Source organism: Chaetodon trifascialis, chromosome 20, assembly GCF_039877785.1.
Source record: "Chaetodon trifascialis isolate fChaTrf1 chromosome 20, fChaTrf1.hap1, whole genome shotgun sequence".
In the NCBI taxonomy this organism is placed as follows: Eukaryota; Metazoa; Chordata; class Actinopteri; order Chaetodontiformes; family Chaetodontidae; genus Chaetodon; species Chaetodon trifascialis.
The window spans coordinates 8,067,070-8,210,735 of NC_092075.1; the positions used below are offsets into that span (position 1 = coordinate 8,067,070).

General features: G+C 42.3%; 7 protein-coding genes across 22 annotated transcripts in view; 1 reads left to right on the forward strand and 6 right to left on the reverse strand.

Annotated features, from left to right (window-relative positions):
• edf1 (endothelial differentiation-related factor 1) overlaps positions 1-1,836 on the reverse strand; it is a 3,104-nt gene extending 1,268 nt beyond the window's left edge. Inside the window, exons 1-3 of the mRNA XM_070988736.1 lie at positions 1,596-1,836; positions 866-917; positions 527-687 (exon numbers count right to left, since the gene is read on the reverse strand). Coding sequence (XP_070844837.1) covers positions 527-687; positions 866-917; positions 1,596-1,673 — 291 coding nt within the window. The 5' untranslated portion in view covers positions 1,674-1,836. The remainder of the gene's footprint in view (positions 1-526; positions 688-865; positions 918-1,595) is intronic.
• A 5,275-nt stretch (positions 1,837-7,111) lies between these two features.
• prrc2b (proline-rich coiled-coil 2B) lies at positions 7,112-28,728 on the reverse strand. 8 transcript variants are annotated; one of them, XM_070988418.1, is made up of 31 exons: positions 28,600-28,728; positions 24,444-24,621; positions 24,139-24,316; positions 23,883-23,985; positions 23,357-23,420; positions 23,033-23,176; positions 22,369-22,682; positions 22,085-22,209; positions 21,823-21,986; positions 20,799-20,880; positions 20,525-20,693; positions 19,155-19,494; positions 18,870-19,066; positions 17,951-18,152; positions 17,640-17,847; positions 15,443-17,479; positions 14,369-14,532; positions 13,944-14,059; positions 13,699-13,840; positions 13,346-13,422; positions 12,871-13,158; positions 12,628-12,729; positions 12,260-12,452; positions 12,073-12,170; positions 11,856-11,983; positions 11,511-11,751; positions 11,149-11,316; positions 10,881-10,960; positions 10,661-10,742; positions 10,142-10,351; positions 7,112-9,545 (listed from the first exon to the last, which is right to left on the reverse strand). In XM_070988418.1, the coding sequence occupies exons 2-31, from the start codon at positions 24,556-24,558 to the stop codon at positions 9,378-9,380; spliced, it is 6,699 nt and encodes a 2,232-aa protein (XP_070844519.1). In that variant the 5' UTR covers positions 24,559-24,621; positions 28,600-28,728; the 3' UTR covers positions 7,112-9,377. The 8 variants fall into 8 exon arrangements, with proteins under 8 accessions (XP_070844519.1, XP_070844523.1, XP_070844521.1 ...); XM_070988422.1 differs by having other exon boundaries at positions 24,139-24,313; positions 28,579-28,728; XM_070988420.1 differs by having other exon boundaries at positions 19,155-19,491; positions 28,579-28,728.
• Positions 28,729-32,161: 3,433 nt separating this feature from the next.
• On the reverse strand, positions 32,162-40,180 carry LOC139348285 (inactive phospholipid phosphatase 7). The gene is made up of 3 exons (XM_070988225.1): positions 39,935-40,180; positions 39,022-39,773; positions 32,162-33,781 (listed from the first exon to the last, which is right to left on the reverse strand). Exons 2-3 carry the CDS (start codon positions 39,506-39,508, stop codon positions 33,393-33,395), a joined length of 876 nt encoding a protein of 291 aa, XP_070844326.1. The 5' UTR covers positions 39,509-39,773; positions 39,935-40,180; the 3' UTR covers positions 32,162-33,392.
• Positions 40,181-40,585: 405 nt separating this feature from the next.
• On the forward strand, positions 40,586-51,181 carry fam78ab (family with sequence similarity 78 member Ab). 2 transcript variants are annotated; one of them, XM_070988227.1, is made up of 3 exons: positions 40,586-41,061; positions 41,853-42,156; positions 46,844-51,181. In XM_070988227.1, the coding sequence occupies exons 2-3, from the start codon at positions 41,894-41,896 to the stop codon at positions 47,367-47,369; spliced, it is 789 nt and encodes a 262-aa protein (XP_070844328.1). In that variant the 5' UTR covers positions 40,586-41,061; positions 41,853-41,893; the 3' UTR covers positions 47,370-51,181. The 2 variants fall into 2 exon arrangements, with proteins under 2 accessions (XP_070844328.1, XP_070844327.1); XM_070988226.1 differs by lacking the exon at positions 40,586-41,061 and having other exon boundaries at positions 41,745-42,156; positions 46,844-47,493.
• Positions 51,182-61,251: 10,070 nt separating this feature from the next.
• Positions 61,252-89,830, reverse strand: nup214 (nucleoporin 214). 3 transcript variants are annotated; one of them, XM_070988222.1, is made up of 35 exons: positions 89,642-89,830; positions 88,657-88,852; positions 88,362-88,516; positions 87,684-87,882; positions 87,523-87,593; positions 87,348-87,411; positions 87,074-87,177; positions 86,341-86,447; positions 86,110-86,176; positions 85,432-85,555; positions 81,434-81,592; positions 80,395-80,839; positions 80,179-80,309; positions 79,971-80,059; positions 79,462-79,545; positions 78,978-79,127; positions 78,161-78,319; positions 77,961-78,064; positions 77,702-77,881; positions 77,094-77,269; positions 76,452-76,760; positions 76,140-76,307; positions 75,606-75,717; positions 74,091-74,154; positions 73,346-73,412; positions 73,083-73,167; positions 72,724-72,776; positions 71,105-72,622; positions 69,377-69,444; positions 69,109-69,289; positions 68,844-68,996; positions 66,844-67,015; positions 64,622-64,770; positions 63,362-63,395; positions 61,252-62,035 (listed from the first exon to the last, which is right to left on the reverse strand). In XM_070988222.1, the coding sequence occupies exons 1-35, from the start codon at positions 89,681-89,683 to the stop codon at positions 61,999-62,001; spliced, it is 5,976 nt and encodes a 1,991-aa protein (XP_070844323.1). In that variant the 5' UTR covers positions 89,684-89,830; the 3' UTR covers positions 61,252-61,998. The 3 variants fall into 3 exon arrangements, with proteins under 3 accessions (XP_070844323.1, XP_070844325.1, XP_070844324.1); XM_070988224.1 differs by having other exon boundaries at positions 69,109-69,283; positions 89,642-89,756; XM_070988223.1 differs by having other exon boundaries at positions 69,109-69,286; positions 89,642-89,756.
• Positions 89,831-90,167: 337 nt separating this feature from the next.
• LOC139348531 (nucleus accumbens-associated protein 2) lies at positions 90,168-118,904 on the reverse strand. Of its 4 annotated transcripts, none has more exons than XM_070988728.1 (7): positions 118,529-118,904; positions 100,854-101,035; positions 99,964-100,722; positions 98,113-98,289; positions 96,626-96,731; positions 96,246-96,343; positions 90,168-96,150 (listed from the first exon to the last, which is right to left on the reverse strand). In XM_070988728.1, the coding sequence occupies exons 2-7, from the start codon at positions 100,963-100,965 to the stop codon at positions 95,624-95,626; spliced, it is 1,779 nt and encodes a 592-aa protein (XP_070844829.1). In that variant the 5' UTR covers positions 100,966-101,035; positions 118,529-118,904; the 3' UTR covers positions 90,168-95,623. The 4 variants fall into 4 exon arrangements, with proteins under 4 accessions (XP_070844829.1, XP_070844831.1, XP_070844832.1 ...); XM_070988730.1 differs by having other exon boundaries at positions 100,854-101,188; XM_070988731.1 differs by lacking the exon at positions 118,529-118,904 and adding an exon at positions 102,056-102,739.
• A 1,108-nt stretch (positions 118,905-120,012) lies between these two features.
• On the reverse strand, positions 120,013-126,180 carry LOC139348642 (transmembrane protein 250). Of its 3 annotated transcripts, XR_011603411.1 has the most exons (3): positions 125,966-126,143; positions 124,936-125,704; positions 120,013-121,637 (listed from the first exon to the last, which is right to left on the reverse strand). XR_011603411.1 is itself a non-coding variant. In XM_070988904.1 (2 exons), exon 2 carries the CDS (start codon positions 125,493-125,495, stop codon positions 125,076-125,078), a length of 420 nt encoding a protein of 139 aa, XP_070845005.1. In that variant the 5' UTR covers positions 125,496-125,704; positions 125,994-126,180; the 3' UTR covers positions 122,743-125,075. The 3 variants fall into 3 exon arrangements, 2 of the variants coding, with proteins under 2 accessions (XP_070845005.1, XP_070845004.1); XM_070988904.1 differs by lacking the exon at positions 120,013-121,637 and having other exon boundaries at positions 122,743-125,704; positions 125,994-126,180; XM_070988903.1 differs by lacking the exon at positions 120,013-121,637 and having other exon boundaries at positions 122,743-125,704; positions 125,966-126,180.
• Positions 126,181-143,666: the final 17,486 nt, after the last annotated feature.

The window sequence follows — 143,666 nt, forward strand, 5'->3', positions numbered from 1 at the left end:
ACACCATCCAAACCTTAACAAGAGCTGTTTTCCAAAACATCAAAATAAACAGCTTGAAATGAGCAGAACAAACCTCAGCAAATGTAGACCCGCTTGTTTCTTCCTTGAGGGCTTGTTTGGAGTTTTGGTTTTGGTTGCTTACTGTACAATGACATCATTTTATATCAAGGATATTGTTGCTTGTTTAACAATTACAAGTATTGTGGTTTTGTCATTTGGAAGTTAACATCATTTGTGACTATTTGTATACAGGACTGTGCATAGCAGTTGAGTCTGTCAAAGACTTTTAAAGTCTGTATCCTAGCCTGTGAATGACAGCAGCACACTGGTTATATCATCATGATGTGACCATATTTCACTGCAACTTGACTGGCTTTATCCTAATTTTCTGCTTTTAGTCCTCTTTTATCCTCTGTGCATCACTTTATGTGAGCAAACGTCAGATCCACCAACATGCGTAACAAAGGTAGATGATGTTTTCTGCTTTGAATGTCAGTATATGAGAAGTGTTTCCAGCGTTACTCACAGTGGCCAGGTCTTTCTGGGTCAGGCCAGCCGTCTGCCTGCCCTGCTGGATGACCTTTCCCACCTCCAGGGGAACCCTGTCATGGTGCAGCTCCTCCGTCTCCCGGTCTAGTTTGGCTGTGTTCTTTGTCACAAGATGCTGTTTGTTTTGCCCTGCGGACCCTGTGAGACAAAGCAGTGGTTCAGTGTAACTTCACAGCAAAACCACAGGCCATTAAATTTATTTCATGCTTGCTATGTTTTGTCTGCAGAATTACAAACTGCGTGAAGAGAAGAAACTCTGAACTGCATCAAAATAATATCTCTCTGCAAGTGAACTGTACAAAAAGCAGAAATTTACATTTCTTGGTTGTCTCAACTTCGTCCCCACGTCTCTGTGCAGTGGTGACAGCCTGGAGAAAAGATGGACACGTACAAATCTTACATTTCACAACCTTTTCCAGGTTTACTGACAGCAGATTGCATTATGACTTTATGTGGATTATAACACACCCGACGCTCAGCTTTTGGCTCATAGCAACAGATCGTGTAGTTAGTCAATAATCAACCTGCTTATCTAAGTATGACGAACAAGTTAAACAGAAGATGACATGACCAATCCTGCCTGAGCACAATATTTCCTCTCACACTTCTGGACCAAAACGAAGCAGGAAATACATATTTTAGCGTTATTTTAAGACAGATTGTCTGAAGCGTTTACTGACGCCTATATAAGCATCAGTAGCCTCCTGGTTTGACTTTAACTACACAGTTTGCTAACATATGTCACCACATATCTGCATGTGGGTACCTAGTAGATGTTAGATTTCATTCCAACAGTTATCGACGGTTTAAAAATAGGGGAGACAGACGGTACTACCGAGTGTTATTTAGCTAAACCACGATCCATAGGAGTCGATGTCTGCTCGTAACCACAAGCAGAAATGTCTGAAACACTATATTTTAGCGGTTTCGTTGGGTGTTTACCACAATCACAAACCCAATTTGAGGTGATTTTAGGTATCCACCGTTAAACAGCTAACAGAGCAGCTAACAAACAAACACAGGCGAAGTGCAGTGTTCATGCTAACCTGCTTGGATTTGGCCTGGGCAGCAGTCGGCCCCTTCTTCCTCAACACAGTCACGGTATCCCAGTCACTTTCTGCCATCTTTTCGGGGCTTCAGTCGATACCCGTAATGTTAAATATATATAGAAAAATAAGTTCAACTCAGTGTGTTCAAAATTAACCCTTTAAATGGGGTAGTGCTACTTTAGCGTTTCACACGCTCCGTCCAGAAGTATCACCCACGCGTTCAGCTATAGCTTTATTTAAAACAGAGTGACGGACAATGACATAATGGAGGTGTCGGCAGCGACCCCTGCTGGTGGAGCCCGTTGACCTACATCCGGATCGACAGGTTTTCAGCCTGATTGCAATTTGTAAACACACGTTACATCAGACAGAGAAGAACCCACTGCAACGAGGCACATATTGCAAAATAGTTTGTTGTATCTGTTCGCCGTTTTTGAGAACAAGTGCACAAAAAGTGCAGGCTTCAATTACTTAAAAACTAAAGCCTACGAAGTCATTACTGAGAAAATAAGTTTGGACATTACCTTGAATAATCCCACATTGGAAAATTCTTTACATTATTATGTATTTCATCATTATATTTTATTAAGTTTGGATTAAAACCTTAATAATAATACTAATAAAAAATAATAATAACTTCAGTCTCTCTGAACCTAATGTCACCAGTTGTCCAACTTTGGGACTGGTCTGTAACCCTGAAGTTTGCATCTCTAGGTCAAAAACTTATACTATATTATGGTATATCTTGTGCATAATCATTTTTAAATAAGCAAATTTTATAAAACATACCATGGACATAAAACAGACATACTGACAGGACTGGATAGCCATGATTTTATTAAAAATCTAGCATGTTCAACAAGATAACAATACAGGACACTGAGCATCTTAATGAGTGGAAATGTACCAATAACAAAAGAAATGTGCAAAGAGTTTAGTTTTCAGTCATCAATTTGGTGGAAGTAAGTTGTACAATGGTCTGCATTAATCAGCTGATCTACTGGCCATTCTGCCAGCTCACCAGTTACAGGACATTTCAGAGGCAGCATCGCTGTTTCGTCGTGTGCGGATGGGGGACCAGCCAAACTCTGACTGGGCATCCTCAGCATAGTGGAGACGTCCCAAGCGGTGGCCATGTTTGGAACCCTGTTTTCCTGCCCATGCACGAGGTTTGGGGTTCATCTGCGAACAGATGAAGCAATAATTAGTGAAGAGACCAATAATCCTGTATTTTTACCCCATTTTTAAGAACCTGTTGGATACAAATCTAGTATTAATACCATTCATATTTGAGCTGGTATTATGCTGCATACAGCAAAACCAGGGCATGGTAAAGTAGGACTACTGGCAAGCATTTTATTATTATGGCATGGCATACCATTATATATATATATATATATATATATATATATATATATATATATATATATATATATATATATATATATATATATATATATATATATTAGGGCTGTCAGTTTAACGCGTTAATTAGATTAATTAATTATGCTGCAAATTAACACGCTATAAAAATTAACGCAATTAATCATGAGTGGCAAGTCAATGTGCAAGAATCTTAAGTTTGGCCCTTTGAGTGACCCGTAGGCTGCAGTGGCAGGTCGCATCCTACCTGCGCAGGGTGACAACAGACATGGATGCGACACCGGAGAGCGAGACAAGCCTACTTGGACCTTTGAACGGCAAGTTTATTTATAAAAAGAACAAAGATGGGACTATTAACAAGAACGCAGTGATTTGTACTTGTGTAAAAAAGAATTTTCCTATCACCGTAGCAGCTCCAGCCTGAATTATCATTTAAACGCTAAACATGTAGTTGCTGCTAGTGCCGCTAGTGCGACCGTGAGCTCACTCCGCCAACCCACACTTGCTGAGTTAGGAAAATGAATGAGCAAAGCCACGACAGAAAAACTGACAAACTCATTCGCAAAGTGGGTTGCTGCTGATTGCAGGCCGATTTCAATCGTGGAAGACGAGGGCCTAAAAGAGGCGTTTCAGATAGCGTCATCTGACTCTAATTTCCAGCTACCGTCGAGAACTACAGTGATGAAAAGAATTCACCAGCTGTAATGTGAATGTCAGTGAATTGTAATGTCCTAGAATTCAAATTCTTTATTTGGGGACCTTTAGCAGATATGAGATTAAAATGCGATTAATTAGATTAATTAATTACAAACCCTGTGATTAATTAGATTAATTTTTTTAATCGCCTGACAGCACTAATATATATATATATATATATATATATATATATATATATATATATATATATATATATATATATATATATATATACACACACACACACACACACACACATATATATATACACATACATATACATACATACATATATACACACACACACACACACACACACACACACACACACACACACACACACACACACACACACACATATATATATATATATATATATATATATATATATAATGCTGACTGCCAACTTTTGCACACACATTACCCAGATCCCACGAGGAGCTCACCTGAACAAAAACAGTTGTGTTCATGTGAAGCGTCTCCACTCGCTCTGACAAGTGATTCAACCAATCCAGATGGTCGCTGATAGACTGTGTGAGATCACTGTTGCTCTGTATTAGAGGAAAATCAGGTCAAAACAGAAGAGAGCTCAAGGAAAATGAATTTTGATCTTTTTTTTTTATTATTATACATGGAGATCTACTGCCTGCCCAATGTACCCCAGACAAGTTGTCCTTCAGCTCAACGGCAGCAAGGCGAACATGCTCCAGTTTGTCAATCTGCTCTTTCAGACGGTCGTCAAGCTCCTGCATCATCATCAGGCCTTCGTCAGGTCTGACGCCACCCTTGGTAGCCATCCTGGGTCATAGAAACACACTTGTTATTTTGAGAAAACTGTAACATGCTGGCTTGTGATTAGTGCTGTCAGGCGATTAAAAAAATTAATCTAATTAATTACAGGATTTGTAATTAATCTAATTAATCGCATTTTAATCTCATACAACTGACAGCCCTACTTGTGATATGATGTGACCTTGGAAGCAGCGGTCTGTGTTTAACAAGTGACTCCAATCATAACTTTAAAAGTTTAAATGTCTTTTTAAACAAAGTCCCATTGTCTTTCATTTTATTTTTGTCCTTATTCTACTTTGCTTTTACTATCATTATCAAGTGGGTTTTATTCTCCATCTTATTTTCCATTCATTTTTTAATCAATGTGAAGCACTCACTTGGTGCATGTCATTTCTTTTTTGGTAAAGCATTTTGAGCTGCATTTCCTGTTTGAAAGATGCAATATAAATAAAGTTTATTATTATTATTGTTGATGTTATTGTAGTTGTTGCGGACAACCACCAGAGGGAGACACAGCTCCACACAAACTCTTTGGAGCAAACTTCTGAGCTGCAGTGGAGGAAACTTGCTGCAACCTTTTCTCACTGAATTTCTCTTAAGATTTGAATACGACAAGTAATAATGGGTAACACGATGTTGACAATGGATTTACAGGCAAAAGACTGACACATTTGAGAACTGTCACCATTAAAATAAAAAGTTTACCATTACGTGGAATGAACCATTTCACTGCTCATGAGATATACGGCAAATTATGGTTTTACTAGCAACTGGATGAGAAAACGTTTGTTTTACCTTAAATGTGGCTTACAGAAACATTGCAGACTATGAAGTAAATGATATGATACAAGAAGTAATCACAGCTTTTCTGTATTGGTTTCGACCAGAATCACAGGGGCTACATGAGCGCATTAATCCAACTTTTATCCCCACTAGATGCCCTGTGAATCTGGTGATAACAAAAACGTCTCTAACTGTTGCTGTTTTCTTAACAGGGTGACGAATAACATGCTCACCAGTCGATTAATAAATCAGTTTTACAACACAAGAGTTAGCGTGATCCAGGTAAGATGGCTGACATTTTCCTCTCTGGAGCGACACGGATTTTGCTTTTACCCCTTTCATCTAACTGAGCAACCATGTTCGAGTTTTAGCTTCGGAAATAACTGTTTTGCTAGCGAGCATCGTTTGCGTGCAGAGGTTTTAACTGTCCAAACCAGGGTCCAGGTGTTTTTGGCTAATAGCACATCGTGCTCACATCCATTATCATACTACAAGTTTCATGGTGCTCCATTACAAACTAAAGGAAACACGTAGACCGTTGGTTATGCTCAGAACGAGGCTAAATGCTAACGCTACGTCTTGAATTCTAAACGGTTTTTGCGCGTGCAGGACACCAGCAAACAGGAGTCTGTCCTCGGACTCGTAAATCACGGCGGGGGCGACAAAAACTGTAAGTGAAGTTACCTTGTTTACCTGACGTGGAGACACTCAAATGCGCGGATGTAACGTCAAAATGCCGCAGAATCCCGAGGTGAGGTACGTGACTTTGTGGCTCCGTAGTCTCGAAGGGAAAAGTGTACTTTCTTGGTCCGGACAAGCCTCTTTGTCCCGCAGGCATCTCCGGAATGTGACACCTCTGACGTCACGTGGTCCGCTTTATGCAGGTGCGTTATTCATGTGGTATCACGGCGATTTTAATTCAGAAAACTTGTGACCAAACAATGGAGAAGTGTTCCGAGCCCATGTATTAATGTCCTCCATACAATCATGTGTTCACAAAGTGGTGAACCTCGCTCCATCCTTGCTTGTGAACAACTGAGCCTTTCCAGGATGCCCCTTTCATACCCAATCATGATACTATTACCTGTTACCAACGAACCTGTTTACCTGTGGAATGTTCCAAACAGGTGTTTTTGGAGCATTCCACATCTTTCCCAGTCTTTTGTTGCTCCTGTCCCGACTAAAAAATCTTAAAACATATTGATTCCATCAAACTCAGAATAAGCAGATATTTACAAAAATCAATGAAGCTGACGAGGTCAAACATTAAATATATTGTCTTTGTGCTGTTTTTAGTTGAGTGTCCCAACTTTCCGGAATCAGGGTTCTACAAAGAGTGGTTTGAGAGTGGTGTCGACATAAGTTATAAGCGGTTAAAACAAAGAGGGACTTTACCAAATCCAGATTGTTTCAGCTGGAGGCTTTTTTTTAGAGGCCTGAAGATGAAAAAGTTCCTTGCCTGGAAACCAGATGAATCTGTGAGCTCATGTTTTTTTTTTTGCAGATTCGTATTTGAAAACTGTTTGAAAAATGTTCTGGCATTACAAGAAAAAGATCCATAATTTGGTCATACTTTTCTCTTATATCCCTTTAATCTTCTTGGGATCCCTTAGATTTATCTTGGGTCTCCGTGGGGAGTTCTGGCCCACAGGTTGGGAAGTAGCAGAGCTGGCTACACAAGGATGAACAGGACAGACCCTTAAAACTGCACAATCACGAATGGTCTTGGATTTACGGAATGGCTTTTCATTTAAACCCTGTTTTGGTGTTCTGGACAGACCAGTATGTATGTACTGTCAGAAACTGTGCTGGACACATAGCCTAAAGTCATTTCCCCATAATTTCTCCTTCCACACAAATATGATGCAAGATTTTAATGACAAAGTGAGAACAGGGAATCAACCGTACATTTAAGAAATCACAACTGCTTTATTTCTTTTCTTTCAATAAGCTCTTTTTTTTTTTTTAAACAAGGGAGAGTAATGACCAAATATCTGAAAGGATAAAGATCAGGTAGGATAAATAGAATGCTGGATCAGCTGTAGAAAGCACTGGTCCTCTGACAAAATGAAATATGCATCTTAAAAGTACAAAAAAAAGTCAGGGCAACATTTTGGTGCAGGTACAATGATGAGAAGCATAAAGATCTTTTGCAGGAAGGGATGAGAGGCAAAACACTCCAAGCCCGATAAACATATCAACAAGTGAAAGCAGTCCATTCTGAGAACACAGTGACCGTTTCAACGTTAAATCCTTTATAGTGCCACAATATCTAAAATGAAATGTGGATTTAAGCCTCCCCTCGCTGATGAGGCTTGACTGTACAGTTAAGTATGCATATACATATATACCAGTGAAACACTGTCATAAAGATAAATCGTAACATTTTGTAGTGTCATGGAGCGTTATGGTAAGCAGTAACATTTAACCAGGTATGACATTGGCATTGTGAGTTTCAAAATGAGTGTCCATTACAAAAAAACAAAGTAATGAAGATCCCAACAGCTTCACATTTTCAAATAGAACAAACACTTTAAAAGTCCTTCGTAGTCCACTGGAACTGCAGTGCTCACAAAAAAAGCTTAAGCAAAGAGCGCATTTAAAGTCAACAAGCAATGCGAAACGCCCCTCGTTTGTGATCATTAGCTTCTAACAGAAAAAAAAAAGAAGTTATTTGGACCCTGATTGTGATTATAGTTAGGCTGCAGTTATTGCTAGTGCCACCTCAGAGACCAGATGCTGAATAATCAAATGGGGACGAGTCCGTTTCTTCTGAATTCCCCAGTGAGATTTGTGAGAAATGGGATTTAAACGGAATTAGAGAGAGAAGTCTTTTGAAAGCATTAAAAGGAAAAAAAAAAAAAAAAAATGCCCCGGCTGCGGGACGCAAAAATCATCACTTACAACACATGTTCATTAACAGACATTTTGATTAATTACAACCCAAACAAAGCCATAAGAAAGCAAACATTTCAATCAGCTATTCTGGGGGGGATCCTTTACAGCAATTGTGAACACAGCCCCCCCCCCCCCCCCCCCCCCCCCCCGAAAAAAAACAAAACAAAAAAACTGTCAGCTTGGTTGATCAAAATCCACACAGTCGACGGCAGCACTGTGAATGCTGAGTTCAGGTTCAGTCTTTGTGAAGTGTTGCTTGGTTCTAGGCAGGAGTCCTGCGAGTTTACACATGTTCAGCAGATCACATGCACACGCTGTTATCAATGCCAGTGAAGTTCCCATGGAAGCAACATGATTTTGGTAAAATGTCCACCTTTACGTTTCAATTTACATACAGAAGAGAGCGAGCGACAGAATGTGAAAGCAAAGAAGAGCGTTTTTAAGAAAAGAAATCATCTCTACCAATCTAAGCAGTTTCGCCAGGGTTCGTGGGCTGGGTGGAGCACCCCAGAAGATGCATTTCTAGGGGTGACGCACTTGATTTTTGCCATGTTGACATGCAGTGATGTCCGCACATTGGAGGTTATTTTTCTGGGTTAATAAAAGAAGTCCTTACCAAGTGGAGGAACGGGTGATGATGAACATTTTATTTACCAGCAAAAATGCCAATGAAATGACAAAAAAAGTTCCCCGCTGCATTTCATATTTGTTTAAAAAATTAAGCAGACGTTGCCTCTCTTAGTGAGTTATATCAAGAGTCTGCCTGGTTTTAAGGGCTACAGTCCATAAACAGGGAGTAAATACAGTTTGGCAAAATGGTATGAAAAAAATGAACCATCTGTTTGAGTTGGCCACTTTCCTCTTTTCCCCACCTCGGAGAGAAACACACGCACACAAACGAAAGAAAAAAAAAAAGAAATATCTTTTCTCTTTACCAATCTCCCCTTAAAAGTGACTAATAATAAATTAAAGAGGACCTTGAAGAGATCTGCTTAAAAGACTGTTTGTGTCTATGTATATATTTATATATATTTATATATCTCTATATGTGGTGTGAAATAATAATGTCCAGTTCTGACAGTTCAAGAGGAGTAATTCATTATGACGTCTGCATGTATGCCCCTTGCCTTGGTGCCTTGTGATACGGCGGCTCTTAGAAGGCTCAGACATTGGTCAAGGGCCTCGCGTTGGCAGGCTGGGTGGTCATGAGGATTTTAAGGTCCATTGTTATGCCTTGCCCTCCTCTACTTTGACAGCCTGGGGTTTGATGGCTCCAGTGCGTGCTGGTTTGGCTTGCCCTGCGGAGGGTAGGGGCTCCTGGAGTTTGCTGGTCATGCCCCCGGATGGTGTCTTGCCCTCGCCCACTGCCTTGCGCACTTCTCGCATGGTTTTATTCTGCACAAAGAAGAGGCGGCGTTACTATGACCTGCAGCAGCGCCTGGAAAACCACACATTCAATACATCAACACTTGTTTGGATCATCCAAGACTGATGCTCAGCTATCACGGGAAAAAGCAGATGCTTAACTATTTTTTTTAAGTATGCACATTTTCTGACAACAGTTCACTATATTGGTGAAAGACAGCTATCCATAACATCACACTTCTACTTCAATTACCATAAAATGCCACAAACTCTCCAGAAATGTTTTCAGACACATTATTGTCATGTGAAATTAAACTGTGAAGCTTCATTTCTAGGAATATAAAAGTCATTATCATTAGCATGTGGAAGAGAATGCTCCAAAGCATATTACAGATAACTATATTTGTGAAATATTTACATGGTACAGTTATGTCACACATTATCATTCTTAACATTACTATTAACAGTGTAGATTTATACTATCAGAGAGAAATCTTACAGCACTAAAAATTTTAGCAAGGTGTAAATATAACTAAGTCAAAGGTACACACTGAACACATAATGCAAATAGAGAAAAAGAAAATGGATTAAAATTAAATTACCTATATTTACAGTGGGTGGCTCACCTTCATGCCATCCTCTGGCCCTTTGACAGGGGGCTCGGGGGCAGAGGGAGGGGTGGAGTGGGGAGGGTCGCGGCCAGGATTGGGGTAAGGGGGGGAGCGGATGATTACAGGCTTGTTGACCTGCATGACTGGTCTCTGGATGGGGTTGGGGAAAGGGCCAGTGGTGGGGGGCCGCATGTGCATCACCATGCTACCCTGAGCAGGTGGGACCTGTTGGTCACGGGGCAGGAGGAGGAGGACGGGGGAGGTAGATGGGGGTGTTGGAAATAAATGAAAACACAAATAATTAGCATGCCAGTATTGAATTTTTTTGGGCATTTTCAGACTTAGTCCAAATACTTGACTGAACATAATGATGTGACGTGACTATGGATGCCTTCAACCAATCACATTCTTAAATTCTAATTTTTAAAAGTGAACCCTGACATGGACCTGGCAGCAACAAACTCTCCCATTGGCACAAGAATAAAAATACCCTAACTAAACACATCTCAACTTATATGTTTGAAACATAAATACCTGTTGGGCAAAATGTGTTGGCAGAGGGCCAACAGGCCCCCCAGGACCTGAGGGCTTCCCACTGGGGCTGGCAGACCCAGGCCTGATGAAGAGGGGAGAAAGAAAATAAAGTTAGTTTTACAAACCACTTCCTAAAATGTGCATTTGTCATACACCATATCTCAACTGTTGACAGAACAAAGCTGTATAATAAGTGTTCTAGACGGTTAACTCCACTCACCTGTAGGACCCCCCAGATATACCCGGGGAATGGCTGGGCTTGTCGGAGAACTGAAAGCCTTTCATTTCCATCTGCGAGCCCTGAGAATAGGGCAATGAGAAAGATGCTGTCAATACACATAAACAACTGTGGACTGCTTATTTATAGATAAAAGATGTACGGCATTATATAAAGTTGTCTAGACTGTTGTGTCATACAATGGATTTTAACGTCCATTGTCTGAACACATCAGTTTTTGGTTGAGCAACATAAGATCAGTCAGTCACACCTCTCGGCTGCCAGTCATGACAGCGGGCTGGGAGCCAGGTGGCAGCATTCGACGTGGGGCACCGACTGACAGGTTCTGTCCCTGCTGAAGCTGAATGGACTGTGGGAGGATGAGATGTTGCTGAGCTGAGCCATAGCGCAGCTGAGAGCCAGGTAGGGGCATGGTCACCTGGTGAACACAAGGATTTCATTGTAAATATTATCATCATCTAAGGCAATACGCCAGTGATGGTGTAATTATGCTCTGAAGGCTGATACTTGCTGGGCTTAAATGAATGCTATGTGTAATTTAATATATCCCTCTGAAATCTGACAAGCATTAAGAGGAATACAGTACATCAGGTTGTTGTCAAATCCACTCACCTGGATGAGCTGAGAGTCCATGAGCTGGGAGGAACCCATACCAGGCCCCTGGTTCATCTGGCTGTCATAGACTAGCTGCTGGCTGCCGTTCATAGGCTGATAGTGTGAGCCTGACTGTGGCTTTACCATGTCTGAGGGCTGCATGCCAGGGAAAGCCGAATAGGGCCCCTTAAGAGGGGCTCCGCCCGACAGCACCATGGGGCTGGGCTGTGACAGGTTGGGGTGCATGTAAACCTGGGACCTGAGAGGAGGGAGACAAAGCAGGCCAGCAGAGTGAGTGAACTACACGGTGGTGCCACAACATGAAAGAAAAATAATTGGACCAGTAAAATGAGGTAGCAGTACCTAAAGGGGGGAATAGAGTTGAACATCTCTTGGGACTGGGAGACCGGTAGACCTCCTCGAAGCCCCAGCTGAGCCTGAGCTTGAAGAGACGTGTGTAAAGAGATGGGAATCTGCTGGGCTGCAGCCGCCTGAACAAATGAACATACAAAACACTATGACAATTCTGCTGCTACACAAACAAGCCTGTCTGTGTGTGCGTGTGTGTTTCGCTCTCTACCTGTTGGTAGGTCTGCTGCTGGGTCATGGTGGGAGGTACGAGGCGTGGCTGGCTAGGAAAGACATGACCATCCAGATACAATGGGGGAATATGATTACCTACAGAAGGGACAGGAAACAACAGGCTTTAAGTTTTGTTCTGCTCACAGATCAAGGCCTCATCAAGCCCTCATGAAACAAAGTTTTACCTTGCATGGACATGGAAGGTGCAACTGATGCCACAGGCATCGGAGGCATGGAGACCCCTCCAAAGGAACTGTAGCTGACACCACTGGATGAGCCAACGCTGCAGGGAGGCTGAGCACCTGAAGCACCTCCGCCAGGAGAGCCCTGCTCAGGGAGGGACTGGGAGTTCTCCCATGCCTTGCGTGCTGATTCCATCTGAAGAAAAGACATTTTTAAGTTGAGATACATGTTTGAATATCAGTTTTGTTATTATGTTCCCATTACATTTTTCACACCACAAGAAAGGGATGCATGACATATGCTGATTATTCCTTATTTATTACATGTATGAAAAGACCTGTCTGTGTACGTAGGACTGTAATTCAAATACCTTAAGAGTGAGGTCAGCACTGGGGAAGGAGATGGGGTTGAGGTTAATGCCAGGCTGCAGGTGGTTGGAACGCAGCATGGGGATACTCTGATTGAGAGCCGTCTGTTTAAAGAGAAAGAAAAGTTCAGGATCTGGAAGCTTTGAAACCTTGAAGCACTTCTACTACTGATTGGCTGTCACACCAGACTACCGTCAGTTATTAGATTTACAGGACACTACAAAAGTACAGATTTAATAACTCACATTGGTGGTAAGTGCATCCTGAAGCTTGTTGACAGGATTGGACACGGGCACTGGGGTGGAGCCCGGTGGAAGGCTGAAATCAGAGTCTTTGGCACTGACACCAAACTCAATGGGAGGCACAGGTAGCACAGTGTCCACATGGAGGTCCACACCATTGACGGGTGTGATGGGGCCGCCTTCCAGTCTATCAACACCTTCTGAGCCCTTGCGGTGCTTTAGGGAGCGCTCATTTCCAATGGGCCCTGGCTTGTGCTGTTCTTTAGTCTGCTCTGGGCCAGCATCAGAGTCCTGGCCAAGAAGAAGAAGAGGCATTCATTTATTTTGTCTTGTTTCCCATAGCAGTTAATTTGTTATTGGTCAATAATGAGACAGAGGAAATGTTAACTTGAGCATTAAGAAATATTTCACAGTAAATACAGATACAGAATATATGCAGTTTATGTGGAGGCTGCAACGAGCAACTGCATTGTGTTACCTCAGAGTTGGGCTCACTCCCAGTGTAAGACACCTGTTTAGTCCATGAGTCTCCCCCTGACGACTGTACTGAAAGAGCTGAAAAACATAAACGGATGCCTTTAGTGAATAACAAAGTACTCACTCACTAAAGTAAATGAAATGTCACTGTCATGAATTTTGTCTCTCAGTTTAATATTTGTATTTGTTAAATATATTTGCTGTCAGGTAATATGACAATTATTTAATTAAGAAAATATGCTCGACAAACAGTTTCAGGCTACTATAATCTAGTCTCTACGGTTTCTGCTTTATCGCTCCAATAAAACCATGAAGAAAACAAAGCACAGAAACAATGTTGGGTCTTTCGAGTACCTGAGCTGTTGGTCTCCCAGATTTCAGTTCCCAGGTTGTTAGAAGAAAGTGCTTCCTCAGGTTGTTCGATGCTCATGCTTCCCTGCTTCTTGGCAAAGCGTGGAGGAATCTTGGATGTGATAGTCCTGTTCTTCACTGGCACCTGATACAGGCAACAATGAGAAACGGCTTGATAAACTGCACCCTGTTTTGTTCATCCTTTTCATTGATTACTGAGCATCTAGACTGAGCATATGTTAACGTACTGAAGCTCCCTGGTCCTTCCTCCTCCTCTCATCTTCCTGTGGGCGTCTTTGCTTTTTGGACAAGGCATCCTGGTATCCGTCTGGATTAGAAACTGGTCCCCCTGCATCCCCCTCAACTACAAAAACAGGCATGTGGTCAATGCAAGATTCTCTGTAGATAAGTAGGAACTGCAGTGCTGAACATTATCTGTATTGCTGTTTAAGATTTTGTGAATCAGTACATGTATCATAAGGTTTTAGCTTAAATGAGATCGGTAGCTACCCTAAAAATGTACTTAAATAACTGGATCAACTGCCCAGGGATTTTTCCACTGTAGGAACGAAGTTCTACATTGGAAAAGGCAAAAATTCACATTTATAATTTTTATTTTCACTTCTATAAACATGGAGAATACAAAAAGACAAATTGAAAAAACTGAACTCACTTGGGTAGCTGCTGAGCTCATACTGGGACAGAGGTTCAGCTATGTCTGCTTTGACAGGTCCTTGCTTCAGCTCCTTGTCTAATTTCTTCCCAGAGGGCTCATTGGGCTCCCGGTCCTCTGGCTGCTCTATGCTGAAGACTGGGCCTGACTCATCTGGGCCCCTGCTGAAAACACGAAAGGGAGAGATGAGGAGGTTTTAATTGGGTATTCTGAGCAATGCTTCATAAAAAGTGTAACAGTGGCAAAATAACCAAAACTTCTGGGAATATTATCTACCTAAAACATAGTTTTAGTTAGCCCATTAAGTGCAGCAAGGGCTACAGATGGCAGGTGGAATAAGAAGAAACAGGATGACTTAACATCCAGGCTAAGGAGAATGCAAAAAAATAGTGTTGCTCATTTACCCAATCCTCCAGTCACACACAGACACCTCCCACTTTCATATAGCCGTTGAAACTGACTTGTGGGACAGATTGCAAGGCCAGAAATACTCAGTACCAGTACAGACTTTGTTTAATAGCAGAGGCAAACTATAAATAATTTTTTACTTCATTTAACAATGGAGCAGAATGGATGATCAAACTATTTTTGTATGTAATGACTGAATCAATTTCGGTCAAGTGATGCACAACTGTTGGTAAATAAAGTAGGAATGGCGCATGGCTATGTTCCAATCCCATCTGAACTCAGGAAGCCACAACTAATGTGAATGAGCCTCAGCCACTTGGAACAAAATGAAACCTCAAAAGCTAACAGCCAATACAATTATCAACAGAGACAACAATTCAACTAAATCAGAGTGACTGGCAATATAACCAGTGCTGGTAAAGTGTAAGCCAAGTATGTTACTGAACAATTACAATTGTAATAGGGGATTGTTTATTTGTTCAAAAAAACAAAACAAAACAAAACAAAAAACTGATGTTCATTCCTTTCACTGTGACAGTGTCAGCCAGAAAATATTTAGTCAAAACAACATAGGAGACACACTGTGCTGTTGGTTTCTATGCAACTATAACAACCAAACCTGAAACTAGACCATTAATATAATTCCCAAGAACATGTTCACCTCACCTCTTACAAGATGTCCCTCCATTCTGCCAACTGTCACTCCTGTTAGAGGAGGAGGTAGGGGGATTATCAGGTGTGCGTGCCATCTTGCTCACTTCCAGCAGTGATGGCTCTCCCTTCCTGTTCTGCCGTTCCACCAATGGTCTCTGGCTGGAGAAGCTTCTCTTGCAAAGCTCCCTCTTCTCACCAGAGCCTGGTTCACTATGGCCAGAGTCTGAGGGAATATCACCGTGTCCCTGTGTAGCTGCGCCCCCACTTCCACCTCGCTTCTCTCTCCAGTCACCAAAATCACTGTTGTCTGATCCCGTCTCCCATTCCTCTGCCTGACCATGTTGGCTAGAGCGTCCACCAGAGTAGTGGCCACTGGGCCAGTTGTCTTCCCCGCTGGCTTTGGAACGACCAGGCCAGGGGTTTGCAAAGTCTCCATTTATGTATTCCTCACTTGTCCACTGGTTTGAGCCAGGTTCACGTTCTTGTCGTAGACGACGGAAGCGTGGAGGCTTGTCTTGACGGGGTGGACGCCGTCTCCTTAACATCTGCCTGTCAGGGTTGTCACTGTCAAAGTAGTATTCTCCTTCACGATCTTCTGTTCCATTTTCCATGAAGGAGCCAGTGAATTTAGGGGGATACTTGAGAGTCTCACGTTCAACAGGGGTTCTGCGGGAGTAAGTAGTCTCAGCTCCAGGACCATAACCATTTTCTTGCATGGTGCCACCACTGCTACTAAACTGAGGCCCACGGCCCCTCCATGTAGAAATATCCCTGGATCCTCCGAAGTTTCGACTGTAATTTCCAGTGGTGTTCAATCTGGGAGGCAGCATGCGACCTCCAAAGCCCCTGCCAGCCTTGACCTTTTCTCTGGAATCTGGGTTTGTCTGGTCATCTGTGTACACCTTGTTGGATCTCCAAGAATCTCTATCAGCTTTGCGGACTTCTCCAGACTCTGTGTAACCGTCTCCATTTTCAGATCCCTTCTGGCGACGTCTCTTGGGCAGTTCCTCGTACTCAGAGGCTTCACTCAAGGTCTCACTGACATTTCGCCTCCTGGGCTTGCCCCTCTGGAACTCCTCTACCTTGACAAGGTCCCTTGGTGGTGCTCGACCTCTGCTTGTACGCTGAGCACCACTGCTGTTGTTATTGTTGTTGTAAGCCCCTCGGAGATTGTCTCCACCTCTGCCACCGCGGGTTCCACCCCTAGAGCTAAATTCCCTAAAGCCTCGACTGCGGCCTCTACCTGTTCCCCTGACTGAACCAAATGCCTGTTCTTCATCAATGAAGATCCAGTTATTGCGCCGTGGTGCATGTGGCTCCCGGTTCTCCTGGATATCTCTAGGTGACTGGCTCTTGCCACTGTCCCAAGCGCTCTCCTTGGGAGAGTCATCACTGTGGGTGCTCAGAGGCCTCTCGGTTTTGGTGGGAGCTGGTGATTGACGTTGCCTCTCTTCTGGCTGTTTCTCAACAACAGGTGAGGCTGAGCGCCTGTTGCTGGCAGGCTGGTTATCTTTCTTTAAGTCATAAACATTAGTAAGGACTTCTTTCTCCAGGCGGTAAGGTACAGTCTTCTCCTCAGGCTCGGGCTTAGGCTTCTCATTCTCCTTGTCTTCCACTTTGAGAGCCTTAAGAACTGGTTTCTTGATGGGCCCAGTTCGGCGAGTCAAGGGGCGCCCAATGGCCTCAGATGGCTGGCTGACACTACTACTGGAACTAGAACTGGGTTCAGACCACTGACTTTGTGCACTGTTGAGTCCTCCATCTTGTTTCTGGCCTCCATCTCTTTTCCAATTGTCCTTGGAGCCATCTAAGGCCTCATCTTGAGATTCAGAGCCGTCCTTAAGATGCTTGTCTCTAGAGTCTTGTTTCGGGTAATCACTATCTGTATGACTCTGAGCAGTGGTTAGCAAGCCTTGATCATGGTGTTGGTGTTCTCTGTCTGGGACACGGCTCTGGTAAGCATGATGGGGGAGATCATCTTGGGGATGGGCCAAACAGTCATTGGCCCTCTCTTCATAGGAATCTTGTTGGGAGCAGGCCATATCACTTCTGTGGGTGAAAAAAAGACAACAAAAAAAAGATGAAGAATGACAAAAACAGACCTACCAAGAGGAGTCTATGTCACTCAGCAGGGTTTAGACATGGATTTTAATCAAAATACAAAAGAGTGCCTTCATTAACAACCTCATAAATTCACAGACTAACTGACCTGTCATCTGGCTGGCCACTGTCTGAGCTATCATGTTGTCTCTGGTAAGGTGGAGTGAAGCTGCGCAAAGGGTAGCCATCTTGGTTCCACATAGGGTAAGGCTCAGTGGAAGGGGCTCTTCTCTCCTGGTGCAGATTAGGATGGCATCCCTCATCGGAACCAGGGCTGTTTAAGTGATCCTGATGCATCATGGGTTTCATCATTCCTGCTGAAAACAAACAGTGTTCAAATTGGAGAGTTGTTCCATGATAGAAAACTGGAGGAAAATAGTCTGATTTCAGATGCACTCATCTTCTTGGATTGGATCTCACCTGAGGAGTGGACAGCACCAGGGTAGTAGTCCACAGGAGATCGTCCTTGGGCCATGCGGGGATCCATGAAAGGCGGCATCATCATCCAGCGGGGATCAAACCCAAGGACATGTGGGGGATAGTAGCCTCTCTGGGCGTGGCTTGAGCCAGACGGGGCAGGGTGGCCTGACTGTTGCCAGTGCTGCATCTTGTACACTTGTTCCTGTAGAATGTATACAACAAATACTATTGTAAGAGATTGTAGCAAAATCCACAGTCCTTGTTCTGCATGAAAATGACCCTGCCATGGTCATTATCACAGCAGTTGTTCTCTGTGAGGGAGAAAATTACCCACTAGTCAAGCAATATAGCAAAGCAATATTTTCCAAAGCAGACATTTCGACTTGTGATGGTAGGAAAAGCAAAGGTGTTGCTACAACATTAAAAACAGTTCTATTAATCTATCCCAGTAAGTCATGGCAGTGTGACAGTAAGCCCAAAACAGTTTAATGGAATTCAGTCATTATTGATTGTATAATTGATGCGTGCCTTTCTGATTGTGACATGCTACAATGTCTTCGGTGAGGTGCAACTAACTCTCTTAAGGTGAACTCTGAACTGAAATGCTGCCTGCTTTATGAATCCTCTCTATGGACAGCATTTCCTGTTCTTACATGAGATAACCAAATGACACTGACTACAAAAACCCCTTGCAAAAATTAACAATGAACTATCCAATCAAAGACAAATAGCTTAACACCCTTCACAATGCTCACTGCTTTTCATGTTGACGACTGCAACCACAAAACAATCCCTTCTTCCGTGAGCTCTTGAAAGCTCTCTTCTCACAAAGCAGCCACTAATACACTGACGCATTAGTCTGGGATTAGGACTTTATGGGTTAGAAGGGGCATCGGCTGGCGCTCACCTGCTGCTGCTGCTGCTGCTGCTGCTGGTGGTGCTGTGGCTGCTTTTGAAAGCGGGGTGGGACGGGTTTGGAGGAATGACGTCCACTGTAGTCTCCTGATGGGGAGGAGGGTTCCTGGCCATCATCCTCACTGCCACGGTAGCTAGAGAAGCCAGGTTCCTCACGGTAACTATGGCCAGGAGAGTTGCTGGGAGGACACTCACCTGCATCTGGAAAACATGCACAGAACATGCTTAGATATATGCATTATATAATATGTAATCCTAAACGTCCAGTTTTACTTGCAGTTTTTTTTACCTTTTGTGCTGTACTGCCAGTTCTCATGGTGGCTTTTACTCTGTTCCCTGTTCGGGGACAGTGGAGCTTCTTTGCCCTCTCCTTCTTTCTGGCCCTCATCTGTCCTTGATGTCTGCCTTTCAGTCTTCCCAAACTTCTCATCCAGCTTTTTAAGTTTTTCAGCACAGGCAGCCAGTCGTTCCTCGCGGGCACGTCTCTCTTCCTCCTCCCTGCGTCTGCGTGCTCTCTCAACAGCCTCCGACAGCTCAGGTGACACATATTTTGCCCTAGCCGGTCCCTGAGCCTGAGACTGGCGCTGGTGATCTTCCTGGTCAGGCAGGGGCTCACCTTGGCTTTTCTGCTGGGATGAAACAGACAGTAAAAGGGAGAGGGCTCAAATTTTATGCCTTGCTTTTATGAGTGTGCATGTGTATCTGTTTGGCCCATCAAACACTCTTCAAAATATATAAATCTAGAATTTCCACCTTGCAGTTGTAGGTCTCTGCCAGCCAGTCAAGTTGCAGTTTACAGCCTTGTCTTTCCAGACTCTTACTTCATAAAAAGATAAAGTGTATCATAACCATAATTTATTTTTTACTCCTAAATGACCCAAAGGATTTGCTAATTTTGAAAGCATGCATGCCATCTGTTTCTCCCCGGCATTGACATTTTCGGTAATAAAACAAATCACTTCAAAAATTCATGCCGATAAATCGATTCAGATTACCTTTCAGGACAACTGTTTGAAGATGTCACATTCCTCTAAATTATGGCAATAAGGGGGGGAAAGGAGGAGGGATGAGAAGCACTAGGCCCCATGCCAAATTTTCACTCAGGAAATAACCGTTACATAGTAAGCACCTTAGACCACTGTGAGCCCTGAAATTACTTCGTCTGCTAAGCACACCTGTTCACACTGAGAACTGAGAAGCCTGGGAGACCTGTTTCATGAAATAAATGATATTATCAAATACACAGGCTAAAATGTGCAATTCTACTTGTAGTTTATCTCAAGACAATTTGTCTGACAGATTTTTCACATTGAAACTGGCCAAAAAACAGAGGCATAATCTGTATTTTCATTATGTCTGTCACATCCTTTGCACTTGCCAAGCAAAAGGCTTGGCAAATAAAAAGTAGTGAGGCACATATCTCTATGGTTACCGCAAGGTCATCTCTCTCAATTCACAATGACAGTCTCACTCGAGGGTGTGCAAAGGCACACTGCTATTCATATGCTTTGTAGTGTTGCCTTATCCTCCGCAGTCACCGAGGGATTAAAGAACAAGATGCGTTTTAACTGTGGATAACATCATAACAATTTAATCTTTGATAAGTAATCTCAAAAGGGGACGATGAAAGTGGAAAAACACAGCACAGTGTGTAGTTACCGGGGTGTCCGCAGAGAGATATCTGCCGCTGGTCTTCCTGGGAGGCTCGTGATGGTGATGTTGGTAAGAATAACTCTCCTCAGGGCCCTCCTGTGGGTAAGACACCTCACCTGAACTTAGGGAGGATTGGCAGTCACGCTGGATGTCTCTCTCCCTCTCCCATTCAGTCCTTAAAAGAGAACAGATCAAAATTAAACCAGGAACCTCTTAAAATGATACCAAAAAACAAGAGATTATTTAGAACAATCATGAGCTATGAGGAAAACGGTCTCACCACATCTTGTTTTTATCACCATGTTCGTCTTCGTCATCACTGAACTTGAGTTTCTCACTATAATCAACTTCCTCATGGAGTCCTGAAAAAACAGTTAACTAACAGTTAGCACCAGTGCTATGGTACAGGATCTAGAACACCGGGAACGGGTACTGGTATCCATCAGCATTATCTCAGCTGGTTAACTGGTTAACAACTAAATGTTAGTATTTCACAAAGACTAATATCTGATGTAACTTTATAAAAGGTTTTTAAATTAAATTATAGTTTAAAGTTGTAGAATTATCTGTCAGACTGTGACAAATTAAATGCTTTTTTTACTGACAAAGTTTTGCCTTGAAGCCAAAGGCTTGGTGCAGAGAGACTGTTGATCATACCAGGACTACAAAACTGCTCTAAGAAACTTCAATCTGTGCTGAGGAGATCTGAATCAAATGAGCTTGAAAGACAAATGACAGCAAAATCTAGCTGAATGAAAACCTAAAAGCTCAAAAGCTGTCCTGAGCAGGTAATGCCAACACATCCTACTTGTCTAATAACAGTCAAGCAAAATTCCTGCAATCACTTGGACAATGAAGAGACTAAACCTTTCAACCCAATGAGTCTGAGCCAAAGAATGCTACACAAGCTAACGTTACAAATGGAGCTTGATCTGATTAACTGTCTGAGCTACCTTGACTTTACAGGATGAAGAATGCAAATCTTTGTCTCTTTATGTAATGTAACTTGACTAAATATTGTGTGTATGTGAGATAAAGCCTCAAAACCAGAGCAACTGCACACATTTTAATCTTCCAGCTTGTAATACAATGGATGCAGGCTAAGAAGATACTGCTGAAGTCTTATTAGAGGAGCAGTGAATGGTAATAAATGCTGGCATATGATGAGTTATTAAGCAACACCAATGCGAAAACTATGGCCTGTGAATATTCAGAAGTAACATCGTACAGTCAACTGAAATCTGGTGTTTGGCCTCGCTTTAAGAGGGACTGGAGGCAGTTAAATAACTGTAAGGAATACTGACCAGCCCATCCATCCTCACAATCATTGTCAAGCTCATCCAGATCCTTCAGGTCCTCTGGATTAATGATGGCTGGGCGTTGCGGCCTGTCACCAGGCCTGCGGATGGGCTGAGAAGACAGTCGAGGTGGAGCACGGACGAATCGGTTCTCTCTTTTCACATCACCACTGCAATCAGAGATGGCAAAAAAAAACAAAAAACAAATCAGCAATCATCAGGTGCCACAAACCTTTCAATAAAACCGCCTAATGAACAATGCACTTACTTGACAAGCTCAGGTTTGGCATAGCTCTGCCTAAAGGAGGGCTTGCTGTCAAATCGGGCTGGGGCTGCAACGGTGGTGGGAACATGGTCTGTACCTGGGGCTTCACGTGTCTCTTTAGAGCACATCTGAAAACAGCAGGATGAAACAATGTGTTTCTCAATAGAGATATAATGAGGCACCGCAACAATTTGATAAGCTGTGCTATTTGACAGCTTTTTAAAAACCAGTACACTGTCTTTGAAGTGTTTCACATCAACGGGTTTCAGGAGTCATATAATACTTACAAATGCGGGTAACATGTCATGGTAGACAGCAGTTGAGGTGTGGTGAAGCTGGTACTGCAGGGCAGTAGGGACGGTTGTTCTCCGGACAGGCTGGGCGGGTCGTAGGGAAGGCTCCTTGGGGTCAAGGACTGGTGACTGAGCAGTCACTACACTAGTAGAGGTTGTGCCGGTGGTAGAGGTGGGGTGAGATGACGCTTGAGGGGGGCCAGTCTCACCCAGGGCAGTGACCTTACCCTCAGGATCTGCTGGCAGGCCGAGGGTCAGGGACGAGGGTTGAAGGTTCCTGCCACCACCTTCCCTCCAGCTCGTCACATCTTGAAGTGGGGACAGGGAGATTTCAGAAATCATGATCAACAAATTCCAAAAGTAAGACCACATACGGTCAATCAATGCTCCCTGTATGGAACAACCTAATTTGACACAGATACTTAAAAAAAAAGCCAAAAAGCAATTTTCCCCTCCGCCAGTCGGGGCAGTCGCCATACCCTCCATCCTTCCATAGGAATTTGTTTCTTTTCGTTTATCACTGAGCCATTAATGTGTTTCAACAGTATCATCTTCCACAGTGTTGAAACTCCTGTCGCCAATTTAACAATTTGCTTCCGAGCAGGCTTTATCTTTCATCTATGACACTGTCAGCAAATTCCTAAGACTTGAAACTTACTCTGGGGGCGGAGGCTTGGTCCGGGCCCATACGACGGATCGAAGCCGCTTCTTTCCTTGCCAGCCCTGTCCTGTTCTCCAGCTGCTTTCAGCGTGGGAAATTCCTCGTGAGAGAAGGGCTGAAGTCGGTTTGAGGCCCTTGAACCTGAAGTTGTCATTGACAGAGGTGGCATAAAGAAAGATGTTTGACAGACTAAACAGAAGAGTGTTGTACTAATTGACAGACGTGGTGGTGCGGACAGCATACCAATCACCATCAGCATGTCATTCGATTTTCAGCCCTCCACAATCTCAATTATACATTATACGCAAACAGATGACTCACCATCTTGCTCTACTGCCTTTCCATTTAGCTGGGCCCATTGCTTTGGTCCACCTGTGTTTGTGTTCTGTGAAAATGAAGAAAACCAAGGTCACAGTCTAATACTTGCATGAAGACTTTCTGACCTTTGAGACACTGACTGAGTCGTTTTTCCTGAGTGTGCATATAGACTATTTTCCTTCTGATATATAGAAAGTAATAACGGTGTAAACAGTTATTTATCTTTTTTTTTGTTCAAGGCTGCGACTCCCAAATTGAAACTGTTTATAGAGTCAGGAGTATCTAACACAAACTGGGACACACTGAGTGTGAAAAACTTCCAAATGGATTATTAAAGAGCAATTGTTTTGTCACATTTATTTAAAGGCTGCAGTGTGAGTTTTCTTGCACAAAATGGGAATTCTTGACATTCTGGATATAATTAATGAAATCTGTACTGAATCCTGTATATTAAGGTGGGCTTCCCAAATAGGAGACACATCTTTAGACATGACCCAGGTTTAACATAACCATTACCACACATACACACCTCCTGGTTGGCTACCGGTGAGGGCTTCTGAAGATTGGAGACAGATTTCTGTAAAGCCAGCTGTGGCTGCAACTCCGGCAGCTGTGGTATTGATGCAATAGAACTACAATGAAGAAGAAGATAAATGTCAGCTGTGTGACATTTAGTCAATGCTGTCATATTGACTACGAGTTGATACGAGGCAAGAGCACAGGTGACTTAATATCATGATTAGATGAGAGGATAGCTTTCAGTGTCTTAACCCTTCTCCCCTTACCTCTTTTGATCGGGTTGTTCCTGCTTGTTCGCCCATCCTGTACCGTCTTTAGGCACAATAATCACGTTGGGATCGTTTCCTTTGTTTTCGGACTTCAAGCTCGGCAGGTGAGCAGGTGGGGGCATGCGCCGGGCTGTGGCCACTTTGCCAAGACTCTGCAAGCCATGTCGCGGAACTACTGAGAGAGAAAACAAGGGTGGGTAAAGCATGGGGGGGTGAAATTAAGAAAAGGAGTGAAAGAGGGCAACAGAAATGTGAAGAAAGTATTTAAGCACTGAGGAGAGGACCAATATAAACAACCTTACCTGTGTTTTTCTGAGTTTCTATTGATTTTCCCTTGTACTTGTCAAATAGGCTGAGTGAGGAATACTTGCTTTTCCCATCCTTGGACTTGGTTATTTGCCCCAAACGATCGGACATTGCGATGTAATGTCATCGAGTATGGAAATTTTTCTTTGCGCCTCTTCCCAGTGCCTTCTGATTCTACAAAGAGAAGAGAAGAATTATTGAACCTTAGGGGTGCAATGGGGTGGGGGGGTGCTCATCTGCTACTGTGTGGCTGAATGGTGGATCAAACAAACACCTACGAAAAATATTTAATTTTCAAATTACAATAGGTCAAATATCTATTCGGAAAAAGAACCGCACATAACACGAAGTCACTATAATGTATGGTAATACTGACCCTTAAATCTACCAAGTTTTAATCAAGCTCTGTGAACAGCTATCCTGTGAACGTCTTTGTGAATTTATGTTTACACACAGGACAAAAAGATCTGATCAGCGATACTGTATAATGGTGAAATATGTTTTCTTCATACTGAAACAAGATGTATAGACTTCTTACTTTTGCAGAACTTGTGTCACTACTGTCTACCAGAGAAATATTATCATGGAAAAATGTTGACAGCTAGTTCTGTGAGTTACTCTGAAAAGTAAGAACTTTCTGGAATGACAAACTGTTTGTCAAATGTCATTTTCGAGGTTTTGTGAACCACAAACTAAATTCCTCTTGCCCCCATTGTACTGAGATGGAAGCACTGCTTTCAGAGCAAAACAGCTCAAGACAAAGGCTCATATAATTGAAAATATTTCCGGCTCGTCACACCTATGAGCTTTTTTTGGGAGGGGGGTTGACTGACAGTTTAACATGAATCAACCACAGCTGATAAAATCAGCCCATGAAGGTTGTCATTGCAACAAGAGAAATTGAAGCTTGACAGCTAAAAATAACCACCATTTAGCATATGTGGCCTACCATTGCCCATAGTTTGTGCTTGGTGTGTAGAGCTGATGTGTACGGTATAGGTTGCAGTGACCATTAAACATGAAACAGAAGAGGTGCAGTGGACTAGAGAGAGCTTTCTGTTTGTCTTTTCAGCTTAATACCATTTACCCCTTTAATTTTCCTGTCTCTTCCACAAGAAAAGCACAGCCTCAAGATGCCAGTACAAAATAAATAAAAGAAAGGCAAAGCAAATCTTTATAATGCCAACTTTTGAATCAACCATACACCGTGTGCATTGAGAGCATATGAAGAGACTGTTTAATCAGACTCACAGTGACGAATATTTGCTTGGACAGTTTGTTCAGATTGTCTGTCTCTGATGTTTTATAAACTAGAAACACATTATTTCCTCACACAGGTGCAGGCTGTACATGCATACTGGCTATTGTATGAATGTTTGTATCTGTTGTATCTGGCGCTTCACTTCAACCTCAGTTTTTGTTTATTCCATATCCTGTCCTGATGGCAGAGAGGCGAACACGTCCAACTTGTCAGAGGCAGAGTTCCTCAAATAGGATTACTGGTACTTTGTACAAATACATACTTTACAAACAACATGAAGTTGATGTGAGCAGCTGTGACTTGCTGCCCTCCATATATCTATACAAGAGGACATGCAAGTACAGTTAAACACTATCAAATTACTATTAAATCACGGTTTAACTAAAACCACAGAAACTGGACATCAATCTGAGCATCCCTGTCGCCTTTTATTTGCCACTTAGTTCTATGTTTAAAAGAAAATAGTTCACAGTGAGAACAACTCAGGTATGTGGATTATCCTACAATGAGACATTGTTTCTGGGATACTACCTCTTAGTTTTTGTTCCACACACACCATAAAATAAACACCTCATCACCAAGTGTCAGCTGCAGATATTTCAAAACCTTGACTACATCTGTAAGATTAGATACCACTATGGGTAAGGGGGAAATGTTTTTATGCTATTTCGGCTCTCCATTTTAGATGAGTAAGCGTGTGACATGTTTTAACACTTATATAAACCAAAATGAAGCATGACAGGCCATGTTCTTGTTGACAGGAAGTAAGCATCATGATGTTGCCATGCAAAGAGTCCCTTCTCTTCCCTGGTTGAAACCCCATTTCCATCTATTCTTCCCTTCTTGTCGAGCTCCTTTGTTCGACTGATGCTGTGTTTGTGGCTTTGACTTGCGGTGCATATGTTTTCACAAAGAAGGAATCGTGTTCTCAAAGCATCGGGTTAAGCTTTCGTATGCTCTGTGCAACGAAATCACATCCAACAAAATCCAAATCATACCTTGCATACTTGAATAAGATGAAACTGTCAAGGCCAACTGTTACCTATGTAATGCAGTGATTGTAACTTCTAACAGCACTAGTTACAGAGGCATGCATAAGACTGTGGTCAAACAACAATATACAAGACACTGTAAATGTGAAATATAAAAATAAAAGGCAATTCATTGATGTTTTCCAGTTGACCTCTCACTTGAAGTTACAGGTAAGCAGATTTTGTCAGGTCTGTGTGAAATATTTCAAATTAGGGGGCATTTTCTGATTTATTTATTAGCTTTATCTTGACACAACAGTTCAGTGAGGGCAGCAAATATTTAGAACCAATTGCAGGAACAGATCATCTCTCATCTAGTGAATTATCAATAAGCAAGCAGATTTACTTTCTGTTATCTAACATGAAGTAAATCTGCAATGAGGAGCAGACCCCGGCAAGCATTTTCTAGTTCAATGTTGTGATTCATGGCCAAACATGTTCTTCAAGCTGAACAATTTTATGATGGCTACAAGGGCTCACATTTCAAAGTGACTGACACCAAGCAACACACAATACGGGTTAGGCTTGTGCCTAAATGCCCTTATTTTTTTTAGTTTAAATAATGTTAGCTACGCCCAACAGGCCACCGATGATGTTATGATTCTTTTTACACACAAATCTATGCAAATAAACATGGTCGTTTGAGCCGAACACCAGCCCGGACAATCCATAAGGCATGGGAGGCTGCTCGGTTAAAGCTCCGCATAGGCGTTTTACCGGGACTTCTTAAGAAAAATATCCGTCCATCAAGGTCGAAGTAGTCAAGTATTAAAACGATCACGTCAGGCCATTTCCTCCGACTTGAAATTCAGAAAAAAATGAATTTCTACTAGTACCACCAAATTATATATATTCAACATTAACGTTAGTTAACGCTACCTCAAGTTAGGTATGGACGCAGCTGGCGTTTTCCATTTCTTGACTTTTAGACTTTCAACTGTATTTCCACCACACAACTAAAAGAAAATACCATAGGTATTAAAAATTTATACATTGGCTGTAACTATAGCGTGTTTATTTGGACAGCAGAATAACGTTTGACCTCTTTAACGTTAGTTGTTGGTGTCGTTACCCCCTTGAAAGCTAATGCTAATTCCAGCACATGAAGCCGACGTCAGTCAGTTCAGGCTGTACGCAAACAAAAACACAATCTAGCGACCTCAACTAGCAGGACAAAACATAAAAGCGGTTTTGGGAATTCAGCAGTTTGTCGATTACCCAACATTGCCACAAACTACCTAACCTAACAACACAAACGTCAAAAAAAGACACTAGGTGCAGTCGCTAGCCATCACTGGTAAAATATGCTAGCTAGTGGCTAAAGAAAAATAGCTATGTAAACACCAACCGCTAGTGGCCAAGGTACTGTAGAGCTGTGTTTCATTATTTTCACCACAGCTCCGGCTAAGGGGATACGGGGAAATTTGTGATTTTCTGTTTATTCCAGCTAGCACACAGACATAACAAAACACAAGCAATTGCTCTTAGCAATGGCTAGCTTCGACAGTCGCATCTTCTTCGGAAACTAGCTAAACGGCAATCCCGTTCAACTTCCAATCTTTTTTTTCTACCAACAACCTTGACAGGTCGGGGTTTGTCAGTCCTGAAGTATTTGGCACTATTAAACACACTACGTTTAATGGGGACTCTCGAAATCACACCCATGTTGATATTTTCAACCTTTCTTGGCTTTGAGAACGGTCAGACGACAGGGATGGGAATGTAGGACAAGGCGATTAAAAATGGCTGCTGCACAGAACAAAGCAACAATAAAACTAGGCAGCGGAGAAATCAAGCAAAAGTGAAGATTTGGCACAACCATCCGCAACCATAACTCACCGATTCAACGACTTAGTGTACCTTCTGATCAGTGACAGTGATATATTTCCACAAAATGTTGTCTAATCAAAGGATGGATGGCGATTGTAAAGCCCAATCTTCATAGGTTGAACCGATTGCAGTGTTGTTGCTGGGGTCCTACCCGGCCTGGAAATGAACAGGCTGTGTAGGCTGGCTCGCTTCACGGCGTCCTACGTCGCCAAACGACGTTCGCAGAAAAACACAATGAGCACCCCCTGCTGGATGATTTCAGCACTTACAGAAACGACCTTATCTTCAGCAAAGTTCATTAGTCTTTTAATGAGTAGAAGATTACAAACTGCAGAAAATGTCACTGAAATGAAAGACAAATATACTCTGACATTTACAAGCATATTGACTTTTAATTAAGTTAACTTTACAGTAAAGCACTTTAATCCAAAGGGCTGCATTGTTTGCATCTCATTTGTCCATTCAAACAAACACTCACACAGCAGCAAACTACCATGCAAGGCACTGGTTTAACCATTTTGGCATCAGGAGCATTTGGGGTTGAGTGTATTGCTCAGAACCTGGGCACACTGGGTTCTGGGTACAGCAAGCTTCACTGGGTATCTATCAGCCTCTGAAATGCACTGATGATTTGACTTTTCATGACATCTGCAGTCATCGTAATTGATACTGTTTATTTTTGGCAGCATGATAGCGTTTGTTGTGATGTGATAATGGAAAATGTACAGTATGAAAGCAGAGGTAAAACAGATACTCTACAGTAGACGAAAGGAAGACAACAAACACACTAAAGTCATGAGTCTCCGAAGCTGATTTGACTAGTGTATGTTTCAGCATCGACTTGAAAGTATGTTGTGTTGCATGCTAATGTTTTGGTTTATCCTCAGTGTTGATCTCTTTCCATGTGCAATGAGTGACTAATTTCAGGAATCATAACAAGATGAATCTGCAGTGTCTTGTGCATTTTCAGTGGCCACAACTCACTCCCCGATGCATCCTCTTAAAAGTTAAGTCTTTCATTTCAGAGAACGTAACAGTGAACTCAGCTATGTCTATGGTTACATTCACATTGTCATATCCTGGCTTTGATCTCATTCTCGGTATGACTGATTCTTCCTACTGGTATGACTGATCTCTCACTGAAAATGTGCCCTTTATTGAACCAAAACATTTCCACCTATACGTAGAATTTACCATCCTCTCCTCCCTTGTCATGTGAACATACTTATCTGTGCAATTATGTAACTCTTACAACAATATATGATACATGGTTTTAATCCCCATCACGTTAAAACTTAAATGGGATTCCCCTTTGTTCTCAAAAAATGATTATATTATACTGGAAAAACAATCCGTTCTTTCTTCTCATAAACCTAATAAAAATGGGCATCTCTAATTTTTTAACAGCATGGCATCATTTTTACTTCACAAGAAAGTTGTCTGTAAATGAGCAACTTCTGCTGAAGGAGCACTTCACTGTGACCTAACAAGTAACGGACATTGCCAGTGCTCAAAATGGTCAGACTGGTTCCTGATGATTCCTCCAGAGGGCGCACTTGTCTTTCCCTTCCTCAACCATTCGTTTGAAAAGGCTGCAAATGTCCTGTATGCTTTTTAAAAATCACAGAAACTCAGTCACGTTGGTGTTACTCTCATATAAAGTCATATTTGCAGTGAGCCATTAAGGTATATACTTCTAGTGTGCCACTAAACACTCAACCAGTTTGGGCCAAACCAGTTTCTTGGGGGTTTATTTAATTTTTATGCAGCTATTTTGCAGACGACTGACAAATGCTTTTATTAGCCAGCAGGGATTTCAGGGGTGATATATTACAAAAACAAAAGAAACATTCCCAAATATACTAAAATGCAAAAATCACTGACAATCACCAGAATACCTGTGTGGGATTATAACATGCTCAGAGCTACATACCTGCTGCATGCACAGAGGTCGGTGGCACCTAGAGGGTTGTGGTGTCTAATGTATCCTCTATCTATTGTATGCATAACTCAGAGCATGACACAAAGGCAGCACAAAGACACAACAGTAGGACGTGTGGTGTCTGTTGAGTCAGTGCATGTGGACCCTGCAGAAACAGGCCTGAGAGCACTATCAGCACTTACTCACAGGGATATTTTGGGTACATGCTATGCAGGGTTGTGGAAGCCTGGAATTTGGCGCAGAATCAAACAAACCTGCACTGGGACAAGCTGTAATTTGGTGATGCTGCTCATGTTTTGCCGAATAAATCCACATTTTATTTCACCTTGAGAAGCCTCATGTAACACGCTGTCAAGTTAGGCTACTGCAGCTGAATAACTATTACTTCCTCTTTTTGTAAATGATTCTTTATCTCTTTGTGTGCATACATATTGATATTAAGTGTGTTTATGTGCAAAGTTTGTCATGGTGGTGGCAGTGATACACATGAATAATCATCTTCTGGGAGTCATAAATGTCCACAGCAAATTTCATGGAAATCTGTCCATTACTTCTCAAAGTTGCATGAGTCAGACGTTGCTGTATGACACTGTTTCTTGCTGTGTACTGAAGTGTTAGAAGGACAAACCAAACAGCTGACTGACAAGACACTGTCTGCCAGTATGCAGCTGTGGTACTTAATATCAAAGTTTATCCCCGTCTCTGCCACGTCTTTTGACATGTGGTCCAAATGTGCTTGAAATGTTTGACAGCTTTTTCTGATGTCTATCAGTGCATACATGACCTGGTAACACATGGACTCTGTCTGCCAGAGGGTATTTCTGTAAAGCAGTTTCTGTTCCTGCTATCTGAACTGTTGCAGAGCGCACACACCAATGCACTGGTGTTGTTTCCTGTCAGATCTTTCTGTGGTAAGAGTAGTGTGACAGGAAGCTAATGTCAAATCTTAGTCAGAAATATTTTTGAGCCAATGTATGAATGTTAGTCAAGTAAACAATTAGGTTTAAAATGACATCGATGCAGTTAATGGGCAACTGCAAGATTAAGACCTAAACACTATTTATTGATTACAAAACACTCAGGCTTTATGTCAATTGAATCCCTAATTTGCATGCTGCACAGAGCTCTAGTTGCATTGCAGCTGAAAATGTTACAGTGGATCTTCACATTTCTTTTTCAGTTTGATACCAGGATACCAAATACTTTTGTATACATACATAAGTATACATTTATATAATGTATTTTAAACATACAATGACTAAAAATGCAAATGTCAGAATGATTCTAGTTCAAGGCTTTAACTTCTCAACACAGAGTACTTTATTTTCTTGAAGTTAACCTGAAAAATGCAATAACGGCGACAGAGCTGCCTCATCACTTGAGACCACGGCCCACACTTCTGTATTCTTTTGCTGACCACATTGTGCAGCATGTGATGCCTTACTGTCCATGTGACACTTAAAGCAGTCAAAGCTATTTGTCATGGACTTTGCTTCCTTCGGCTGATTCAACAACATGATTTATCGAATCACGTTAAAGGCTGTTTTCCTTTTTCTAGTCATTTAAAAATGAATTTAAAAGCAAATCACATTGACTGTAATTGGTCATTTTGTGTTCACAAATACAAATATAAAAAAAACACAAAGGCATCAAATTTTACTGATAGCCCACCTCGGTTTATTCATGAGACGGAGAAACAAAGTAAAAACATGATATACAGATCCCTGTACAGAAAAAAACAAACTAATGTACACAAAACTGTATTTACACACCAAACCAATGCACTGAAATATGTTTGCCACAAAAAAAACAGGTTTCATTCAAAGGTCCATAAAAAAGAAAAGCATTCAGAAAAGAAACATATGATTTGTTCAGAACTGCTATTTTATATATTTTACTTTGTATGCCATCATTCACACACACACACACACACACACACACACACACACACACACACACACACACACACACACACACACACAGACTTCATTTGTTTTGCGGGGCACAGAATCAGTATCACTGACAAACCATAAGCATCTGTTGGGAACGTGCAGACGCGCCCAACAGATGCTACCGTGCAGGCTGCAGCCTCCTGAAATGAAAGAGCTGAAGTGAAAAATGTTGTAATGAAAAACAAAAAAACACTTCATTAAACCATAAATGGCACATTGAAGGAAATTATACTCGACCCCATACAAAAAAAATTTGGTGGCATCAAAAATAAGTTCATGTAAGATAAACATACGGTAAAACGATCAGAATCCAATCAGAGATAAACAAATACATTAGTCATGCCAATCAGGAATAATGTGGAATATCCAAATAACAATCACTTTATATTTCGTGTTACATCCAATATGACAGCTGTACACCAAACTCTAGTCAGTGTTCAACACGGTTTCACTGTCCCAAAACTAAAAGCACTATTACTAGCAAAAAAAAAAAAACCCTAGAGGAAGGAGGAAGAGGTTAGAGAGGAGGAAGTAAAAGGAAGTAGAATGGTAATACGAAAGAGTTCAGTCATGGATGAATCATATCAATGTTCATACTATGTGAGAAAAGGAAAAACCTTTAAAGAAAATCAAAAACTTGACTCCTACATGTATCAAATCATTGTCAGTTTGCAGTTATCTTTATTTTCCCTTTATTAGTTGTACTTAATTGAAACTGAGCAGCAGTCGAAGTGTGCATTAGACTTGTGATGGTCTTGTGACCTGCTTGTTTTGGGCATTACATGCAAGCATCTGATTTCAAATATTAATGTTTCTCTGTTCAAACCCTGTGATAAGAACCTCGGACCCTTGCAAAAATAACTTCACAAGACCGTGATGTTGCGACATTAGTGTATCAAATAAGCCTTGTGTGCTAGCATATCAAAAGCTCAGGAAAAGGGGCTCCAGCTGAGCGTGCTTATGGAAATAAGAGTCTGACAGGTGCCTGATGAGAGCCACACCGTCTCCATCAAGGAAAAATGGAGCATGCCCAGTGCAAAGCCACACACCATGTCAGTGAGGTGGTGTTTCCCCAGCAGCACCCGGGACAGGCCCACCAAGAAGGCCCACAGCACCAACAGGATGCGAAGCGGCACAGCCAGGACCAGGTGGGACAGCAGGAACTTGGAGACCATGGCGGCCCGGCTGGCGTGAGCAGCAGGGAAGGAGTAGACATCCATGGCGACGCAGTCCAAGAAGCCTGGCGTCATCTCCCAGGGTCCCCTGCGCTTCACCAGTCTCTGGACTCCAGCCACAGTCATGACATCAAGAATGAGGGCTGTCGCGAAGAAAGATGCGTTACTTAAACACAACAATGTAAAAATGTTAGCACTGTCATTGTGAACATGTTAGCATAGTTGTTGTGAGCATGTTAGCATTGTCCTTGTGAGCATGTTAGCATTATCATTGTGAACATGTTAGCATTGTCATTGTGAGCATGTTAGCATTATCATTGTGAACATGTTAGCATTGTTGTTGTGAGCATGTTAGCGTTATCATTGTGAACATGTTAGCATTGAGCATCTTAGCATTATCATTGTGAACATGTTAGCATTGTCATTGTGAACATGTTAGCATGTCACTGTGAACATGTTAGCATGTCGTTTTGAGCATGTTGATGCACATCCATACACACACAGCACCTTCCACATTATTTTTACTTCTATTTTTAGATTATTTCTTATCATTTATATTGCTATACTTCTGTTTAATTGTACGTTTAAGCACAATTCTAATGCCCTTACAGTTTCTCATACTTGTAGAATCAAGAGGTAATGGTAAGGAGATCTTTAATCTTGATGTTAGCATGTTGCTAAGTGGGCCTACAGCCTCACAGAGCTCCTAGAAAGGACTTTAGTAGACGCTCAGTCTTGTTAATTCTCTTAACAATGGACAGAACAATGGAGTGATGTAAAGATAATTAACAGGAACATTGTGGTTTTATCAAGACCTTTCATATAATACAGTGACTCTTCACAAAGAGCAAAAGAAAAAAGACCTATAGTCCAAATGCAAACAGATATCTTGGCGACCAAGAATAACCAATAAGGCATACAACACTGAGCAGCATTTGCTTTGAGCCCACATACCAGACATTTGCAGATGCCTTTTATAGCTCCATAGCACTCCCAAAAATATCCCCACCATTGCCACCTTTAACTTCTGTTCAAGTCTGCCATCTTCACACACACTCAACCAGCCCTGCGCTAAATAACTGTCAGTCGTCTGACATATTGGTTATGCTTCCCTGCTTCCCATTCGAGTCGCCCACTCACTGTCCTAACGGGGCCATTATTTTAAACCTCTATTCCAGCTCCTTAAAGGCAGGTTAGTGAGGTGGTGTCATGTTCACGTTTGCTGGGGAAAAAATCAAAATGCTAAGACAAGAGATGAAGGAACAAAAGAGAGGTGGGCAGACAATGAAACTGGTGAAATGTGAGGGAGGACAGTTGTGATGTTTGCCCCATGGTGTCCTCTGCAAAGCACTGAGGGGAGAAGGAGGGTGTGCCAAGCAATGATGCATCATATTATCAGCTGTAAGGAGAAGCCTTCAGCTGACTAATACAACAGTGACAATCTAGCTCATTTAAGCAGGTTTGTTTGGCCTCATCAGCACATTAAATGACCAAACTCTTCAGGAATGTGGGGATAATTGTGCAAAATTATGTTTTTTTTTCCTGAACAAAGCTCAAAAGTGCCTCCTTTGCTGGCAGATAGTGTGGCTCCTTCTTCCCAGTGAAGATTTTATGCTGCAGTGCTGCTACTGTTAAGACTTTTACGGCGTTATTGGCTGTGAAACATTGCCAGGACAGACAGTGCAACTGCAGTCAGCACAGTGCAATAACATGTTTGAAGCCAGCCCCAGGTCAGTCAGTCAGTCAGTCATTGATCACACAAAAACTGTTTCGAGCATCCAGACACTCTCCATCAGTGAGTCAGATCCTGGGCACTGCGCAGATTTACTGTTCAAGGGGAAACTGCTATATTGAGAATGGAAACTCTATCCCTAAGATGTGCAACAGGTGTGGGCAGATGAACGACCAGGCAGCCGTAGATCAACTTGCATTGTGAGGAAATCCCATAATGCCCATTGTTTCTCAAACTGGAGAGCTAGAATGAAGGAGTGCTAGAACAACACTTTATTCTTCTTCCCACTGTCAGCAAAAGTGAGAGTCTCCCTGAGTCTAATTCTTCAACTGTGGCCAACCGAGTGGGGTAATTATCCTCTGTGGTTTTGTCACTACGAGCGACCTCTTTCACACACAAGTAGTCATGTGATCCATCATTGATATAAAAAAATACTGATTATAGCTGCTTTAATGGTTGTCGTTGCTGAATTCAACACAGGAAACCCCTTGAAATGGCATATAAAGCTAAACACTGAGCAAAGACAGAGACAAAAACAGTGTGAACATGGCCAAACCATGTGTGGTTGTTACTGTCACCACCCATGCAGGTTTCAACTACAGTACAGGAAGTTTGAGTTAGATTTACACCAGACTCTGCCCCATTCATTCTTGCATAAGTGGTGATAGTGATGTTGATATACGGCAGAGCAATTGTGTAATTAGCTGCAACCATTTCTGTACTGGATGCATGTTTACCACAGGTCATGTGCATTAAAAGAGTGTGTTAGAAATCTACTCACAAAAGATAAACTTTAAATATGTCAAAATTAGACAAATGAAAGGAGTAGTTTTTGGTGTTTATATGAGTTGTCTACATATTTATTCTTTGAATGATTGTTAAAATGAGAACTGTGCATGCTGTGAGGCAAACTTGGATTCTCTGAGAAATGGAGTAAGTAGGTCAATGGAGCAACTAAGTTATACAGAAGAAAAAAAAAAACAGAAAACAGCAAAGAAGAACTACACTGCAGCTGATAAGGATGGGAACATCCTCTGCACGGTCAAGGTCTGCGGCATGCCCAGTACTCTTTCAGGCAGTCCCAGTTACTGTGTGACTACAACTGTTTTCAAAACAGTCAATGGGAAATATTCCTGCACCGCACGGTTCATACGCTCATGACAGCAGACTGAACTAAACTGTTCCTGACAGGCCAGTCGGGGCTGATTACTTTCCCGTTAGGTGAAAACAAAACAGAATTTCAGTCAGCATTAAATATCAGTTCCCCACCCACTGCTCAGTATATTCATACATTTTCTCCTGAGAGACCTTAATAGGCCAGAAATGATCCCGGACCTGCAAATAATGAACAAGCATTTGGGGCTGAACAATGTCCCCAACACAATACAAGCATGTCCCAAATCCAGAGATTGACTGGCTTCCAATCAGAGCTCAGTGTAGCTACAGCCTGGAGATTTGCACTGCTTTTTGGTCAATAATTGGTGTTTGGGTCAAGACTGTGCACGTGTGTACGCGTGCACGTGCACACTCATGCACACACACATAGATCATCTTAAGATTCATTCCGAAAAATTTGATCTCATGTCGTCTGCTGTTTGCTGCAGAAATATGTTTAGATAAACTATGTTTGGATATGTTAAATCAACAACTCTCTCAGACAGCTGAACATAAGCTCATGAGATGATGACGATGAAAATCCATAAAGGTATTCATTATGTGGCTGTTGCACTGAAATGCATTAGACTGTGGATGCTTGTGAAAACAAAACGCTTTCTAGTTTTAAATGGATTAAACACATTTCAGAACTGTCTTCTGATGGCAGACACAACACACAAGGGTAAGGACTTCTCAATGTGCCTACCCACAATGCCTTAGGCCCAGCGGACAACCTGCCTGTAGGCTGCGAAGTTTATCTGAAACACAAAGGCACGCATGCCACAAAGCCTGGGTGCAGCCTCAGGTATGCTAAGTCTGCTCTGGGGTTGAGATTCTCCATCGGGGCCCAGAAGGCATCCATCTCCCTGCAGCTCAAACTCTCCAAAGCCGTAGCCGTGGGCTGGCATTTCCCACACAAGCACCTATAAAACAAGTCTATCAGGAAACTGTTTCATCTCTTTCTCTTTCTCTGTCTCTGTCTCTCAGCACTGTGGTACAGCACTCTAAAACACAGTGTGGATTTATTAGAGCTACGGCTGACACAAGCTGATACTCACACATTAGCCTCAATCATGGGTAAGTATCAATACTCCTTTTGTCTTTTTCATCTTGCAAAGTCTCAACTTGCTGTTTTTCTTCTCCGTCAGCATTTATAATATGCCATTCATGACAATGATTAACAAAAGCCGTGCTGTACGATAAAGTGGATGAGTCTGAAAATACAACATGGTACCACTTTAGTCGCAACTTATGAAGTATAAGTTTTACCCAATGGTGGTGAGGGAGGAAGTATTAAGATCCGTTAATTAAGTAAAACTACTAATACCACACTGTTGAAGTACAAGTTAAAGATCTGTATTGAAAATGTTATTTAAATAAAAGTATGGAACTATACTTAAAATATTTAAAGTAAAAGTACACAATGTAGAAAAATGGTACCTGTGACTACTATTACATATATATTATTAGATTATTATTATCTATATGTTAATGTAAGGGCGGGATTTGTAGTTGGTTGATGTGATGCTTATTTTAAAATATTTTGTATAGGACTGCTACTAATGGTTATTTTTATCATGTCATTAATCTGTAGATTATTTTCTACATAATGTGACTGATTGCTTGGTTTGTAAAAATTCTGAAAATAGTGAGAAATTATGTCACAATTACCCAGAGCCCAACGTGAAACCTTCACAGTGTTTCTTTTGTCCAGCCGACAGTCTAAACATCAAACTTATTCTGAATAAATGGAGGTGATTTAAAGGGAAAAGCAGCAAATCTGCATATTTGTGAAGCAGGAACCATGAAACGTTTTGACGTAAAAAAAAAAAAACCTTTTTCAAAATAATTGCACATTAATTTTCCATCAGTGGACTAATAATTTCTGCTGTACCTGTAAACACTGCTGACAAAACATCATATTTCAAGATCTTCATATGTCTTGTGTGCAAAAATCTGAATCTGCAAAGCATCAAACTAAAACTGTCAAACAACTGTCATGAAGTTAAAAAGTACAATGTGAAGAGAAGCAGAAAGTGGAATGAAAAGAAGAAGAGTCAAGTAAAGTACAAGTACCTCGATGTAGATGTAATTAGTTACATTTCTCCTCTGCCTTATGGAGCAGTAATGGCTACTGTTTTAAGGTTGTAATACTGTCTCTCATCCCATAATCTCTTTTCACATTTAATGTATTAATAATTTAAGTTACCAATGAGAAAGCTTTTGTAAAATATGCCTTGTCATGAAGTCTTGCCCACGCTCTTGCACCTCTTTGCTAAACTCTTGTGTTTAAACTATATAGCGTGGAAAAGCCTTTTTTCAGACTGTCACAGCTGGCTGACTTCAAACCCGGGCTGCAACGACAGCCTTTGCAAGTTTAGACATGATGTGAGTCATGATGTTCACTGTGAGTGCCTTTCATTGGGGACTGGCTTGTCCTGTGTGGTGCATTCTGGCCATTGACCTGCTGGTTGGTGAGTGTGGTGTGCCATTTACCGAGCAGCAGGTTGACCAGGACCTCTTGCCCGGCCAGGGTGTTACTCCTTGTGAGACACACAATAGTCCCAATGATCCACGTGATGCCGTGCCCTGTAAGCGCCAGCAGGGCCACCATGGAGCGGCAGCCGCCCCAGGAGGACGACGTGGAGGCGCACACCCCCATGCGCTTGGACAGACAGATGTCAATGGCGAGGAGGGAGTTCATCGCGATTCCCTTGAATGAAGGGTTCAGCTGCATACAGTCCTCCTCTGGCATTTTGCTGGGCTCTCTCCTGTCCTTGCTGCCACTGTCGGTAGGTTCTTCACTTGGCTGGCTTGTTTGGTGCTTGATTTGACCCGGCCGCTTCGCGCTGCCTCGGCTCTCCGAGAGGTTGCCACCGGCGGCGCCGCGGAGGGGCTGATGGTTCAGGGACATGAACTCAGGTCTGCTCAGGACGCTGTTCCTCTCCCGCGCCCTGGATCTCGCATTTTGACTGGAGGGCATGTTTGGATCGGGCCGAGTTCTTCCTTTGTGGGTGCTACAGCGGACTGTCAATCTCCGGAAGATAATTCAAGTGGTGCGAGTTCACCACGACGGTGAAATGTCCCAGGATAAACCCCCTACTCCAGTCCTCCCCCTCCTGTGGCCTTAATAGATATATTTAGAGCCACTGGAATGTGCGATGGCCATGCTGTTTATACCGCGACCCATGCACGCAGGCAGAGTGTATTGAATGGCATTTGCCTGGGCCAATCCAGTGAAACCCGATCTACAGCATGGAGATAACATAACAACATGAGCATCTTGTTACGCCACAATATAGCACAACTACACAGCTGACAGGTGCTCTACTGCGTGTGCTGCTGTGAAAAACAAGCTCAGTGTCGAGAATGTGCAAGAGATACGCAAGACACGGCGTTGTCATCTTACCAGGCGAAGGATGAGTACAAAGCGCAAAGCATCGCTCTAAATGTCCCCCGCAGCCTCCATAACGCCGCTGATCTCCTGGCAGCGAGGGAAGAGGGCGAAACCTGAAACAGTTAACAGTCAGCCAGCATCACCAACAAAGGGTGAGGACAAGGGAGCGCAACATTCGCTTCTTCTTCCGGATCCGACGCAGTTTACGCACGATCTCGATTCAACATCTGCGCTGCGCTCTGCTGTGGAGCGGAGTTCTCCAAGGTGCTTAAACAGACAGCGGCAGGACGGAGGAGCGCACTGTCATCTGTGAGCTTTACAGAGGCGACGGGAGGGTTTTCTGAGTGCTACCCGACAAAAAGCAAATAAAAGAAAAAGAAGCGAGCCAGTAAATAAATAAATAAATAAATAAATAAATAAATAAATTTTTTTGTGGAACACATGACCGATCACTGAAATAAAAAGCTCACTTTCCACATGACATGACAGATGTAGGAACAAATAACACCACGATGACCAGATTCGATTATTGATTAGGCTCCTTAAATGTCACACAGCAACCCGGCCTGCCACGCGTGCCTACATTTCCCAGAATGCCTGCAGCTCAGAACGGAAGTGTCGTCTCAGAGACACTTATAAAGCTGCTCCCCTGGCAGCTGAGGCAGACCAATGCGTAGCGGGGTGAACCTGCCGTGGCAGCGATGGGACGAGCGCGGAGAAATGACGGGTCGTGCAGGACTTTCGGCTGAACCGCATCCCATCGCAGGACTGCAACAGTCGGCTCGGTCCCACTATGTGACAGCTGGCAGCTCTCTCCTCCAGAGGCGTGATTATTTTCATTATTAATAGTATTATTCAGATGTAAGAATGGATCCGGTGACACGGGCGCTGAAGTTGACCCGGCGGTGTCATCTGAATGTCGCGGTGCTCCGTCTCTGTGCTCGTGGAAAGGCTGCCTCTCTCCCCGGACGGTGAAATCATTTGCAGCTCTGGAGGAGAAATAACGGCAGCGGGTGTGAAGGAGATAACGGAATTACCTCTCTGACCGAAGAACTGTGCGAGCCGCCGTCCGCTCTGGATTTCTCCAGGATTTCTCCCCGCTGAAGACACAGGAGACTTTCCAGAGAACTGTTGTCTAGGTAGACTTCTTTTTTGCATGTTGTTTTTGTCAGCTAAAAATAGTCCACAATTTGTGCAATTGCACCGCATGAGCCGTTAATCCGCACATGTGTAAAAACGTCCAGTGTAACCCTCTTAAATCGTTAAACTACACTTTTTATTGTGAGGAATTGAGGTTATTGCGGATTAAGTGGACACCAGGCTGCTCCGCATATGCGTGAGCGTCACCTCAGCTGCCGTTTGTCGTTTAGTGCACTGTCCAGCGCAACATTTTTGATTATGACTCCAGCTGGACATACGGAGCCCCAGCCTTTGCATAGCGCAGGGATTATCTGTTAATGACATAAAGAATGACACAAAAGAGAATATGACGCCAAGATGTCACAGTAGCAGTTTTTTAAAATTATTAAGCTCATAATTAACTGGAACCTTTTACGCACACCTTTCCTTTGGATGCATGTTGCCAGAAGTCCCGTTGTGATGAAGCACATTTAGGAGGCAATGACTCGTTGCATGAAAACATCAGTGCACGGATAAAGAAAGTTAGTGCACCTGCTGAAGTTGCGTTTACGCACCGGAAAGCATGCGCTCTACAAATACGAACATTTTCTAAGCCCGTCTTCTTCTTTTCTCAAAGTAGTTTTGGATCGAAGATGCATGGCTTTTTTTTTTTTTCTTTTTTTTTTAAAAGACAGTCCGCTATAAGTTAACTCTTTTTAAACTGGTAAGATATTTTTGAGGGGCAGAGCATGATGTGGATCCATCTGTGGTGATTTTCGTGCTGTATCCATGCGTCTTTCTTCTCCTCCAGACCTCTGGACGTTGTTGTGGACTGTGTTGCTATTTAATGCAATGGGCTGTATCCAGAGTATCAGATGTAAGCCCAAGAGTTTCCGTGACAGTATCATCGTCCTGGAGGTGAATAGTTCCATCGATCCCAACCCCACCAGCATCGACGAGTCATCCAGCGTGGTCCTGCGCTACCGGACACCGCACTTCCGAGCTTGTGCCCGGGTCCTCGTGCCGCCAGTGGCCGGCAAAGAGACATGGACCATCGGCTGGATTCAAGCTTGTAACCATATGGAGTTCTACAATACGTATGGAAACAAAGGGATGTGAGTATGATGGCCACTTTCTTCATTCTGTCGTCAGGCTTTGATAATTATCGTTGTTAGGCGAGGAGCAGGTGTTGAGCACATCTGGTTGAGTTCCAGGGATGAATGAGAAATATACGCCTCATGTTTGGAGTATTGAACACCAACACTAAAGCCCTCTGCTTTGTCTACAGGTGCAAATGTCCAAACCTCAAAAGTATTCAGTTTACTATCATACAATATGTGACAAAGAGTAGAAGCAAATCCTGGAGGCTGGAACCAAATACTTGCTGATTAATAATCTGTTGATTGACTAGTTCATTAATTGATTTATGGTTCAAGCTCTAGTTAACATAAGTAAGTGGATATGCTGTATTTTGGAACATGGAATCACTTTTACATATATCTTGTTAGTATCCTCCAACTCTAGCTAAAACATGAGCTAACTTTAGACACTTTTTGAGGAAGTGCTGTCACCCAAAACAGAGAATTACATGGAGAAATTTTAGGGCCACAAATTCTACAACGAGCTGTTCCCGATATTAAAGGAACAATTTTAGCCAGATTGGACTTCAGGAAAGGAAACCCAACTCAAGCAAACCTTTAGGATGGGTCACGGAGAGCATCAGAAAGAGTCACACATGAAAAGAGAACCTGCATTTCAGTGTAATCCCATGGACGAAGTTATGAGAGTGTTGGTGTTCCTGTTTTTCGTATTACAGTAATGCTAAACTGATTCTTAAGTGGAAATATTTTAAAGTAGTGAAACTCATCTATGGTTGCCCAGTTGGACAGCAGCAATCAAAATATTACACATAAACACCTGCATTCAGGAAGATGAGAAGAGTTAAATAAATTGACTTGTCTCTTGGACTGCTTCAATATTCAATAAGGAGCTCAGCTATTCGGGCTTATGGCTGTACGCCTGCAGGCTACAAAATTCTCCAAAACCTGACAGATATGAGAGCAGGACATTGTGATGGAAAATAATTGGTATGACCTTCCAGATCCCTCCACTTGTCAATACATCGTTACTCTGCACCAGCGGTTATAAATGAGACAAACGTGGGCAAATTTCAGCTTTAAGAGAATCTGCCTGTGACAGAGAGAGGTTGTTCACAGTCTATTTTTCATTCTCTCCCTTTTCTTTCTCTTTTCTCTCGCTGGGAGTTTGTGTCGGGGAGATTGGGACAGATGTCAGACAGGCAGCATTCATCTTACATCCTTTAGTGGGCAACCACAAGCTGACATGTACCCAGACCATGCTCTATCTGTAGATACTGCAGCTGAGGATGTTTGAGTGCTGCATGTCTAAGATTAGAGACACAGTCCCCTCCCCGACACCTCCACCCCAGTGTGGCCCTGCATGTATGTGCGTGACAGCGAGTGAGACAGTGAGAGAAGCCTCGGTTACTCTCTGTAAGTCCAGTGTGATCAATGCATTTTGTAAACTGCATGTCTGTTTACGGTAATTGCCTCATTCATCCAAGCTACATTACTGCCTTGCAAACATTCACTCTTTTATCTAGCTGAAGGTTAATTGGCTCTTTTGTCAAAAATATCCAACTTGGAAACACAATGCGAACAAAAGGCAGAATCGTTTGCTATTTTGAAGGCCGAAACACAAAATTGGAGACCGATTCCCAGCAGACGCGGCTGTGCTCACAGTGGAGGGATGAACAGATAATCAATACATCGCCTTTCCTGTCTCATGTTTCAAGTTGCGAAAGATTCCTTGAAAGATTGTGCCAACTGACAGGATGCAAAATCCTTCATTTAAAAGGACTTTTATTCTGAAGTGGGTCATGTTAGGTCAAATATTAGACAATTACCAGCGCTTTCACACATGATGTGTACTTTAAGGCTAAATTAGATAAGACACGGAGTTTCAAAATGACCTGTGCCCAAAAAACTCCAAATTAAGAGATAGCGTCCTCAAAAATCGCTCCATTTGTCTGAATAGAAACAAACCGCTTCGCCAAGGAACAGTGATCACATGCTGGATCTAACCAACATGTAACTGATACACACATACAGAATATATAGCTCTATATATAGGGCTGTTGGAATGCTCCCACCCACCTTTGCAGCAGTGTTTGCAAAGGCAACCCCCCCCCCTTTTTTTTAGCTCACGCACTGAAAATCTAAAGTTTTTATATCACCATGTTCTAATATTGAAATCATGAAACGACCACAGCAAGGCCACCTGTTCTTGATGTTCATTTTTAAGTCGCTCTTGGGATGCAAGTGATGAGCCTGCTCTCACCGATTCTCATACTAAGTAGTTTCTTTGATGGCAATGAAGCTTCGGGGTGCCGTAATTGGACAGAACAGCCGAGGACGGTAATGAGGATGATTCCTCTGTTGGCTCTGGACGATGCGTTCAGGTTTCTGGACACATTCACTGCCTCTCCTCCCATCTGTCTTTTAGATTGTAGGTTTGTGTGTACTGTATTTCTAAACAGGCATGCACACACACAGACAAGCACAAGTGTATTTTGACTACACCCTAAAAATGTAAAGGTGCTAAAATAGGAAGTGTAGAAGTGAAACTGAAATTCACATTTATCTGTTGTAAGTTTGAAGCAATTTGATAGCAGCATTTGTGGCTGTAATGTCTCTTAAAGTGACACAAAACTGACTGCCAACTTTCGGGAGAGCAGTGTGGTAGTCACACACATACAGGTGGTGCGGTTTAAGCTGCTCTAATTGGTTAATTAATTGCCTTGGCACTCTGTTTCTTCACTTCCACCCCTACAAAGTTGATCCCATCTTCACCACCTATGAAAGAAAGCATCTCTTGGACGTCTTTAGTAAGTGTTATCAAACACAATTTGCATAATCTAAACCATTTGCTGTGAACATGCAAATGAATGTGGCTGGAAAGTCGCAGAAACAGGAAGTGAAATTCGGCGTTGCTCAGTAGAAGCACAAATTCTCAATGAAGCTGACTGCAAATAAGTGCAATTTCAGAGCTCGTGAAATCGACTTCCACTTCGAGATTTGTCAAGCAACAAACAAGGTTGTTATTTTAAGCAACATGTGGCGGTGACTTGGTGAATTTCAATCACTTAATCCAGAATTTTAGCAAAGGCTTTGAACTGTTTAACTTAATTTTAATGTTGGCTGTCTACTGTAGCTCAACGCTTTGAACCGTTGACTATATTGCATTTATCCATTACTTTTAGCGAACTCTTAAGACTTATCTGCTCACTTGCTAACTAGTTGTACACTCTTTCAGTCGCAACCTGTGGTGTTCTGATGTGTGGACATATATATTTTTAGTCAGATCGTAATTGACTCTTTTTGAGCTTCTCCACAATCTTTAAAAGTGGAAGCTGCAGAAGTACATCTTGTCTATAAGTACTCCTGGTAGGGAATCACTGTGCTGGAGCGCATGCAACATTTACAATAAGTGACACTGAGGAGTCACAGTTGAGTGGTTAGTTTTGAACAGCTCCTCCGTCACACACACTCAAACCATCTATTGCAGACCATTCGGTTGTGACAAAGCAGGCAGTGAAGACACAAACAGGAAGTGAGCCGTATCTCTGCAATGCTTTCCTCACTCATGATCAAAGTTCCTCCGCGGGTAGACGACTCCACGTTGTGAAGTTTTTTTTTTCACTGCGAATCAGACGCACTTATTAACTGCTGAAATATTTTGAGTCCTGAAGTCATCTGAGGTCATGGCAAAATGGAAAATTGCTGCAAATTGTTTTGGAGGCACCAGTTGAGAGGATTATGTGATTTTTCAGAACAGAAATGTACATATGCACACACAAGAGCACGCATGCACACTCACACACTCCAGGGCCAGGCTATTATCATGCCCGACATGCTAATCTCACCCCCTGGGTGAATACATAAATCACAATTTGAGGCCAGGCCAAGCAGGCAGCAAGTCATGTGGCTGTTGATCACACTGTTATCTTCTCTGTCCTGCTGATCCGCGGCTTCAGGGAATGAAAGGTAATCTTTTTCCTGCTGCGGGCAGAAAATCGATAGGCGGACAGACCGGAGGTACCAGGTCACTTAAGTTGTTCTGTGTCGCCTGCTGTGTGTGTCACAGCATTTTATTGTTGTATTGTATTTTTCCTCAGCGGTTTGAAAATTGGTGGAAAGATCCAGCTGTGAGGCTCTGAGTCAGTTCTGTCATGTCCTGTTAGATCGACGGTGATATCGAGAGGGACGCTGGTCACACTGTTGTACTCTCAGCTGTCTGTACAGAAAGGATTAGACGGGAGAGCTTTGTCGTGTGGATTCTTTGGTTTGGTTCAGTGAGCCAGACATTCATTTAAAGGATGATTTTGGTTTATAACAACTTGGGTATTATTTTTATAGTTTTTGGTGATGATTTATACCAGTAATAGAAAAGATGAGATCAATATGGAGTCAGTAAAAACATAACTACAAACTGTACGTCCATTTCAGTTTACAGACAACTTCCAGGTTAAACTTTGGCTTTCTGTACTTGTGCATGCAGGAGTTTTCCTGTGCAATGCAGCACATTTCACATATGCTTTCTTCCAGTTTCACCTCCAAAGGAAGTGGTCTTGTTGTTTGTGTTTTGGGTGTTTCACATTATGATAACCAATACAAATGAGAAGCAAAACTATGGTCAAACGAATGACCAAAGTAGTACTAAACAGCCACTTCTGCTACATTTCTGGGTAAATCCTCATCTGTGACTCCTTTCAACTTCCAGGTCAAGTTGGGAGCTCCCCGACCTGCGTGATGGTAAGATCCAGGCCATCAGCGACTCGGATGGGGTGAACTACCCGTGGTATGGCAACACCACGGAGACCTGCACCGTCGTAGGCCCCACCAAGAAGGACAGCAAGTTCACTGTTAGTATGAATGACAATTTCTACCCCAGCGTGACCTGGGGTGTCCCCGTCAGCGACAGCAACGTGCCTCAGCTTAGCAGCATCCACCGCGACCAGAGCTTTACCACCTGGCTGGTGGCCATCAACCAGGCCACCTCAGAGACACTCGTCCTGCAGACGATCCGCTGGAGGATGCGGCTTCACATCCGAGTGGACCCGGAGAAGCCTCTGGGTCACAGGGCCGTTCTGAACGAGCCCCTGGCCCAGGAGCAACCCCAGATCCTGGGCAAGAATGAGCCCATCCCCACAAACGCCATGGTCAAGCCCAATGCCAATGACGCCCAGGTGCTGATGTGGCGGCCAAAGAATGGTGACCCTGTGGTGGTCATCCCACCCAAATACTGACCTGTTTCACTGACCAGACTGGCCTTGGATACCTTAACAGTGTCATTCTTTCTTTTGTTCCTGCTCGTCACCAGCTCTCACTGCTTTAACCCTTTCCCTGTTTTTAGCCTCTATATTCTTCTGTCTTACGTTTCAAAAAGACCGACAGAGAGACAAAAACAGGCAGAGACAAGTGAAACCAGCTCTGAGAAAAAAAGACCAGCTGTCGCTTTGAGGTGGGGGCTTGAACACACTTTTAAAACTGGAGCGAACAAACTGCAACCATTCTACCTTCAAACTGGGTCGGGTCGCACTGTGCTAAATGAAATCATTGCAAAAATGAAAAACTAGAGCATTTGTTTGTTTTTTTATTTTCATTTTATATTTTGGCTGTTTGAATCAAGTGATATGGGGTTTGTGAGTGTGTGTGGATTTAAGTATTTACGTGACCATGTCTGCGCACATGCTACATACATGGATATGCACAAACCTTGTGTATGAATACCAGTTGTGTTTTTATTTATGGGGTGGGAGAGAGCGCATTCAGTTCTGTTTGTTGTCACACGGCGAACTGCATTGGGTGACATACTAGATTTTAGTACTTTTTTAAAAAACATGCAAGACATTCAATCCATGCTGCCTTAAGTTTACATCGCTTTCCACTGCAAACTTTTTAGCCTTAAACAAAGTGCAATGCAGTGTTTTCGCTCATTTGTCCCGACACTTCCAGACTGTTGGTGCTGGCATGTGTGGGTTTAGGACAGGAACGACACCGCAGAAGAAGATCCGGCTCTGAAGCTTTGATGCTCAGTTGCATTTACCTGACAAATGTATTGTCTCACGAGTACGACCAGCGTTATGCGTAGACGCAGTTACACAACCGAGTGAAGTAGCAGTGTTTCAAGTGCATTATGCAACAGAGGAGGTGCTCTGACAGACAAACAGAGAACATCAGCGAAGCCGATTCTCGTCTGTAGCACTCAACACGATAACGTGCAATAACAACTTGAGCAAAAAGCACTCAGAAGCACTCCTCCGTTAACCTCATTTCATTCACTTCATGCTGTGTATCGGCAGTCGTAGCAGCTTTTCCTTTCTCTGTATCACTCCATCTCAGGGCCCCCGTCTCACTTCCTTCCCTTCTCTTTTTTCACCCATCCCGTCCGGCTTGCTCTCTCTTGCACAGCGAATAACTCTTTGCATTGCTCACAATCAATACTTTTATTAATAAGCAGTCACACACGGGGAAGAATAACTCAGAATAAGTGGAGAATAAAAACAGGATTCTTACACACATTGTAATTGTTCCTTTAATTCAACAACATCCCTTTTCTTCCTATTGTATTAAAATCCGACATGTCTGTCAGCTGTTTTTGTCCCTCATCCTCAATCATCTGTAATCTTCATCTACCCCACTGTTCCTCCTCCTCCTCCTGCTGCCTTCCTCTCTTCTTTCTCTCTTTCCTTTTCATCTGTTGTCGGGGCTGAAAAGCAGAGCAGGAGGCATGCAAGTTTGATCCTGACTGCTCGGTTGGCATATAGATGACCCACTTCTGTGCTTTGCCAGTTGTAGCCCTCGCTGGAGAAATGTGGGGCTTTCCTCCTTTCATTTCACCGCCAGCAAATGCACAAATACACGCAGAAACAAGCAGCTCTGGTCAGCTAAATACCAACGTTAGATGAGATGACGCCCATTTAACCTCTTAATCTTTGAGAAGGGCTTCAGCTGTGCACTGACAACTCTTTTAAAAGCAGAGAGAAAAGCTGAATTTGGCATCAGACCGTTTTATCTCTTATCACAGGAAGCCAAAATATGAGTAAAAAGTTACTTCTGTTCACATACTTTCTTATCTGTTCATGACCAGTCATTCACTTTCAAATGTTAACATTAAGCAAGTGCACTTTGCCCAACGAGTCTCTGTGTATTCGACTCCAACCAAAGAAATAATTTGCATGCCAGTCTGATCCACTCATGTATTTCACACAGATCAGTCAGCTGCTGCTGTTTTTCAGTGTACAAGCATCATCCTTACTATCGACTGTACAAAGCAGTCATACATCAAACTTGGTTCAGACTACATTTGTTTTTGTGTTTCATAGGATATTCTCTTCATTCTGCTGTAACAAAACAGAATTATTTTGTGATTTACCTCAGTTTGATTTGGCTGCTACTTCTAAAACATTTTGGGAACCCCAAATATTCACTTTTTTTGCTGGTAATTAGGTGAGAAGATCAACAGCACTTTCATGTCCGTATGCTAAATATGAAGCTACAGCCAGCAGTTAGCCAAGCAAGGTGTGTAAAAAGGGGGAAACAGCTAGCCTGGCTTTGCCCAAATGTAATAAAATACCCTACGAGTACCTCTCATGCTCAGTAATTAATACATTTTATGTCTTTTGTCATTTTTGTCTTTTTTGCTATACAAAATTTAAAAATAGGTCTTTATGCTAAGACAACCGTCTCCTGGCTGCTGCTTCAATATTTAGCACACATGTAAAATCAATCTTCTCGTTTAACTCTCGGCAAGAAAGTTTCCCAAAATGTCCAAATATTTCTTTAACTCAGAGTGAAATGGTTCCAGTGTGTAAATCCAATAATGCGAGAGTGCAACCCTACACTCGATGGAGAGTTAGCTCGCTAAAGGCTCTGCAGAGCCCATGCAGATTAATGCAGTAAAAGTCAAACAATATCTGGCCGAGGCAGAGCTCAAACGTCAAATCAGGATGTCCAGTTGATGCCACCAGCTAAACTGTTCACGTTACAGCTACATCAGACACTCCTGCTCGGCTTGGTTCAACCATGATAGCCTGCGCTCCAGGCTGGGTCGCAGGGCCTTGGTGGAGAAGGGAGAAGGAGAAGAGGAGTTAAAAAGGCTACTGGGTGACTGCTGTCATAATTAGATCTGCAGTGACACACTTAGATGCCCTAGATGGACCGCGCTGTGCCGAGTCGTGCTGTGCAATGCAAGGGCTAGCTCGAGTCATGGGTGGGGTCTGAGCGAGGTCAAACAGCAAAGGTCAGGGTCAAAGTGTTTGAGCGAGGGGGGCTGTCAGAGTCTTAAAATGTACTTGTAGACAGTCAAGCGGCTGTGAAGGAACGAATGTGAGGGTGACAACAAACTGAATCCATTTAGACATTAAAGCCAGCTCAAAATAACGTTGACATTTGCAAAGCACAACTTGGATGTCAACCACGAGTCATTTCAATTTGGGGTTCATTTTGAAGGCAGCAGAGAAAGCTGCAGCCTGCAGCTCAGTGACCTTTAACCTAACGTGGCGCGGGGGCCATCTTTGCATCGTGGACTGCCTCGTAATGTGCTGCAATGACCTATGGACACTAGTACTCAAGCTGGACTACACGTAATGTAATTAAACCTTGACATGCAGAGTGGCACTCAGAGTGTGTGTGTGTGTGTATTCACGTGAGCGTGTGTGTTAAATCCAATCTGAGGGATTTAGGCGGGATGAGGAGTTTCACTGATTCTGCTGTTGTTGAGTCATGATTCCTTCTCTCTCGGTCTCTCTCACACAAACAAACACACACACACAGTCACATTGCAGGGAAGGTAATGCCCTTGTCATAAAACAGGGACAGAGCTTGCCCTCGCAAACACACACAAACACCCTGAGGGGAAAGGAACAGGCCTGGCGTGGTATCTGATTGTCACAGCAGTGTCACATTGGCAGTGTGGACTCATCTATCAGCCCTGCACGTGGACCATCTGCACACATGCACATGCTAACAAAGCCATATGCACACACACAGCTGTTTACTAGCAAACAGGAAGTGAGATATGTGTGTTTTGTGTCGTTAAACTAGAGTGAGGTTTTAAGAGAAGTGGAAGTATTCAGGTCACTGAGTGGATGCCTGTCAACGATGAACAGAATTTCATGTTATATTGTAGGAAAGGAGCACTAATTGTCTTCCGTGTGTGTTCAAATTTGTTAAAGTTGTGCTCCTGGTGTGTATATGTGTGTTATGTTCACACAAGAAAAGGACTTCATAGATGCTTTATGTGCTTCCTTGACTAAGCCACAGAAAAACAAAACCTCACACTGTTCGTTGGCTGTATGGAGGGCAAAAAGTGCCAAAATTGGACAAAGCCAAAACTATGCAGTAGCACGCTTTGAGTGACTCAAAAACCTCTCGGCACTTAATAATAGGACAGTTTCCAATTGTTTTTGATCATTAAAATGCATGTAGCATATTTGTATTTCCAGAAAAACATCATAAATGCACATTGTGGTCATGTGGACGATTGTTTGTCGCCGTGTTTTCTGCTCGTAGGGCTGTGCCAAGTGACAGAAAGCCTCCTCTCCTAAACCCACGCTATTACAGTTCTTCTGAGGGCTGCTACCTTCGCTTCAGACCTTTATGTCATTATTTAATCCCCATCAGAATAATCATCCCATTACTTAAACCAATAAAACATCCCAAGTTCACACTCAGGACCACCTGCCTTTCCTTGCTTTTATTTTTTGGTGTTGTCTCATGAAGAAGAAAAGTTCATCTTGTGTTCTCTGTACTTTCAAAAATAACACAGTCCTATGGGTTAAATACAATCCTGATTCTAAGAAACACATAAGATCACATGAGCAACGATGTATGTTTCTCATTTCACTGGGTTTGTTTTATGGAAATACTGAAATAGTTAAAGCAGTTGGTGTTCTCTTGTTCAGCTTTGATTTTTACACCGATACTTGAAAATGGGTCAGTTCTGGCAAATATTTAAAACTGTGAAAATGCACAACACTGGGGAAGTGACCCCTGAAAAAAAAAAACACAAATAAAAATGATATATATTATAAACAATGGTCTTTTTCATTAATAAACAAAATGTATAAATATTAGCAGTTGTCTTTCTTTGTCTTTTTAGCTTAAATGTCCCACAGTGACATTCAAACACCATGTGTGCGTTATTAAATATATTTTATTTATATGTAAGGAGCCTTACGAAAAACATGCGTTCCAAAATAAACCAATATGCAATGTTTGGCAGAAAGCTCATATTGTCATGTTAAATTCTCAGAGATGAAAATACATGTAAACAAATGATCTTTTTGGGTTATTTAATTTGAACTAATATAGCCAATATATGTTTATTATTATTGCACACTGCTGGTCTGAGTTTAATATTCAAACTGCAACCAACAACCTTTGCTCTGCATTTCCTCTTTAATGGCTAATTACTCTGCATGAATCCACTCGTTTCATCTATACATGTGCCACTTTGGGGTGATTCCCTTTCAAAACATGTTGTGCTCATTGCACAAATCAGAGAAGCGGATATGCTCTTAGCCAGGACAATGATGCACAGTCTAAAGTGCTGAATTGAAAAATCTGAAAAGCCTGCACGCATACGAACAAACCTCGAGGCTACGCGTATACATGGCTGAAAACATGATGTACCGTGCGGCTCTGTCAGCTAACAGATTTCAATAGCATCAGAATGGATGTTAATGCTATATATAGGTCTCTTTCGCTGACGACAATGATTAAATGCAAAGACGGTAAAGAAAGGACATATAGTGAAATGGGATAAAATCAAGACCGGATTAAAAAAAGAAAAGACAAATAATACAGTAGGGATTAAAACTGCCACAGTCAGGGATTATGTTGATTTGACATACATACAGTGAGGTGACAAACTAAAGGGAAACTGAATCAATGAGAGAAGGCGTTTCAAGTCTTTCCCTCACAGTCACAGATCTCAAACTACTGGACACATATGAGAGATTTCGGACCAATTTCACAACACTGTTGATCTCTGACTTCCCTACAGTGTCTGCAGCAAGCCATCTTTACAAACAACTCACTGATTTAATGACGTTTTAAAAAAGGTTTAATCATGTCCTAAAACAGCCGGGAAAACGATATTCAAACAGGAGTAAATAGAGCATTTGTTGGGGACTATTTTCAGCTGCGGACTGATACACGTTTGCTGTGCTGGTCAGTTTTTAAAGTGTGCAGGATTGACTTAAAATAAGTTAGTGTTCATCCTGACGAAGGAATGTTTGCAAAAACGTGGCTCACTGATGTGTTTGATTGGGTTTTGGAGAACAGTGGAGGTCTCCGACAGAAGAATAATTTAGGCTTTGATTAAACAGCTTGTTAGCTGAAGCAATTCATTGCTAGGTTTGGTCCTTTCATGGGATTTGATGATAATAAGAGCAATAGAGAGTGTCTCCGGCCTTATCCTTTCATATATTCTACTGCTGAAAAATACTGATTTAAATTAAAGCTACATTATATAAGGTGAGGCACAAGGGAGCACCCACCAACACAAAAGCAAAATTAATTAAAATGTATGAATCTGAATTAATTAAAATGCTAGAGGACAAACAGGTATGCTGAGCAGCAATAATAGAAGAGGCCTTTTTGTCTCCCACCCCTTCTGCACCGCACCTCCATTATAACTCTTTAAGGAGTCCTAAAATGATTGCAAAGTGCTCCGTGGGGTTCCTTCATTTTGAATTCATCACTTGGTTTCTAATAGTGCCACATTCAGCACGTCGTTAAGGACTTAAAATTAATCTCTAGTCCACAGCACAAGCAGGGAGCTGAGGTTTTTCCTTTCAGTGCAGGCTCAGAGAATCCATGCAGATACGAAGGACACACGCACAAATTTTAAGACAAGGTTGGGATTTAGCCACTGGTGGTTTTAGACAGAGGGGCTGATAAGGTTAAGTGACACTGTGCTTGGATTTACTCAGAACGCCTCCTCCTGTCCGATGACGTGTCCATTTAGCAAGTAAAGTGCGATTTAAAGTGATTTTATAAGTGCTGCATTTGTCTGTCCCGCAGCAGATACTGTTTCTCGGTTCAGCTGGACTCAGATTCAGACCTGCAGCCTCTGTCTTTGCTATCCTGGTCACATTCCTGAGCTTGCAGCTAAATTTACTTGGCTCAGCGTCTGTGAGTATGTTGCACTGTCTCTTTGTATCCACCTGTCCCTATTTGTAATACCAAATAATCACTGTATCACTGTATCTTCAGCCTCAGACGTTACTATTAATACTCCCATGGTGCCAAAGTTAGAGCTGGCTCCAGCTCTCCATCATTCTTTGAGATCTCTGGGCTAATACTGGGGCTGATTAGCGACTGATCCACAGAAATGTACTGGCTATTTTGGTGGAAAAGACTTCCCTCTTTACCAGGACTGACCTCTATGTAACTTTTCAGTTATAGCACTTGCAAATATGGAAGTATGTTGCTTTGATACATTAAGTGGTGTCAGAGAATTTGGGGGTTTCAGCGACCTCAGAGAATTTACAACGTAAAAACATACACATGGTAGTCATGGCATAGGCTGATTCCACTATTTTTAGACTTTGACACAGAATTTAGACCTTCAAATCCTGGCTTTAGTAAACCTTCTTTCTGGATTAATGCCAGCCAATGAGTGCTCCTACAGCCAGGTTGTTTGCAGCAAGAAGGAAGGAAGAAATTATTCTTAATGATACAATTCATTAAATTTTGCAACCTGAACCCAGACAAGTGGCAAAAAAAGTCAATTAAATTTTTGATAAATTGACACCTGCACATAATGAGACCATGGCAGTAGTGACTATTTGCTACAGGTCTAATATTGAAACTTATAACAAAGGATTGAACCTCTTCCTGCTGGTATCAGTCAGTGTTGCAACAATATTAATCAATATAGCAAAAAGCACTCACACACAAAACAAAGCAAGATATGTTTGTTTGACTTTTTGACACCTTCTAACACATTTTAAAGACTGTACCCTGCAGACAACATTATGTAACTTTTATTTAAATGCAATGCTGCAGCAAAGTAGATCAATACTACTCTTAAGCCAGGCGTTCCCATCGAGACCTGCACAGTTATGTAAGAGATTGGCGTTCAAACAGCGGGATGACATCTGGACTGTGACTAAGCCTTGAATGGGGACAATAGCTGCTTACTGTACAGTGTAATGTAATTTTCCATTTAAATTAATGATGACCATTAAATGCTGAATATCCCACGAGCTGGGACGGGGGCACTTATTAGCAACTTTAATTGCCATCGGTGTAATTACAGCATGTGATGCCGCTGGATCCCATGCTCTGCCAGGGCTTTTGTAATAAACCCAGACATCAGAGGCAGCTCCTCGGGGAGAGCATCGAGATCTGTTACACAATTACAAGAAATCAACCAGAACACCTCATCTGACCTGTGCCTGCCATGTCCATGATTCATTTCAGTGAATATTAATACCTTCACTATGAATAAATCATAAGACTTAGTCACTTTTCACTTGATGGTTACTTTAATTTCTCTCCCTCCACAGATGCAGGAGCTCACAAAAGGTCAGGAAAATCCATTGGGATGACCACAGGTCTAAAACAGGTGAAAAAAAAGCAGATTGAGCCTTTCTTTTTAAAACATTTCAAGTGATCCCATCAGTCATTTCACTGAGGCTGCATTGGTCATTCTTCACACCGCTGTGCTGATAGGCGGTGATGAAGGTTACATATCTGTATCTGATATCGCCCTCTTTAAGCTCCCGTTTGGCTTTTCTGAGTGTTGACAATTGTCCAAAACGTCCAGAGGTTTCTCAGTGATTTGCAGCAGTGAGGACAAAGTGTGAAACATTCTTCAGCGCCATTTTGCTCAAACAAAATTCATTGGTGTGAGCTGTCATGTCTCGTCATTCCACGCCGCTGCGCCATGTGTAGCACCTCCATGTGTCAACAACAAGCCAGGCTGCCCTCCAACAGAGCGCCACTGAATTCCAGTCAGGTGTCCTCAGTCAAAGAGGTCTTGGTCCATATTTCAAGCACTTTTTTTTAAGTATTTATAAGCTGTAAATATTGGCTTTATTAATGGCTCATAAGTGATTTAGTTTTGCTTTATACACCAGTCACATCAAAGTTTGCCCTTTCTGTTTTGTAATAATGCAATTATATGAAATCATCCATTAACAAACTCCTGGATTTGGTCACTTTCCAATACTCATCACCTTTGCAGGTATAAATGTTAATGAGTCATCAATAATGTGTTTTAAACATCAAGTCTGCAGCAAAGTGTTACTGTGTTGTTCGGCGAAGAAGGAATTTTTAACAACCTGCAGACCCAAAAGGTGTTCTTATAAATATCAAGAAGTGATCTATAATGCATTAGTACTGAATTTTTGAGCAATCATTAGAGCCCTTAGTTCTGGTTTTTAACACCTTTGTATGTTTGCCTTTTGAAAACTGGTCAGTCCAACTCAACAAACAACATATTTAATGTTAAATTCACACACAGAAACCTTCATTGAGCCTTATTTATTTTATTTATTGACCTTTCCTTTATTGGTTTTATGTGGTGTATTTTTTTATTTTCCTTCCCTCTTCAAAAGCGATATTTTATGTCAGATTTTACTTCATCACATCTCCTCTTAGTTGTTTTATTATTTTATGCTCTTGTTATTTTACCCTTGTTTTTTGTTTAGTGCCCCGCCTTACACTTCTGGTTTTACACACATTATTTATTTTATGACTTATCCATTACATTTTATGAACCTTTAATATCTTTTAATGCATTTTATTGGGTTATTAGGAATTTTTATATGTTTATCCTTCCTCCTGTGTTTCCTGATTACAGATTCATGAAATGTCATGATAGCACTTCCTGTTTTTATGGAAGCAGTATTTGTAATATCATCACTTAATGTTTGTAATGGATCGGGGTGGTGTGGAGGGAATGGATGAGTTGGGGGTCGGGGTGGGAATGTTTCTTTTTTGTGTGTTTTTATTATGTAAAGCACTTTGTGTTACACAGCTATGTGACAGGTGCTATTCACAGAAAGTCAATGTGAATACTTTTCTATCATTTGCTAACTGAGCTAAAGCTCAGAAACAATAATGGATTGGATCAGTATATACGCTGGCTAGCAGACTCATCCGCAATCAAACATGTTTGAATGTAATTAATGTAAAAGCTTAGTGAGCACATGGCCCATGATTCCTATGCCCCTCCTCTTTGACCTATCAGAAATAAAGCAACTGGTGACTGGTGGTTTGGCTGCATGCCTGTTTTAAATTAATATACTATAAAGATGCAGATGTTGACATGTGACATGCAGAGTAACACTTATTTCCCAGACGCACATGTAGCACATGACACAAGCTACAGGCTCTTGAGGTGACGTGTGTGCTGCCATGCCGCGGTCTAAAAAATGTAGAAGCTCATAATGGTGCTGAATCTTTTTCTACACTATGTCTCATTGATGAGGAGGACAAAAACAGGTGTAATTTTAGGAGCGGATATGGATTCAGTTAATTTATGTACCACAAATTTAGGCAGTACAACACATCTGCTGACACCAGCAGTGTTTAATATGCATTCAAATGCAAGATGCTTGCTTAGTGAAGAGGGGAAAGTCCAGGATTCAGCAAATAAGAAAATTAACTCTGTGTTGACTGAGATTAGGGAGCTCAAACTGAAACATTCTCAAAGCCAAGTCAGTCAAAATCTGATTTGATTATATCTAAACCACTGCAGCTCTGGATGAGCTGTCAGCACAGCGACTTCTGGGTTCTTTTCTGACAAAGCTGATGAAATGCGTGTGAAGCTCAAACTGGACGCCCAGCACTGTAGAAACAGGGAATGCTCACCTGAGTGGGAAATTTAGAGGTGACGCTGGGAAGCCGGCTGTGGCTCAGCTCTTTACACCGATAAAGAAAAACAGCTTTTGTGGCCAAAGCGAGGGCCTGACCTCAAGTGCCCTTTAGTGCAAATGAAGGAGGAATTCTCACATCAGTGGCGCAAACAGCTTGTTGAAGCTATCTGCGATCAAGGTGATGACAGAGCGGAGCTGCAAGGTGAATACTGTCAGACGCACACATGTAGGTGTGCAGCTATGTGCTAAATCATTTATCTATTAGAATAAGGCTTCCTGTGTCTGCCTCTATATAAACAGTATATATATATATCAGGTATCTCATATATCCAGTTATCATGGATGGATCGATGGTAACATTAGCGGATACTTGAGATACTGTGAGAGCGAGCCATGCACTTCCACATCCTGCTTTACTTCTTCTGGTGTCTTATTTTAGCTGTTCCATAATGTTTAATTTTAAATAAAGGGGAGCTGTTGTCTTGGTAGGTGTGATTACAGAAATTGTCTTCAAAAGCTTAGCAACTCCGTGCAGCTCTGGTGATGCTCAAAGCCTTCCACATGACATCTGTGATAACGCCTGACATCCATGATCAAGTCTATTAGATAAGACTTTAAGCCCACTCCGTAATCCATTCACATGCAATGTTGAAATTGCATGCACCTCTTTACGTCGTGCCACATGTTAACGGAGAGGCAGCGTTGGCTTCTCCTGCAGGAGAGGGGCACATTGTGCACGTGTGGAAGAATAACTGGAGTTTGAAATTAAAACTTCCCGTATAAAGCTGCTTTGAAGTATCGGGATAAGTGATGACACTGAACTGCATAATCCCTGTGAGTCAGTTAAAGACAGAGCTGGGAAGAGAGTGAAAGAGGAGGAACTGAGGCAGGTGGGTAATTAAAGGTTGGAAGGTCGGGATGGACTTACTGGTATAGTGGCTCCGGTGTTATTTATCATGCATGATGTTCACGTCACTGCAATGCTACAGTGCTCAAAGCTGTGCTTAGCATTTAAGCATGACTACCAGCATACAAAGTGGTCATGTCCTTACATTCTGCAACTTAATAGTACCAGCACCTGTGTGGTGGGAGTTAAAGAAGAGACATAGCTGGAGGTGATTACATATGATGATGCATGATTATGGCAAAGTGTAATGCAAAGATTGTTGCTTTGGATTTTGGCTCCTTTCATATTCAGGGTAAAAATATATCATATGCCAAAAGGCAAACTTGGAGATGGATACATCCAGTTAAACTCCAGTAATAGTTGGCTTCATGCTGAGCTCAAACCACAAATGTAAACCTCACGGTGGCACTAGAGGAAAATTCAGGGCCTCACCAAAGTCTTTACAACACATCCTCGGCATCGATCCATCAAGCAGATGTTGAGATATTTCACAGGACAGTTGGACATTTTGACCTGCTGGTGACATATTTCAGCCTGGAACAAAGTGGTCCGAATTGAAGGTTTTCAGCCTTGAATTTAGTTGATGTTTACAGATCGATTTCCTTTGACATTAAGTTATAAATACAAGCGGTCTCGGTCTTATTTTGTTGCTCAGCAGCTCAGCTATGCAAAAACTGTCCTCACTGGTCATTTTTCTAACCTTAAAAAAATTCAAAGAAACATTCAAACTCTTCATAACTGCGTGGCTGCTGGACACCCACAGGTAGCCAATGGGAGGCCTTAGAAAAAGTGGTCTGCAGTGCACCACCCAGTCAGCACAGTGTGCATTAGAAGAGAAACAGGGGGCGAGGTCTCCCTTGTCTGTTGGTGGATTATTGGATTTGGATTATCTGTGCAGACAAAATTACCCATTAGGGAAAATTGTAGCATGCTCTTTCAGAGGCGCCGGTGCTCACAAACACTGGGTAGCACTCAACTCACATAACAGTGTGTCCTAAAAAGCCCGGCTGGTACATGATGAACAGGATGGGAGACGCCTGAGTGACCAGAATCAGCAGCACACAGTTCATAATAACGCCTGAAAACCTAAAAGATGCTCACACTGCGAAGCGCAGTGGCACGTAGGGATGATGAATATGTCAGCAAAGCAAGGCGGGATGCGCTCAAGAGCTGCTAATCATCACTCACTTGGGGGGTGGGGGAGAAGCAGAATAAGGTTGGGGGCTGGGGAGGGGTGGTTTAGCTATTTTTATCTGGATTCCATGAAGACAGCTGTCATCTTCCCGAGTGTCTGTGAGACTTTCCTGCACTTTCCATCACCAGCAACAGTGACACGAGAAATAAGAAACGAACACTGTCACTACTGTTTGTGTTATATTGAAAAGAAAAGGAGAACAACACCCCTCCAACCTTTAATGCTTGATCATGGAGGCCAGTTGTGGAGTGGGTGCTGAAAATCTCATAAGCTCATCCGCTTTAGCTGAAAGCATTACAGACTTTGGGCTCTGTAACTGCCCGTGTGCCTCAGTAATCTGCCATTGTGTCCGATTCTTTACCTGAGACATCAAACAGATCTGCTGCTGATCATGCACACAGTACTGCCTCTTCGGACAAAAACACATACTGAACTTACCTAATTAGAAAGAAATAATAAAATCCACCCTTATGTTGATTTATGGCCATTGGCTCCAGTTGACTGTATTAAAAACTATTTGAGGAGTGTGGATTTGACCATTTCAGCAGGTGGGTGCTTCAGGTCACATTTTGACCCTGACATTCCTGTGCCACTTCAGAGCGACCGGGACCTCTGCCGTCCGAGAGACGGGCGGAGATAAGGGAGGACAGAGTGACAGTGACATGCCCCACACGCAGCCATAAGCCGGGAAACTAATTCTGTAGATGGTGCCACAAGCCATAGATCCCCATCAGCATTCTCCCACAGCCCAATTTAGCTCTGACTCAATGAATTCCCTCCTCAAGAAGGAGGAACGAGCTGCATATCAAGAAGGATTTAGCATTAATTAGTGAACCATCTAAACATGGCCACGGGCTTGCTGCCACACTGTGTGGTGTTGAGGAAACACTGAGCGCATCTGTGCCCTGCTTTGACGTGACGTGCCGTAATGTGCATCAGGATGGTTTAGCACAAGTCTTGCTGTGTGCTAAATTAAAGGAAATGGTAGAAAATCTAAGTAACGTCTTTCCACTTTGCCAGATAATGTCAGTTCTCCAGGCAGCGCGCTGAAGGCTCTGGATAAGAAAATGACTATGAGGATTATTCGCATTATGATCCGACGGTAATGTTTGCTTTGGTTCTCGGTTTCATTATCGCCGGGAAGAATCAATGAGCCATTAATGAAAAAACCCACTTCTGAGAAGGCAAATAATCTGTAGGAGACATTTCATTCATTCATTTCCATTTTTTCATGTAAAAACATACATCAAGCGGGAGTTTACCGCAAAGATGGTTTGAAAAAAGAAAATAGAACTTTTTATTCTCACATTGAACCACAATCATTTCTGTGACAGCTGAAAATGTTGGGTTTGCTTCATTTTGGTACATTCTACATGCGTCATAAAGCCACGCTGAGAAGACGTAAATTTCAAAGCGTTTTCAAAGCATGTTAAAAAAAAAACTACAGAAACAAAAAGTTTAGAAAGCTGGACACAAAATTCATCTACAAGCCAAAAGTCACACTGGATGTTATGACAATAAAGTCTGTAAGCTGCATCAATGTGTAACGATGCATGACTTTTTCTGAAGAAGGTCATGGATCAGTTTACAAAAAGCTCATTTTTAGTTTTCTGATTCCCATAAAGGCTGCAGAAAATCTGTTTGTACCTCGCACTACCCGACCCCCGTGTTGTCCTACAGCATTCCCGAATGAATATACATATATGTAGAGAATGAACGCACTGCAAGCTGCTTGGAAACTTTCCTTAAACTTTTCTTAAAATATACAAAAGTTTTCTACAAACAAAAAAAGCATGTAAATTTATCCTCTAGTTCACTTTATTTACTGCTTTAATCCAAGAGCGACACAATCTTTCCCTTCCCCTCCGCCCACTGTGTGGCATACAGAGCTTGATTGCAGAAAGGAGTGACGTCTAGCTCATGGACGTTTATTAAAACTAGCTTCTCCAACTGGCAAATGTTTGAGGCCTTGATCTGGAAGAAGAAAGGACAGACAAAGCAGAGAGGGGAGATTATTGAAAGAGTTTCAAATGGCACTTGTAGCAGTATTATTACCACAGGAGTGCACATGTTTCCATTTGATCTCATGGCGCTGTTATTAGCATATTGCATATTGAATTGTTTTTATGAGGACGGTAAGAGGAAATTGGGAATTTTAAGAGGTGCAAGATAAAGAAACGAGCAGTGGAGCTCTATGTGCGTGTTTAGAAATAAACACACACAAACAAAATATTAAGGTTTTTCCTTTTGTCTTGTGTAATTTATCAAATGTCACTATATATGAAATGGCAACACGACTTTGAATGAATTAGATTTTCCGCACAGTGAGTAGAGATGCATCAGTTCAGTGAGTCTCTGCTCATCTCTTATCTAATTTTGATGTTTGCCTTGTGGATTATTATAAAATGATATCGCTTTTTTTGTTTGAGTTTCAGTCAAAAATAATAGTTTGTTTTGCATGAAAACAAGAGTCGGCTATTTTAGTGTTGCAGCAATCCCTGAAACAGGTCAGAAACACCATGAGCAGGAAGCTGCATGTGCTGAAGACACAGAGTGAAAAACTGAAAACAGAATGAGAGAGAAGGATTATTAACAGCATGTGAACGTGTCCAGTGGGCTAAGCCTCGTCTCCACACACTCCTGCACACTTCAGAGTGCATTCCACTGGAACACACCCCGGGGAACGCTGGCTGCCATGTGACACACAGCAGCAAACGCAGGCAGAAGCAGCAAGAGAGGGAGAGGTAGAGAGTGGGATCGAGGGATGAGAGACCAAAAAGAAGGAGAGAGAGAGCAAGATGGGAATGAAAATCTAATCGCAACAGGCCAATTAGTAAGGAAGTGCTACTAGAGCATTTAATCATGCATCAGCCATTCAGGGACAGCCACTTTCCACAGGGGGATGTAGCATATGCAGCATTGTACAGTTTTTACTGTATCATGCATTAGATCATCTTTTAAAACATCATGTCATGTATTATTCATTTATGTTTGCGTTTTTTTTTTTTAATCCAAGGTTGAAAGTGAAGGCAAAAAAAAAAAAAAAAAAATCCTGTATTTCAATGCAGTGACATAGCAACAGAGCTCAGTCTGACTGTAAATGAGCAAAAGAGAAAAGACCAAGAAAAGGAAACAATGGAGGTGGGTTCTACGGGGAACCGCGGTGTGGAGGAAAGATGTGAGCTTCAGCAGAGTTCAAGCACCACAGGCACGACACGCTGCTGCCACGGAGCAATGTGGGTCTGTCTGCTCATTAGTTCACACACGCACGCGCACACACACAGTGTTGAGCGCACTTACTGGTTTGCAGACCCGAAGGTGTTTCCTGAGAATCCTACAAAAAGGCGAAAAAAGGGATTAATTGGGCGGTTGTAGCAATGAAACAATATGACTGTCAGCGTGCCAAAAGATGAAAACTCCTGTAGCAGATCTCATTTCACAGAACGGGTTTTCTCTGACAGATCTGTGCGTTGTGTACGTAACGTGACCTGACACAGGCAAAGCTTTGGAAGACCGAGGCAGAGGAGGTTTAGAAAGATGAGGGGATAAAAGGGGGAACTGGACGGTGTGATGTACAGTATATATGACTAACAAAGGCTGCAGCAAAGCAGACAAAAGAGAGAAAAAGACACGATAATCACACAGAAACAAGCGGGAAGAAGAAGACAAGGGCATTCTGATGAGCTGACAAATTTAGGTCAAATGTGCAAACTCAGACGTGCCTGAGTGTCGCTCTCTGCAGAGCGACACGACGGCGGGACATTTCTGAATCCCAGAGCATGACTATTGTTTGGTGCTGTCTTACCTTACAGTATGTTTGCTAAATTCATACTTTTATGAATACTAGTGCTGACTGATGAAATATTTCATCGCTGTTGAGATATGTGCAATAAACATATTGCAAAAGACTGTCTGAAATATGATGAATGAGAAAGACTGTTCATGTAAATGCACCTGTGGGTCTGAAATTAATACCCACGAAGCGCCAAATCCCGGTAGATTTTCCACTGGGTGAGTAAAACTCACTGGCGGGTAAATGCTTGCACCAAAATAGTCATGCACAACACCACACAGGGATTTCATGGTGCATTCAGGTGCACCTCGTAAACTCTGTAATCTAAGCAGGAAGGGCCACATTACCTAAAAAGGGAAATTTTCCTTTTTTTTAAAATTTGTTTCTGTTTTTGAAATACCTAGGCCTTCTTCTGCCATTACTTTCTTGTTCTTTCGCTATTCTATTCTTCTTCTTTCACCAAATGAGTAAAATTAAAGGTGCATGACAAAAAATTATTGTCCTGAATATTCATTTTACTGAAAAACAAACTCGGTAGTGCAGTTTATTTCATCACTACCCCAACCACAAAACTAAGCGCACAGAAATAAGACAAACCTATACATAGATACTTTGTCGTCATTACTACACAAGTATACTGATATTGGAATACTGACTCCAAATGACCGTGCTGCTTGCAATCGTCAACTTAGTGCTGATAAGCAAGACAACACTTGAAGGTGGAGGGGAGAAAAGAAAAAAAAAGGCAGCGACAGTAGTCGTCTCACCTCCTGCCTGTGGCTGTTGTCCAAAGCCTGAGAAGCTGCTGGGCTGACTTCCAAACCCAGAGCTCTGCTGGGCCAAGCCTCCGAACGACGGAGGGTTCTGATTGGCTAGAGCGCCGAAGGAGGGGGGGGCACTGGGAGGTGAGGCAAACCTGAAAATGGAAGCAGACACAGACAAAGTGATGTGGTGCACAGTTAGAAAAAAACTACTCAACAACCACATGGAATTAAATATCTGGCGGTGAGTGAGGCTGATGAGACACAATGAAAACACTACACTGTGGGCGCTGGATGGCATTTAACAGCCCTGCTTTAAACAACAACAGCACTTTATTCATGCAGAGAGGAGAAAAAATGAGATAAGAGAAATGACTATAGTGTAAATATTCCATGTAAACAAGCTCGCAAGGAAATAAGTGTCAGATGGTGTTTGTGAGGATTGAGCGATGGGGGTTTAAAGCGGTAATCCCTTCTACAGGACCCACGCCCACTGACTCCCAAGGGAAAGAAAAAGGAGAATACGCAAAACAGAGCGGGAGAGAGAGGCCGAGAGAGAGCAAGGCAGTTTAATCTGCAGGCAGCAGTGAGATTATCTGAGGCGAATAATCTAGTCCTGCACAGGGCTCCATGGTTTTGGGCTTGCAGCCATGCGCGCTGTGACAGAACACATGCACACTGTGGACGCACAAGGTTGATAAAGAAGCTGGAGAAATCATTAGAGTGGAAATGATGGAACGAAGGAAAAGGTCAAATAATCCCTTTTCCTGTGTCTTAAAATGCAATTTCAGATGGAATAAGGCTGACTTGCTGGGAGCTGTAAAGAATTCCCCATTCAGTAAACTGGCGTGGAGTTCAGATCTTTCTTAATTTAAACCTCCAGTCTTGTTTCAACAGTGTGAAAGCAGCCTCCCTTCGTAAACGTGCAAAGTTTCAATGGGGCTTCCGAAACTTACTCCTTTTGGTTTGTTTCATCACGTCTTCACGGTAACGTTAAAAGAGTGTTTAACAATGTACTGAACGCTGCCCTTCAGTGGCTTTATGCGTTGTGCTTGTGTGATGGCGCACTGAGCGAGAGAGATCACAGATGTTCTGTTCAAAAACTGCTGCAGGCAAAATCCTGCTGCTCCTCTCCTGCGTCTGTATTACACAAAAAGCCCGGCGACAGTCAAATGTTTAGTCACTGCGACGAGGTAACAGCAGGGTTCAAAGGCTGTCGATGAATATTCTGCATGACGGACAGGAGTCACAAAACCAAATTTCTGCTGTGTAGTAATGATCAAAAATCTGTTTAAGACTGACATAGTTAAATCTCTACGGTCATAATCCATCCATTTTCTATACTGCCTATAGCAGCAGGGGGGCTGGAGCCTATCCCAGCTGTTGACGGGCGAGAGGCGGGGTACACCCTGGACCAGTCGCCAGTCGATCGCAGGGCAACATATATACACAAACAACCATTCACGCTCACACTCACACCTGAGGACAATTTAGAGTCACCAATTAACCTAATGAGCATGTTTTTGGTCTGTGGGAGGAAGCCGGAGTACCCGGAGAGAACCCACGCATGCACGGGAAGAACATGCAAACTTCACACAGAAAGGCCCCGCTCGACCTGGGGATCGAACCAGCGACCTTCTTGCTGTGAGGCACGCGCACTACCTGCTGCTCCACCATGCTGCCCCTACGGTCACAATGTCTGGTTAAAAGTGAAAATTTTCGGCTCTACACGCCGTTTGCCCCACTGCTTCCGCCGTCTCTCTCGCTCCTCTCCCAATGCGGTGAATCAAGAGTTCATTTCAACCAAACCAGAGGTGGTGATGATTGTTGGAACAGTGGACAGACGAACCAAGAAGGATTTTGTGAGTCTTATTTTGTTTCTGTCGAGCTTGAATGAAGTGTGTTTTACGGTGATAAAATGACTGTTTCTGTAAATGGAGTCTGGTGGCTTTGGCGAGAGCGATAGCGCAGCTGTTTCTGGTCTTCAAAGGTCTAACTCTGTGGAGATCCTGTCCATAATGTTTTCAGACACTTTTTATAACAATCAGAGCTGTCAGTGGCAAAAACAAACACTTTTCATGGACGTACATTGACGGTGTGCAAACGCCCGGAGGGATTACATTGCAGCCCATTTCGCGGCTGCCAGCGCTTCTGCGAAAACAAAAAACTATGTTTATAGCAAACCTTTCTTTTACAAAACCTTCCACAGAACATCTTAAGTTTCTTACCCAAATCCTCCCATGTTGGAGGCCGCCGTTCCCTCTCCGAACACTTTACCGCCAGCGGAACCCATGCTGTTGCTGAAGGAAGCGTTTGAGCCAAATGATGCTCCGGCACCAAATGCTGGGGCACTACCAAAGGAAGGGGGACTCCCAAACACTGGAGCACTGCCAAAACCACCTATGGAGGGGAAAATAAAGCTTAAACAAGCTTCTGTGACAGAAAGCAGCAGCATATGTAAAGGGGTTTACAGCAAAGCTTCTACAAAGGAAAAAAAAACATGGGATAGTTCACCTAGGTGGAGGTAAAAAAATATAAAAATGTGTGTGTTCAATCATATTTCCAGTAAAAGTGAATATTTTTCTCTATTGTTTCTCACAAGTAAATACCTGATCATGGCACATTTTTGTCTTGTTGTGCACAGGGCCTTATTGTTTTGGAGCAACACAATGTGACAGCTTAATGACTTCAGTCCAACTCCGGCCTCAGAGGTTGGAGCGGCAGGGGTAGAAAGGGTTTACTGAAATTACAGCCTGGCCACCAGCATGCCCCAGTAAATAATTGATTGAGCTAATGTAACAAGATTACACTCCCCGTACGTGGGCCAGTGATAGGGCATTAGTGTGCTGAGTGGTACCGATATCCCAGTGGAGCTCAGGGATAGCTCGGATGCTTCTGCTATGACTACTTGTACCAAGAACTGCAAAAAAAATAAATAAATAAAAATAAAATAAAGAGGCTAAGTTTATATCCTGAAAATCAAGAAATCTATTTGTGGATGAATCAAGTTAATACTTCATACTTAAACCTGCTCTACACCTAATTTCATTTGCACTTGATCCACTCTAACTTGTTAATCTGCCAAACAGTCTTGGAGCTTGGGTGTACAGGAGCATAGTAGACAGTTTGAACCATATGAAAGATAGCATCCTTTCTCATTTCTTTTTCAGTTTACTGAGGACAGAATCAGCTGTAATGACTGACACCGATACAAACTGGTTTTCCAGTCCTCTTCTAAGTAAAGCAAAGCAGTTTTAAAGCAGTGAGACAAATGAACTACATACATGACCTGACACTTAAACTCGTGGAGTAGCCCTTGTCCAATAAGCATAGCATAACAAATCAACAAGGACACAGTGTCAAATTATGCTCATATCCAGCTGTCTTCACATGCTCTTAACAGAAACCAGATGAAGGCAAATTGTAGCAGAAAATTGATACAGTTTCTAACCAGGCATGACAAATCTACACTCTTTTCCCCATGACATAGCAGCTCTGCTGACTGGTGCTAACTAAAGACATAAATCACTCATATAAAATAAAATTATGCAGTTTAAATAGATAATGTAAAGCTTTTCATGTATCAAAAACACATCTGATACTCAAATAAGTGCACCACATCTTTAAGTCATCATGCTGTGACTTAGCAGTGTTGAGAGGCAACATTGCATCAGCACTATTCAGGCAGGTAATAATGCAGCCTGACTGACTCACTTTCTGCTCTGCTGGGGGGAGGAGATAAGGGCACTAGCTGTAGCACAGATGATAAAGGAGAAAGCAATGTCAAGAGTCGGCTGCTGTGAAAAATGCGATTATGTATAGGTGACGGGGCTTGTATCCCAGCCGTGCCACTATCACTGAACCTCACACATCACTAACCCAGAGGCCCTAAGTCAGACCCTGAAAAATGTGAAAGGACAGAGGGTATAAAAAAGATTTCTAAAACAAGCCCCATCAGGTGAACATAACTGGAATTATGTACTTCTATAATCACAGAATAACAGCACTATTTACACTTGTGAGGTCCTTTGCTCAATTCTAATTGAGGAAATTAATTTCTACTCAAAGGAAGTATCCACAGCACATGGAAACAAAGTCTGGTCTGAAAGTAATCAGCAGGATAAATCATGTCGTAAAAGGTTAACTGTGAAGTACAAGCAAGCAGCACTTTCAGTGAGGCGAAGACTCTGTGCTACTGGAATAAAAACCAACATGGGTAAAGCTGTACCTGGTTTTGGTGGAGTAGAGAAGGAGCCAAAGCCCTGGGATGCAACACTCCCGGCACCAGTGCTGAAGGTCCCACTGGGTTTCTGCTCTCCAAAAGAGGACTGTCCAAAACCAAAGGACTTGGCGCCACTATTCCCAAACAGACTGTTGGCACCTAGAGGAGACGCAGACAGATAAGTGTATCAGTATAAGACAGTAAAATGGGGGTTGCTGAACAGTTTTAACAACCTCTTTTTTTGTTTTTTTTACAGATTGCACAAGCCCACCTGTCGGAGCGGGCTGCCCAAACCCTCCTGTGGCAGCTGTGGTGCCAAATGGGTTCTTATTGGCGGCATCTTCGCTCGGTTTACCTCCCAGGCCACTGAAGAACCCTCCTCCACCGGCTGAGCCCGCTGCATTGGTTGAACTTGCACCAAACAGACTCCCACCAGATGGTGGCTGCTGCTGCTGCGAGAGAAATGTCAGGTATACAATGTGTCCAGAGGAATGGGATTTTATTTTTTTTAATCAATCATAAAAATACGTGGATGGTACCTGCCCAAACAGGTTCCCACTGCTTTGCTGTTGGCCAAACACAGATGTGCCAGAAGAGCAGCCAAAAGCTGTAATAAGAAGGAAAAAACAGTCAAGATTGACACATTCACTGTTCTCTCAGCACTACTAGATGTAGATGTAGCTGTCATAAATTTCCTCATGACCACTGCATAGCTTCCTTTTCTTCCCAGTGTCATAAAAACGAATGAGCTGACTCTGGAAACTCGACCCCCCCCCCCTTAAAATCTGTAGACAGGAGTGACAGGCTGTATCTAACTGCTGAGCTGATACTTGAACATCAGCTGTCCACAGAGACACACATTCCCATACTGCGCTGGGAATTTAGAGAATGTTCGGGAATAGGACAACTCCCCTCATGCCACCCTCCTTCCTCAGACTGCCACACCTTCCCAAATCCCACAGCCAATGCCACACCTCCAACCCACTCAGGCTGGCAGAAGAGCTGCAGGCAAAACTGGGCATCTTCTCTCCTGCATGATGATGGCATGTCGACCAAAAGAGGAGTCCCATTTGACTTCAGTGACTACAATACGTGCAGGCTGGTCAGCTAAATGACATGATATTTTCACACAGCCTCCTTCACTGCTTACTGCCCTTACAGACATCATATTGAGGGGGTTTTCAGGTGTTGTTAGCTTAAGCGCCATTTGGTCCTGATTAGAAAAGATAACACCACTTTGAGTAACAACAATGTCTATGGCTGACAGGTTTTAAATTGAAAACTCTGTACACCCCATTACTCTGAGAGCCTGAAGGTGTCATTTTTCTAATTTAAAAATAGCACACACAGTATGAAATGATTCCAGTGTGAATTTGGTGAAATGAAGATGCTGTGTTGAGGTGAAATTAGGAAGTGCACAGCTTCCCTTGAGCGAAGCTATAATTTGCATATGCCATAGCATGTATAAGAAAAATGAGAACGACTTGACAAACAGGCTGATAAACAGGAGACAACAGGTAAAAACATGAAGTAGAAAGCAGCACAAAGGCAAGTTACCACATTTTGAGAAACTAAACCCTTTTCATGATCAATAACATTACTGTCATAAGATTTACAAAGTGCAGATCTGATCGGGCTTTTAACAGGTACTTATTCAAACTTTTGTAATTTACACCATTCAACTAAAATGAAGCAGATCAAAATTCAATCCTCTCTTTACTGTTCAGCCTCAGCCTGCTACTGCTGCTCTCCTTCACAGCAGCCTTCAGTGCGAGCATTTTGCTGCATATGTGAGTGTGTGAAGATGCTAATCATCATTAGCAAATAACAGTGTACAAAACATTCACGTAGCAGCTTTTCTTTTTTAGCTGGTGCTGAGAGTTGCTCTCTCAAGTTCAAATGACAAATGGTAGCAGAGGTAGGTCATATCAGCTATTTGATATATAATGCTTGCTTTCAAAGATCTTCTGTGACAGCACTGTACAATGGAGAGTGGACTGACTGTGTAAAGAGTGATCCATCTTTCCTCTTGCGGATCAGATCACGTAGATTTGAGGGGTCACACTCTCCCAGTTTAACTTCATTCATATCATCATCAGCTTAAAAATCTATGATTTTTTTTTGGACCAGAACCTCTTTACAAATCACCTGCTTCGATAGCTATACTACTCCTGTATCCCACAGATGTAAAGCGGGAATAAAACCATTGGCCAAAAACCATATTTTACCAGGGACCAGTAATAACTCAAGAGCAGACCTACACTCACCTGAGGGCTGTCCAAAGCTGAATCCCGAAGATGAGGATGTGGTGGTGTTACTCCCAAACACAGAACCCTGCCCAAATCCAGAGCTCTGGCCAAATGCTGGTGCTGTGCTTTGTCCAAACAGCCCCGAAGCTGTACTGCTGGCTGTGTTGGCGCTGCTCGTGCCAAAGGAGAAGGAAATGGCATTGCTAGCAGTAGAAGCACCAAAGAGACCTCCTCCAGTAGTTGCGCTGTTGGAACTTGCTCCAAATGCTGATTGGCCAAAAGAAAAGCCACTAGCTGTTCCTGTGTTGCTGGCAGGCTGGCCAAAGCTACTCGCCTGGCCAAATACAGATTTGCCAAAACCAGTTCCAGTTGATGCACCAAACCCAGCTGAGCCAAATGCTGTTGATACTGGGGCTGCAGGAGCTGCAGGGGCTGAAGGAGCTGAGGATGCTGGAGGTGCAGCAGGTTGCCCAAACACAGTGCTAGCAGCAGTAGTTGTACTGTTAGCGACAACAGGGGTGGGAGTGGTGGCTGCAGGGCTAACTGTGGTGATAACTGGTGTAACTCCAAGCGAACCGCTGTCTGTTACTGCAGGGGCAGGCTGGGTAAAAATGGAACCTGGTTTGTCAGAACTGGGCACTTGGAATGCTGCTGGAGCTACCTGGGAGACAGGTGCCCCAGCAGGGGTGGCAGCAGCCACAGGAGCAGTGGTGGTGGTGGTGCTGTCTGGGGTGGCTTCTGTTATGGGAGCCACACTGGCTGGTGTTTGAGGGGTTGCTTCGGCCGGTGCGGTGATGGAGGAGGGAGGGTCTGGGGTAGGTGCAGTTGTGGCCAAAGGAGGTGCGGGTGATGGTGCTGCAACTGTGGCTGCTGTGGTTTCTGCAGTAGCAGCATCTGTTGTGGTCTCATTTACTACTGGGGGACTAGTGTTACCTACAGCTGGTTCAGTAGCAGGTTCTTTTTCAGGGGGCGGTGTGGGTTCTGAAGGTTGTGGGGGAAGTTTGGGTTCCTCAGATGCATCTGAAGACGCTGCAAGAATACTACTGAAAGACATCGGTAACGCTGAGGCAACAGAGCTGGACTGGGGAACAGAGAAGGCCGGCTTGGTGTTTGATTCCGGAGGCTTGAACAAACTGCCTGATGCTGCCCCCTTTGACAAGTCTGCTCCAGTAGAATCTTCTGCAGCCTTTTGGAGAATTGCACCAAAGCTAAACTGCGCCGGTCCCTTGCCCATACCAAGTCCAGGTTCCCCAAAGGCAAATGAGGCAGCAGCGGATTTAGTGGATGAATCCTTAGCTTCTTCTCCTTGGCCCACACGAAGTCCAGAGAAACTGCCCAGAGTTTCTCCTCCAACTGTCTTTGGGGGCTGTGGCTCTATCCTGAGGGCAGTTGTGGTGGAGGTGGGTTGGTCTCCTGACGTGCTTGTAGGCAAGGTGGGAGACCCAGTGGAAAGAGCAGGCGAGAACGACTCCTCTACAGTCTGGCCAAACATCATCTTGCCATTTCCACCAAAGGAGAATTTATTCACATCCTTCCCTGCAGAGACACAGGGTCAAAACAACAGGACAAGGTGAGGGTGTGTATGCTTGACACCATCCCACAACAATCGGATACAAAGCTGCCGTACTGTTTTTTACCTTGTGACATTCCAGCTCCCTGTGTAACTGAAGCAAAACTGAAGCCTGTAGACCTGCAAAAAAAAAATTAATTCACAATGAAACTACACATTTCTGAATTTGGTTAGATTAGATTAGAGCAGAGGGGGAAATTAATTAATTAAATTTCAACCACACTCTTTTGGATAAGTACAAGACCCAACTCAAATAGCTACAAAAACCCAGATTTTAATATATGAACACTCTAAATTGTTTCTGAAATGAAAAATATTATGTTCTTATTTTACTTTGTGTTTACCACAAATAAAAGGAACATCTACAAAATGTTACCCCTTCTTCAAATTTCAGAGCGGTTCCATTATTTTGATAAGCTGACTCACCCTGATGTGAAGGAGAACCCTTTGCTCGAGTTTTGCTCTGCTGAGCCAGCAGGAGCCGCGGAAACATCTGTTTTGGTAGACTGACCTGAAGGACGCAGAAGTTAATGAAGTCAGTCAAAATCTATCAAGTAAAATATAATCTTGCAAAATAAAACGCCAGGATTACCGAACGCACAGCTATGGTCAAGAATCATGAGCAATGACTGCAATTTTGTTTAAGTGTAACCAAATCAGGGAAATGCATTAATCTAACCAGTGCTTACCAAACACGAAGCTTCCCTGAAGGGTTGTACTTTCAGTGGGCATCTTCTGGATACCTTGGTTCGGATTCTGCACAGACAGTTTCAAACAGGCAGCGCCTATTATAGCGTAACACAACCGTGACACAGAAAACACTATATATCTATTGTGTATGAGATTAAAAAAATGACTCTGCAGGTTGCAGCGCAGGTGCAATAAACAGCAATCTTTAGGTGGATGTAGAGAATAAGCAAGTGGCTGGAGATCAGCTTGTTCGGGTCATTCCCATTAAACTGAACTTGGGCCTGTACAGTGACCAAGATTTGCGCGAGGGGTTCCCCTGTCACCAAACTGCAATTTATAACATCAACATGGGAGGGAGCTGGGACATTTCTCACCGTTAGCAGCAGTTAATGGCACGTCCTCACTGACAGCAATATGTGAATTTTCACAAGCTGAATGTACTTTAAAGTTGCAGGGAGAGGGATGCTGACACTGAATTTGCTTGAGTTTGAGTATTTAGCAGATGGTACGAGTGGCGGATATGAGCAAAAAAATATTATCCGTAAAACATTTCACGTATTTTGACAATGCTTCTGTAAATTGTTTGAATTGTGAGCCATTCAAAGTGCATTTTATAAGCTACGTAAATGAGAACGTGTCAGTTAAATGATAGACGTATAGCAATATAGTTGTGTGGGTGAACAAATACATGAAAAGATGAATGACAGCTTGGTGAGTGATGGACATATCAGATATAACACTCACTCGTTTGGCCTGGTTGGAAGAAACTGTTGCAAAGACCTGAGCTGCTGGATCTGCTACTGATGAGCTGGAAAAGACAGCAGAAGAGGAAGGGGAGTGTTCAGGTGCTTTCTTTTTCCATTTCATCCACACAAACAAATCTGACAATCACCAAATCTTTCACTGCGTGGAATTAAAAATTCTTTGGAGCATATATTTTTGTGATTTTTTTTTTAAAGATTCTTCTTGTTCTAGTAAAATAAAATATCCAGCACATGTTGGATCTTTATATCAAGCTGGGAATCTTTTGAAGAAATGTCTGAAACGTTACTGTCTGACAGAGATAAAGAGAACGTTAAGCATGGAATCAGGGAAAAGTCCACTTTCATAATCGTCTTCCTCTCTCAATGCTTTGCTTTCCTAGTTTGTTATTGTGAGCAGCCTTTATTTGGGGAAAGCCCCAAGGAGGGATGGCCTGCTGAAATATCAAGCACAAAAGTGGAGCACTGCCCAGTGAGGCAGAAAGAGTAAGGTGCAGGCAGCAGGAAGGGGCAAACAAGAGACTGTGAATCATGGACTGAATAAACAGACAAGTGAAAGACATGATGAAAGGGCAGTGAAGAGGGTAATGGTATGAAAAGAGACCATTAGACAGTGTGCATAAAGTGCAGCCCACGTATTCACACAGTTTTGTTTTGGCTACATTCTCCAGCATACAGGCGTTTAAATTAAACTGTAAACTCTAAGGTTACAGCATTGACTTTAAGCTGCGCCCCTTTTTATACACCCCCAGAGGTAAAAAGGCCTTCCTACACTATTCATATAGTAAGCACATACACATATTGTAGACATACTTAAAAATGCTGAAAGTAGACACTTTAACACCACTGCTTCGTTTTACAACACTGCAGCAGAGCCAAAACAATTAAAAATAGACTGCAGTGTACGTACAGACAGGATCATACACACACACATGAACACAAAGGAGGTTGATAAAAGAGAAATAAATAAAAACAGAGCCTTTAACATAGGCTAGTATTACATATAAGAGATGTGATGCTTGAGGAAAGAAGCTCAGATGCAAACTAAAGGCGTCCTCACAGACTGTGAGCCTCTGCCAGACGTGGTGTGCACTGGCTAAGATTGGGTGGAGTCAGTGACCTGATAAATCTATACCGAGGAGACACACTATAAACAAACACTGGACTGCTCGAGGACTCATAGTGACAGACCGTCTACTCACTGCATCAGAAATAGATCCAAGTGGATAACGCTATAAATATTATATAACATGCTTGGTATTGAACAGGAAATATACAAATAGCACAGATTAGATAGTTAAGACAGACAAAAAAAGGGTTCAATATGCGAAATGAACTCATTAACTTTATCTGCCGCATATCAATTAAAATGTCTCCTGTGCCAAATAGACTGCATTTCAAATCAAGTGAAAGGAGCACTACCAAATGAATCCCGTTTCAGTAACCTGGCACTGGGAGACATTCATGACACTTAAGAAATAAATGAATTCACTTTTACCTGATGATACTGGGCACCGGGGCAGGAGGTCCCTTGTCCTTTAGCTCCTGGACATTTACCACCTGAGGAACAGTCTTCAAAGTGGACTCTGTCAAGGACGCACTGACGACAGCTGGAACACACACAGATGTAACAAAGCCAATGTTTACATGTGAAAAACATGCACCTACATACACACACAGCCAGTGTTCATATTCAGAAAATACCAGACAGGTGTAGTAAAATGAATTGAATGTTTCCGTGGCTATTTAAGCCTTGAATTATCTATTATTCATTATGATGTATTTTAGTAAGTGAGTCTCAGGTATGATGGGGAACTGAGTTGGGACATAAAGCTACTAATTTCATATTATTTGGAAGTCTGTGTCTCCCCCTGGTGAATAACAGTGAGCACAGCAATACAATATTATCAATATCATACAAACAGCTGCCCCTAACGACTTCATTCATCTTCATTACTGTTTAAAACTAAACTAGGACATTATTGTTTTTGGCTGCAGTTACAGGCTGGTGACCGTGGCATGTTCTTCCTACCTGTCTTCTGATTGGCCATCTGCCTGCGTAGAGCAGCGGTGGCTGCAGCCTGCTGGGCAGGGATGGTGACAGGGATGGTCCTCTCAGCTGGTGGGGCTCCATGTTTCACAGTCTTTGTGGCGAGAGCAGTGCTATCAGCCCCGCTGAGGTTGATCTTATTGGTTGGGACTGAAATGTCAATAAAGTGAGGAACATTTATGAAACAAAGCAGCCCTACAGGTGTTTATGAGCTGCATTAAAAAGCTGACATCTTGTGGCAACTGTATGTCGCATCACATCTTTGATGAATGACAGTAGTTCTGATTTACTCACCAGGGCTGGCAATAGGGCTGAGTCCAAAGCCCATACCCTGGACTGAGTGAATTTTGGTTAAAGGGGTTGATTGGATGGCCCCGAAGCCTGGCTGGATAGATGGGGTCCTCACGACTGTGGGGTGTCGGGGCATTGACAATGCTGGGGGAATGACAGTCATGGGAAGAGGCTCTGGCTGTAGTTCTTCATCCTCCAGCTCCAAATGAGCTGGGTGAGGCTCCAGGGACTGGGACAGGGAGGACGTGGAGCTCACGTCATCCAAGTCCTCATAGTATTTAGGTGAAAGGAAGGCTGAGCGAGACAGGTTGGCTGAAAGAGAATAAAGAACATGTAAATTATCAATAACTGCAGCTGCATTATGTCAACATTTTGTTTATCTCTCTGCATTAACAGACCATCTACTCTTGTTCAACAGCCCTATTTAAGTGAATATTCTTCCGAACAATGAGACCTTTTCTTTGTTTGACTATTACTCAAGCCCCCGAGAGAATTCAAGGTAAAGATTTACTACATTTGTAAACTTTCATGCAAGCACAAATTGCGAGTCAGCAAAGCAAATTTACACAAGAAAAACCGATAAAGATTCCACTTCCAGACATCAGAGTAATCCTTCTTAAATGAGTCTGAGCAGGTTCTGTGTACCTGGTGCAGTAGAGCGGACAGGAGGCATCTGTCCCTTTGAGAGGAAATTACGCAGCTGGGATTGTTTCACTGTTGAAATCTTGGCTGATGGAGATTCGGATTTGGTCTTAGGAGGGGTGGTGTCCAGCTTGGCCTGCTGGAGTGCGTCCCTTAAACTCTTAAGCTCACCTTCCAAACTGTCACAAAACGCACAAGCAAGTTGTTTAAGTTGCAAACAACAACACCTTTTCTAAAACTATCTGCAGTGTACTAATGCACATACTTAGAAATTAATATCAACATCCTGTAAAAGCTGATACACTGAAAGAAATGAGGGCGATCTTTGTGTAATTCATGGACCATGGCGATTACATTGTTAGCTTTTATGCCATCCAGTAATGAAAACAAAAGCTGAATTTACTCAGTTTTAATTATTCAAAAAGTGCTCTGGATTCAAAATTCAGCCCATTTAAGTTCACGGTTAACTTGAACTATCAAGTCCGTGATTTCCACACCTGCACTGCAGAGTCTCCTTCCTCAAAACGAACTCAAAACCTACAACATGTTATAATGATTAACAGATTTTCACATAACTCCACTCCTACTGCTCGTTCTTTGCCAGCTCCTACCCAGCGGTTGTTGCTGTCTCAGTATTGAGGTTTATAGTTGAAGTGGAGGTCTTGTTGTAGAGGCGCAGTGACGTCAGTTTCTTAACCAACTGGTCCAACTGGTTCTTCTGCTGGTTGATAATGTACAGGTTGTTGCCCAGAGTAGTGAACAGACCCTCGCGCCCTGGCACCACCATGTGTCTGTGAGGAAGACAAGCACTTCAGTACAAATGACATCTTTTCAGTACAGGCACTTAAATAGCCGATCTTTGGAGCTTACTTCTGCTTTTTCTTCTTCTCCAGGTGTTTCTGCCATTCCACATCCAACACGTCATTGACATCTTCCACAGCAAACGTAACATACTGGTACAGCCTGCGAATCTCCTGAAGGAAACAAAAAAAGGAGTATGTAGATGATTCATGTAAGGGCTCTGTGAAACATCCATTCATGAACTCATCTTTTGTCGTCCTGCTTCTCACCTTGAGCTGCTCCTCGTTGCGTGGGTCCAGAGGTTTTTTGTACAGCAGCTGTCTGTAATTTGGGTCTCTGCTCAGCTCACTCTGGGTTTTGGCTTCTTCTGCTCCAGCAAAGCCGTCCAGTAAGGTGGTCTTCAGTGTACCAATGTCCCCGTGGAGAGACTGAATCAGGGAAAGAAAACACAAAAAGGCTGGAGGAGGATATTCATGCTAGAATAGGCTTACTTCAACAAAGAGACCAGAACTACTGAAATAAAAGAACAAAACAGGTAAAAATATACAACAATCAATTCAGTGACGCTTTTCTTTCTGAATCAAATATATTGTAAATAACAACCCAAAAGACCAACACATGACATGTCTCCTTTGCTCGGCTGAGTGCCACGTTTTCCTGAAATTTGTTTTTGTGAAATACAGACAAGACTAAAAAGGCTTGTCTGTATATGGTATATCCTACAGACAAGTTATCCAAGTCAACATATACTTTGAAGAACAGAATATATGGTGCAGAACATGGGTGACATACTTTTGAACATTTTCTTATTTAAGAGCTAGCCCAAACAATAAAACCCAAATTCTGAAATTTGAAGCATTGTCTTCTGCAGCCACAAGAGAGGAAGATGGCACACAAGCTGGTATTTTTATCTATCATGACAGTCAACTTCTAACAGTGAGTCTGTTATTCTAAGACAATTTCATTCTGAGTAGGAGGCAGCTGTTGGGGGTAGGGCTTGACTGGCGAGAGTGATTTTACTAACAGCGATTTGGGTCAGACAGGGCAGTATCTGAACGTGTTTTGGTTTTCCAACCATGGTCTTACCTCTGTAGTTTCCTTGATCTCCAGTGTGAAAACATGGAGGTCCTCTGACTCCTTCCTCAACTCCTTCATTTCCTCATTGGTGCCAACCTTGAAGTCAGCTTTTGCATTTCTCGCCTTTAGGTCGTCCAACTCCTTCTGGAAGTGTGCAATCTGATGAGGAGTCAAAGACGTGCTCAGTTATTAGTATGTTTTCATGTTAAGTCCATCCTGAGCAATTGGGCTTTCAACTAGAATTCTGTTTACATCAAACGTGCCCTAATCGGAAAAAAACGCACAGTTAAAGATAATTTAGAGATTTCTTATTACATTTTCATGAAGAGGAAAAATTATACAAGAACACCTGCGGTGTGCAGTCATGAACACAAGCGTCTAGCCAGTATTTTTCCCCATATGGTGTGAGCCACGAGTCTCTCACCTTCTTCTCAAGCTCACCAATTAAAAGTGGTACATGGTACTCTAGTGTTGACTAGATGATATGTCTCACCTCCTCCAATATACCAGCCATAATGGGATCAGAGTCTTTCTTTTGCTGTAGCTGCTTTTCCAGAGCCTTCACACTTACAGCTGCCTGCATTGAGAAGTAGTAAAGTAAGAAACACACACAAACACACACAACCCATATATGAAGTCTGAACAAAAAATTAAAATATCTGTATCTGTAAACGCTAACACTATGCTTTCCTCCTGCTACTGACAGCTCTTTGTACTATTACTACGGTGTCCTTCCTATGGGGACTGAATGCTGTTCTTTCATCTGTGATATATTAACAATTAACAATTACAGCCAAGCAAAAGGTGCAGGGAATGGGTGAGGAGGATGAAAATAGAGAGCAGACAAAGAACACTGAAACTATCTTGTTGAATATTTTTCTTGTCCTTAAAAATCTAGGGGAAGCCGAGGGTACCGACAGAGGTTCTGTGCCTTCACTGTGTCCCTATGGTGAACATGTTTGTCAGATTTTTGAGCAACACATCAACAAAACCAGACAGGACCTGTGGAGTTTGGACACGGCTCTGGGCAGCAGGAGCAGGTTTCTGGACGAGTGCGGGTGGTGTGCTGGTTTGAACTGGACGCACTGGGGCTGCGACACAACCAAATATATTAAAGTCACAAGCCAAGGTTTGAAGATTAAGATTTAAAGAGTGCTTTGATAAAAAAAAGAATGATAAGAGCAAAGTATGACAGGCAGGACTTTCTTACTTAATACGGCTGCTGGCTTAGTGGCCGATAGTGGAGGGGTGGTCAGACTACTGGAGTTGGAGACAACGGTTTTGGGCAGCGAGGAATTGAAGGAGAAAGACTGTGGTGCTGGGGTCTCCAATGCCGAAAACCTTGGGAATGAGAAGAGAGATATTTTAAAAGTCTTTGTATAGTCTTTGGTTTTATAAATCATATCAGTATAAAATAATGATTTACCTCTCATTTAGATTCAGTTTCACTGTTGGTGGGGAGGGGGCAGCAAGGCTCTGGGGAGTTGGGGCGGGAGCGGGAGCTGGAGCCACCACTGTTGATGGTTTGATGGAAGGGGCGAAAGAAAATGCTGAAGGCGCTGAGGGAGTGTCAGAGGGTGGTTTGGAGGCAAAGGAGAAGCCTGAGGATCCTGAGCCGAAAGGTGTGGATCCCCCCAGAGAGAAGGCTGAAGGGGCAGAGGTGGAGCACGTCGTAGGGACTGAGAAAATGAATGAAGACGATGACGACGACACAGGAGCTGCGGGAACAATGCTGAATGGGGCGGCCGAAGAAGAAGCAAGAGGGGCTGGAGGAGTGGAAGCAGCTGCAGAGGCAAGGCCGAGGTTTGGGAATGTCGCTGGGGCAGATGGGATAGACGCAGCAATTTTGGGTGGCTGGGTTGCCAAAGAACCTGTGAACAAAAAAGAAATTCGCTTTCATTTGATCTCATCACATGTTGCTCAAGTTTTGTCTTTAAGCAAAGTTTGCTAATTCTAGAAGCAACTGGGTTAGCCTTAGAGAAGTCCAAATTTTTCATGGTTAGACGCTCACAGCCACATTTCTCCCAGACTTCAAAGGATGTTGTGAGGCCTCTTTCTGAAGGAAACTGGCTGAGTAAAAACACTGGTTTTCCTGATTATAGAAAAGTAAACTCTTCACAGTCTTGCCAAAGATCCCTGCATGATCACAACAACTGGTCTCAGGCAATAAATGTTAGCGAAAATAAAGTGAGAGAAATAAAAACATATAAATAACATCTTCCTTAAAAGATATATAATAAATGAACTGATCAAAGAACTCAAATTTTATGCGGAATGAATGTTTCGTGAAGACTTTAAGATAAGCATAAACAGGGATGTATTTGGATGCGTGTTTGCTTGATTGACAGCTCTCTCAGGCTGTTAAACTGAGCTGTGGAGCTGTGTGCCTGCCACTTGTATGGCAATGAATAATTGTGCAGCACTCTCAACAACAAAACATCTGTTGAGTACAATGGCATGCGTACCTGGCTTGGGCAGCCTTTCCCCCTCCAAGGGGAGGGTACCCGGGGGTGTGACCAGTTGTTTAACCCCAGGATTGAGGTTGAGCAGAGCAAATGGGCAGAGTAGTCCCTCCGTGGATAGCATCAGCATAGTGGGCGCCGGAGGCAAGGTCTTCTCATCAGCTTTGAAAGGGTGGAAAAATGGGATACAGAGAAAAGGCATTTAGACAGAGAGATGCCACAGTCTCAGTGATGTCCAGTGAAACATGAGAGGTTTGCTTTAATTTCACAGAACACGCCAAACATATAACTCTACAGTTAAATGTATTCACTCGCCCTGAAACACACAGAGTCCGTTTCCCTCATTTCCTCCCCCTGTGGCACATTTTGTAACCCTCCACAGATCACAGAGCCCAGAAAAATCTCTGTGGTAGGAAATTTTGTCTTAAGTCTATTAATTAAGGGCCACGTGCAACAGCAATCTACATTATGCAGTAACAGAATTTTGAATTCTGCACAGCTTTCTGCTTCCAAATCACACCACTGCACGAGGGAGACAATTAACAGCAAGCGTCGTCTGCTGTCTGCTTTCTCTGTTCGTGATAACAAAAATGCTGTTTGTCACTTCAGTCATGAAAGTGTTGACAGTATTCAAGCAAAAAGCCTGTATGTATGTTAGTGCTGTAGTTATCTTGATCTTGGCTTATTCCACCCTCCAGTGGTTAAAATAAGTACCCAGCGTTCAGTTCAGAAAGGCACACTGTGGTCGTGCACAAAGACAACTGTCCTGCAATGTCTCATTTGGTAAAACACAGTCCACTGCTTTCCTCTTCTTGCCAAACCCCCAAACTCTTTCCTGCTCTTCACACCCACTTTCCTGCACTTTCCAAAATCACGCTGTGTGCTGTAGGCTGCAGACAAAATGGCATATCCATCCTAAACCAACATTTCAATGATGAAACGGAGTATTCACACTCCAAATTAAAGATGCATTAGTCAGAGTTGATAATAGTCATTTCAGATACGTCGAAAAAGCAAACTGAACACTTCGTCCTCTCTGTCTCATATCTAAAACCACTCCTGGAGTGTCACTTTCACGGTCATCAGGGGATGACAGCAGTGGCTGCTTCTTACATTTCAGTGTTTGATTAATTATCACTGACACACCTCTGGGATGATTTTCCTGTATTTTGCATCTACTGTACATTCAGTCCATGAACTGCATGCATGCTATGACATGACAGTACATTAGGATTTTATCCTATGCATAAACTCAAACCTATATCTACCACAGACACGTACACCCACACAGAAAAATCCACATACATATTCAAGGGAGCACAGATTAGCATTATGTTTCGAGAAGTAAAGTGATCCTAAGTTCTCCACAAAATAAGCACATAATGCAGAGCATAAAAAAAAAAAATGCAGCATCTAATGTTTAGCTTCATCTCAATTAAGAAAATATAGTTTGAAAAATAAAGAGACGCAAAGAGAGAGAGAGGGTGAAAGAAGGAGCGAACAGAAGGGAGAGGCACAAGGTAAACCTCATCAGCATTCTGCAACAGGATTGTCTGGGCTTTGTTGTTTGTTGTGGTCCTCTAGCTTGTCTGAGCCATTTTAATGAGTGCATTTTTTTCCCCCTCCACAGATAACTCTCTCGTTACTCTCCCTTCGCCTTCCCTATCTAATGTCTCACTTCGGATAAAGGTTTTGATCAGACTACAATCATGTCAAAATGTTTCTCAAATTGCAGGTTCTTTTCTTGCTGGGGAGGGAGTTCTGAGAGTGAGCGGGGAGAGATGTGACTAGACAGCAACAGCAGCTCTACGTGAATGTCTGGCAGACTGGGCCATTTAAGATAAAACAGTGTACTGAGACGGTAGCTTATCACTATTCTTTACACATGCTGCAATAGAGCACTGCAGTGGATGCTGTATGCACAAAGAAACTTGACGGATTTCAGCTTCATTTGGTCATTAAGGGAGTGTTGCACATAAAATGCTGTGGTGCCTAAAGGAATGCATGGTATGCAGTACAAGAGATAATTAGCAAATTGTTAACTTCAATATGCCAACAACTTTATACCACAGGAATCATGAGTTTGCTGAAAAGAGAAGTACAACAGTACAACATATATCTTACCCGGCTCAGTATAAAATACTCTAAGCATGCATGTTCATTAAAACAGGCTTATCAGGGTGGGCGGTGCTGCTAGTGGCAGATGGTGTAGAAACCTGCCTAAACTGGTTTAATTTTCTCCTCACCGTCCATACTGTCATTTCACTATTTTCCACTGAAAAACCCACTGAATTCATTGAGCTTCCCTGCGGACGTGCCAACACCATTTATAATTATTAATGCTGTGAAAATGAAAGTGATATCCAAAAATAAAAAACAAATGGCGACTGCAAGTGGGAGAGATCGATTTTAATATGTTCTGGCTATCGAAGCGGGAGATGTTGTGATGTTCGCTTATCATAGCAGAGAACATGGTTGCAAACAGGGAAGATATGCCGAACAATTTCAATCACAGCGTGTGAGTTTATATTGTTACGGCAATAACAGAACACTTGGAAATAGCGCATTTTCTGAATTCAGAAAACACATGTCTCTTTCAGCTTGTAACGTGAATTAAATAGATTCTAATTCAGGGTTCACCTCAGAGATGCATAAATCCTGTTAATCCAGTGTTGCCATAAACCAGCACCGGAACACTGTTCTGAGTAGAAATGGTATTAAAAAAAGAAAATCTACCTCAGCTTTATTTGAAAAAACCCTCAGCTGCATCAAAGTGACACTGGGGTTAACAGTCTTTTTTAACTGGTGTTCTGGCATCAGTATAAAAACTCTCCCACCACAGCAAGATTGATTAAAACAACATAACTTTGGTAAAATGTATATGACCTTAACGCTCTTACTGTTCCTGTACAATTAGCCAATCAAAGGCAAACCTAAAGTAAATTGAAAGCTGTTCTCGAACCATCTGGAGTAAATGCATGGTTTTGGTCTCTTTTGAAAGGGAACCCTCTGGAGTTTTATCCACAGCAGTCAGAATCACTGTGAGTCCTACAGGCACTGAGTAATAGATGTAGTAGTTTTGTTACTTCCACCTAAATATTTTTTGCAAACAGATGACTCTTTCTGGGCCTTATGAGCTGGAAAACACAATGGGAGTACAGCACGAAGCCTTACCCTAGCCCAAGATCAATAACTATTGATCACAATACCACAGAAAATGATTATTTTATATATGATTCTCTCATGGTATGTGTAAGGCCCCCTTTCCCCCCCAAAAGGCCATTTACTATATTTATCTAGATAAATATCTATATCTATATTTATATTTAGGCCATGTATATTTATATTTAGGTATCTATATTGTATTTATAATTTTAAGTCATTTCTAATATCCCTATTTGCACTGTATTCCTTGTTTTGGCTGTAAAGTTACCCACCGCAGCTGCACATCCTCATTTTCAGATTTCAATGGCTACACAAAGCACCACTCATCTGCACAACTGGCTGCAACTGGATAGATTTTTACATGAAAGGAGCGGATTATTATAGAGTTTAAAAATAAAAATTTTACTGGTATGGATCATCTGGACCATGACAATGTAACAAGACTGTTTTTGTAAGTGTTGTAATCGGTGGATTACTGAGACTTTCGAGGTGACTTGCCTCAAATTTGTAATCATTTGTTGGCGGCATTGACTCTAACTGCTGTTGAGAATAAGAAAAGCTTTCCAACGATGCGTCGTGTGAATACAAACTTAAACATAGTAGTTGTGTACATAGACGGGTGGTGTACTTAACACTGACAGCCTACGCACAGGCCGTGTTAATTCCTTTTCAAAGTGCTAAAACAAAGTTTACTGGGCTCTAAATTGGTGTTCATTTGCCAACTGACAACCATGTTTGAGCGTCGGCTTTGACGAAGGGAAATTAACTTCAACTTTAACATTCAACAACAAAGATTAGGATAAGTGTCATTTCACAGAAAAGCCAAATTCACTTACTGATGTGTATCTCCTGCTGGCTGGTGTAGTCTATGGCTAAGCCAAGGGGAAGAGTGTCTTCACTTGTCTCGGTCACTGGAAGCTCAGCCCTACTCGCATCCTCCAGGATCCAAAGCTCCCAGATCTAAAAAAGGAAAATATTCGTTGTGGTTATGACATTCTACAGACATTTCATGTGTTTTCCTCACCCCACACAGAAAGCACTCATCTGCTCTTATGTAAAACAAAATTTTGCATCAGAGCTATATGTAATTGGTTGTGGTTTTGACAAAATCAAGACCCAAGATCACATTATGTTTTTGCAGTGGAGTCCTATTACAGTAATTTAAAAAAAACTTCTGCACATCCACAAGCTGGCACAACTGCCATCAAGAGGGCTAGTTAAGTATGTGGTATTAGGTTCGTTGATTCTAGATGGGGGGAAACTCTGCCGGCATAAATGATTTAATCAGAAAGTGTTTTGAGCGAGACAAACTTTGTAGGACAGTTATGTAACTCTACTTGATGCGTCTGAGCATCTCAAACATTCACAATGCCATGTTTTCCTTTCAAAACTACACCGATCTCATAGTTCACGTCTCTGCTGGAATTTAAATGGAAATCCCTCAGAGTTAGAGACACTTTTCATTGTGTGCATTTTCAACTTAAGATTTCTATACAGTTGTTTAACTTCATTACCTTGTCCTCTTGTCTGGCTATGACACTGACTTCAATAGAGGCTGCTGATGCCGCAAACACAAGGTCCCTGGACAAAATAAACAATGAGGCAAAGCAACACATTTCACTAATTTAACATGACACTAAAACAGCACAAATAAGAGTTTGAAGGGATAAACAACACATTTAGTTTCGAACTTGCTTTTGGGTGCTTGCTAAACCACCATGCCTGTAAATTGTGATCATTCTTACCAGTCCTCTACATGGTTAAGAAAGTAGTGGTGTTGTCGCTCAACACAGCTGCCGTACACCGTGTCACTAAAGTTCAGATACTTTGTCTCCATCTTCTCATCCTTCTTCTGCAAAAACAAACAAAAAAGAAGTGACACTTTGTGACATTCATTTGCTTACAGTACATTAACAAGATGGAACAACGGATGAAACTTTTATATGAGGGCAACATATTTTAGCTGCTTAATGATTTATCATTTACCAGGAAAAGAATGCCACTACATGCACTGAGGAGTATATGCACTGACATGCTCAGGTACAAGAACAGGCATGATACGCTGTGACCTAAGAAGCTCGAGGACAACAAACACAAAGCCTTCTAGGACTTCATGTTCAGCTACATGAAGGATTGTACTCAAGTAACAATACATGAGAGGGTGCATGTCAGCTGCAGCAGAAGCCTCTATGTGACTTAAGAGTCATTATATCAAAATATGGTAACACCACAAAGCATTTGGCCTTCAAAGCTAAAATGCATGACCTGGCAGAGCATCGAATGCTGCATTTGTTTCTTCATCTTGTTGTTGAGGCCATGTGGCGAGAATATCATGACTGAACAGGTAACACTCGAAATTTATAGTCAAATGTATCTACCGAGGCAATGAGCAAGACAGCATTGAAGACTGGAGGGGTACAACCTGACAAAAATCCAAATGGATGAACTAATTGGACTGTGGATGTAGGACATACTCACAGGGAGGGAGATCAACACGAGCTCAGGAGGGGTCTCAAGTGATCCATCTGCTGCAGCATATACCACGGCAAACACAAATGTTCTCAGCCACAGAACATCCAGAACTGTGAGAGATAACAGGAAAGAGAGGTGTCAGCGCAGATGTGGCAGTGATGAAAGTAAAATGCAATTAGAATATGAACTATACTGGTATTATATGCCATTAATAATCCAGCTCAGCATAAAGGCACAAATCGGATCTTGCTTAGTTTTATAGGTACAGGATTTGCTTTACCTTTGACGGGTTCATCAGAGGTGTAGAAGTGTGGACATGGGATAACTTTCTTTTCCTCTAGAGCCTTTCAACAGAGGAGAAAATCAGTTATTCCTCTTGTCATTCATTGGATGCTGCAACTCTCAGGGAGCAATAAGTGATTAAGTTTTAATGATTGTGAATTAGGTTCACTTACTGGTGTGTACTGACAGACTGTGGCATTCATTTTTCCTGCAGCGACTTGTTTTCCCTTTGGACTCCAACAAACTGTGTGAAACAAAGTTCATTAAAAACAGTTGAGCTACGATTGAGATATGAACAAGCAAACCCAGCTTTTATGTTTAGAGGCTCACTCACTGCATGTGATGCCACTTGATGCAGGTGCCTCAGCCAGCACTTTGACACTGTCAGCAACATCCAGAATCTGCATACTGCCGTCAGACATACAGGCAGCCAACATGGATGCCTGTGCAGGATTCCACTTCAGGTCCTGCACTAAAGTGCCAGGCGGTACTGCTGGTAGCAGTGATGCAAAAGGTAACTTCTGTGGTCTTGTCTGGAAAGGAAAACAAAGTAAAAAAGAAAATATTATAATAATTAATAAAACAAAAAACAGATCAAATGCTTAAAGTGACTAAATCTGGCAGAAATTAGGACATTTAAGAAATACTAAATATACAGGAAAGAGATGTAATCACATTTAAGATGAAATTTGTGATTTTGGAAATCTTGATTTAATTTCCATAAAATTATTTGAGAAGAATTAATATTTTATTATTTCCAATAATATAATTGCCACACACTCAATATGACCATCTGCAGTATAAATGTGCAAACTGTGTATTTATAAAGGTCATCTGCACTGGACAACTATAATTAGAATAAATAATTAACACCTTCCCTCACAGTACAGCACAACAGGCAAAGTGTCTCTCTGTGTTAAATCCCACACACGCACGCACGCACACAGTGCACAACTGGCATGATGCATGTTTAATACACTGGCACATTAAATACACTGACGAAAGTAGTCACCTTGTTCACGAAGGTGCGGACATCATAGAATGTGAGGGACAACCCCGCCTCCTCAGACATGCCACAAACTGACAAAGTAAGTTCATCGCAACTGAGAGCCAAGTGGTGCAGAGCCAATTCCACAGTCACCTCCGCCAGTGCTGCTATGCCCTCAACTAGAAGAATGAGGAAAATTGGAGTGAATTGCGAGGAATAGACAGAGATTCTTAGCTCTTGGCGGTGAATTACAGCACAACATAGTGAAAAACAGAATGGATAAGTATTCAAATTCAAAGCTGTACAGTCATATTCATACCTATTTCATTGGGGTTGCCATCAAATTTATCAGCACTCAGAATGTCTTGAGTTCGAAAAACTTTGAATGTTTTGTCGAACCCAACAAAAGTTAAACCAAATTTGTTTGAGATGGTAAGCAGACTTGATCTTTCTTTTGGCAGCTCTTCAGCAGGGTCAAACACTCTCGCTTTCTTCATCTGACGAAACTGAAAATCCTGAAAAAGACAAGCAAGCACTGTTTGATGACCAGTTTTGGGTGGTAAACATATATGGTTCCTATTCAGTAACTGTAAACTTTGAACTAAACTGTACCTCTTTCTGAGAAGAAAAATAACACACTGTAAACATGTTTGGCATGGCTTGTGCGCATACAGTAGGACCTAATAGCCAAATTACTTTACCATAAGCGGCATAATTCCCTTTTAAACAATAGTTTAGTTTAGCTTTCAACTTGACTGGTTTGTTACCATAAACAAGTAAGCGTAGCCTGAAAACGAAAGTTAACATTTTGTCTGATAGCCAACTTGCCGTGCTGTCCCGTCACGTTAGCTAATGATGCTAAGCTGTGTTGGTAACGTTACAGTAACATTCATTGAACGAGACAAGTATTTTCGGATGTTATTTTACACATACAGGAGGTTGTTAATTCACCTAAACTCAAGTTAGCGCTGCACTCTCAGAGGTACAGGTGATATAGCATCTATATGCTAAGAGCTACTATTAGCATAAGTCGCTGGCTAACTTACAAAGACAAAAGTTGCTGTAGCTTAGCAACTTTTTGTTGTCAAACTTTTAAACCGACCTCTCCAACCATTAATTGTGTCTGTTAATAATACGGCTCTGTAAATGCCTTAGGGGTAGGGTTAACTATACAGAAAACCTAAACCCACCAGCTAGCTAACAGCTAAGATAGCCAGAGCCATTGAAAATGAACTACCACACTGCTAGCAAACATTAGCTTGCACATGCTAACCTGTCAACACAACTAAGATAAGACAGCATACCTTCATTTCCCTCTCAGGAGGGGAGTCTGTGTCGTCACTCATTTTGAAGCACAGAAGCTGTAGCTTTTCCAGCCGATCTGTTGTATTAGTTTATTCCCTCCAAGTCTATACTTAAGATAAATATCTGGTGAGCCACATTAGTCCGTCAGGGGATCTGACAACACGCCGCGCGATTTTGCTGTAGAAAACGTCATACCAACGTAGGACGACAAGTAGATCCCAGAGCACCCTGAGAGCACAATGCTGAGTTCACACACGTCGCCCCCTTACAAAATGGCCATGTTTTGGAATCACTGAGAGAACTGCTCAGATTAATATCTATCCAACAGTGAACAAAATACTATACAGTGAAATTGTAAATCTTATAATATTTAATAAAAATCTCAAAAAGTTTCTTTGGAAAGATATTTCTGGGTAAGCACTGTGTAAATCCCTGGCCATTATGCTCTGCCTGTGGAAACACAGCTGTCTTAAAGAAATAACTTGACAATATAGAGACTGAGACAAAAGAAAGAGGACGGCATGATATGGTGAAGTAAGGACTTTTATTAGAAAGCAGATTTTTCTGTATTGCATTTAAAGAAATCAGGTACTCTTGGACTACACAACTGAAACTGGTGATGGCAAATACCATGATGGGAATGAAAGGTAGATTCTTATGCAACATCAAAAGTGGCAACTTGCATTTCTGTTGTATATATTATTGATGCTTGAGTCAGAAGGCGCATAAACATTTTAACATTTTTCATTGAAACATAAAGCAGTATCAACATTGAAATTGCCCCATGCCAGTTTGCCTGGTCCAAGCCCTGTTGATAGTGAAGAACATTACCATGATCAAAGTGTAGGGTTGCATGATAAGATCCTCAGTCTTTTGACTGTTGTCCATTGAGAGGTTACCAATAAGCCCAGACGCTTAACAGAGCTTTACAGATATGGTCCATGTCAACATGGGACAGCTCTGTTCATGAAGCACCAAGGTATCAGTCAAACATCCCCCAGTCCTTGTTGCAGAGACACACTTATAACCAGAGGGCTTGAGTTAACATCACCATGTCCCTCCACTCTGAAAAGTAAGCTAGCACAGACCAAAGCAAGCTGGAGAAAGACAAAGCAAACACCAAGAGCACAGCAAGTCATGTCAGATCTCCCATAATGCACTTTGGGTCTCATTCCTACTCTGATTGTCAGCGCTCTGAACACATGGCTTTAAAAGTTGCGTTTTCTCCTCATTCGCCGAACCCTCGGTCACCCTTTCTCTTTTCTTTCATTTGTCTAAGTAGTTCTAAAGTGCTGGCATTATGTTCAAGGACACATACACACACATACAAACTTTTAGTGCATTTTTTTCCGAGTCTGCTGAAGGTTCAAAAATACACTCAACTGGGTAGTTAGTCAATGTATTCCACTCTTTATCACTACTTTGCTTTCATCACTGTAATAGGTTAAACTTTACCTAAAACATTCAATAAAAGGCCAGGCTGTGTGATAAAAATACAACCCCTCTCATTGCAAGACTCCACAGTCTTTGTTTGCTAACAGTGACAACAGTTATTCAGCATAAAATACATGGTGCATAAAGATCAGAGGTTTCATTGGGTTGAGAGTGAGTGTCTCAATGGCATGCATTTTATGATACAAGTGTCTCTTTGCATATAAATGTGTTGTTTTCAGGATAAACCCCTCAGTGGAACAAAGACTCCTGTGCCCATTAGTTTGACAGCAAGGGGGGATGAACAGAGCACTATGTTAAGTTTTTAGAAGGTAACAATTTATTTGCAAAGAAATGTTTGTGAAAATAGGTTCTTTTCAACTAACAATCCCATCCAATCTCTGATTTTATCATTTTCAATGATCACCTGGGGAATGGCAGATACTGCAAAAGACAAATTTCTGTCGCTGAATAAAAAAAAGAGTTGCTTGAAGGAGACAGGGTTTTCAACCAAAGATGCGGAATACGTAAAAATACATAACATTACATACATTTTAGAGGGCCTTTTTTCTTTCAGCCACTTCAAACGGAGCTCATCCTCCCAACGGTTAGCCATCAGATTCTCTGGAGAATTTCTCAGTTTACAGTATAGTGCAACATCATTCATGTTCAAATTCACTCTGCATTAGAAAAAAAAAGACCCGAAGCAGAAGAGAGGCCAAAAAACAAAACATATTTTGCAGTAAGGCGAACAAACAGTGAACAAGCTGAAATGTGAATCTGTCAAGGGAAATAAAAGTAAACTGTTTATACATGCATTAGATTTTTTTTTAAATTTTATTTATTTTTTTTTGCAAGGACTGTTCCAAAGTGTCTCAAAACCAGGTCTGACTACAAAAGATGTCACATATTCTTTATCAAATATTTTGTGTTGTTGGTCAATTGTATGAATGATGATAATCATATAATTGCTGTTGAGAAGTGTAGCAAATCGATTTTCATGGGTTTGTCTGGGCTGGTGCTCACTTTCTCCTGAAAGAATGAGATGCCAGACGGCAAACACGAGAAAAGGAGTGAGTGACTTATCACATACATTAAACTATATGAGCAAAGGTTCTTGGAGGCCAATTTTAATCAAACTATAACTTAAGCGAAGGAAAAAGACTCTCGATCTATCCCTACAGGTGCTTTGTTTTGTTCATCTCTGAACATAAAGGTCCACATCACAACATCCACACCCACACAGTCACAGTCTAAGGCACTGCTCCACACCCCACTACAGTGTAGTATATCAATGCTTCCCAGCCTATACTTTTTACCGCTTTGTGTTAATTGAGGTTCATATCAAATTCCTCTCAGTTAAAGCAGTGACCCAATTCCGCCTGTTGGATAATAGATCTCAGTAAAACCAAAACAAAACTTATGTGCGTGAAAATACAATGAGAGAAAAACAGGATAAACATATATGTTCTATTTATGCACATTTTTAACAGTGGAGCTCACAGACTTTGAATTTAAAGGCTGATTAAGTTGGAATCTATTTTGTAATCTAGTGTAATAATTGTGATTTTGTTTTAAATCCATAATCGTATGCATTTTGGGAAGACTGTTACCTTGGTCGACAAAATCAGAAGTGTAGGCGATCCTCTCAAAAGTCCAGTAATTACGGTAGTGGCTCCAATAAACAACTGAATATCTTTATTTATTTTGTTGTTGTTGTTGTTTTTTTTTGCTTTTTTTTTTTTTTTTTTTTTACAAGAGCAACTTTAGGAACTGAAGCTTCATAAATTAAAAATGAGATTAAGAAATGATTTGATGAATATCTATCCAGAAAAGTTCAGGATCAATTCAGAATATTTCAACATTAGAGACATACATAACCGTCAAAGTATTTTTAAAAAATGAGGAGCGTGTTGGGATAAAAATACAAAAAACAATATTGTACTAAAAGTCTGTACTTGAACTTCGCTCAGTTTTCTGTATAATAGGGAAATGCTCCCCGGTGTTCACCACATTGGAAGACCTGTTCACTTCAGTTTAAAAAAAATCACAAAAGCTCTGCCTCACAGTCAAATTATATTATATTAGGCCCATTTTTAAGAGTATACAATTGAAGAAAAAGTGGGTCATATAAAAAGCATTTGAGTATTTGAACATATTCTGTCAAGGCTTGGGCCCCTCACCAACGCAGTGCTACAGTTTACATTCATTCATCATCTCAGCCATTCTATCACGGCCCTGGTTTCTCACATTTCTTCCAAAAGAAAAAAAAAACAACAATATACTGTAAACGTATTATCATTACCTAGTGCAATTACAACCCTGTATTTCTTGTGCAGGGCCATCTTAAAGCTTCCCCTAAAGAGTCACAAACAAGATATGTAGAACGCAGACAGAGAATAACCTGGCCCATTCTTTCATGTGGCGCAGCACTGAAGCTCAAACAGACAGATTAAATATATGTTTTTTTGCTTGCTTGTTAGCTTACGTCATCAATTTCTGCAGAGGACAAAAAAAAAAATTGGATTCATTTCATTTTTCAACCTCGCTTTCCAAAACGTTGGTGGTTGAAAATAACTTGGGGGTTCATTCATCTAAATTCGACGGTCTGAACTTGTGATTAAATGTGCTTTGACACTGATTGGGAACACCCAGAAAACAGAAAAAAAAGAAAACATACAACAGTGTACTCTTAAAATCAACCCACAGAACAACAAAAGGAGGCTGTTTGGACTGTGTCCCTATGCGTGGCAGAAAGCATGAAAACAGATGTCAAAAAAATGAAAAGAATTATGAAAATACAGGTTTATGTCCATGTTTGACTCATTGCCTCACTCCAGTTTTCCTTCCAAACCCACAATCCCCTAATTCAATAACTTATCAGGGTGATGTGGAGGAAATTTTCAGTCTTTAATACAGTCACATTTTGCCAAAACGCCTTAAGTTTCCCACTCTTTCGCCTCTTTTTTTTTGAGTGCAAATGCAATGAGCCAGCAGAAATTGCTCTTATAAGCTTTATTCAATAATAATTTACCCCCCAAACCCCACCCACCCACCCAGGAAAATCAAAACAAAACGAAACAGGATGGAAGCAGGACTATGTCGGCTTGGTGCCAATCACACCACCACATCAAGGTGAAGCAGTGCTCCTCTCTGACATGTTTCCCTCTGCCACTCAGTGTAGTGCACCTCCTCTACCCGTGGTGACAGCACGCTCCGTAGTTAAAAAGGAAAATCCAAAATTCACTGTGTCAAACACAGTCAATCCTGGGTCACACCCAGGTCAGTTCTAACATGTGTCAGACTGAGGTCAGATCCCAGTGAGAAATGGGATAAAAAGTCCTTATTAATGGCATACGTCGAGGCAACAGTAGCTGTTTTCTTATTCAGATGCAGGTTTGTGGCTTTGTTGTCGTTTTCAATAATTCTCCATATCCGCTGTTTGTATTCATGCATGCAAGCTGTTGGTTTCTTGTTCACGTGTCTCTCTGTAACTCGAAGACAGAATGATGCAATCTAGATGATCTTTCAAGTTAAAAAAAGCATTGTTATATATATTTTTTGGGTGGAGGACAGTGTATTTTTAATGCATTGGTGCAGACATTAAAGGCTAGCATCATAAGGTGAAAAATGTGTACACGTGTATGTGTGTGTGTGTGTGTGTGTGTGTATATCTGCGTGTGTGGTTGGGAGGGGCGGTCTGGAGCAGACACAGGCATCACATTGACAGTCTAATCCGATATGTCACGGGCAAATGTGCGTGAAAAAACAAGTCCATGTGATAGATTATTTGTTAGATGATGGAGAAGTCTTTAGCGTTTGCACAAAAAACTCTTCCTTATCTTTCTCGCAAAAATGAAAAGGAAAATTGGTTTTCTGGTGGTAATACAGTACTTGACCTTTAATTATAATACAATCTTTGTTATATAGTCATACATATTTATCATAGAACGTGAAGTGAAGTGGTCAAACACGGCAAAATAAGCTGCTTTTGAAGTGAGCTGTGTTTGTCTCAACTGTTTCTCCCAAGGTTACATGGGTTATTTTCAGATGCAGCTTTCCAAGAAAAAGGAATCATTTTACAAACCGTTACACCACACTCCCTAAACTGCCAGCAAAGCGGCTGTTGCTGTTGTATCGCACTGAAATGATGAATCATTACAGCCATTTGTTCTGCTATCAGGCCTTTGTAATATTGCCGCAGGTGCCGAAATACTGAGTAAATACAGAATACACGAAGAAAAGGGCGGAGCAGAAAGGGTCGATTTCCTCAGTGTGCAAATGCCATGCCTGTGTCTACTAGTATCACTGCTCTTCTTCTGTTTTCAGTATTATGCGTGTACACAAGCACGTGTGCACATGCATGTGAGACAAATTCCTGTATAGAAAGACCTACGAGCGCAGCTTTTTGTGCTGAATAATTCCTGTTGAGGAAGCACAGAGGAGAAGAAAGAGTGGTGGACGAGATGTTTAGAGTGAGTGAGAGAGCAAGCAAAAGAAAATGCGGTGTTATACAGATTTCACAATGTGAGAGGCAGCCCGAGGGACATTCACTGTCCGTTCACCCGCAGACCCTGTCCAAAACTTTCCACTTCCTGCTCAGGCGGCGTGTCACCACAATTGCCTGCCTCAGCTCCTGGGATCAGAGTTGGCGCCCCCAGTGATCCATCTACACCCTCTAACCCAGCTTCATCCTCATCTTCCTCCTGTTCCTCTTGGACTACTCCTTCACCTTCAGCCTCTGCTCCAGCGGCCCCAGACCCGGGGCTGCCCTCTGCCAGCGGTGGGTGAGTCCTGAGAGGATCCTTGCGATCTGGATACAACCTTTGCTCTAGGGTCTTGAAGTCAGACTCAAAGGGGAGGGCTACCCCTGCTTGAGGGGCACCCAGTGCCAGGCCCAGACCAACAGCAGCACCCATGCCCATTCCTGCGCGGTACACATCCATGCCATCGGGCAGCATGGACTTGATCTTGGGCAACCATCTCTTGCGGACACGCCTCGCATTTGTGCACATGTCAGCAGCAATCACATTCATTTCACTCTCCTTGAAGTTAGGGTTGAAATTTTGACAGTAGACTAGAAAAGAGAGAAAACAACAAACTCCATGTAGACAAACTATGCTCTTTTCAGATTCTATCATCAATAGCAGGTGATTTGGACAATAAACCTACGTTTGACAGCGTTGAGGACCCTGCTGTCCAGGGGTTTCCTGCTGGGGTCACTGGTAGAAGAGCGGATACCTGTCCCACAGCTATTGGCTAAAGTGTTTCTGCAGAGATACAGAGTCAACACCAGGGGGCAGAGTCAGCAACAGGCACTTATAGTAGATTAACATGGGAACACACACACACACACACACACACACACACACACACATACACACACACACACAACTAACCGCATTGCACAACATGGCCACAGATGGAGTGTGAAAGTTGGTTTGAGATAATAGTGGCAGTGTTGGAGTCATACACAGAAGTCAAATCTTGCTGTAGGCCCTTAAAGACTAATACAAAGTGTTCTGCTTAGTCGTGCATGCCTTTATACTCACCTATCAAAGAATGTGGCGAGCAGACGGCGGAGCAAGACTTTGTGTTTGATACCAGCACATAGATGGCAGTTCATCAGCTGGCCTCGGGTCATGAACACCTGTGTACCTGGAGTGGCAGAAATAAGAGGGACATATTAATCTCTATTTCCTGTTTTTGAGGATTCTGGAGGTTTGTCACGTTTCTCTTTGGCACAGTCGCCAGTTCATCTTTTATTCTCCAGCTACATTTGAAAGTCACGTTTGAGGAGTTCTTAAACAAAGCTACGGCAGTCCAGAGTAGAAATATGGGGGTGAGGAATTGAAGTTGAAGGCCATAAAAACAGCAAAACTATTACATCACTTGGTTTTGCTTTCAGAATATCTCTTTCACATTCATACATCATATTCTGTATCTTACAGGCAGAATACAGAACTGAATTACACATTTCCACTGCGTTCCATTCAATTACATTACGACCTGATTGAATCTGAGCCAGTTTTTTGATTGATTGCTGACTACATCTTGCATCTGCACGTGCCATCATGTTCTGCTGCGTCTGTCTGTTAAGTACACTGGCCGGTATTCAGACTCTCACGGATTCTTTTATCAGAAAAAAATCCAATAACACACTGATTAAACTTTTTGCCACGTTCCATTGTAAGAATTATATTAAGCACGTGTTGAGCTGTACCTCGTCTCTTCAAAAGTCTGTGGTCTGACTGCCAAGAGCGATATCTGGCAGTCTGACAAAAGAGTTCAGTTTTTGTCTCATCATACCAAAAAATCTTTTTCCTCATGCTCTCACAGGCCCGTAAGAGCCATTTGGCAAACTCCCGGCAGGCTGTCATATGCTTTTTACTCCAGAGTGACTTCTGTCTAGTCACTCTACCATAAAGGCCTGATTGATGAGCACTGCAGAGATGGTTGTCCTTCTGTCACGGTCTTCAATCTCTGCAGAGAAACTGCAGCTTTGTTCTTTCCCTTGCAGATCAATACAGTGACGTGGCTCAAAACAGCTGCGGCGGCCAATCAGAATCTGGTTGACAGACGATGCTCAACAGCGTTTTCGTTAGGGATGAGAATTCAACTGAATGTTATGATAAGATAAACATACTGTGACCAAAATGATGACCAGAGATTAACCTCAGCCTCATAGAGATCAAGCACAAGCTGAATACACGTGTCTCCTAAACAAAAAGGATATTAGAAAGGGTCAACTGGGTTGTGGGTAACCTCCCCTATGAATGGCCTCTTTGTAGCAGGAAAACTCTTGATTTTAAAGGTTTTCTATTTTACAGTGTTGGTGCTAAGCTCCTGAATTTATTAGCTGAAGTGAATTCAATCAGTTAAATATAAGTTTCCCAACTATTTATACTAGAATTTGAAATTATTTAAATGTGCAAACGAGTGGAAGTATGACTTTTTTTTCCAATCTCACTGCATAAAAGTTATTCTCTGCATGTAAAAAAATGTGAGCAGATGCATGTCTTTGTATGTGCGTGCCTACCAGCCACCAATTCCAGCTTCTCCCCAGGGTCCCCCTCAGTGTAGAGCTTAGGGTGGCAGCGGTAGCCTATCTGGCTGATGAGGCTTGCAGGCAGCGCCACCAGGTCCCTGCGGATCAGCACACAATTGCGGTTCTCCAAGGCCAAGGGCACCGCTGCCATCTCTGGCTTGTCCTGGACTGATGAAAGCAAGCAAGAATAGAAAGAGTTCAGAAAACTAAGAGGGTTTTATGTTACACAGCTAAGCAGATAAATGTGCATGGATCCATATATTCTACAAACGACAAAAACATAGTTATGCTATCATCCATACCCTCCGTGCCCCCCTGCAACAAAATATAATTAATAAAGCAGGTTGGTGTAATCTCATACAAGTTTGTTGTGTTTCATAAATGTTTCAGAGCATTGCAGATGTATCCTAGATAAGTCACGATGCTGCATCAGCAACTTGAGTTTTAGAGGGGGACGGATCCAAAGCTGGGTGTTAGGTTCTTACTCACAGAATTGTTTCCCCTAACCTCTGAGATGACTTGTGAGTGTATGCACATGCACACACCTGCTGTGCACACACATGCAAACTCACACTCACACACGGAACAGGAGAAATTAATCCATTAATTGCCACACACACATGCACATAGTGTATACAGAAAAGAGTGGATTAATGCATTTGCATGTGCATTTACACTTACACACACACACACACACACACACACACACACACACACACACACACACACACACACACACACACACACACACACACACACACACAGGAAAGACGTGCATGGATCTCAAATATCCCACAATGTCACCCTGGGGTGCTCTGTCTGATTGCAGATAGAGTGGATTTCATAAATATCTGAAACTCTAGAATTTGACAAACCTGTGTGATGCCTTTAAGCTGCAGGATGCTAAGAATGATGAAAGTGTGTGTGTGTGTGTGTGTGTGTGTGTGTGTGTGTGTGTGTGTGTGTGTGTGTGTGTTTGCGGGTGAATCTGAGTTTGAAAGTGTCCACAATTGGTGTCCAGACAGTATATTTTTACATGCAAATGCAAAAACAAATGAATCTATGTCTGCATGTATCGGCAAATCAGCACAATGGCAGAAAACCATAATAAAAAGCAGTACAGACCAGCTTTTGGAGCTGTCATAAAGAGTGTGTTGTTGGTCACGATGCACTCCAATCATAACTCCATAAAGCTATCTTTATGCTGAGAGAACCCACACACTGGAGGCATAACATCCTGCTTTTTCGAGATGTGCAGGATACATGATTTATGAAAGATAAAATAATGTAACTGGGATGAAATGAATGAGCATCATTCTTTTTCTGCACAATAAATAGCGAGTCTGGACAAGGAGTATCTATGTTCTGAAAACCCTGCATTTATAGTTTCTGCAAGTCATGCCATGTTTTACTTTTAGATTCGTCTGATATCAAATGAATTTCCTCCATCTGGGCCAAGGGCAGTTGAGGAAGTACTGCACTTGCTCAGATCTTACATGACTAGAAACATATCACGGGCGCAGGTTTTCCATCGAGATCTTGATGAATCTTGTTAGCATCATGAACCTACTTAGATTTACTGAAGAAATAAATAATATGAAAGTTAGTGTATTGGAACAAATTATTCTTGAGTATGCTGTGAGATAAAACTGTTAGTCATTTCTGTCCATGACTGAGGACATACTGTATTTTTAGAAGTTTTTAATGATGAAAAATATTCCAGAATAATGCTTCAGTGATGAGTGCTCTCCACCAAATACAGCAATGGTGTTTGAAATTCACCTGAGCACTGCAACAATTCACAAAGATCTTGAAAACGCATTAATATAACACAGTACTCACTCCCGTAGGGGTTAGTTGAACGTCCATAGAGATGACTGTAGGCATCCTCTGAGATCCCATCATACGGCTCCTCCTCAAACTCCTCATCTTCATTCTGGTAGGACGTCGGACTGTCAGTGGTTGGCAGGCTGGAGGCTCCAGGACTGGACCTTTCAACTCCTCCTCCTGCTCCACCCCCACCGGTCCCCTGAACTTGGTAAGAAGGCATGCCAGGGATGGAGGTCCCACTGGCCGTCGAATAGAACAGTGAGCTGGTTCTTGCCAGCCGACTCCCCAGCTCCGAAGACGAAATCCTGCTTTGTGTCGAGGGTACTGTCAGGGGCGTCGGGTCACCCCCTTCTAGTTTAATCTTCCGCTGTGGCATGAGTAAGGATGGAGACCAGCCCGGGGTTCCCAAAAGGGCAGCCACCGCTAGTCCGTTACCATTATTACAAGGACTCTGCGGCTCTGATCCTGTTTCCTCTAAAGACCCTGCTGTTTGCGAGTCACAGTGAGGTGAGTTTGCTTTGAACATTAGGTCCATGCCTCTTTCAACTATATGCTGAATTTGGAGGTAGCCAGCTGTGTACATGACCACCAGCTGTTCACTAGCTGCCATTGTTAGCTTCCCTGTATAGCAGAAAGTGAGGATCTGCTCAAAGCAAGCAGGTGTGACTGAGGAGGGCAGCTCAAACTGGGTCTTGGTGGAGCTGCTGAAGAGGTCACGAAAGTAGAGGCTGCTGGCAGCCAAAACGGCCCGGTGGGCTTTGAAAGCCTGACCTGGTGGATAGAGATAGCAGAGAGCAGACGAAAAAAAAAACAAACAAAAAAAAACGTTGAGAATAATGCTAAAGAAAATTCTTCATTTAAAAGTTCCGTAACAAAAATCTCCATCTTTCCTACAAACTAACCTTTGACCAGGATGGAAACATCGCAGTAGTGTCCCAGCAGGCGCTGCTCATTAAGGGAGCCCAGAACTGTGGCTCCAAAGTTCGGGATCTCCACATGGAGCAGCTGGGACATGTTGACCGCAGAGGAGGAGGAAGATGAGGTTTCAGATATTCACTGCAGACTCCACCACTGAGAGAGGCATCTATATATATAAATAAAAAAACACAGAAGGCATGGAGAACACGTTGGAGAAGAGAAGTGCAGTGATAAAGAAAGGAGTGAACAGAAAATGCGCGAAAGATGAAAAGACATGCCACAGGGAGGTAGAGAGGCGAGAAGGGAAAATTGAGAGAACCTTAAAGGAGGCAAAGAACAAGATTGAAAATAGAGTTGAGATAACATGAGAAAATGAATACAGTTGAGGCAGAAGTGAGAGGTGTGTGAAAGCGAGATGGATATGCGGTGATAGTGGGTGAGAGAGTCAAGGCAGGAGAGAGAAAGGAGGAGTCAAGTCAGTAAAGAATACAATGCCGTGCCTACTGTACATGAGAACATTGTGAAATACTTTAAGGCTATGTTGTTTTACATGACTTAAATTCCAAGAACCTTGGACTCATTCCATGTATTGCACTCAAGGCATCAAAACATTTCTCCCACAGCATGGACTTTGATAACCTTTGTCAGCATTTCTAAACTCTGACTGGAAAACAAAACGGCTCAAGTCTTACACACAATTTTAGATTTTAATAGCAGCTTTTATCTGACGTTCTCCAGGCATATTTGCACCTTCTTTCCTACCCTAAACCTTGTGTCATTGTTGTTTTTTTCCTCCCCACCAACCCACACACACACACACATACATATACGCACTAGTTTCATTATTAAGCAATGCTGCAGAACAGTTTCCAGGAATACAAACTGAAAAAAAATGTCACCGCCTCTCTTACACACTCTCTTTCTCTCTCTGTCTCCCACTTCAGGCACTCCATACAGACAGGCATGCACTCTGGCTTACTTACATAAAAGTGTGCACGCATAAACACACATGCACACACACACATATATACAGTACAGGCTGCATAAGGAAATTACTGTGTACTCTGGCATGCAAACTCTCACCTGGAGAAACCAGCACACGACTTTCCTCTGCTAACAGTCTCTCACACATGCACAAATGCAGAAAGAAAAAAAAGCGCTCACTGTTATCCCAGACAGTTCTGACCTGTGTAAGCCAGTCCTCTGGTTAAAACACACCATGGAGCCTTGGGCACACACAAACACACACCAGCAGCAGTCAGGACCAGGACAGGAGAGGAGTAGTTAGAGATGGGAGGAGAGCACTCTGATGCACTCCGTCTGGTCGACTCTCTTTCACTTAAAGTGTCATTCCCACTGTCTCAAAGACGATTCTCTCTGCTGTCTGACTTTTCTCTGTCTGTCTTCCCCCAGCCGTCCTCTTCTTCTTCTATCTCTATATCCTCCAAAGCCCCATTCTATCTGCTCACTGTCTGTTCTAGCGCTGTCTCAAAGCCTCCCTCTGCCTCCCTGTCATTATCTCTCTCTGTTTCTCTCCCCTCTCTCTATTCTCCAAGGGTTGAATTCAACAAGTGCCGCTGTAGAGAGAGAGAGAGAGAGAGAGAGAGAGAGAGAGAGAGGGTGAAAGAGAATGGGGAGGGAGAAAGAAAGAAAGCAGAGCAGAGCAGAGCGAATCAGTGATGAAAGGAGTAGGAGGCTCAGTGTGTGCGTGTGTGTGCATGTGTCTGCGCGCGTGTGTCTGATCAATGCAGTATCTATACGTCGCAGGGAGTGGGAGGGAGAGAAAAACACAGGCTACAGTTACAGACGGAGACAGAGACTGGGCAGAGCTAGAGAGAAGCAGAGGAGGGAGGGAGGGAGCGAGGGAGGGGAGAGTTGAGACAGAGAGAAAGTCATTTGAGGACAGTACGAGTAGAGAAAGACAATTAGGTTGAAGCAACTTCTGCCACTTGCCCCTGGACACAGATGCCTATATGGCCTACCAAAAAGAGGAGGAGAATGACTAAGACAAAAGAGAAATGAGAAAAGCTCGCACAGGTCACAGCCACCATTAATTAATTAGAACATCGAATAGTGAAACTTCTGAAATCCCTTTTTGACGCAAGTCTGGAGAGAATGCGTCACATCTCGGTAAAGCAAAGCTTTGCTGAACTGGAAGCTTTCATATACACGATGCAGTAATCCTCTAATCCTTCCAGTTGTAGAATTAAAAAGGTCAATCAAAAACACTGCAAGGTATTCCCCATTTTCTTACAATCTGTGGAAGACAATAGTTAAAAAAAGAGCTTTTACTTTTTGAGCAAGTGTTGTGCATTTTCTCTGAATCATGCAAGGACCTCTCTGCCAAACACCTACACACGAGCGGAGAGAAGTTCTGTCTTCACGCAAGACTATTTTGTTATTTCTACATGAATTGATAAATTAAATGATTAATTTACGCCTCCACCATGGTGGCTCAGCTTATTCAGGTGACATTTCGCCGTTTTCTGTTTTTTGACCAACGCATGAAAGGCCTGCCTAAATGTTGCTTGATGTGGATGAGGGAGGACAGGAGCCAGATGTCACAGCCTGTGACGGGCAAGGAACGATAAAAGACAACAGCTAAGAGAGAGGATAACTTCCAGAAAGATGTGTGTGGGAGGATAAGAATGCAGAATTGCTGTGACAGATGAGTAAATGCATTTTCTTCCTGTATATGTGCACACGGGTGTAAATTTTGTGTTAATCCAGCTAAACACAGTGGGGGAGGCTCTCTGACCTCTGCGCTGCATTGTGGTAGAAGAGACACGATGGTAATAAACCTCACAATATGCAATCTGTTAAAAGATAAATAAAAAAGCTGATGCAGATCATTTTCATATCTGAGCGTGTCCCCAGAAAGTATCCAGACACACTGCGCTTCATTTTTTGCCAAAGAAACCTCAAGTGGAGAAAGTTGTGCTAAACTGAGCAAACTTTTACTCTTCAGTCACAGCGGAAATATGAAAGGGAGGATATCACAAAGCGTTGAATACAGTGAGTCAGTCTTTGGTTTAGAGAGCTTTGCCCCAGCAGTGTGATATCTGCACGGCACATATAGACACACATGAGTGAGCGCACACAAAAAGCACAGTCAAACGCAGGAGACACAAATCCACAAACACACTAATGCAAATGGGCATAAACACACTCCCTCTGTTCTCTTACACACACGCCAACACACAGTCAGGTAATCTCCCTGTGCACACTCAGCAATACACATTCTGTTTGTTTGTCTGTCTGTCCCTCTGTGAACCCGCCACACTGCTTGTCCATCGGTCCGTCCGTCAGTTATTGTGACTATTGTGTCCTTGCATCGCCTCTTGCTCCCCCCCTCCCTTTTCTCTATCCTTCCCGCCCTGCATACCACATACCCACTGTCTCTCTGCCAATTAATGCACACAGGGCTGCATTGCAGTGAGGTTGGCGCGTGCCACGGCAGCAAGCACAGTACAGAGTCTACAGACATGCATGTACGTGCCAGCCGGGCAGAAGAGCGAGGGGAGTGGGGGGGGGGGGGGGGGGGGGGGGGGCAGTGAGGGGAAAGAGGAAGAGGGAGGGGGAGAGAAAGAGCAAAGGAGAGTGAATGGAGAATATGTTGAGTCAGGCAGACAGGACGGCGGTTGCCACACTGCACATATACAGAGCGCCATGCAAATGTATGCACGAATGAATATAAAACAAACATGCATGTACATGTGAATTATGTGCACGCACAGTCACACGTGTACAGAAGTGCACATATACGCGCACACGCACATAAACATTCACACGGAAATTGCAGCCTCCTCCTCCTTGCATTAAATATAGACTTTGCACATCCCCGATAAAAAAATATAAGGCATGAACTCCCTCAACTTGTTTTCCTAACGAGTGATTATGTGTGTGAGCGTGTGCGTGTGTGTGTGCATGCCTCTCTGCTGCTTGTGTCCTCATTTCCTTCAGTGTGTGTTTGCATTTCCATGTCAAAGTTTCTCGCATACCAAGGCGTGTTTTTATAATCATTGTTATATACCCAACTGTGACTTTTGGCACTGTATGTCAGGCATGTGTGTATGTGTATGTGTGTGTGTGTGTGTGTGTGTGTGTGTGTGTGTGTGTGTGAAAGACAGCATAGTTTGTGACTTGATATATGAGATTTGAATGCTGTTCTGATTGCTGTTGTCTGCTTTGTTGGAATGTGTTACATCCATTTTAATCAAGGATTCATACCTACGCACAGTGTTATTAACTGTAGCAGCAGGTCCAGGCATATTTGAATAATATGAAGAAATGAGATGATTCGCCAGATGGCACACACACACACACACACACACACACACACACACACACACACACACACACACACACACACACACACACACACACGCACAGATTTAATTACTAGTTATACTGTAGCTACCAAATGACAATAGGGCAGCATTCAAACATAAAACCATAAAAGTCATACACAATTATGATTCATGCATTGGCCATCTAGCACTTTATGGAACAGTTCATATAAGTTCAACGTTGAACTTAAGTTGGTGCCAACTTTTTTTTCAAGATGCAGACAGCAAAAACCCAATCAACCTAAAGATATATTCACGAGACAAACACAGATAAGTGATAGCATCGATTAACATCTCAGCTGAAGCGCAGCGATCCACCAAAAAAAGCAAACTCCAGGAAAATTTTGAAGCGAGCTGAAGAGGAGCAGCTCCTTCCCCTCTTGCTTATGTTGCCTCTATACAATCTCAATATGAACAGTCCCCTCGTTATAAATATTCAGATCCTGCAGTTGTTCTCATGTCTAAAGTGTACCAGACAACAGATTCTATCCACGTTGAGACGGCAACGCTCCCTGGCAACAGTTCTACCAATCGGGACCGAGCGGGTGTCTGCCTGAGTCTGTCTGAGTATCATTATGGGATGTCGAGAGAGAGCGAGAGAGAGCGAGAGAGGCTGCTTATCACTGCTTATAATGCAACATCATTCTCTGAGCATAGACCCCGCTGGGTGAAGTTGTCTGCACATAGTCAGGATCAAAATCATCTTTTCTTATAAAAAAAAAAAAAAAAAAGTCTCCCTATGATTCACACAGTTATGTAACAAACAGACAACTATGAAATGATTTGTTGTGGGCTGAATATTGTCTGGTATCTTTCCACTTGTATTCACTCAATATGCACCAATAATGTAACTCTTGGTCTGACTAGGAGGGGGGAAAAAAGGCTGAATTTCAGGTTTAACTAATGCCACAATGCTGCCTGTGGCAACAGAAAAATGACGATGTGGATATAAAGTCATGTAGAAGAATCACATACTCGGGCTGGATGGCGACCTAAAACCTGTGTCTTGTCGCAATTAGTTAGATAATATCAAATGAAACAATGGGGGGTTTTGGGAGTTCATCAGTGCACCGGCTCACATCTAATTCATTTATCCTGATTAATACAGGACAAGCATTCAACAGTTTTCTGGACTTTTTGACTGGACTGTTGAATGCATATGTAACATCACCCTAACAATGACTCTGAGGTGTGTCAGCTTGTCACTTAAAGCAGCAATAATCAATAAGAGTGGTTCGTAGTGACAAACCAACAGAATCACACATCCCTCTGCAGTTCCCCTCAGATGTGCGGAGTGTTATAGCTTCCTTTAGCACATTGTTTAGTTTTTCCTGCTCACATCTTTATCCTTTTGGTTCACTCTCACTGCTCTCATAGCATTGTTTTGGCCACAGTAGGCACTTAAGTTCTGCAAAAAATATCTAATAAATTCCCTCTAACCCACCTGGACCTCACAGCAAAAAGCAGACAAAGTTAGCGGTTAGCAGTACCCAGGAGTTAGAGAGCAAGATATTTTCCTCAGCAGTTGGTAGAGACCAAAAACAGAGATAAAAGGAGAGTGAATACTGGGCTTATGTTTACCAGGTGGCCAGAGGTACGACTCAAAATGAATGCTAATGGTATTCAGAATCTGCTCAACTGCATGCTAACAAGTTAGCCATATGTTGTTTGCTCCGAGCGGTCAAAAATGAGGCAGCAGATACGCTGCATGTGAAGTGAACAACCTCAGATATGCTCAGCTATGTGCCCCAGTTTATTAGAACAAATATTTCATTTCTCAATCATTCAAAGCTGATTTTTTTGAAAAAGTGACAGACCTGCTGGTTTTTGTAGCTGTCCTCAATTTGATTATCTGTAATTCAGACAATTCAATCAGCAGTTTGAGACTTGGATTTGTATAAGATTCGTAATTTTGCTAAATTGATAAATTTGGTTTACTGCCCAGCCCTATCACATACAATATTACTGCCTGCTGCTGCTGTAATTAGTGGTCACCTTTTATTTCCCCTTAAATCAGACAATCAAAGGCTCAATTTGTGCAAAATGAACAATAACATGCACCCATCCATTTTCTCGTGCAGGGACAAAGGAAATGCTCAATGTTAACATGCACACGTGTACATATTGTTACTCCTGTAACAATGGGCTACCTGTCAGTTTAGCTTGTCATGGTGATTACGTGCAAGAGGAAAAAACAGTGGAAAAGACAGAGGAAGAGCATGTATGTGTGTGTGCATTTATGCGTGTGCGAGTGATTCTCCTGAGGCAAAGGCATTGCTAATGAACTCCAAGTGGCTGTGGGAGGTAAACAAACAAACACTAGCAGCGGCTACTACATCACACCAAACTCCGGTGACTAGGACATCAGGGTGGCTGCATATACACCCATACACACAAACACATCAACCCACGTACCCTTGAACATACATGATGACTTTTGGGCGTACAGTGGAGAGTTGAAGAGCTACAGACAGGGGAGGGAGATTAAACTGAGAGAGGCGAAAAGGAGGAGTGGAATAGAGGAGGTAAACGAACAAAAGGAGAGAGGACAGGGAGAGGGAGTGTGTGTGTGAAAGATGCAAATAGAAAAGAACAAGAGAGAAGTTGACAGAGCACATTCACAGGGTGAAACGAGTTAGAGAGGAATTGGGAAATTAAAGGGAGTGACAGAAAAAAAAAGCAAAGCTCAGAAAGACTTCTGGACGAGGAGAGAAAACTGTAGAAGCCAAGATGACAAAAATAAAGAGAGGCTGGAAAAAAAGAGAAAAATAAATCAAAAATACTAATAGGCTAAACAGACCTGATTGGCTGTTCCAATCATATTCCCATTCAAAACTTTATCAGAATGGGCGATAACTTGGTGTGTGGTGTAATTTCATCTCATTTCATTCGGTGTCTGCTTTTCATAGCGAGGCAACAGACGAAGCCAAGTGATATCAACAAACTGACACTTTGTTCTAATCAAAAGAGATTCCACCTCCACATTACTGACTCCAAAATGTCAGCTCCACCAAAGAGGCTTCCCAGACTGCCATTTTCAGGGAGAGAAAATCCTGCTCTACGCAAAGCAAAAGGGAACAGAATTCAGTCTAACATGAGAACGAAACGGGAAAGCGTTGAAGGACAAACGCGGCTGGATTTTTTTGGTAATACTAAGCTCATATTGCAGAACAACGGGGGCCCGCAGATTGTTCCAGTTTATGGCAACACATATGTGTGACGTGATCTCAGGCCCTGGACTCACGTAAGACTGAGATATTTTGAACAAATGCTGACACAAGATCGAAAATTCCCCCTATTTCCAACTTAAAAGGGAAAGTACGTGAGCGGCGCAGGAAGAAAATGAGAGAAGAGAGAGTCCACTAACACAAGAGACGATTCAGGAGGCATCAGCAGAGTCAATGTTTGTATGTTAATCAGCAGCATTTGTGCATGTACACAAAGATAAAATATACTGCACAATGACTTCAATGTGATACCTCTTTTTTCTGGTACAGTTTCTTACTAATAAATCCTCTACATTGGCATCGGCTTGCAGCTGCCATGTGACTGGTGGGTGTCCAAAATACAACGCAGAACTGTACATTCTCCATAAGCCCAAGGGCCCTAATTTCATGCAGGCTCGCATTAATCTTCTGCCAGCAAAGTATCAGGTTTGATGGGCTTGGGCAGATTTGTTTTTCACCTTTGTTCTATTTTCAAGTATTGCCCTGACATAACTTGAAAAGAAATGGAGGGCAGACTGATATTGGTGTCAATTCCGGTGCGGGTGGCATCTTTATTTGCATTTTAATTGCACCGTTAGGGACTGTAGGAAAGTGATCGCCCAGAAAGAAACGGGGAGGGTTATTAGCTAGGTGTACCTAAAAAAGTGTCAACAATGTAAATGTAGCTTTATAAATGAAACAGGAGAGAAATATATAAAACTTTTCATGGTACAAAGTTAGATGGATGCGAACAGATCTCCAGAAAATTGCATTTCACTTTAAATAAACATCATTTGCCCTTGGCTTCACAGTTCGGGTGTTGCACTCGTGCCTTGTGACTCCGCTTTGACAAAGATGTCGGTTTACACTCCTTTGGCATCTTGAATGTGCCTCCTCATTCTCTAACTGTGATTGTGTCATGGTAGGGAGTGCACTGGTTTAAGGAGCTAATTGGCTGTAGTTGATGCCTGACTTTAGAGTGCCATGATAATTTATTCTCGCAAGTACAATAACAAAGCAGGTGTGTCACTGCTGTGCTAGCACTCCTGGCCACAAGACATTTGATACTCAAGTATGCTAAAACACGGTGGATTTGTGCAGCTGCTTGCACTTTGTTTCAAAAGCACAAAGCCCTAAAATCTCATTGATATCCTTCTGAACGTGACCTTCATCTGGGGACAAGAGGGGCCATGAGATGAGCCTGCTGAGTGTCACTGACTGTCACACAAGAGCTGCAATTAGGTTAGATTTCACAGGATGTCTGTATGTTTGCGGGCGCATATCAGTGGTGACACTCCCTATGCATTTGTTCCAAGCGAGATTAGATTTTCATGGTGCATGAGATCGTAAAACATGGAGGAAATAGAATGAATCAGCATGTAATGGAAGCATATAGGTACTACATACATACTACAGAAAGCAGATACCAAGTGAATGGACTGGGTGAGAAAGTCCAGATTCCATTTGTACATGCCACATGAATGGAGTGAGTATTGTTTTTTAATACTGTTTATGAATGTTTTGGGCCTTAATTTATCTATAACTCTAAATGTCTTATTGTCCCAGCCTTACTTAAAGGTGTCCGATGAGCCAACACATAACACAACGTGAGGCCAAATGAGGCATAATAAACCCATTGAGTGTGCTTCTTTAAAACAACTCCCATTATAAAATCCTGAGTTGTTTACATCCATGTTTGCTAGCTTGCAGTCTTCTTCTTCACTGCCTTGGTTGGTGCATTGTGATGTTTTTGTTTTTTTTTGCAAAATGGTCAATTGTTGAATGACAAAAATGAAACAGGGACCCTATCATAAAAACAATGCATCATATGGCTATCAGTGGTCATAAAGACAAGGTACCTTTAAGGGTGATACTATGATGAGAATATTTTTAGCTGTTTACCACACCTAACATTCTTCTTCCACTCATCTCTTTCACTTTTAAGTATGGCAGTCTTTTGTCTCCACATGTGGCTGGTGGATATGTTGGTCCCTATATCAGCTTTGTGATCTTTTTCTATGAGGATTTTTAGTCATCCAGGTCAAATGTTATCTCAACGTCAAAGCCAGCTGGGTTTGCTCTTTCAGACTCATCCAAGGAGCGTCATCGGTTCTACTGACTGGTGGGTGGTTCCCGCCAACTTTAACCGCAAACAGCTTAATTCTTGCCTGGGGAATTTCAAGGCTAAACCACAAACAAACAAACATGTATTATTTATCAGTTTTGAAGCTTCATCAATCCAAAACCCTCTTCAATACTAAAATGTAAGTCATCTGAAAATAACACATAAGAGATTTTGGGGGTGGTGCCTTTGAAAGAATGACATGGTCTTACTTGTTATCCAGCAAAATATTGGAAAATATAACTAACATTGTTAGAAAGGCTGGTGCCACATTCACATTCTTGTAGTTGGTGAGGCACACACTGAAAAAACTCTCCTGGGAAAGACAACAGTGCAGACTGTTTAAACACCGTTTCATTACCTTCTGTCATGGCTCGTATTTAACTGGATCATTTCAGGGCTTCAAACATGGATGCGTCCTAGTTTACTCCCTTTAGCAGTTCAACGTTAGCACGGGTAAACTTCTACCTGTTAGGAACACGTCACAACAATTTAAATGAAAAGGTCGATATGTATTCACATGTTGGAAGAATGTGACAGGTTATGCCAGTGGTTATTCATCCAAGAACAATTAAAAATTGAGGACAATGTCTGCAGCGACATTGTCAATCAAGTAGGGGTGTGCACAGTGAGAGGAATTTAAAGAATACATAAAATGAGGTTTGGCTGTAATAGGATTGTCACACCCTTAAGTGTTTATGTTCCCAGTGAAACCAGTGCTTTTTTCCCCTTGTGAGATCCTGATGGGGGTGGATGTGGGGCGCAAAATGACAAAAAAGACTTTCCAATGCACATACCGCCGTAAAAGAATGAGTGGCAGACACAGAAGTAGCGAGAGGGCGAAGCTATGGAGAGAATAAACATGCCATTTTGATCACCGCGCGCTGTCGTTTCGGAGCTGAATGTTCGGCAATGACACATGCGTGACATCAGAGCAGCCCAACATGACCGCCAGAGGAGCCAAGTGCAATGCAAAAATGAGGACACATCTTTCAGCATCAGTGCCCCACTGTCTACAGACAGGCATACACAAACACACACCCACACACCCACACAAAGACATACAGAGAGAGAGAGCAGTGCCCACATCCACTGTACATTTTTCAGTTACAGCGCACAGAATGCTTTAATTCATTCTCTTGCACGGAAAGAAAGAACAGCGGGGGAACGAAATGCTGTTTGATACCATGATCAGGGTAGGTGACTCAAAAGAGTGTCTCATGACATGCAGCAAGGATTTCCCATGATGAAAATCATAATGTTGTCTAGTGTTATAATGTGACATAAAAGAGGGTTTGTTCAAGTGCAAAGCAGTACATACACATTTATTTTGAGTGCCTAACCCCCCCACCACCAACCCCCGGACACACACGCACACACTGTGACCTAAGAATCTTTCAGTCAGCACCAGACTAAGCTAGCATACATGTGCTCAAATAACATGTCACCTTGGTTAACCTCATCACACACTGAGAAGGACCCCAGCTCACCTATGCGCACAGAGCTTGTTTATCTCCGTCTCAAGTCAGAAGTGAGTAAACATGGACAAAGGCAGCACACAGCGGCTAAAACATGCGGTAAAGCACACTGGTCGCTTTTTATTATTACCTCAAAGTGTCTCCCGGGTCATTTTAAATTGATAGCAAGAGGTTTTTCCTTTCCTTTATTCTCTGAATTTGCCCATTTTAGGGATTGGGAGCAGTGGGCACTGAGCACCGCCTGGGGGACCAACTCCAGTTCTAGGAACACACATGGACCTTCTTGCTAGCCAATGCCCCACACGTGCTGCCTAGCATAAAGACCTGTCCTTTTATGTAGCTATAAAGGGACATTTTATCAATGAAAACATTACTATTACATTAAAGCAAAAGTTTTCTGACATACGCTTTAACAACAGTTTGGCAAAAGTTAGAGACGATGATTGATACCACTCACTTATTTGTACGATACACATACGGCTGGTTAGCTTATTTTAGCACAAAGATTGGAAACGGGAAATAGTAAGCCCGCTCACTGTCCAATGGTAAATACAAAAGTGGCAACCAGAACATCTAAAACTCACACATTAACACATAATACTTCATTTGTTTAATCCCTACAAAAACTAGAGTGTACAAACAACAAGTGACAGTGGTTTTCCGAGGGGGTTACATGCTGGATTATTTCTTGCCTACGAGCAGTGAGTATTGTCATCGTGAGGCTTCTGGATAACCACCACTTTTTGTATGGATGAAACAAACAAGACATAATTTGTTAAATATGAGCTTCAGTGGTGCTGTTTTCTTTTCCTTTTAATCCTTGCTGGGCTAGCTATTTCCCGTTTTGCATCTTTATGCTATTAGTACTAACCATCTCCTCGTCGTAGCTACATACTGAGTGTGGTATTAATCCTCTCATCTAAATCTTGGCAAAAAAAAAATGAATACGAATATTATTTGGAATCTTTAGAAATAACTGTACAAAAACAGAGCACATCGGGGGATTGTAAAATGAATTGCTGCCATCAGAAAAACCTCAAAACAAATTACTTGCACTTAAATACATTACAAACCAATAAACGTCAGGACAACATTGCAGGTGAGCGTGGCTTTCACCTTCTGCAGGGATCACAGTTGTAATCAAAGCATCAGGCAGGTAATGCTGTGATTTAGCAGTAATTGCTAACGTATGTTAGCTGTGGAAGTAGGAAGGGTGGGGGGTGGGGGGGGGTGGCCCTGTAGTGAAAACTACCCGCCTCAGATTCCTGTCTTTTTCCACTGGCCCCTACCAGCATTCTGCCAGGCTGTTAGGACATGAAGAGCACATACAGGACAGGTCATCGCCACAGAAAGGGGGTCAGCCTATTTGCTTCCCTCACTTATTACCTTATGCACTAATTAGCAAGCTTTGTTTACCGGCAGGAGTCTTGAGAGAGGCTTTAAGTTTGCAGCAATTTAATTATGTACATCACACAGCAAAAGAGCATGGAAAATTGAGGTGGGCTGCAAGGATAAATGCCATCCACAGTGCTCTCGCTCTCTCTCTCTTTCTGTCTACTTGTGAGTGAGCGTGTGTGTATCTGCATGATTCTGTGGGGTTTATTTACGTGTTTGTGAATGTGTGTGTGTGTGTTTGTGCATGTCTGCGTGCGTCATCCCCCGAATTATAGGTTTGACTTTCACAGTAAATCTAATGTCCCCTCACTGAAACTCAAAAGGATCTGAGAAAATTGTTCTAAACCTACTCAGGCTGTTGTCTTCAGTTACAGTGAAGCCTTTGCAAAGATAGGGGTGGTTAAAAAGTTGATTTGAGCCCACACATTTTTTTTCCCTTGACTTATTTAAGTGAGTGGCAGTGACCTTATTGTCGTGAGCCCTGACACACTGGAAAGCAGTTCAGCTAAGGTTCCCTGACCTGCAAATCAAGTGACAGGTAATACTAAGGGTGATTACACAAGTATGACAACTTGGAAATCTTTTAAGCTTTTCAGAATACCTCCTAATGCATATTACATTAACAAGTGAAATAAGCTCTCTATAAGGCGAAATAACATTCATGAATTTTTAATGTGCTTCTGCCACAAATACCATCAAATGAAGCAAAATAGCTTTGACTATGAAGTGTTATTGTGCAAAATCTAATTTTCCATGCAGTTTGCAATGCGATCTCATGACTGTATCAGAAACACATCCTCGTCATACTTCTCAGCACTCTGTAATTCTCTGCTACGGCTATGTACTCCTATTCATGCTGAAAATACTTGGAACAATCAGATGTGCACAGGCTCCCTTTCTTTTCTTTTTTCTACTCAGGCGCAAATGCACAGACATACACAATCTCTCTCTCACACACACTCACACACTCTCACACAAACACAGGCACGACATTCATGCCATGTGATCTTGCTAGGCATTATGCCAACGGCCAAACATGTCACTTACCAGAAATCTCTCTGAGACAGAGTGAGATAGAGAGAGAGGGGGAGACAGAGAGAGAGAGATTCTGCACATTTGCCAGTTTGTGAGAGCTCCTTGTCAAGTGTAAGTACAGTGCATACACAGGGAACATGAAATGTAGCTGCTACAGTTATCTGCAACGTACTGTGGTGTGGGGGCTGTCGATTCTGAGGAAAAAAGAGAGACACGTGATCATTGAGATCTAATGTGGAATTGTTCTCAGGAACATGCCATGTTTACTGTTCATTGTCTAAATTCTTGGAAGGCATCCTGAAAAGCACGTAGCGAGCCAAAGCAGCCCAAATCAGTTACATTTCAAGATTCCTAATGGCTTTTGCTGATCCTCTCTTTCTCTCACTTGCTCCCTCATTATTCTCCCCACTTTCCTGCATTTCAGCGTGAACATAAATGGTCAGAACCTGCGTGTTTGAGTACAATAAATGACAAGAAAGCTGAAATTTATACGTTATGGTATCAGAAACTTAGATCTGAAGCTACACTGTGATAGTCATTTTAAAGCCACACCTATGTCTATATGTTTTGTCTTATCTTCAAATCTGTTGCCCTCCATGAGGCTGAATGTAAGAGAAACAGACAAAATCTAATGGCAAATTCTCCCACAAATTAAAGCTTTGGAAGTCACCTTTCAAAGCAAAGAAATAATAGTGTCCTGGAAATCCTCTGGTGCCAACTTACACATACACATAGATCATCAAAAGACAAACTGCTGATCTCTCTTTTTTGGCTCTTTTGCCTCTTTCTGACCAAATCTTTTTGGCCATTGACTCAGGTGGGAATCATACCGGGTAGCTCCTGTGTATTAGTGGTAAGACAGACCAATGTAACACTGGTTATTTGGAGGTAATTTAGTTTATCTAAGTAAATCCATCTTTCAGCAGTGCTGCCAAATTCACCCATGTAGTAGTCAATCTGATTTGATGTGACTCCAGATTTAATTTAGGCTTTAATAAGAAAATATGTGGACAAGGTGAGGTCACTGGGGCCTCCGGCTTTGCTTGTTATTCATTTATATTTCAGGAGTTCAGAATTTACACCTTGAAACCCACATGTGGACTTGAGCAGATACTTTTCTTTCACAGGTAACCAAGCCATGTTTGTATCTTTCAAAGCTTTTGTATGCCTTACGGACTTATGGGCATTTATACTGAAGGCCTCTGATACTGACTGGCCTAACAAGACAGCAAAGCTATCTTACTTTCCTTTCAGTTTCCTTAAATAATTTAAGTGCTCTGCAATAAATGCCGCATGAGGAAAAACTACACGACAAAACGTTTGCTTGTTGGTCAAACAGAACCAATGCAATGCAGATCTGGAAATAGTTAAGTATAATTTGTGAGCAGATTTCAAATGTTGCCACCACCAAACCACCTTGACACCTACACACTCAATTAGAAACTACTGTGTGCTGGAGCACAGACCGACCTTTTTGTTCCAGAAAATGTAGATAAAATTGGAGTTCAAATAAAATACATGGTTTACATCTCCAACAGCTGTGAAACTGTGATTTCTTGATCTGTGCTGGGTCTCTCCGGCTTAACACTCAGACAAAACACATTTCTTCCAGTTCACTGTTTGAATTTCGGTTCCATTAAAAGCAACCAACAAGCCTGAGCACATTTTTTAAAATTATTTTATCCATCGGCGTTTAACTAGAACAGGATCTACACTACGGAGAAAATAGAAGACTAATGTATGAGAATATGATGTATGACTGGTGCGCTGTATCGAATACCATCAGCAGTGACTCATTACTGTCTCAGGAAAGGAAAATCATACACACGTAAACACACTCCCCACTTGAGTATACACGCATATACAGTACAAAGAAAAGTGTAACGAAGCCTGAGGGCACGCACACACACACGAAAAGCAAATGAAGCAGGGGCAAAAACAAGTCTCCAGGTTTTAAATGCAGCTTGGATGAATAAATGTTTTTTTAATAAAGTAACGGAACAAATCTCTAGTTAAGGTTTTTAATATCTTTACAGTGTTACTCTTCTACCTTGTATCTGGGGGAATTTTATAGAGGTTGCAACCTGAAGGTACTTTTTTTTTTTTTTTTCCAACAGTGAATCTGTTGAGGCAACATCAATTCTAGTTCATTTATGGGTTTAACAAGAGATGAGGCAAGACCCTCAATGAGGCAAGAACCTCTCTGTCTTTGTATTCTCTCCCTCTTTCGGTCTGTATCCGCATCAGCTGCATTTGAAACTGTGTTGTCGTTCTCTCTCCTTGACACTCCCCACTTGCACATAGCCTCGGGCCCCCTTGTGGAATGCTGTATAGTGTAAGGCCTATGGAGGAAGGGCATCCTGGGACACAGCGAGAGCACACACATGCACGCACACTCACAAACACACGCTAACGCACTCATCGACACACGCAAACACGCACACACAGACAAATACAGCTGTTGAGAGCCATCACAACCCTTTGGCAGACGTCCAAGTCAAAGACGAGTGGTGTTGGAAGAGCTCCGTTTAGAGAGAAAGAGAAAAAAAAGTCCTGCATTTTCCATGTATGTTGTGTTAAACTCTGAAGATAGAAACTTGGCAGCACAAACCCGCATTACCCCGAACTGATTTCCACGTATTGCAGGGGGGTGGTTGGGGGATATCATAAACTACCTTGATAAAAGCTGCCTTTGTGTTGCCTTAGGGCTGGCAGGTACACCTGTGGATACATACTGATTTAGTTATTCAAAAGGGAAGTACAATACATCTCGTTATCCGCCCCATGATATGTTTTTTTCCACGGGAGAAGCAGAAACAGATGGGCACTAAAACGCTCAAACACTCTGAAGTGGCATTCAACACTGTAAAATGATAAGGGACGTGCTTTTGAACACGCCACGCTGCCCTAAGCCTTGTTTTAACCTCTGACCTGTGTGGCACCTGCTAGATATACTACAACGCACACCCTGGGCTGTTCAGCGCGTGACAAAGACAAGATATAGGCCGTAACCTACACGCAAATATTTGGGATATTTTTGTCATCTTGAGAAAATACACACGCCTCGACTTGACAGCGGAGGATAAGAACGAGAGCACGCAAGAGGGAAGGAAAGTGACAGGAAATGAAGAAAATTGCTACATGCACACTAGACTGCACCCATGTACACACAGGAGGAGGAGGAGGAGGAGGAGGTGGGGGTTTGTATGTAAAGTCAGATGGCAGGGTTCAGGTAAGGTAAACACAGCCACAACTGACACTCCAGCAGGCAAAGTGGAAAAAAATAAACTTTTTTAAAAAACATAATGACTTTAACTTGCTCGATGCACTCTGGCCCCTCACACCTAAACATTTTATAGCATTTTAGGAATGACTGTGAATGTGACAGACAGCTTAGCTTGTAAGGCAATATTAAAAAAAAATAATAATTATAGAAGGAACATTGCACACATTGTACTCACATGTCGGACAATAGGTCTGACAAGAGGAACAGCCTCAACTGGTTGGTGTAAAATATGCCTCATAGCACACATGCACCATATAGCACCACAATGGATGCATTATGGGTGGAGATTTTTTTTTTTTACACTTCATCGTGACGCAAGACCGATCAAATCACACCACTTTCTCCACTCGCACAGCAGAAACTAATAACAACACAATTTCCTGCGGTGATGCGTTTAAAAGCGCTGGCTAACGTTATAATTAGACTCCAGTTTCTGGGTGATAACGTGATTAAATTCCTCCGGCGGCGCGTGCTACACTATGCACTTTTCTGCGGGAATCACCTACCATCCTCCGGCGGTGAATAATAATAAAAAAACCTCTATTCACATTTCCTGCTAATACTTCATAAAAGTTGAAGAGACTAAGTTAGTTTTGCTGCTAGTTAGATCAAAATGAACTCTCACGCTGTAATGTCAGCACATTGTCGGGGTATGCAGCTGCCTGTGAAGAAGAAGAAGAAGAAGAAGCAAGAGAATAATGCCCCCCAAAAAAAGAAAAAAAAATCTATGCGTCATACAAACCAAGCAGTGTAAACATCAAGCCAAGACAGAGGGGGGATATATTTACCCGATATGTCGCTATTCCATAAACTGCGGCTGTCAGCTGGCGCAGATGTGGCAGGCTTTCTCTCCGGATCACCTCTAAAGTTTGCGGGGTGTTTAAAAAAAGGCAGGCCCCGGTTTCCCCTCCGTCCGCTGGCTTACTCTATCACTCTCGTCCTATCTTGGCCGTTCGTCCCCCATCTCTCTATCCCACTCTCTCTCTGCCCGCTTCTGTCCCTTTGCAGGAAGTGAACGCCGCTCACATGAACAGTAGACGGACTGCAAGCAGCCTGACATCATGCACCACTCGGCAAAGAGTTTCTTTTTAAAGACACAGACATTTTGCTCGCTCCTGCCAGGTTAACTGTAGGTACGCCGTCCTACTGTAGTCTACGCGGTGAGCGGTGCTCGGTCATATCGTGCCGCCTTTACGGACACATGAACTCGGTGCACTCTGTGGGCTTAAAGGTGCAGACTATCGTAGGTAGAACAAACCCACCGGGCGGGTTCGGCTGCTGCCAGCACCGATTCTGATAAATGTGGTGAGAAGAGAACATGTGGGGACACATTCGGAGCCACAAGTACAACCGGGGCGCCTTGTTGTGCTCCTAAATCAGATTTCCATGTGTGGTTACCTCACGTGTCCTTTATGTGATGACAGCTCAGGCGAGTCTACACGATGCGCATGTGTGTTGTTCTGCTAAATTATAAGCGCCAACTGCTGGCGGTGTGACCTCAAGTCAACTTTTCTTTACTGCAGGCATACAGGATGACAGAGCCACAGCTCACTAAATCACTGCCACAAGGTACACTGTGTCTCACAGGGCAGCATTCCTTCCCTAACCTCTTTCAGGCTGCATAACATGTAGCATCAAATCTCAAGTATTGCATTAACCCTACGTGAACGTTCAAATATGTTTTTACCACGCTTGTGTCCGGTAGGGTGGTCTTGACTTTCCCTACATATCCACTGCAGGGTATCACCCACAGTCAACGGCGGGAGGTACATTTACTCAAGTACTGTCCGTAAGTACAATTTTGAGGTTTTCGTACTTCACTTGAGTGTTTCCAGTTTCCATTTCCTGCTTCTTTCTTCTCTTTAAAATTGTACATTTTACCCCACTGCATGTATTTGCTAGTTACCAATAACTTTGTAGCTTCAGATTATGAATACAAAATATAATCAACAAACCAGGAGTGAAACGTTACTGACGTCACTTGCTGAAATTCACAACCCGTGTGTGTATTCTGATGCTTTGTACTTTTACCGCAGTAATTTGTGAGGAATTGTCCCTTTAGGTGTTGAATCAACTTGTATTCTCCTGTATTTTAATATTGTTACTTTGATTTGCTTTTAGAGGCCTGAAGAGGTAGAACGACCTATGTAAAAAGTTAAAAGCAAAGAAATGTTATAGTTTTATGTTGAAATGTTTCCATAATCACCTTGGGACCCCTAAAATATATCCCTCTGGAGGGGTCCCGACCCCCATCACTATTGTGATAATAAATAATGATGATATATTTTATTTACAGAGCACCATTAAAAATACTTTATAACACACAGCGTTAAAAGCAGTTCTGAAAAGATGAGTTTAGAGAGAGAGTCCCAGAGGGAGGGGGCAGCTTTGGAGAAGCGTCTGTCTCCCCAGGTCCAGGTCTTGGTCCTCAGTAGTGGAGACAGGAGGTTTGCATCAGGAGTGGAGGCTGAGGGAAGGAGTGTGGCGGTGGAGCAGGTGGGTGAGGAGGGACGGGCCTGCTCACGAAGGGAGCAGTGAGTGAGGAGAAGGACTTTGTACCGGAGAGTTCTGGGTGATCTGGAGTTAATTTAGGCCTTTGGATGATGTGCCATAAAGATGCTGTTGCAGGAGTCCATCCTGGATGTGATGAAGTCATGGATCAAAGTGTGGGCAGGAGAGAGGAGTGATGGGCGGAGGTGAGCTGTGGTTTTTAGGTGGAAAAAGGCGGTTCTGGTTTGATTGATGTGGTGTTGTAAGTGGTCCAGCTTAAGCTACATCACGCTTATGATATTTTATCTTGTCATGTTATTTATTAGTTCATTAATGTATTTAGTTCTTCCCTTCCTCTGCTGAAATATTATTACTACCTCTGACATTGCTGTTTATCACTTCACTTCATTACTATTCATTTCATTATATATTATATTATTCTTATTTATGTGTGAAAGTGCTTGTATGTGTCACCCAGTTTCCTTCGAACTTTGCACCATGTTGAGAAACTGCTCCATTAGTCATGTGATATTTCCATTTAAGCTTACAGGGGGTGGATGACATTTAGTTTACAGTGCTCTTATTGTGCCGCTTGATATTTAAGCGATATTTACCACTATGATGTTCCTATAGGGACTATCATGTGTCTGCGGTACTCAGTGGTGAGTTTATAATGATCTCATTGTACTTAGGTCAATGCCATTAGTACAGTTACATTCTCATTAAGGAAATCAAAGATGCTTTGTTATGGCTCATTATTCGGCTAAAGCAGTAAAAGTGCAACTGTAGCCTGATAAAATGACCTTGTGGTAGTGACAACACAGTATGTCAAATCTAATCAAAGTAACGCAATGGGATGAATGCAATTGACATGGTTTGACAGATGTTTCTAATGAATTGGGATTTGACATGCCCTCAGTTTTCAAATGTTACGCGCCGATTAATAATAGATCATCCTGTGCTCTATATTCTTTGTGAATGTGGCGTTCAAGATCTGAACCAGAAGAGGCCGGCTGATGGATGAAACAGGATGAAAAAAAAAAAAAAAAGGCAAGTCATTCAAACTAAGCAGACAACTTCAGTTTTTCAAACAAAAAGAAGAAATGAAAACGAGCCACCATGACTTAATCATCAAGCCTGTACCTACTGCACTGTATTGACATCACAAGACAGTCCACGTTCTCTCGTTCTCCTCTGGTGCAAGCGGGGCCAGCTCAGAGTACAAGGCATATGATGTGTTGATCCTCGGAACAAAAGCTTATTGTTGCCCCCTGATTATCCATTTACAGCCTGAGGCCATACCAGTCTCAAGCATGTCTGCATCAGGCCACCAGCCACTGTGTCGAAAGTTCACATCTAAAGATGGACTCCTGGTGGTTTCCAGCCTCTTTTGCTCCATTTCCTGCACTGGTAGATGATAAACATGGAAGTGTCAGCTGATGCTTGTACATGCAGGAGTCTAATCCTTACAGTTAAACCAAGTTAAGTGTGAAAAGCTCTTTTTATATCAGTGCTCTTGTCTGTGGTTTAGGAAATATTCTGATCCTTTATGCAAATGTTCTAAATGCCAAGCTGTAAACATACAAGTAAAAGTGCATTTAAAAAGTAATTTATTAAAAGTATGCGAGTATAACCAGGAAAATGTACTGAAAAGTATTTAAAGTCCTTATTGCTCAGGCCTTAATATAAAAGCAGGATTGTACTGTTGTAGATGGTTGACTCGAAGCTAATTTTGAACGATTTTGGTCTCGGACTGCAACTAATGATTATTTTTATGATGCATATATCTACTGATTATTTTCACCATTAATCGATTTTTTGGCGTGTGGAAATTCTGAAAATATTGAGAAACGTTTTTACATTTAAACAGAACCCGAACTGACAACTTCACAGTGCTTGTTTTGCCCAAACCTCAAATTCTAAAAAATGAGAGGCTGGGACCATGAAACGATCATTAAAACAGTTACCAATTCATTTTCTGTCAATCGATTATTTCAGCATAACATATGATAGTAAGCTAATACTGTGAATAAAGCTGTCAGATAACTTCTGAGTAAACTTCCGAGGAGTAAAAAGCACAGTATTTCCCTCAGCAGCATAGTAGAAAGTGGCAAGAAATGAAGTACAAGCACCAAAAAATGTGTACTTTAGCACAGGAGTTGAGTAAATGTAGTTATTTTCCACCTCTGGCCCTCATTAGATCCTGTAAGCATACTTCATGCCCTGTGAAAATGAAGCTATATAAGGTGATTGGGACACAGCCATTTCCATTGTTATGCTTGGCAGAAACACTCGGGTCTAGTTGTGGCAGGCGTTCGCATGCTGGAGGAAGCCAAACAGAGAAGTCCGTCAGAGCAGCTCTCGACTGATGGAACACTTGACCCAAAGACGTTCTCAATTTGAACTGTCACACACTCTTATGACACAGCCCGAGGCATGCCATCATGGGTGTTACACAACACGGTGAGCACTTTCAATCAGGCGGTGCATTTTAAAGCAGAAACATTTCATCAACAGAAAATTTATTTAATAACTTTACAAAAACAAAAAAAAAAAAGTTGTTTGTCAGGTATACAGTTTGTCAGTTTCTCCTATTCTGGCCCACAAAAGCACATCACACACACTGTTGACAACTTGTTTTTGGTGACTTTACCCACCGTAAGTTACTATATATCAGCTTCACTTGTGCTTAATAAATTTATCAGACCACCTGTCATAAAAATGAGAAGAAAAAAAATCTTTCAAAAACTTGTTTAAAACTAAAAATGTTATTGTTATTTATTTGGCAAATAACAAACTGAAACAACTAAATAGTCCTTTTTCACACATAATAACCAAAAAACTTATATTTTGTATGGCCTCCTTTGGCCTTGATAACCGCTTGCATCCTTGCTGGCATTGTTTTTATGTACTTATCGACAGTCTCTTTTGTTATTGACTTCCAAATAGTTTCTAGCTGTTCCCACAGACTGGCTTTGGATGAAACTTTTGCGTGATCAATCTTTGTATCTACTAAATCCCAAATTTGTTCAATAGGATTCAAATCCGAACTTTGACTCGGCCAGTCCATCAGTTCCAGTGCTCCAGATTCCTTTTTCTTGGTCAAACAGTCTCTGCACAGCTTTGAAGTATGCTTGGGGTCATTGTCTTGTCGGTATACCAGCCCACGCCCAATCAGATTCAGTCCAGATGGGATTCCATGATGCACTAAGATGCTGTGGTAGACGGTCTTGTTCACGATACCGTTGATTTTCGCTAATTTGCCCACACCGTTTCCACGAATGGAACCCCATACCATCATGGAATCTCCACCGTGTTTCACTGTGGGTGCAATGCATCTGGCATCAAAACGTTCTCCGGCTTCTCTGCGGACATAAACGCGACGACGCTGACCGAAGAGTTCAAACTTGGACTCGTCGGTCCAGAGCACCTTCTTCCAGTCATCGACAGTCCAGTGTTTGTGCTCTCTGGCAAATCTTAGGCGTTTCTGGATGTTTGCAGGCCTCAGTAATGGCTTCTTAGCAGCTCTTCTTCCCTTAAAGCTTAGTTCCGTCAGTCGTCCACTTATGGTCATTCTGGAGACTTTCTCAGACTCTGATCTAGAAGCATTCATCTCTGCCTGAAGATCAGTGGTGGTCTTCCTTCTGTCTCTAGTACTTAAAATCTTGAGGTGTCTGACATCTGCTTCAGTTAACTTTCATTTCCTGCTTCTTCCTTGGCGAATTTTGTAAGTACCAGTCTCGGCAATTGACTCCAAAGCATACTCGACCGCACTGTGAGAACACTTTAAGTCTTTCCCTATTTGTCTCAGAGACCATCCAGCGTCATTAAGTGCTTTAATGCTCTTTCGTTTTCAGTGAGCTCTCGACGTTTTACCATTTTGAACAGGAATGATGAATTTCAATCTTAATTCACCTTTTTATACCCAAATTTGAGCCGGCTCACCAGGCTTCTCTGAGAAGTCAGAAATTAATCAAGCATAACATTCAACCGCTAAAACTAATTTTTCTGTTCAGGAATGCAAGTAAATAACTATAATTTGACATATTAATCAAGAAATAATAATGTGCTTTACTATTTTTTTCAGTTTTTTGGTAAATCTGTAAATTTGAAAATGCATGGATAACAATAATAATTCTATTTTAGCATTAAAATATCATTTTGGTTAAAAAGGCTTCTGCATATTGGTGTATTAACCATTACAGAAACATAAAAAATGATTTTGGTAATTACCAATTTGGGGCAGCTGTGGCATAAACCTTACTTTGGGTGGTGGTCTAATAGATTTGTTAAGCGCTGTATGCTTACATGATACTATGTTTCCACAGGACATTACTGAAGTAATCTCAACCTTATGGTACACTTTTGCGTTTGAAGCCAGACTCATGTTTTGGCACAAATGACTGTCTTGCATCATGCAGCCACGATGCACATCAGTCATGTGTTCAGTCACTTTTCCATGAAACTTTAACATTAACATTTTCCATTGTTGTCAACAAATGAGTTTCTAGTCAAGATGCCCTTTAAAATGTATGAAAACAGTTTACAAATGGAGAGTCCGGATGACTCAAAACTCGACTCTCATGCATCATTTTTAATATTCAGGAACCAGGTGCTTCTGTACGAGATATACGGGACCAACAATTTTAAAGGATTTTACACACACATGTGATTCTTATTGGCTTCTATCATATCTGAAACTAACCCAATAAGATTTTGAGATGACGTCAAAAGGGTCTTCCGGACCAGAGCCGAGAGCGATACAGATCGCAACGCACAGCCCTGAAGCTACAGTGTGAAGCGTCCACGTCATACGCCACCCTTCCCACGCCGCTCACATCGCAGCTACATGTCCACGAACACCATGAAGCACCAGCCGAGCCCCCCCACCAGAAACATGGTGATCTGCATGCTGTAGATGATCAGGTCATTCAGCACCCCGAAGTCCAGGCGCCTGTGCCCTAACAGCAGCAGGATGACAGACAGCTTGTACTGCAGCCGCAGGAGTACGCGCACGCTGACGTACTGCAGGAAGAAGAGAGCAGAGAGCGCCACCCAGAGCAGGGAGGTCAGCAGACTGCAGCCGAAGTACAGGAGGAAACGGAGGAAGCTGTACATGCAGCGTGAGCGCAGGTACAGGTCAAAGTTATTGTACTTGGTGCGCACTAGCTTGGAAGCGTGCGTCGACCCGCAGGCCGAGTGCATGCAGGTGGTGTGGGGGCCATGGAAGCTGCGCACCCGCCGTGGGATGGGGATCACAGGCATGGGTGGGCTACTGGAGCCCAGCACGGTGCACAGGGGTTGCAGGTGGAGTCCTCTGCCAGCGCTGCTCCTGGGGAGGCAGTAAGCGTCATTTGGTTGTGGAGCAATGAGCGGCTCTCGCAGGAGCCAAGGGACGAGACGTGGCAGCTGGCAGGGTCTGTCTGCTGTGAACTCCAGGCGGCAAGGTCTTCTGCTTCCAACGCAACGATGTCCTGTGAGGAAATGACACCGTTACTGTGTGTTTGTTGAGACATTTTCAAAAAAATGCACTGGTGCAAGCCCAATGTAATGAATGCAGGCCTGTGCACACATATTCTTAAGATGAAAGCAGCAGGTAGAGATTCATTTAAAGAGACAGGTTTTAGCCTGTGTCTGAGCAAAACATCTTACAGTATCCGACCCAGAAACGACCCTTCATGCAAATTCTGGGTCTAAAGAAATAAGTGATCGTGCAGAACCAACGGTGCTCTTACTGCAACACTACGACGTCTTCCTCCTCACCAAGAAAGCTGGTGTTTGACTCTCAGACCACCGGAGCATTGTATCACAGTCTAAACAGTTGGCTGTAACATAAACACACGGGATTTGTTTTCTTTTTCTCCCCCCACGACGCTGTGTTTCACAGCGGCGGAGATGAGGCAGCGAGCCGGCGCTTGTACGTCCTGTCGCAAAATATACGAGTCATCCTGCTGTGACGACAGCTGCCCAGTTAAAGGGGAAGTGCCTCCCAAGAAAGGATGCCCGCCTTGGATTTCAGCTTAAAATACTGTTCTGCCAACATTACGCACAGATTATATGTTGCATGTGTGGGTGTGTGCAGTTTGGCCGCAGCACGTTGGGAAATGAAAGTCAGATGATCTGAGTTTCCGTCTTGGTTCAAAACTGCATTGAGAAAATGAGTGATTTAAGGTCAGTTCACAACCAGTTAATGTACAGACTAATTTCCAGCCGTGGAGGAAGTGTTTAGATCCTTCACTAAAGTGAAAGCAGCAACACCACATTTATCAGCAAAATTAAAGTATTAACAGCGTTTTACTATCATGTTTTTGGATGTTGCATTTTCCTGCTGTAGATGTTTAAGGTTGAGCTGATTTTAACTCATTTATTCACTGTTGGGAAGTTTAATCTACAGCCTCATATTCTATAACATCGTCATGTTTGTAGTATCATGTGAGGACCCCAACTCTTTAAAAAGTCAACTTTTATTTTTGCTTTGTGACGATGCATTTTCCAGCAAAAACCAAGAGGGTTTTTAAATAGTTTATTTAACTTAAGAAATAGGAGAATTAATAACCAAAATCACCAAATTTGTCAGAATATGGTTTTCACTCCAGCTGTTGCAGTGTGAGAGAAATGTGACCACAATTACGCCAAATTCGGGCACTAAAACATCACAAAAATCATACAGAAACCAGTTTACACCAACAAATTTCTGATTAACATCACATTAATTATCAATCAGTATTTCTGCCATCACCAAGACACACATGCAACATGAATGTGAGAATGCTGGGAAACCTTTATTTCCACACATACATCACACATCATCATCACCATCATACTTGGAGCAGGCCAAAAAAAGACGTACGTACGTTTCTATTTATGTGTCTGTACTGTAAACCTCACACAAGGTTGCACAGTGCACTCACATGCATATCCTCAGAGGTGTGTGAGCCACATAAACGTGCTGCAGCCTCTCACTCTGTAGCCTGTAACAGGTAACCTTCATTGGGCCGATTTATGGGTCGGCCGAATGATTACATCTCGGCTATCTGTCAGCAAGCCAGATGGCAGCAGGTGACGATAAATCATAATAAACGCAGGCTTTACTAAAAGAAGAGTTTATTACAGTTGTTAATAGTGCACTGGATCACTTTACTGGGAATTTAAGGGTGTATTATGCAAAATTAGAAAAACAAACCTTATAATATTTAATCAAACATACATAAAGCTGTCACTGATGCTGAATATATTAATCCGTCCACTTTGCTTTCACATTATGATTGAGTTTGGTAATGGGATCCATAGCATAATAATTTGAGTGGCAGCCAAAGTCAAAGTCAGCCCTGGCCATATGCATTAAAATGCCTGTATTTGTTAAAATGAAAAGTATTTCCAATCTCACCAATGGAACATTCACTGTCCACTACTTAACTGAGCAAATTTGAATGCTTCAAATTGATTATCAAACATTTCTCAGTAGATCCTGAGGTTCTTAAAAATGTCCAGTGTTATTTAATGAAAAAAGCTTCTATACCGTCATACTTCACACTTCAGGCTGCCGCAGTGGTCTGGGGTATCTCCTGGTGCAGGAGATACCGTTATATTGAATCCAGCTTCACAAGTAGTCCCTTCCTCATATCTCACCTGTTCTCATTCAAGCGTCTGAAGTTTCATAGCCGCCAACATCAAAGTTATGGTAAAAAGCATGTGTTGCCTTAAAATCCAGTTACCACCAGCCATCATTGTTCAGTGTGTTGTTGATGGTATTGTAACATGATTAATTTACCCAGAGGGCTTATATTTCTGAAGTATTCCCTATGAAAGGCAATGTGATAAAGTCTTTTTAAAAGCCAGGGTCAAGCTGGCACATGTGTGGCATTCAGTGGAAGAGCTGCTTTCAGTGCTCTCTTTCATGTGCTCATGTAATCTCGTTGCTCCTGTGCCAACTTGATCTTTGGCTTATCTATGCCATTACTGTGACAAGCAAGCTTTTTAACCAAGGTGCTGAAGTTTGAGGCTTCATAAAGAAAAGAAGGCTCCGCATTTTCAACACGAATAGACGATTTTACATGAGGATATTTGACACAGGAAGCCTGGACATCTTACAGCCAACAATAGTTCAGTTGTAGCCACACAAATCAAATCCCTGGACTGTGAGTCACTGAGTTATCATACCCATTTGGCTTTAACTTGGTTAACACACTTCCTTTCAGATGGAATCTTTTTTCTATCTTTGCTCCGAATTGGATTTTTGTATCTTAAAACCTCTTTGGGGCCAGAACCTGCTGTGCAAGTTGTTGCACTTCTTTGACAGTAAACTTTGCTGCCTATCTTCCCTTGCAACTCCCCCAAGAGGTGTTCTTATAATGGGTTTCACTACAGTATTTTCTAGTTAGAAGATTAATGGTGGCCATTTAGAAAGAAAAATCCTTGAAGGTTATCCTTGCTTGTCAGGTAGTGAAGAACTAGATTCCTTTCTCAGGGATAAATGATGTGGCACAGCTGAAGAGGACGCAGTTAGATCAAAGATAAAGGACAAAGCACCGGAATGATCGACATGTGAGTTCATGTTTGTGTTGGCCAAGTGCTTTGCAAACATGAGCATTAAACGTATGCAGATATGGATTTATTTTATCTGTTGAGGGTAAATCTTTTTTTAAAATAGAAACTTCTTCAGCCGACCATTGGCCAATGCAAATCAGCTGTTTGTGTAATGAGTCTTGATCAAATGAGTTCACCTATTTACAAGTCTGAGATCAGTCAGAACAAAACAATGTCTGCATTTAGCTGTTTTGGTGTTTCACAATCTGGTATAATCTGCTCATAGAAAAACAGGTGAAGCTTTTCCAATGAATCTTTATACAATTAAACAGTGCATACGATCTGCAGAGACAAAGTTTTCATATTTGTTTGTAGTGTCTAAAACACATCATGGTATTTTCATGTATTCATGAGAAAGAGTTGAAAGAAACTGTCCTTGTTGGATGTCGGCCTTGAAGACGAGCACACCAGGGAAAACATTTACATTTTCCACCACTTGAGGGAGCTGTTTGTTCAGGTTTCTCTGCTGTTAATAACGGTGCTTTCCAATCCAGTGCTTGTGGGGAACAGCATTCAAGGGCACGGCCCCAAGCTGTCTTATATAGGCGTATTTGAACAAAATCCAACTCCTGCATTATTGCCGTTTTTGATAAATGGACATGTACAACAGTATTACGGCTGCAAATGCCACTAAACAGTGCCAAGTTGAGATGCTGCCTTTCCCCCACATCTGGTTAATAACTGCATCCAAGCTCAGGAAGCTCCTCTGTCTTGTACCATTATCAAGAAAAACGATGTCAATAAAGTGGATGCTGGTGATTTAGGCACCCGAGTGCCCCTGTAAAGGATGTATACTGGTTCTAATCATGCATTATGGCAATATCATCGACTCATATTTTCCTCTTCCAAAAAATGAAGACCTGCGAAGTGTTGCCTCATCTGTTTGGTCAGGGAAAGTACATTCTGTGTGGGTTTAAGTTTATTTCCAAGTTTGAAAGTAACTGAAGAATGGCGCTTTAAAACTGTTATTTGGCCAAGGCTAATTCTTCACTGACAAACTGCAGAAGGCCAAATCTACTCTGTACCTGTAGCCTTGTGGAGTGGCAGTTGCAATTCAGAGCTATCCACCCTTCACCCCCTCAAACCTTTGCCAATGCATTACCATCATAACCCAAAGAGTGTCTGGAGTAAGCAAGATTAAAGGGGCAACATGTTAAAATCCTCTTTGACTCCTCCAAATACACTTGGGCTAAATCAATTAATTCATTAACTAAGTAGAGGTCACAGCCGATAGTCGAGCTAAGACAAATTAAATCAATTAGACGAGCTAATAAGATGAGGGAGACTTTAATTAGTGAAAGTTTAATCAAAGCCGTGTTTGGGCTGTGCTGTGTTACGTGAAGCAGCTCGATAGATCTCCTACAGAAAGATCCATTAAGCCTGTCAGACGAAACTCGGGCCACATATTTGAAAATATATGCGTGTTTACTATGTTCCATTTTAGTAATAGGAGTTTCTGTCCACTTTCATCTGCTTCTAAGAGATGTAATGCATGTGTTTGCCAATCTGTCCCTTGGGCTGAGCATGTTTTTCTGTTGAGGAACCAAATTATTCATGGAAAACTTTTTAAAAAAGTAAAATAAATAAAATTAAAAGATGAGAGAAGGGCCTAACACTGATCCACTTCCAGGACCGTTAGGTTGCAGAAGATGCCAAGCCTTGGAGAGCGAATTAAGTACCCAATTAAACTAATTAAAATAAAACATGATGCAGGCAGTGGGGTCAGACAGTCGCTTCCAAGTTTCTTTGCTATATAAAGTTGAATTATTAAGGAAATAGCCCTGAGCCTTTTCAAACACTTTCAATCTCCTTCAGTGTTTTTTCATCTCTTGAGCGTGTGTGTCTGTTAAGTGCACACATCTGTGTGTGTTTCATAATCCTGTCAAGCCATCTGTTGTCATTAAAACCTGCTCCTGTTGCACCACAGATCTCAAGTCTTCATCTGCCCAGATGCTACTTTGAACTATCTCAAAGTTTTGCCGGTTGTTTTGCACAAACCTCAGCAATGCTGAACAGCTTGGTCCACTATCTTAAGTTCAAATGTGTCCGCAGCGGTTTGTGTGTTACTTTGAGAGGACTTGCATGAAGGGGAAATGCTTAAATTTAGAATATAAGAGTGTTATTCAACATTTTCATTTGAATAAAGCACACCTATAAATTGTCAATTCTTGAATGAGACATTTTAAAGTTCACAGGCCTCACTGATGCAGATGTTTCCTTTTTGGTCTGTCTCGTCTGTCTTCCATGTCCCCCCTCCATCCCCTGCCACATGTGGCTGGATTTGGCCTGGCTGGTGTTAATCCTTGGCATAAGGGGGCTAGGCTGGATTATCAACTGATGTGGAAACATCTGTATGGTCGGATGTGAAGGCTGTGAATCTTGGACCTAGAAATGGAGGAGGGGGTGTTTGGAGTGTAACCTATGGGAGCGGAGTGAGATGCCAGGAGTGGTGAGGCTGCTGTAAGGTGGAGTGTGGCTGGAGACGAGAAGGATAGTGACTCAGAATGTGGCATTTCCTTTGTTCCCTGGCTGCACTGAAACAAAAAAAAACATGCTTCAAAGAAGACTTTGTGAGTGTGCGTGTGTGTGAGTGTGCATGAAGATCATCATCAGATCATGTGTGTCCCCCTCTCAACTTGTCATTTTATCAATGAAAGAATGCAGAACTATGAGAAAAAACAGCATTGAAGGTTTATCATACCTGTATAAAATGCTGCATCTTTCAACCATTAAGAAAATGAAAAGTCTTTGCTTTTTTAAACTTAACTTGATTGACAGTTTGCCGGCATTCACAAAGAAATCTGTCTCTCTTCTTGCTCATCGTGAGCCTCAATAAGACCAAAGTATGGGTTTTGTGTTTTGCATATTTTGCATTCAGACTCATTTCTATCTGCATAGAGCCATTAATATGCAGGGATGATTTAGAGGGCAGGGGAGACTGGGGGATTAGGTCTGCTTCAGTCCTCACTGGGGGGAGTTTGAGGAAGGAGGAGGTTTGCATCAACAAGCCCTGATTTACGTTGGTGAACAGATGGTGGAGAAATTGCTCTGTTTGGAAAAGATGTGCAATTTATTTCAGTTGATACTGAAGAGGGAGAGGGAGAATTGATTGTTGCAGAGAAAGAGAGCTGAGATGAAGTTACTCTCGAACCGGCAGGGGGAACTTAACTCTCTTTGTATGTTAAGAAAACAGGTGAACTTTCTAGATGAACATAAACCATGATTGCAGTGCAAGAACGTGGCAGTTTGTTTTGAGCAGCTCTATCTACGTCTTTACATTTCATATGTCTTTTACTGTTCTAGCAGTTCTTTAGAAATGAGCTGCATTATTGTGAAGTAAATGGCAAAAACAGTTAGACCGCTGTCACGTGTACCAGACAGCTGTGCTGCTGCAGCTCTGCTGGAACCTTCCACCGCCAAAGCACTGCAGACCTTTTACTGTCAGTCTGCACCACGAAGAGTTGACTTAGTCACCGAAGTTAGCAGCCAACCATCATCCTTCATGTTTATGTTCTCAAGTATTTTTGTTGGCAAAACAGTTTTAAACATTAAAAGAAAGACTAGAAGAGAAGAAGACAAGAAATGTGGTTAGACAAAGTGGTGCAGGTATATTACAGCTTGTGCACCTTTCCTAATTATACATGCAGTCTGTGTGCAGCTGCATGCACCGGACCATGACCCCTGTACTGGGAAGGCTCGGCATGAATACAAGAAACATTGCGGCCCGAGTGCTGCTATATGATGTGACGCTGTGATTCAGGCATGTCTAACGAGTGGCAATGAGCACTTCTTGGTACCAGCGCTCAGTTGGGGTTTGGATTCTGAACTCTCAACTTGAGTTTGGCCCGTTCCCCCTCCACTGTGTCTGGAACAGCATCCCTGATGTAAACCGTCTCATCAATTAAGGATCCATTCACTACCATTACATCAAATAAGTGAAAACATGATACAGTTACCACATACTGGATCTGATCAATACAGCACCTACTGCCACTACACACACACACACACACACACACACACACACACACACACACACACACACACACACATACACACACAGAAAGAGTATTTTACTATATAATTGATTTATGGAGATTCAGCAGGGAGAAACATATTGATCCACATGAGGCAGTTTTGATGGAATATGGTGATTCGGCATTTTTATGATTAATATGGACAAGTGGTCCCAAATGGAGTATTTGGTGCATTTTCCACATGACTGACAAGAGTGACAGCAAAAAGTTAGTCGTGATTCCAAAACACCTACTGTGTTACTGCTTTATAAAGTGAACTGATCAAAGACCTGTCGAGTTTAACAGGCACGCAGAGAGACAAAGGTCAATGCTAACGAGAGTCCTTCAGTGAAGAGGGTGCCAATACAGGCAGTTAAAACTGAGATGGGTTAGAAACCTCGGGTGTGAGATAGGACTGGATGTCAGACTGTGTTTGCTTGTGTGTGTGTATGGACATACAAATAAAGAGCACAAGTGGAAGGATACTAGGAGTTAAGGCTCGCACGGCAGCCGCCATTAGCCTGATTGGCCGGAGAGGTCTGCAGGGGTCAATTGATGGGTCAATCGCATTGTCGATTTGATGACCCAACCACATTGGTTTGGCAAATAGAGGGCTGGACGCTGGACACACTCGCTCTCCCTGCCTTCGTCTGAGTTATTGTGCATGCCAAAGCTACGTTACATTAACACAGAAAAATCTATCCGATCACTTATGCTGATTTACGCGAGGACTGCACTGCCCTGTCAACCCCCTTGACCAGCTCAAGAGAGCATTTTAATGCAAGAAGATTTATGCTGCAAATTACTTCACAGTGGTAAAATATGAGTGCATGAGGTCTGATGTCTGAAGTGTATTTGCGTTGGATTTTTTCAAGCCAGACTCAGTAACTGAATGCAAAAAAAAAATAAAACAAAATAAAAAAAATCACTTTCTTGCAGCAATTTCTTCTGACTTTCCTCATTTCACTATTGTCACTCAACATCTTTTCACTATTGTATCAATTACGGCCATCAATTTTAAAAAAGCCAGACCTAGATGTGATTCGAACCAAAACGTGGCCTAGATTGAAAACACAAGATAAACGCATCGGTTTTCGCAGCCTGTCTCCTAATCTGTAGCAAAGTGCCAGGAGATCTGCGTATCTTTATCGGCGCTCCATTAATGATACAGCAAGTACAAAAGTACCCCAGCTCGGATACCACTCTTCCTTTAACCTGCCAAGTCCAGATCCGCCTGAGGCACCAGGAAGAAATAGCTGCACACGCTTTTCAGAGACATGATGTCAGGGGTCAAAAGGTTAAGGGTCAGGAAAGCAGGTGACCTAACCTCATTGCATCATTACCAACAACGCAATAAAGAAAGGATGGAAAGGGGGAAATAGTTAACTTGTTTACCTAAATTTCTTCCTTTTTGTTTATTCGTCTGTCCCTTTTCTTGTTATTTAATGAGAAAAATCTGAATTTGTGAAAAAAATGTAATTCAAAATCCCAAATGACAGATGTATTAAATTAAATTAATAAAAACAAAACATTGAGGATAACTTTATTCAACAGTATGTTGTGTGGTTAAGTCCCTATGTCTAAAGAAGGAGGGTCCACTTTTGATAAATTATACTATAAAAATCTTTAAAATTACATGCAGCCTTTAATTAAAAGTATTTCCCATAAGCCCTAATGTACACCTTCATGGATTGAGCATCACCATCTTAACAGAAGAACAAAGTCCAGGTCAAATGGAGTTTTAGACAGCAAAGATTACAGCAAAAAAATGTGAAAAGTCCTTGTGGATATCATGGAAATGGGTTAGGGTGTGCACTTGCAGTTATTTTCGCAAAGTTAACTGATGTTCTGTTCACTTGGGAGCAACAGTGACATATCATCATCTTCTGGAGTTATATGGAGAGCATGTTAGCAAAGAGTTGCCTGCATGTGTCAGTCTGATTAATTCACGTCCAATATTAACTGCTAATTTTGATCTGGTCTACAGCTGAAATCCCCAGTGACAGATTGCATAGAGTAGAGTACAGAGGCTACTTAGCAGTTAGCTGCAGTTAGCCCAGAGGTGATGCCAGGAGTTTGTCTGTCTATACTTTCTGTATCCTCTGTAACCCATGTTTTGTTTAATTTTTCTTTCACATTTCATTTGCTAATGCTCCCTTGCCGCTAATCCTACACTTCACTCATTCTAGTAGATCCTTTTCTCCTCTATCCCTCCACCCAGCAGCAACAGTTTACTTGCTGTGTAGCTGTCCAAACCTTCCTCCTAGGCCTCCCCTCTACATCTTTTGCTCCAGACATCAGCAGAGGGCTTTAAGTAGCTGATTGATCGCTCTTGTACCTCATATTTCTTCACTAGCTGACAGGAGATAACCCGTGTCAATTAGTGTATATGGGATTGCCAAAACTCTTAACAGTCTGAATCTTATTGGAAGAAAGATGCAGGATTTATTAGCATTTCCTCCTCTCTATATGTCTCATTATTGCTATTTCACACGCAAATACTTCACATAAAGAGGAAAAGCAGCATTTCAGCTGTGAATAGCGACACCGTTTCATCTTCTCAACCCTCTAACACTCATAAACTGTATCACTGAGCAAAGCAAATGAAACAAAAATCAGGTTAAGGATATCAGTCCTCCAGGCTGCTGTTTTTACAATAGCTGTGTTCAGCAGTGCTGCAGATCAGGTGTCCAGCTTCGCACACAGTGACCCCAGGTTTGCAGGTTTGCGGTTACCTCAAACTCCTCCAATATTAAACACAGACGTCTATTATCTGCTGCTGGTCTCCCTTTACACAGCAACACACGAAGAGGCACACATACACAAGTGTCCGCCTTCACGTGCACACGCATGATTTGTTTGCTTGTGCTGTGTGCCTGTGAGTGTGTGTGTATGTGTGCGTGTGTGTGTGTGTGTGAGCTAAGGACAATGGATGGGCTCGCAATGAAATATTCAAGAAAGAGCAGCACATAGCCTGTAAGGTGTTAGAGGTCACATCACAGGGAGAAAGAGGAGGAGAAAGAGGAAGAAACAGGTAACATCAAACTTTGTGGTTATGTACTTAAAACTGGATCGACCCTGGCAGAATTCACTTCCTGTCCTTTCCTGCAGCCGTTTCCTGCTACTATTAAGATGAGATAAGATAATCCTTGATTAATCGCTCAGCAGGGGAATTTGCACTGTTACAGCAGCAAAGAGGATAGTGTGATAGTAACAAGCATAAGTAAGAAAAAAGCAACATATGACACATAAGTAAACAGTCTAATAATTAAAAATAAGTAAAACAAGGCAGTGGTTGATTTACACATAATTACACAATATACATAGCTTTAGCATTAGCACTTTAGCTCAATATTTGTGTTCATTTCTTGAGAGATAAATGTTTATTTACTTGAAGTGCTTTGTGGTTTTAGTCTCCCAAATTGTTCAGTAAATCAATTATTGTTACTTTTTTAGGCCCATATGTCCTCATATTGAGATATGCCAATGCACTCCCTCATTAAGAATGAAAAATGCTATTTTCTTATATTATTTTCTGTGTCAAAGCTGTATTTGAGCAATGGCTATTTAAACCACAAGTTTCCCTCCTGTTCAAAATCAGCATTTTCTTTTTGCCATCATCAGTTCCTGCAGAATTCATGTAACAACATGTTCATGCTACAAAGGCAGACTTGCTCCAGAGCTTGTGGAGGTTTATCCTGCCCAGGTGGGGTTTTGTCCCGCTCTGCTCGCTACAAAGAGCATTTAGCCTCTCCTGAATAATCCAATGAGACCATGCGGTAGATGGAGACCTGGGGTACGAAACTTGAGAGCGACATCTGACACATACACACAGAGGGGACCTGGGGACTGGATGACTTCGGCTGGCTGGTGGTGGTGGCAGTGGTGTGGCTTCTGGACATGTCACCTAACCCACAGCTCTCCCTGCCCCCCTTCCTCTGCTCCCCTGTTGATGCCTAAATGGGGCAGAGTGGGTAGTTGCTGGAATAAACACTCTCTCTCACCTGGCCTTCAAGGGTCCAGTGTCCACCAGACCGTCTCTGGTTTTTCTTGGATGTCTTTCCCTGCTCTGGCTGGATATTTTCCCTCTGCTGTGTGTGTGTGTATGTGTGTGCATCTGTGTTTGATTCGCAGATGAAAGAATGTGCTGAAGAAGAAATGCTAAAAGATGCTGCGACATTTCATATACAGCATTACCTCATGTAACAAACGCTGATGACAAAGAGCTAGGTGAGGAATCAAATAAGTGATAAATGAATACATGCAAGCATTCGAGAAATGCAGCGCTGCACCTTTTTCATGCATTTCCCACCAAAGTACATCATGGCGCTCAGTGCAGGGTGTAGCCGTCACAGGGGTTGGTGTCCCAGCTGTCAAGCAATCACAATTACTGTGTATTTGTTGGCCACCTCTACGACTCGCCCTGAACGCGGTGCTCAGTAACTTATCGTCCCGTCCCTAACCTTTCTGGGCAGAGGCCGCATCCATCATCTTAAAGTGCGATCTATTCCGGTCCACCTTCAGTCGGGAGGGGAAAGGCCTGAGCCAGCGTGTGTGTGTGTGTGTGTGTGTGTGTGTGTGTGTGTGTGTGTGTGTGTGTGTATGTGTGTGTCAGCACAACTTATGGGCTGTCAGCACAAAGTGCAGAGCCTTGCCGGAAACTGACAACCACTGAATGACTGACAGGGACATTGCACCATTACGTTCCCTCTACGTGTGTGTATGTGCATGTTTGTATGCTTGTGTGTATAATCGTGCACATTAAACCTCCCTTCAGTTATATTTCTCTCTTTGCCCGAAAGGATCTCTCTATTTTTTACACCACTCTTCACATACTGAGGCGATGCACAGTCACCACTTATCATTATGATGACTTCAACACTGACACCTCAGAATGTGACTGTGGCAAATTGGACAAGCCTCCTTTGCTCATTGCCACAGTAATGGCATTCATCCTTTCCCAAGACTCCTATAATTCTTTTTATTACATTTTAATGTACCTCTATACATTTTCATATCTTCTGCCGCAAAATATATAAATTCCCCTCTTGGTGAGAGGTAAATTAATATGTGCACTTCTGTCTCTTCGCTTTTAAGTGGTGCTCTTATTCTCAAATGTTCTCCTATGACTCCTCCTTCATTTCTCCTTTTTTGTTTAGTTTCTCTCACTTTCAAATATTCTCGCCTCTTTTCCTGCTCCGTCTCTGCGCCACATGATCCCTCGCTCCATCTCTCCCCCAGCCGACCCTCCTCTTTCCCATCAGCACCCAGGGGCTGATGAATGCGTGGCCTCCTATTGATCGCGATGGGTGATGGATGATGGCTGGGAGATGAGTGATGGGGTGCAGGCAAAGGTGCCAATAAGGGGGCAGCTAGAGGGTGGGGTCTCCCCTACTGGCGCTAATGGGAGAAGACTAGGGGAGACGGCCGCTGTGGCAACTGCTCAGCCCCGCCTTTTCAACCCCAACCACGCACCGTGCTGCGTTTCAGCTCTGCTTTGCATTTTATTCCCACACGTCTATGGGTCACGCTTTTCTGTCCTGTTTGAGATGAGGCAATGCATGCTGTGTGATTGTGCATGAGTGTTTTGTGTAATTGCATGAGGTTGCAGAAAGTGCTTATGTGTTCCTGTATGTGTGGCCATGAGTGTGGGAGGAAAACAGAGGGTGAGGGTGTTTAAGTCTGCATGTGTGTGGGTGGTGGAGGAGGGAGGAGGGGGTCGTGGAGTGCCCAAGTGGTGGTTAGTAGGAAAAGATGATGGATGATGGGGCAGGAGGGGAAGACTGCTTCACAGCTCCAAATTGATATCCCAGCAAATGTTTTTGTCTGCTGTGAAAAATGGTGCCGCAACTCTCATCTCCACTCCCCCCACCCCCCCTTTGGTCTCTCCTCGGGCTTCTCCCTCTGCAGTGAATCACGCCCTGCAATCCATTTCCAACACCCAAAGCTTTACTTCCCGCTCCCCAGCATCCTGACAGCACCTGATCACCACGCTGGCCTCCTGGCTTTCTGCTCACATTGTATACCTGGCTCTGGTTTCCTTGTTGCCATAGAAACCTGCCTCGAATTATTGTCCATCAGCCCTCATCATTTATCCCGTTCTTTGCCTTGCCCTTCCTGGCACAGCATTTAGAGAAAACTACCTATCAGTGTGGACTATCAGGTGTGGACTATTAGTGCGGCTGCTGGGGGAGGTGAAAGGTAAAAGTCCTCCAGGGAGAGGGCGGCTCATTCCCTAATTGAGTGGGATGATGTGCAAGTTTGGTAATAGAGCCATACAGATCCGAAAGGCTAGGCTGTGCACATTTTAAAAGATAGTTTCACATGGTTTTCAAATATGGTGCATTTGTAAATAAAGAATGTTATTTTAAGAGAAAACCTTAACCAATGTGAACTGAAAAACTGGAAATAACCCAAAGTGTATTAATATATTTGGTCAAAAGAAAATCAACTAAATGGATTTTTCAAAGATCATATCAGTGATTTGGGTTTTTACAAATTCGACAATCCGTTTTCTTTTTACTGTTTTTGAGAGCAATGCAGTTTTGTATTTTTCCCACCATTCCACACAGCCATTGTCTTCCAGTCTTTCCTGTGCAGTATGAAAATCAAGTAGCGGATTCATAAAACTTCAAGTCTGCATGAGCTCACCACAATGATGTAACTGTGGTGGAAATTTCACTATGATGATAAAACTTGCATGTTTTAAAAGTCTGCTAATCCATTTTCATATTGCACAAAAATAAATGGAAACCAATGGCTGTTTTCTAAAAGTAGTACATTCAAATTTCTAAAATGCAGCAGCGTGGTTTGCATGTGATGCATACCTGATTTACAGTAAATCGGGTAAAACATGCAGAACCTCCTAACCAGTCTATAGTTTTTAACTACGGGCTATAAACTAAGGAAGTAAGGCTGACACATTCACACTGTCGAGAGGTGTATTTGAAAGTGCTCTATGCTTTATGGTTCTGGCGAAAATCAAGTGTTCAGGATGAGAAATGAGGCGGTAATGTCGGGAGAAAGGGATGAGGGAGTTGAGAGATAACAGGGGGATAACAGTAGAGATAGGGGATGAGCTCACTTCTTTTGCGGTGCTTAAGGAGAGAACCATCTGCAGGAGAGATTGTGCCTCAGATTAGGAGCGAGGCGAGGCTCCAGCGGAGGGGATTACGCCCGCGAAACAGAAGCAACACTAATAGAGGACAATCCAGCCGCCTGGAACGAGCTTTGCCACCCACCCAGGAAGACACATAGGGGAAGAAAACAAACAAAAAGAAGGGAACACACACATACACACAGACACAGTACACATAAAATCCACACACATACTTACATGAGTTAACGCACAAAAATAATCAAAGAAATGAAAAATGCCACTACAGAGTTTTTTGTTTTTTTCCCCTCACAGTTACAATCTCTATCTGAGGATAGAGTCCGGCTATGTTTGGCTCCAGGATGTGTCGTAACTCTAATCCTAGTTCACTAACTGGGCTGCCCAGTGAAGGGGCCAAGAAGCCTACTCCCATAAGACCAATCTATCTGACATCTGGGCCTCTGCCTTTCTCTGGGCTCCAGACAGATGTTGGATGATTGTTAAGCTCCCAGGGTTCTTAGGGAAGGAGATGTGAGAGTTGCCCATGTTTGGACAGCGGTTATGAAATAGTTTTGTGTGGATCAGGCATGTAAATATGACAAAAGGTGGGTTGATGCTGGGAGATATCTCGATGACTTAGTGAAAGATCAGGGGTGAACTTGGAATTTGGGGTTACAGCAAACTTAAGAGCATGTTTAGCCATGCTGGCAGCGTGGCTAAACTTTAACTCATGGCAACTATGTGCCTATACAGCCTCACAGAGCTGCTGGTGGTGACTGTAGATTCACAGTTTTGTGAACTGGGACAAAAAAGTTACTTGTTTTTTTAAGGGCTAAACACCACCAACCTGCACTGTCTGGACTGGATCTGCCTTATATTAATGGTGAGTGTCAAAAACAATAGAAAGGCAGTGGATGTCAAGCACAAGTGTTCATTTCACTGTACTTCTAGGAAAATATTAACATATTTTTTATGGAGTCAATCGAGTCAGTGAACAAAAGTCACATTGTTAATCTTCGTGTTGGAGCAGGCAAAGGTCACAGAGGAGTTCAGGTCAGGAAAACCTTCCCTGCTGCTTCATCAAATCCAGACTGACACCAGTCGGCTGTTTTCTAACCACAGAATGACCTACTGTGTAAGTCATTCAGTCAGTGTAAACGTGCTAAAACTCCTATCAGGATCGTTTTCCTGCCTCTGCTAACTTTAGCACTCTCCAGATTTACAGTTGGTGGGTCAGATCCCTTGTTATTCTCAGTCTGCGCAGATTTATGGACTTTGGGTGAGTCTCTGTGGTCAGCCAGTACGAAATAATGAACACATCAGTGAGACTACACACACACATGCACACAAACACACACGCACATGGACACAGGCACACACACCCGTGCACAAATTACACAGGCTGCGGTTTACCGGTCTGCACATTAACATGACATACAGGTTAAGGATATCAGTCCTCCAGGCTGCTGTTTTTACACTAAAGACTTACAGTAAATGTAGGAGCTTTCACTCAGAGGACAAAATCCTCAGTCTGGGAACATTTAATGTTGTTTAATTTAATTTCATTTAATGTGTTGTTTGACTGCTACGCTGGGCCACGTCATGCTGGATGAGTGATCTGTTGTAGGGAGATGGACAAAATATTGGACAGTGGCTATGGATTCTCGCATGCTGAGGACTCTGTTATTCCACTGGACAGAGTGGTGCTACACTGAGCGGGTCAATTATTAGCCTGGTTCAATGTTTACAAGAGCTAAAATAGAGTCAATATTGGACTTATACATTCAGCAGGTGACTCTGAATCATATTGTTGCTCTGTAACTGTTGGATATGTGTTTAAGCAACTGTTTGCCAACAGCCATATCAAGTTAAAAAGTAATATGTCAATGCTGTGTTTACAACTTGTTTAAGAAACTTTATAAAAAAGTTACTGCAGGTTTTACACAACATGCACCACTTACCTGAAACACTGAGATCAATCCTCCATCTCGCTCCTAAAATGAGCGTTACTGGGGTTAGTGACTCAAGTTTAGGTTATGATTGCTATTACTACTTCAATTTGTAATCCCTTACGCTGCTTGTCACTGAGAGGAATAACCACATTATATATAACACGTTACTAAGTAATCTGTAACCGCCCATCACCGCTCCTGATTCCACAGTACGCCTGTTTGTTGATTAAACTGTAGCCCTCTCACTTCATATGGATTTTAGTTTATCTCTGCAATTATCAGGCCTTCCTTCAAGTACTGAACAGTGCTTTCGAGCTACGTCTCATTTGTGTTTGATTTGTTCGTGTCACAATGGTGGAGCGGCACAATACTTTCTGAATACATACCATAGTAGGCTAAAAGATGCTGAAGCGTGAACCCACCCTGTTCACCCTATAATGTCCATTTGTCTCTTTAAAATGGCCGTGATATAGTTTGATTGGTGGATTAAACACTTATCCCTCCCCTCAGTCCGCCTTATTGATTTTCCCCGTCCCCCTCTTCCCCCACCTTCCTATACCCCCCTCTTAAAGGTGAGGTGGACGCATGGCCTGATAAATGGCAGAGGATTGATTCGTATTTAATTAACAATTTGCTGGAGACTCTCTCTCCCTCCCCACTCTACTCCCCATCCCACCCCTCTCTTCTTCCTCTCTATAAGGTCTCAGACGACTTGTGAGACACGCAATGAGGAGAGGAGAGGTGATGCATGGGTAATTTATAGGCTGATCGATAAGTCCTGGCCTAACATCTACAGTGCTTGGATATGAGGGCCAGAAAGAGTGTCAGGGTCTGCAAACGGGGAAGAAGGTGAAGACTGAGAAAGAAAAGGAGAAAGATTGATGGAGGGAGATGGAGACAGAAATTGGGAGAGATGCAGAGAGAGAGAGAGCAGTATGGAAATCATGTTTTCAGAGGTCAAAAACATCATGAAAATGACAAACCACAGCACGTTCATATGCTAGAATGGAGGGGAGAAAAGGATGGGAAAGCTTGTGTGGACAGACCACCGCTGGGGATGGAGGAGAGGGGATGGTGCATGAACGGAAAAGAGAACTTTCTTATCAGGATCAGCGAAATCATGAAGTGAGTGAAAGAAGGACAGAGGTGGGATTAGGTTTGCTCTAATCTCTGTGCACTTACACAGAAAGCCTGCTAGTCTTTGTACAAGATGAACTCTCTTCTAACACTTGATATAAAGCTTTGGAAGTGGAAATATTGCATGAACAAGCTGCAAGAGGGAAATACAGTCAGTTAGTGTTGCACAGCAGATTTGTGGATAAATAAAGCACCACACATTTGCAATCTTTGAGGCTTTATAGTCAGTTTGAATGTGTGCATCAAAAGCAAACTGCCACTCTATTTTTTACACAGATCTTCTGATCTAGATGATGATTATTGATGCAATTATATGGGTAATTACTTAAAATGTAAGTCATTGTACGAGCAAAAGAAGTTAAATACTGTCTAGTTGCAAAGATTTGCTGCTTTTCTTTCTTTTAATGGACAAAACAGGTAATTTTAAGACTTGACTTGAGCTGAAGGTCACAGTGATAGCTTTTTTTCTCTATTGTGTGATCATTTAAAGATCCAACTAGTTATATTTTAATGAAGAAAGTGGTCAGCAGATTAATGAATAATGCGAATAGTTGCTAGTTGTTGTTAGTGCAGAACACCTATTAGCCTCATATTAAAATGCAGTTCTGCAACACATCCATTAGGGGGCAATGCTGAGTTTAACTCCATA

Excerpts from the sequence above, each read along its gene's own strand:
- prrc2b (XM_070988418.1), bottom strand. The coding sequence starts at position 24,558 with ATGTCCGATCGTTTGGGGCAAATAACCAAGTCCAAGGATGGGAAAAGC. Across the intron at positions 20,694-20,798 it reads GGTGATAAAAACAAGATGTG|GACTGAATGGGAGAGGGAGA; the intron begins GTGAGACCGTTT and ends TTCTCTTTTAAG. Across the intron at positions 19,067-19,154 it reads CTGGCAGTACAGCACAAAAG|ATGCAGGTGAGTGTCCTCCC; the intron begins GTAAAAAAAACT and ends CATGTTTTCCAG.
- LOC139348285 (XM_070988225.1), bottom strand. The coding sequence starts at position 39,508 with ATGCCCTCCAGTCAAAATGCGAGATCCAGGGCGCGGGAGAGGAACAGC. Across the intron at positions 33,782-39,021 it reads CCTGGTCAACCTGCTGCTCG|CCCTCATTCTTGATGTCATG; the intron begins GTAAATGGCACA and ends TCTTCGCGACAG.
- fam78ab (XM_070988226.1), top strand. The coding sequence starts at position 41,831 with ATGCGTCTTTCTTCTCCTCCAGACCTCTGGACGTTGTTGTGGACTGTG. Across the intron at positions 42,157-46,843 it reads ACGTATGGAAACAAAGGGAT|GTCAAGTTGGGAGCTCCCCG; the intron begins GTGAGTATGATG and ends TTCAACTTCCAG.
- nup214 (XM_070988222.1), bottom strand. The coding sequence starts at position 89,683 with ATGAGTGACGACACAGACTCCCCTCCTGAGAGGGAAATGAAG. Across the intron at positions 80,060-80,178 it reads TAAGCCAGCAGCCGTATTAA|CCCCAGTGCGTCCAGTTCAA; the intron begins GTAAGAAAGTCC and ends GTTGTGTCGCAG. Across the intron at positions 73,168-73,345 it reads TCAGGGAAGCTTCGTGTTTG|GTCAGTCTACCAAAACAGAT; the intron begins GTAAGCACTGGT and ends TGCGTCCTTCAG.
- LOC139348531 (XM_070988728.1), bottom strand. The coding sequence starts at position 100,965 with ATGTCCCAGCTGCTCCATGTGGAGATCCCGAACTTTGGAGCCACAGTT. Across the intron at positions 100,723-100,853 it reads TGTTTCCATCCTGGTCAAAG|GTCAGGCTTTCAAAGCCCAC; the intron begins GTTAGTTTGTAG and ends TCTATCCACCAG. Across the intron at positions 96,344-96,625 it reads CTCGCCACATTCTTTGATAG|AAACACTTTAGCCAATAGCT; the intron begins GTGAGTATAAAG and ends GTATCTCTGCAG.
- LOC139348642 (XM_070988904.1), bottom strand. The coding sequence starts at position 125,495 with ATGCCTGTGATCCCCATCCCACGGCGGGTGCGCAGCTTCCATGGCCCC.